Raw genomic sequence first — 143,156 nt, 5'->3', positions numbered from 1 at the left:
TCTTGAAATTTTTAAAAAAATTTTTTTACTCCAAACAACCTAAAAAGCCTCAAGATACGTTCTGAACGCCATTTCGGGTCGTTTTGGTGAAATTTATGCTGATTTTAGGAAAATAAGGAATGGGTGATTTTTGAAAACATTGATGATCCCGGACCTGCAAAAAAGTTGAAAAATATTGAAATTTTTAAAAAAATTTTTTTACTCGAAACAACCTAAAAAGCCTCAAGATACGTTCTCAACGCCATTTCGGGTCGTTTTGGTGAAATTTATGCTGATTTTAGGAAAATAAGGAATGGGTGATTTTTGGAAAAATTGATGACCCCGGACCTGCAAAAAAGTTGAAAAATCTTGAAATTTTTCAAAAAAATTTTTTACTCGAAACAATCTAAAAAGCCTCAAGATACGTTCTGGACGCCTTTTCGGGTCGTTTTGGTGAAATTTATGCTGATTTTAGGAAAATAAGGAATTGGTGATTTTTGAAAAAATTGATGACCCCAGACCTGCAAAAAAGTTGAAAAATCTTGAAATTGTTAAAAAAAATTTTTTTACTCCAAACAACCTAAAAAGCCGCAAGATACGTTCTGAACGCCATTTCGGGTCGTTTCGGTGAAATTCATGCTGATTTTTTGAAAAAAAGGAGTTGGTGATATTTGAAAAAATTCATGACCCCGGACCTGCAAAAAAGTTGACAAATCTTGAAATTTTTGCAAAAAAAATTTTTTACTCGAAACAACATAAAAAGCCTCAAGATACGTTCTGAACGCCATTTCGGGTCGTTTTGGTGAAATTTTTGCTGATTTTCTGAAAATAAGGAGTTGGTGATTTTTGAAAAAATTCATGACCCCGGACCTGCAAAAAAGTTGAAAAATCTTGAAATTTTTGCAAAAATTTTTCTTTACTCGAAACAACCTAGAAAGCCTCAAGATACGTTCTGAACGCCATTTTGGGTCTTTTCGGAGAAATTTATGCTGATTTTAGAAAAATAAGGAGTTGGTGATTTTTGAAAAAATTCATGACCCCGGACCTGCAAAAAAGTTGAAAAATCTTGAAATTTTTAAAAAAATTTTTTTTACTCCAAACAACCTAAAAAGCCTCAAGATACGTTCTGAACGCCATTTTGGGTCTTTTCGGAGAAACTTATGCTGATTTTAGAAAAATAAGGAGTTGGTGATTTTTGAAAAAATTGATGACCCCGGACCTGCAAAAAAGTTGGAAAATCTTGAAATTTTTCAAAAAAATTTTTTACTCGAAACAACCTAAAAAGCCTCGAGATACCTTCTGAACGCCATTTCGGGTCGTTTCGGTGAAATTTAAGCTGATTTTTTGAAAACAAGGACTTTGTGATTTTTGAAAAAAGTCATGACCCCGGACCTGCAAAAAAGTTGAAAAATCTTGAAATTGTTAAAAAAAATTTTTTTACTCCAAACAACCTAAAAAGCCGCAAGATACGTTCTGAACGCCATTTCGGGTCGTTTCGGTGAAATTCATGCTGATTTTTTGAAAAAAAGGAGTTGGTGATATTTGAAAAAATTCATGACCCCGGACCTGCAAAAAAGTTGACAAATCTTGAAATTTTTGCAAAAAAAATTTTTTACTCGAAACAACCTAAAAAGCCTCAAGATACGTTCTGAACGCCATTTCGGGTCGTTTTGGTGAAATTTTTGCTGATTTTCTGAAAATAAGGAGTTGGTGATTTTTGAAAAAATTCATGACCCCGGACCTGCAAAAAAGTTGAAAAATCTTGAAATTTTTGCAAAAATTTTTTTTTACTCGAAACAACCTAAAAAGCCTCAAGATACGTTCTGAACGCCATTTTGGGTCTTTTCGGAGAAATTTATGCTGATTTTAGAAAAATAAGGAGTTGGTGATTTTTGAAAAAATTCATGACCCCGGACCTGCAAAAAAGTTGAAAAATCTTGAAATTTTTCAAAAAAATTTTTTTACTCGAAACAACCTAAAAAGCCTCGAGATACCTTCTGAACGCAATTTCGGGTCGTTTCGGTGAAATTTAAGCTGATTTTTTGAAAACAAGGACTTTGTGATTTTTGAAAAAAGTCATGACCCCGGACCTGCAAAAAAGTTGAAAAATCTTGAAATTTTTAAAAAAAATTTTTTTACTCCAAACAACCTAAAAAGCCTCAAGATACGTTCTGAACGCCATTTCGGGTCGTTTCGGTGAAATTCATGCTGATTTTTTGAAAAAAAGGAGTTGGTGATATTTGAAAAAATTCATGACCCCGGACCTGCAAAAAAGTTGACAAATCTTGAAATTTTTGCAAAAAAAATTTTTTACTCGAAACAACCTAAAAAGCCTCAAGATACGTTCTGAACGCCATCTCGGGTCGTTTTGGTGAAATTTTTGCTGATTTTCTGAAAATAAGGAGTTGGTGATTTTTGAAAAAATTCATGACCCCGGACCTGCAAAAAAGTTGACAAATCTTGAAATTTTTGCAAAAAAAATTTTTTACTCGAAACAACCTAAAAAGCCTCAAGATACGTTCTGAACGCCATTTCGGGTCGTTTTGGTGAAATTTTTGCTGATTTTCTGAAAATAAGGAGTTGGTGATTTTTGAAAAAATTCATGACCCCGGACCTGCAAAAAAGTTGAAAAATCTTGAAATTTTTGCAAAAATTTTTCTTTACTCGAAACAACCTAAAAAGCCTCAAGATACGTTCTGAACGCCATTTTGGGTCTTTTCGGAGAAATTTATGCTGATTTTACAAAAATAAGGAGTTGGTGATTTTTGAAAAAATTCATGACCCCGGACCTGCAAAAAAGTTGAAAAATCTTGAAATTTTTAAAAAAATTTTTTTTACTCCAAACAACCAAAAAAGCCTCAAGATACGTTCTGAACGCCATTTTGGGTCTTTTCGGAGAAACTTATGCTGATTTTAGAAAAATAAGGAGTTGGTGATTTTTGAAAAAAGTCATGACCCCGGACCTGCAGAAAAGTTGAAAAATCTTGAAATTTTTAAAAAAATTTTTTTACTCGAAACAACCTAAAAGACCTCAAGATACGTTCTGAACGCCATTTCGGGTCGTTTTGGTGAAATTTATGCTGATTTTAGGAAAATAAGGAATGGGTGATTTTTGAAAAAATTGATGACCCCAGACCTGCAAAAAAGTTGAAAAATCTTGAAATTTTTCAAAAAATTTTTTTTACTCGAAACAACCTAAAAAGCCTCAAGATACGTTCTGAATGCCATTTCGGGTCGTTTTGGTGAAATTTATGCTGAATTTTTGAAAATAAGGAGTTGGTGATTTTTGAAAAAATTCATGACCCCGGACCTGCAAAAAAGTTGGAAAATCTTGAAATTTTTCAAAAAATTTTTTTACTCGAAACAACCTAAAAAGCCTCGAGATACCTTCTGAACGCCTTTTCGGGTCGTTTCGGTGAAATTTAAGCTGATTTTTTGAAAACAAGGACTTTGTGATTTTTGAAAAAAGTCATGACCCCGGACCTGCAAAAAAGTTGACAAATCTTGAAATTTTTGCAAAAAAAATTTTTTACTCGAAACAACCTAAAAAGCCTCAAGATACGTTCTGAACGCCATCTCGGGTCGTTTTGGTGAAATTTTTGCTGATTTTCTGAAAATAAGGAGTTGTTGATTTTTGAAAAAATTCATGACCCCGGACCTGCAAAAAAGTTGAAAAATCTTGAAATTTTTGCAAAAATTTTTTTTTACTCGAAACAACCTAAAAAGCCTCAAGATACGTTCTGAACGCCATTTTGGGTCTTGTCGGAGAAATTTATGCTGATTTTAGAAAAATAAGGAGTTGGTGATTTTTGAAAAAATTCATGACCCCGGACCTGCAAAAAAGTTGAAAAATCTTGAAATTTTTAAAAAAAATTTTTTTACTGGAAACAACCTAAAAAGCCTCAAGATACGTTCTGAACGCCATTTCGGGTCGTTTCGGTGAAATTTATGCTGATTTTTTGAAAATAAGGACTTTGTGATTTTTGAAAAAAGTCATAACCCCGGACCTGCAAAAAAGTTGAAAAATCTTGAAATTTTTCAAAAAAAATTTTTTTACGCGAAACAACTTAAAAAGCCTCAAGATACGTTCTGAACGCCATTTCGGGTCGTTTTGGTGAAACTTATGCTGATTTTAGGAAAATAAAGAATGGGTGATTTTTGTAAAAATTGATGACCCCGGACCTGCAAAAAAGTTGAAAAATCTTGAAATTTTTCAAAACATTTTTTTTACTCGAAACAACCTAAAAAGCCTCGAGATACCTTCTGAACGCCATTTCGGGTCGTTTCGGTGAAATTTAAGCTGATTTTTTGAAAACAAGGACTTTGTGATTTTTGAAAAAAGTCATGACCCCGGACCTGCAAAAAAGTTGAAAAATCTTGAAATTGTTAAAAAAAATTTTTTTACTCCAAACAACCTAAAAAGCCGCAAGATACGTTCTGAACGCCATTTCGGGTCGTTTCGGTGAAATTCATGCTGATTTTTTGAAAATAAGGACTTTGTGATTTTTGAAAAAAGTCATAACCCCGGACCTGCAAAAAAGTTGAAAAATCTTGAAATTTTTCAAAAAAAATTTTTTTACTCGAAAGAACTTAAAAAGCCTCAAGATACGTTCTGAACGCCATTTCGGGTCGTTTTGGTGAAATTTATGCTGATTTTAGGAAAATAAAGAATGGGTGATTTTTGTAAAAATTGATGACCCCGGACCTGCAAAAAAGTTGAAAAATCTTGAAATTTTTCAAAAAAATTTTTTACTCGAAACAACCTAAAAAGCCTCAAGATACGTTCTGAACGCTATTTCGGGTCGTTTTGGTGAAATTTATGCTGATTTTAGGAAAATAAGGAATGGGTGATTTTTGAAAAAATTGATGACCCCAGACCTGCAAAAAAGTTGAGAAATCTTGAAATTTTTCAAAAAAAATTTTTTACTCGAAACAACCTAAAAAGCCTCAAGATACGTTCTGAATGCCATTTCGGGTCGTTTTGGTGAAATTTATGCTGATTTTTTGAAAATAAGGAGTTGGTGATTTTTGAAAAAATTCATGACCCCGGACCTGCAAAAAAGTTGAAAAATCTTGAAATTTTTCAAAAAAAATTCTTTACTCGAAACAACCTAAAAAGCTGCAAGATACGTTCTGAACGCCATTTCGGGTCTTTTCGGAGAAATTTATGCTGATTTTAGAAAAATAAGGAGTTGGTGATTTTTGAAAAAATTCATGACCCCGGACCTGCAAAAAAGTTGAAAAATCTTGAAATTTTTCAAAAATTTTTTTTTACTCGAAACAACCTAAAAAGCCTCGAGATACCTTCTGAACGCAATTTCGGGTCGTTTCGGTGAAATTTAAGCTGATTTTTTGAAAACCAGGACTTTGTGATTTTTGAAAAAAGTCATGACCCCGGACCTGCAAAAAAGTTGAAAAATCTTGAAATTTTTAAAAAAAATTTTTTACTCCAAACAACCTAAAAAGCCTCAAGATACGTTCTGAACGCCATTTCGGGTCGTTTCGGTGAAATTTATGCTGATTTTTTGAAAATAAGGACTTTGTGATTTTTGAAAAAATTGATGACCCCGGACCTGCAAAAAAGTTGAAAAATCTTGAAATTTTTCAAAAAATTTTTTTTACTCGAAACAATCTAAAAAGCCTCAAGATACGTTCTGAACGCCAGTTCGGGTCGTTTCGGTGAAATTTATGTTGACTTTTTGAGAATAAGGACTTTGTGATTTTTGAAAAAAGTCATGCAAAAAAGTTGAAAAGTCTTGAAAATTTTCAAAAAATTTTTTTTACTCGAAACAACCTAAAAAGCCGCAAGATACGTTCTGAACGCCATTTCGGGTCTTTTCGGTGAAATTTATGCTGATTTTAGGAAAAAAAGGACTTTGTGATTTTTGAAAAAAGTCATGACTCCAGACCTGCAAAAAAGTTGAAAAATCTTGAAATTTTTCAAAAATTTTTTTTTACTCGAAACAACCTAAAAAGCCGCAAGATACGTTCTGAACGCCTTTTCGGGTCGTTTCGGTGAAATTTAAGCTGATTTTTTGAAAACAAGGACTTTGTGATTTTTGAAAAAAGTCATGACCCCGGACCTGCAAAAAAGTTGACAAATCTTGAAATTTTTGCAAAAAAAATTTTTTACTCGAAACAACCTAAAAAGCCTCAAGATACGTTCTGAACGCCATTTCGGGTCGTTTTGGTGAAATTTTTGCTGATTTTCTGAAAATAAGGAGTTGGTGATTTTTGAAAAAATTCATGACCCCGGACCTGCAAAAAAGTTGAAAAATCTTGAAATTTTTGCAAAAATTTTTCTTTACTCGAAACAACCTAAAAAGCCTCAAGATACGTTCTGAACGCCATTTTGGGTCTTTTCGGAGAAATTTATGCTGATTTTAGAAAAATAAGGAGTTGGTGATTTTTGAAAAAATTCATGACCCCGGACCTGCAAAAAAGTTGAAAAATCTTGAAATTTTTAAAAAAATTTTTTTTACTCCAAACAACCTAAAAAGCCTCAAGATACGTTCTGAACGCCATTTTGGGTCTTTTCGGAGAAACTTATGCTGATTTTAGAAAAATAAGGAGTTGGTGATTTTTGAAAAAAGTCATGACCCCGGACCTGCAGAAAAGTTGAAAAATCTTGAAATTTTTAAAAAAATTTTTTTACTCCAAACAACCTAAAAGACCTCAAGATACGTTCTGAACGCCATTTCGGGTCGTTTTGGTGAAATTTATGCTGATTTTAGGAAAATAAGGAATGGGTGATTTTTGAAAAAATTGATGACCCCAGACCTGCAAAAAAGTTGAAAAATCTTGAAATTTTTCAAAAAAATTTTTTTACTCGAAACAACCTAAAAAGCCTCAAGATACGTTCTGAATGCCATTTCGGGTCGTTTTGGTGAAATTTATGCTGAATTTTTGAAAATAAGGAGTTGGTGATTTTTGAAAAAATTCATGACCCCGGACCTGCAAAAAAGTTGGAAAATCTTGAAATTTTTCAAAAAAATTTTTTACTCGAAACAACCTAAAAAGCCTCGAGATACCTTCTGAACGCCTTTTCGGGTCGTTTCGGTGAAATTTAAGCTGATTTTTTGAAAACAAGGACTTTGTGATTTTTGAAAAAAGTCATGACCCCGGACCTGCAAAAAAGTTGACAAATCTTGAAATTTTTGCAAAAAAAATTTTTTACTCGAAACAACCTAAAAAGCCTCAAGATACGTTCTGAACGCCATCTCGGGTCGTTTTGGTGAAATTTTTGCTGATTTTCTGAAAATAAGGAGTTGTTGATTTTTGAAAAAATTCATGACCCCGGACCTGCAAAAAAGTTGAAAAATCTTGAAATTTTTGCAAAAATTTTTTTTTACTCGAAACAACCTAAAAAGCCTCAAGATACGTTCTGAACGCCATTTTGGGTCTTGTCGGAGAAATTTATGCTGATTTTAGAAAAATAAGGAGTTGGTGATTTTTGAAAAAATTCATGACCCCGGACCTGCAAAAAAGTTGAAAAATCTTGAAATTTTTAAAAAAAATTTTTTTACTGGAAACAACCTAAAAAGCCTCAAGATACGTTCTGAACGCCATTTCGGGTCGTTTCGGTGAAATTTATGCTGATTTTTTGAAAATAAGGACTTTGTGATTTTTGAAAAAAGTCATAACCCCGGACCTGCAAAAAAGTTGAAAAATCTTGAAATTTTTCAAAAAAAATTTTTTTACGCGAAACAACTTAAAAAGCCTCAAGATACGTTCTGAACGCCATTTCGGGTCGTTTTGGTGAAACTTATGCTGATTTTAGGAAAATAAAGAATGGGTGATTTTTGTAAAAATTGATGACCCCGGACCTGCAAAAAAGTTGAAAAATCTTGAAATTTTTCAAAACATTTTTTTTACTCGAAACAACCTAAAAAGCCTCGAGATACCTTCTGAACGCCATTTCGGGTCGTTTCGGTGAAATTTAAGCTGATTTTTTGAAAACAAGGACTTTGTGATTTTTGAAAAAAGTCATGACCCCGGACCTGCAAAAAAGTTGAAAAATCTTGAAATTGTTAAAAAAAATTTTTTTACTCCAAACAACCTAAAAAGCCGCAAGATACGTTCTGAACGCCATTTCGGGTCGTTTCGGTGAAATTCATGCTGATTTTTTGAAAATAAGGACTTTGTGATTTTTTAAAAAAGTCATAACCCCGGACCTGCAAAAAAGTTGAAAAATCTTGAAATTTTTCAAAAAAAATTTTTTTACTCGAAAGAACTTAAAAAGCCTCAAGATACGTTCTGAACGCCATTTCGGGTCGTTTTGGTGAAATTTATGCTGATTTTAGGAAAATAAAGAATGGGTGATTTTTGTAAAAATTGATGACCCCGGACCTGCAAAAAAGTTGAAAAATCTTGAAATTTTTCAAAAAAATTTTTTACTCGAAACAACCTAAAAAGCCTCAAGATACGTTCTGAACGCTATTTCGGGTCGTTTTGGTGAAATTTATGCTGATTTTAGGAAAATAAGGAATGGGTGATTTTTGAAAAAATTGATGACCCCAGACCTGCAAAAAAGTTGAGAAATCTTGAAATTTTTCAAAAAAATTTTTTTACTCGAAACAACCTAAAAAGCCTCAAGATACGTTCTGAATGCCATTTCGGGTCGTTTTGGTGAAATTTATGCTGATTTTTTGAAAATAAGGAGTTGGTGATTTTTGAAAAAATTCATGACCCCGGACCTGCAAAAAAGTTGAAAAATCTTGAAATTTTTCAAAAAAAATTCTTTACTCGAAACAACCTAAAAAGCTGCAAGATACGTTCTGAACGCCATTTCGGGTCTTTTCGGAGAAATTTATGCTGATTTTAGAAAAATAAGGAGTTGGTGATTTTTGAAAAAATTCATGACCCCGGACCTGCAAAAAAGTTGAAAAATCTTGAAATTTTTCAAAAATTTTTTTTTACTCGAAACAACCTAAAAAGCCTCAAGATACGTTCTGAACGCCATTTTGGGTCTTGTCGGAGAAATTTATGCTGATTTTAGAAAAATAAGGAGTTGGTGATTTTTGAAAAAATTCATGACCCCGGACCTGCAAAAAAGTTGAAAAATCTTGAAATTTTTAAAAAAAATTTTTTTACTGGAAACAACCTAAAAAGCCTCAAGATACGTTCTGAACGCCATTTCGGGTCGTTTCGGTGAAATTTATGCTGATTTTTTGAAAATAAGGACTTTGTGATTTTTGAAAAAAGTCATAACCCCGGACCTGCAAAAAAGTTGAAAAATCTTGAAATTTTTCAAAAAAAATTTTTTTACGCGAAACAACTTAAAAAGCCTCAAGATACGTTCTGAACGCCATTTCGGGTCGTTTTGGTGAAACTTATGCTGATTTTAGGAAAATAAAGAATGGGTGATTTTTGTAAAAATTGATGACCCCGGACCTGCAAAAAAGTTGAAAAATCTTGAAATTTTTCAAAACATTTTTTTTACTCGAAACAACCTAAAAAGCCTCGAGATACCTTCTGAACGCCATTTCGGGTCGTTTCGGTGAAATTTAAGCTGATTTTTTGAAAACAAGGACTTTGTGATTTTTGAAAAAAGTCATGACCCCGGACCTGCAAAAAAGTTGAAAAATCTTGAAATTGTTAAAAAAATTTTTTTTACTCCAAACAACCTAAAAAGCCGCAAGATACGTTCTGAACGCCATTTCGGGTCGTTTCGGTGAAATTCATGCTGATTTTTTGAAAATAAGGACTTTGTGATTTTTGAAAAAAGTCATAACCCCGGACCTGCAAAAAAGTTGAAAAATCTTGAAATTTTTCAAAAAAAATTTTTTTACTCGAAAGAACTTAAAAAGCCTCAAGATACGTTCTGAACGCCATTTCGGGTCGTTTTGGTGAAATTTATGCTGATTTTAGGAAAATAAAGAATGGGTGATTTTTGTAAAAATTGATGACCCCGGACCTGCAAAAAAGTTGAAAAATCTTGAAATTTTTCAAAAAAATTTTTTACTCGAAACAACCTAAAAAGCCTCAAGATACGTTCTGAACGCTATTTCGGGTCGTTTTGGTGAAATTTATGCTGATTTTAGGAAAATAAGGAATGGGTGATTTTTGAAAAAATTGATGACCCCAGACCTGCAAAAAAGTTGAGAAATCTTGAAATTTTTCAAAAAAATTTTTTTACTCGAAACAACCTAAAAAGCCTCAAGATACGTTCTGAATGCCATTTCGGGTCGTTTTGGTGAAATTTATGCTGATTTTTTGAAAATAAGGAGTTGGTGATTTTTGAAAAAATTCATGACCCCGGACCTGCAAAAAAGTTGAAAAATCTTGAAATTTTTCAAAAAAAATTCTTTACTCGAAACAACCTAAAAAGCTGCAAGATACGTTCTGAACGCCATTTCGGGTCTTTTCGGAGAAATTTATGCTGATTTTAGAAAAATAAGGAGTTGGTGATTTTTGAAAAAATTCATGACCCCGGACCTGCAAAAAAGTTGAAAAATCTTGAAATTTTTCAAAAATTTTTTTTTACTCGAAACAACCTAAAAAGCCTCGAGATACCTTCTGAACGCAATTTCGGGTCGTTTCGGTGAAATTTAAGCTGATTTTTTGAAAACAAGGACTTTGTGATTTTTGAAAAAAGTCATGACCCCGGACCTGCAAAAAAGTTGAAAAATCTTGAAATTTTTAAAAAAAATTTTTTACTCCAAACAACCTAAAAAGCCTCAAGATACGTTCTGAACGCCATTTCGGGTCGTTTCGGTGAAATTTATGCTGATTTTTTGAAAATAAGGACTTTGTGATTTTTGAAAAAATTGATGACCCCGGACCTGCAAAAAAGTTGAAAAATCTTGAAATTTTTCAAAAAATTTTTTTTACTCGAAACAATCTAAAAAGCCTCAAGATACGTTCTGAACGCCAGTTCGGGTCGTTTCGGTGAAATTTATGTTGACTTTTTGAGAATAAGGACTTTGTGATTTTTGAAAAAAGTCATGCAAAAAAGTTGAAAAGTCTTGAAAATTTTCAAAAAATTTTTTTTACTCGAAACAACCTAAAAAGCCGCAAGATACGTTCTGAACGCCATTTCGGGTCTTTTCGGTGAAATTTATGCTGATTTTAGGAAAAAAAGGACTTTGTGATTTTTGAAAAAAGTCATGACTCCAGACCTGCAAAAAAGTTGAAAAATCTTGAAATTTTTCAAAAATTTTTTTTTACTCGAAACAACCTAAAAAGCCGCAAGATACGTTCTGAACGCCATTTCGGGTCTTTTCGGTGAAATTTATGCTGATTTTAGGAAAAAAAGGACTTTGTGATTTTTGAAAAAAGTCATGACTCCAGACCTGCAAAAAAGTTGAAAAATCTTGAAATTTTTCAAAAATTTTTTTTTACTCGAAACAACCTTAAAAGCGGCAAGATACGTTCTGAACGCCATTTCGGGTCGTTTTAGTGAAATTAATGCTGATTTTTTGAAAATAAGGAGTTGGTGATTTTTGAAAAAATTCATGACCCCGGACCTGCAAAAAAGTTGAAAAATCTTGAAATTTTTCAAAAAATTTTTTTTACTCGAAACAACCTAAAAAGCCTCGAGATACCTTCTGAACGCAATTTCGGGTCGTTTCGGTGAAATTTAAGCTGATTTTTTGAAAACAAGGACTTTGTGATTTTTGAAAAAAGTCATGACTCCAGACCTGCAAAAAAGTTGAAAAATCTTGAAATTTTTCAAAAATTTTTTTTTACTCGAAACAACCTTAAAAGCGGCAAGATACGTTCTGAACGCCATTTCGGGTCGTTTTAGTGAAATTAATGCTGATTTTTTGAAAATAAGGAGTTGGTGATTTTTGAAAAAATTCATGACCCCGGACCTGCAAAAAAGTTGAAAAATCTTGAAATTTTTCAAAAAATTTTTTTTACTCGAAACAACCTAAAAAGCCTCGAGATACCTTCTGAACGCAATTTCGGGTCGTTTCGGTGAAATTTAAGCTGATTTTTTGAATACAAGGACTTTGTGATTTTTGAAAAAAGTCATGACCCCGGACCTGCAAAAAAGTTGAAAAATCTTGAAATTTTTCATAAAAATTTTTTTACTCCAAACAACCTAAAAAGCCTCAAGATACGTTCTGAACGCCATTTCGGGTCGTTTCGGTGAAATTTATGCTGATTTTTTTAAAATAAGGACTTTGTGATTTTTGAAAAAATTGATGACCCCGGACCTGCAAAAAAGTTGAAAAATCTTGAAATTTTTCAAAAAATTTTTTTTACTCGAAACAATCTAAAAAGCCTCAAGATACGTTCTGAACGCCAGTTCGGGTCGTTTCGGTGAAATTTATGTTGACTTTTTGAGAATAAGGACTTTGTGATTTTTGAAAAAAGTCATGCAAAAAAGTTGAAAAGTCTTGAAAATTTTCAAAAAATTTTTTTTACTCGAAACAACCTAAAAAGCCGCAAGATACGTTCTGAACGCCATTTCGGGTCTTTTCGGTGAAATTTATGCTGATTTTAGGAAAAAAAGGACTTTGTGATTTTTGAAAAAAGTCATGACTCCAGACCTGCAAAAAAGTTGAAAAATCTTGAAATTTTTCAAAAATTTTTTTTTACTCGAAACAACCTTAAAAGCGGCAAGATACGTTCTGAACGCCATTTCGGGTCGTTTTAGTGAAATTAATGCTGATTTTTTGAAAATAAGGAGTTGGTGATTTTTGAAAAAATTCATGACCCCGGACCTGCAAAAAAGTTGAAAAATCTTGAAATTTTTCAAAAAATTTTTTTACTCGAAACAACCTAAAAAGCCTCAAGATACGTTCTGAACGCCAATTCGGGTCGTTTTGGTGAAATTTATGCTGATTTTAGGAAAATAAGAAATGAGTGATTTTTGAAAAAATTGATGACCCCAGACCTGCAAAAAACTTGAAAAATCTTGAAATTTTTGAAAAATTTTTTTTTACTCGAAACAACCTAAAAAGCCTCAAGATACGTTCTGAACGCCATTTCGGATCTTTTCGGTGAAATTTACGCTGATTTTAGGAAAATAAGGAGTTGGTGAATTTTGAAAAAATTCATGACCCCGGACCTGGAAAAAAGTTGAAAAATCTTGAAATTTTTAAAAAAAATTTTTTTTCCTCGAAACAACGGAAAAAGCCTCAAGATACGTTCTGAACGCCATTTCGGGTCGTTTCGGTGAAATTCATGCTGATTTTTTGAAAATAAGGACTTTGTGATTTTTGAAAAAAGTCATAACCCCGGACATGCAAAAAAGTTGAAAAATCTTGAAATTTTTCAAAAAAAATTTTTTTACTCGAAACAACTTAAAAAGCCTCAAGATACGTTCTGAACGCCATTTCGGGTCGTTTTGGTGAAATTTATGCTGATTTTAGGAAAATAAAGAATGGGTGATTTTTGTAAAAATTGATGACCCCGGACCTGCAAAAAAGTTGAAAAATCTTGAAATTTTTCAAAAAAATTTTTTACTCGAAACAACCTAAAAAGCCTCAAGATACGTTCTGAACGCTTTTTCGGGTCGTTTTGGTGAAATTTATGCTGATTTTAGGAAAATAAGGAATGGGTGATTTTTGAAAAAATTGATGACCCCAGACCTGCAAAAAAGTTGAAAAATCTTGAAATTTTTCAAAAAAATTTTTTTACTCGAAACAACCTAAAAAGCCTCAAGATACGTTCTGAATGCCATTTCGGGTCGTTTTGGTGAAATTTATGCTGATTTTTTGAAAATAAGGAGTTGGTGATTTTTGAAAAAATTCATGACCCCGGACCTGCAAAAAAGTTGAAAAATCTTGAAATTTTTCAAAAAAAATTCTTTACTCGAAACAACCTAAAAAGCTGCAAGATACGTTCTGAACGCCATTTCGGGTCTTTTCGGAGAAATTTATGCTGATTTTAGAAAAATAAGGAGTTGGTGATTTTTGAAAAAATTCATGACCCCGGACCTGCAAAAACGTTGAAAAATCTTGAAATTTTTCAAAAAATTTTTTTTACTCGAAACAACCTAAAAAGCCTCGAGATACCTTCTGAACGCAATTTCGGGTCGTTTCGGTGAAATTTAAGCTGATTTTTTGAAAACAAGGACTTTGTGATTTTTGAAAAAAGTCATGACCCCGGACCTGCAAAAAAGTTGAAAAATCTTGAAATTTTTAAAAAAAATTTTTTTACTCCAAACAACCTAAAAAGCCTCAAGATACGTTCTGAACGCCATTTCGGGTCGTTTCGGTGAAATTTATGCTGATTTTTTGAAAATAAGGACTTTGTGATTTTTGAAAAAATTGATGACCCCGGACCTGCAAAAAAGTTGAAAAATCTTGAAATTTTTCAAAAAATTTTTTTTACTCGAAACAATCTAAAAAGCCTCAAGATACGTTCTGAACGCCAGTTCGGGTCGTTTCGGTGAAATTTATGCTGATTTTAGGAAAAAAAGGACTTTGTGATTTTTGAAAAAAGTCATGACTCCAGACCTGCAAAAAAGTTGAAAAATCTTGAAATTTTTCAAAAATTTTTTTTTACTCGAAACAACCTTAAAAGCGGCAAGATACGTTCTGAACGCCATTTCGGGTCGTTTTAGTGAAATTAATGCTGATTTTTTGAAAATAAGGAGTTGGTGATTTTTGAAAAAATTCATGACCCCGGACCTGCAAAAAAGTTGAAAAATCTTGAAATTTTTCAAAAAAATTTTTTTACTCGAAACAACCTAAAAAGCCTCGAGATACCTTCTGAACGCAATTTCGGGTCGTTTCGGTGAAATTTAAGCTGATTTTTTGAAAACAAGGACTTTGTGATTTTTGAAAAAAGTCATGACCCCGGACCTGCAAAAAAGTTGAAAAATCTTGAAATTTTTCAAAAAATTTTTTTTACTCGAAACAACCTAAAAAGCCTCGAGATACCTTCTGAACGCCATTTCGGGTCGTTTCGGTGAAATTTAAGCTGATTTTTTGAAAACAAGGACTTTGTGATTTTTGAAAAAAGTCATGACCCCGGACCTGCAAAAAAGTTGAAAAATCTTGAAATTGTTAAAAAAAATTTTTTTACTCCAAACAACCTAAAAAGCCTCAAGATACGTTCTGAACGCCATTTCGGGTCTTTTCAGTGAAATTTATGCTGATTTTAGGAAAATAAGGAGTTGGTGATTATTGAAAAAATTGATGACCCCGGACCTGCAAGAAAGTTGAAAAATCTTGAAATTTTTCAAAAAATTTTTTTACTCGAAACAACCTAAAAAGCGGCAAGATACGTTCTGAACGCCATTTCGGGTCTTTTCGCTGAAATTTATGCTGATTTTAGGAAAAAAGGACTTTGTGATTTTTGAAAAAAGTCATGACCCCGGACCTGCAAAAAAGTTGAAAAGTCTTGAAATTTTTCAAAAAATTTTTTTTACTCGAAACAACCTAAAAAGCCTCAAGATACGTTCTGAACGCCATTTCGGGTCTTTTCGGTGAAATTTATGCTGATTTTAGGAAAATAAGGACTTTGTGATTTTTGAAAAAAGTCATGACTCTGGACCTAGAAAAAAGTTGAAAAATCTTGAAATTTTTCAAAAAAATTTTTTCACTCGAAACAACCGAAAAAGCCTCAAGATACGTTCTGAACGCCATTTTGGGTCGTTTCCGTGAAATTTATGCTGATTTTTTTAAAATAAGGACTTTGTGATTTTTGAAAAAATTCGTGACCCCGTACCTGCAAAAAAGTTGAAACATCTTGAAAATTTTCAAAAATATTTTTTTACTCGAAACAACCTAAAAAGCCACAAGATATGTTCTGAACACCATTTCGGGTCTTTTTGGTGAAACTTATGCTGATTTTAGGAAAATAAGGAGTTGGTGAATTTTGAAAAAATTCATGACCCCGGACCTGGAAAAAAGTTGAAAAATCTTGAAATTTTTAAAAAAAATTTTTTTTCCTCGAAACAACGGAAAAAGCCTCAAGATACGTTCTGAACGCCATTTCGGGTCTTTTCGGTGAAATTTATGCCGATTTTAGGAAAATAAGGACTTTGTGATTTTTGAAAAAAGTCATGACCCCGGACCTAGAAAAAAGTTGAAAAATCTTGAAATTTTTCAAAAAAAATTTTTCACTCGAAACAACCGAAAAAGCCTCAAGATACGTTCTGAACGCCATTTCGGGTCGTTTCGGTGAAATTTATGTTGACTTTTTGAGAATAAGGACTTTGTGATTTTTGAAAAAAGTCATGACCCCGGACCTGCAAAAAAGTTGAAAAGTCTTGAAATTTTTCAAAAAATTTTTTTTACTCGAAACAACCTAAAAAGCCTCAAGATACGTTCTGAACGCCATTTCGGGTCTTTTCGGTGAAATTTATGCTGATTTTAGGAAAATAAGGACTTTGTGATTTTTGAAAAAAGTCATGACCCTGGACCTAGAAAAAAGTTGAAAAATCTTGAAATTTTTCAAAAAAATTTTTTCACTCGAAACAACCAAAAAAGCCTCAAGATACGTTCTGAACGCCATTTTGGGTCGTTTCCGTGAAATTTATGCTGATTTTTTTAAAATAAGGACTTTGTGATTTTTGAAAAAATTCGTGACCCCGGACCTGCAAAAAAGTTGAAACATCTTGAAAATTTTCAAAAATATTTTTTTACTCGAAACAACCTAAAAAGCGACAAGATATGTTCTGAACACCATTTCTGGTCTTTTTGGTGAAACTTATGCTGATTTTAGGAAAATAAGGAATGGATGATTTTTGAAAAAATTCATGACCCCGGACCTGCAAAAAAGTTGAAAAATCTTGAAATTTTTCAAAAAAATTTTTTTACTCGAAACAACCTAAAAAGCCTCAAGATACGTTCTGAACGCCATTTCGGGTCTTTTCGGTGAAATTTATGCTGATTTTAGGAAAATAAGGAGTTGGTGATTATTGAAAAAATTGATGACCCCGGACCTGCAAGAAAGTTGAAAAATCTTGAAATTTTTCAAAAAATTTTTTTACTCGAAACAACCTAAAAAGCTGCAAGATATGTTCTGAACGCCATTTCGGGTCTTTTCGCTGAAATTTATGCTGATTTTAGGAAAAAAGGACTTTGTGATTTTTGAAAAAAGTCATGACCCCGGACCTGCAAAAAAGTTGAAAAATCTTGAAATTTTTCAAAAAAATTTTTTTACTCGAAACAACCTAAAAAGCCTCAAGATACGTTCTGAACGCCATTTCGGGTCTTTTCAGTGAAATTTATGCTGATTTTAGGAAAATAAGGAGTTGGTGATTATTGAAAAAATTGATGACCCCGGACCTGCAAGAAAGTTGAAAAATCTTGAAATTTTTCAAAAAATTTTTTTACTCGAAACAACCTAAAAAGCGGCAAGATACGTTCTGAACGCCATTTCGGGTCTTTTCGCTGAAATTTATGCTGATTTTAGGAAAAAAGGACTTTGTGATTTTTGAAAAAAGTCATGACCCCGGACCTGCAAAAAAGTTGAAAAGTCTTGAAATTTTTCAAAAAATTTTTTTTACTCGAAACAACCTAAAAAGCCTCAAGATACGTTCTGAACGCCATTTCGGGTCTTTTCGGTGAAATTTATGCTGATTTTAGGAAAATAAGGACTTTGTGATTTTTGAAAAAAGTCATGACTCTGGACCTAGAAAAAAGTTGAAAAATCTTGAAATTTTTCAAAAAAATTTTTTCACTCGAAACAACCGAAAAAGCCTCAAGATACGTTCTGAACGCCATTTTGGGTCGTTTCCGTGAAATTTATGCTGATTTTTTTTAAAATAAGGACTTTGTGATTTTTGAAAAAATTCGTGACCCCGGACCTGCAAAAAAGTTGAAACATCTTGAAAATTTTCAAAAATATTTTTTTACTCGAAACAACCTAAAAAGCCACAAGATATGTTCTGAACACCATTTCGGGTCTTTTTGGTGAAACTTATGCTGATTTTAGGAAAATAAGGAGTTGGTGAATTTTGAAAAAATTCATGACCCCGGACATGGAAAAAAGTTGAAAAATCTTGAAATTTTTAAAAAAAAATTTTTTTCCTCGAAACAACGGAAAAAGCCTCAAGATACGTTCTGAACGCCATTTCGGGTCTTTTCGGTGAAATTTATGCTGATTTTAGGAAAATAAGGACTTTGTGATTTTTGAAAAAAGTCATGACCCCGGACCTAGAAAAAAGTTGAAAAATCTTGAAATTTTTCAAAAAAAATTTTTCACTCGAAACAACCGAAAAAGCCTCAAGATACGTTCTGAACGCCATTTCGGGTCGTTTCGGTGAAATTTATGTTGACTTTTTGAGAATAAGGACTTTGTGATTTTTGAAAAAAGTCATGACCCCGGACCTGCAAAAAAGTTGAAAAGTCTTGAAATTTTTCAAAAAATTTTTTTTACTCGAAACAACCTAAAAAGCCTCAAGATACGTTCTGAACGCCATTTCGGGTCTTTTTGGTGAAATTTATGCTGATTTTAGGAAAATAAGGACTTTGTGATTTTTGAAAAAAGTCATGACCCTGGACCTAGAAAAAAGTTGAAAAATCTTGAAATTTTTCAAAAAAATTTTTTCACTCGAAACAACCAAAAAAGCCTCAAGATACGTTCTGAACGCCATTTTGGGTCGTTTCCGTGAAATTTATGCTGATTTTTTTAAAATAAGGACTTTGTGATTTTTGAAAAAATTCGTGACCCCGGACCTGCAAAAAAGTTGAAACATCTTGAAAATTTTCAAAAATATTTTTTTACTCGAAACAACCTAAAAAGCGACAAGATATGTTCTGAACACCATTTCTGGTCTTTTTGGTGAAACTTATGCTGATTTTAGGAAAATAAGGAATGGATGATTTTTGAAAAAATTCATGACCCCGGACCTGCAAAAAAGTTGAAAAATCTTGAAATTTTTCAAAAAAATTTTTTTACTCGAAACAACCTAAAAAGCCTCAAGATACGTTCTGAACGCCATTTCGGGTCTTTTCGGTGAAATTTATGCTGATTTTAGGAAAATAAGGAGTTGGTGATTATTGAAAAAATTGATGACCCCGGACCTGCAAGAAAGTTGAAAAATCTTGAAATTTTTCAAAAAATTTTTTTACTCGAAACAACCTAAAAAGCTGCAAGATATGTTCTGAACGCCATTTCGGGTCTTTTCGCTGAAATTTATGCTGATTTTAGGAAAAAAGGACTTTGTGATTTTTGAAAAAAGTCATGACCCCGGACCTGCAAAAAAGTTGAAAAGTCTTGAAATTTTTCAAAAAATTTTTTTTACTCGAAACAACCTAAAAAGCCTCAAGATACGTTCTGAACGCCATTTCTGGTCTTTTCGGTGAAATTTATGCTGATTTTAGGAAAATAAGGACTTTGTGATTTTTGAAAAAAGTCATGACCCTGGACCTAGAAAAAAGTTGAAAAATCTTGAAATTTTTCAAAAAAATTTTTTCACTCGAAACAACCGAAAAAGCCTCAAGATACGTTCTGAACGCCATTTTGGGTCGTTTCCGTGAAATTTATGCTGATTTTTTTAAAATAAGGACTTTGTGATTTTTGAAAAAATTCGTGACCCCGGACCTGCAAAAAAGTTGAAACATCTTGAAAATTTTCAAAAATATTTTTTTACTCGAAACAACCTAAAAAGCCACAAGATATGTTCTGAACACCATTTCGGGTCTTTTTGGTGAAACTTATGCTGATTTTAGGAAAATAAGGAGTTGGTGAATTTTGAAAAAATTCATGACCCCGGACCTGGAAAAAAGTTGAAAAATCTTGAAATTTTTCAAAAAAATTTTTTTTCCTCGAAACAACGGAAAAAGCCTCAAGATACGTTCTGAACGCCATTTCGGGTCTTTTCGGTGAAATTTATGCTGATTTTAGGAAAATAAGGACTTTGTGATTTTTGAAAAAAGTCATGACCCCGGACCTAGAAAAAAGTTTAAAAATCTTGAAATTTTTCAAAAAAAATTTTTCACTCGAAACAACCGAAAAAGCCTCAAGATACGTTCTGAACGCCATTTCGGGTCGTTTCGGTGAAATTTATGTTGACTTTTTGAGAATAAGGACTTTGTGATTTTTGAAAAAAGTCATGACCCCGGACCTGCAAAAAAGTTGAAAAGTCTTGAAATTTTTCAAAAAATTTTTTTTACTCGAAACAACCTAAAAAGCCTCAAGATACGTTCTGAACGCCATTTCGGGTCTTTTCGGTGAAATTTATGCTGATTTTAGGAAAATAAGGACTTTGTGATTTTTGAAAAAAGTCATGACCATGGACCTAGAAAAAAGTTGAAAAATCTTGAAATTTTTAAAAAAAATTTTTTCACTCGAAACAACCGAAAAAGCCTCAAGATACGTTCTGAACGCCATTTTGGGTCGTTTCCGTGAAATTTATGCTGATTTTTTTAAAATAAGGACTTTGTGATTTTTGAAAAAATTCGTGACCCCGGACCTGCAAAAAAGTTGAAACATCTTGAAAATTTTCAAAAATATTTTTTTACTCGAAACAACCTAAAAAGCCACAAGATACGTTCTGACTGCAATTTCGGGTCGTTTCGGTGAAATTAATGCTGATTTTTTTAAAATAAGGAGTTGGTGATTTTTGAAAAAATTCATGACCCCGGACCTGCAAAAAAGTTGAAAAATCTTGAAATTTATCAAAAAAATTTTTTTACTTGAAACAACCTAAAAAGCCGCAAATACGTTCTGAACGCCATTTCGGGTCTTTTCGGTGAAACTTATGCTGATTTTAGGAAAATAAGGAGTTGGTGATTTTTGAAAAAATTCATGACCCCGGACCTGCAAAAAAGTTGAAAAATCTTGAAATTTTTAAAAAATTTTTTTCACTCGAAACAACATAAAAAGCCGCAAGATACGTTCTGAACGCCATTTCGGGTCCTTTCAGTGAAATTTGTGCTGATTTTAGGAAAATAAGGACTTTGTTATTTTTGAAAAAATTCATGACCCCGGACCTGCAAAAAGGTTGAAAAATCTTGAATTTTTTCAAAAAATTTTTTTTACTTGAAACAGCCTAAAAAGCCGCGAGATATGTTCTAAACGTCATTTCGAGTCATTTCGATGAAATGTATGCTGATTTTAGGAAAATAAGGATTTTGTGATTTTTGAAGAAAGTCATCACCCCGGACCTGCAAAAAAGTTGAAAAATCTTGAAATTTTTCAAAAAATATTTTTTACTCGAAACAACCTAAAAAGCCACAAGATACGTTTTGAACGCCATTTCGGGTCGTTTCGGTGGAATTTATGCTGATTTTTTGAAAATAAGGAGTTGGTGATTTTTGAAAAAATTCATGACCCCGGACCTGCAAAAAAGTTGAAAAATCCTGAAATTTTTCAAAAAATTATTTTTACTCGAAACAACCTAAAAAGACACAAGATACGTTCTCAATGCCATTTCGGCTTGTTTCGATGAAAAGTATGCTGATTTTTTGAAAAAAAGGAGTTGGTGATGTTTGAAAAAAGTCATGGCCCCGGATCTGCAAAAAAGTTGAAAAATCTTGAAATTTTTCAAAAATTTTTTTTTACTCGAAACAACCTAAAAAGCCTCAAGATACGTTCTGAACGCCAATTCGGGTCTTTTCAGTGAGATTTATGCTGATTTTTTTGAAATAAGGACTTGGTGATTTTTGAAAAAATTCATGACCCCGGACCTGCAAAAAAGTAGAAAAACCTTGAAAATTTTCAAAAAAATTTTTTTACTCGAAACAACCTAAAAAGCCTCCAGATACGTTCTGAACGCCATTTTGGGTTGTTTCGGTGAAAAGTATGCTGATTTTTTCAAAATAAGGACTTGGTGATTTTTTAAAAAATTCATGACCCCCGGACCTGCAAAAAGTTAAAAATATTGAAATTTTTTCAAAAAAATTTTTACGTGAAACAATAGAAAGCTTAAAATTTTACCTTTCTGAAATCATTTCTAGACATTTGGTTGAGCCTCCAAGTGGTATCTGAAAATGGTAGGAAAGAGTATTTATAGCATGTTTCACACTGAAACTTTAAAAAATCTCAAAATATCTGAACTTTGTAAAAAAAATACTTCTAGAAATAATGTCAAAAGCCTTAATTTATGTTCAGAACACCATTTTGGGTAGTTTCAGTGAATATTATGCACATATTTACTAAATAAGGACTTGGTGATTTTTGAAGAAATCCAAGATCCCTGACCTGCTAAAAAGTTGAAAAAATTTGAAATTTTTCAAAAAATTTTTTTACTTGAAACAGCCTAAAAGCCTTAATGTACGTTCTGAACACCGTGTGGCCTCTAATAGGTACACTGGGAAGAAAAACAAGGATCACAGGCCTCTCCGCACTGATTTTACTAGGTGTGTGGCTCATGGGGTGACACTGATTGAAAGTGAATCCTTTATCACACACAACCAACACAAACATTTTTCCAGTGTTTATTATTTATAAAGTGTCAAGGGATTGCCTAGATGGTGAAGGATGTACTTTAAAAATGATTCCACAGAGCAACAAGACAATGTTGCAGATAAAATAGTAATTATAAATGCAAATGGATGAGGTGGACAATATTGCTAGTTGTGCATCACATCCATGTGCGCCTTGGCACCACTACAGGTGCATGGAACACAATCACATGCCAGAAACCGAGAGGCCTGATTTCCTTTTATTTGAGATAATAAGTTTGTTTTGTTGGCTAAGAATGAAACTAGCAAGACTTTTTTATTCTGAAATATTTAAAACCTGGCTTCAATGGTAATGCATCCATAAGATACCACAAAGAACTGTTAGAGCAATTGTACAGAAGCACTTCAATAGAATATTCCAATTTGCTGACAATCTTGTATTGATATGCTTGTTTGTACCATGTTATAGGAATAAAAAGTTATCTGAGAAAAAACCCAAGAATCCACTCTTATGACCCTGGTACCTTGTCAGTTGCTTTCATCAGATATTTCTCAGAGATTGATATTCTTGCAAATCTGATGAAAATCTCAAGTATATATCTTTGATTTTATAAATATATATATCATGTGAAAATATAATTTCAATATATTTCTAAAACCATTAAAATTTAAAATTTAATGATATTCAAAGGCAGCCAGAATTTTTGGTGAAATCAGGATGAGGAACCTGTCAGTTAAAAAATGGACCACGGTTTAGCAGTGGGTCAGCAATAGTTGGTCCATATTCTCATTGACCATTTCAAATTCAGAGAAATAAATGCTTTATGGCCAAAAAACAGTAAAATAAATCCACAAAAAATAGTGAAACCATCCCACACAAAAATAGTGAAACAAACTATTCAATGTAAAAGTAATTTGCCACTTTAGAAAATGTCAGTTGAGAAATTGACCATGGTTCAGCAATGCGTCAGCAATTGTCAGACAAAATACTCATAAAACATTTCAAATTGATAAAAAAATTAATGTTTTAGGACTTAAGGGACAAGGAAATGTGTCTCCAAAAGAAAATTGGTGAAATCAAAACTATTCAATGTAAAATTTATTTGCCATTTTATGAAAAGTCAGTTGAGAAATGAACCATGGTTCAGCAATGGGACAGCAATGATCAGGTTTTGACCTGGTCATCCATGGTAAAATGATAGCAAATACAGACAATTGTTCTTTTTTCTTTTCTTTCTATTCAGGGTAACTTCCTACACAGTCCAGAATCAACATTCTCAAAGAACAAACAAGTTAAGTTCTTTGCAGGCAAAATTTTATTTTATTGATCAACCATTGTCACTAGCCATGGTCAGAACTTGTCAGAATCATGGCTCAACCATGGTAGGACCATTGCAAACTATGGTTAGCCTGTGAACCATGCTTGGGTTTTTGCAGGGGTAAAAGTGTAACCTCAGTGATTATGTTGTCTTTCAAGAATCAAACTGCTAGCCAATGACAAAATTTAGTTATTACAGCTAAATATATACAAAATTGGTAAAAAAAACTTTCTTAGTAACTAAAAACATTAATGTAACTGCTGACTTTTAAGCTGCAAGGTAGGTTGTAACATGTGGTAGCTCATTTTCTTACATTGGACACTCTATGTCAACCATTTCCAGCAACATCAAGTTTAGGACCAGTGCATGCTGCAGTATAAGCGCACATTTACTGTAAAGAAACGGCCCTCCTAAATTGCTATTCCAATTTTCCCTCTCAATGCAGTAATTACGGAACTGATGAAAGAGTCGAAATGTGATGCTGCTTTGCACTGCTAAGTGAGCTGGTTGAACCTCGCTCGCCTGGCAACCTTAACCACGAATGCCAGCGTGCAGGTTGCATTTAGGGGTTCCCTTTTCATAATCAACCACTGGCATTAAAAATAACATAATTTGCACAAATGCAAATTTCACAAAAATAATTAGGTGAGAAAAGAAGTTGGCAACATACCGCAACGAAATTGCTGAGATTTTCTTCATGATGATGCCAGTTCGTGTTGCAACCGCCCTCTTTTGAATTCCTCCCAGAACAGCATTCTTCGTACTTTATAGCAGCTTGCGTTTAAGCTGATTGTAAATAGATGTGTCCAAGATTGGTTGATAAGAACAAGGAAATGAAACTGCAATCTCGACCTTCGTCCATGGCCGAGTCGTGCAATCCAACATGGTGTTCATTCCCGCCGTGTTCGTTGGCTGAAAAGCTGGAACCGAGGCTACAACAACTTCCCCAAGGATTTCGCAGCGTCGCAGGATCGTTGGTAGGGTTCATACGACCAGAACGGCTGGTATAGAAGGAGGAAAAAATTCAAAGAACCAAAAATTTATTGGATATTCTATTTATTCTTTAAACTTAATAAAGGTTCATCTTTGCGTAAAAAAAGTTTCTTCTTCTCTTACTTTCGGTGTGGACGCTCATAGTGTAGACAAAGACTTTTTTAAAACAGATAAAAATAATAGCGTTTTAAAAAATATCCACCACCGTGTCGACGGAACCTTGTTTTGGTTCCTTGGTTTTGCTAACTTAGTGTACTATGATATCCTTTCAGTCGGTGTAAACGATAAACAAAGTGCTCACAATAGCTGCTACACAATGACACTTTCATGCAACATGCTGACAGAGAATGTCGAAAATATTCACGGAGGGCATTACATGCGGCTATTAATACTTTGTGAAATGAATTCCAAGCCCTTTTCCCAAAGGCAGCATTGAAGATAGTGAGCACATAACTGCACATAATCATAATGGCGGTTAAAGCCTACTTTCCACTGAGCGAGAAGCTGTCGCGCGAAAACCTGTGAAGATTTTGTGCGATTATCGTTTAAGCTTTCCACTGCAGCAGAAATTTCTCTTTTCTGGTTCTTTTAAAAAGGTAAATTCCACAACTGACAGTTTCAAAGGGCCAACAGTTCTTTATTTTTTCTTATATTTGGCTTCCGACAGGGTGTCATTGCAAAGTCTTGGAGGGCAGCTGCCCACCATGACACCCAATAGCTTCATCTCTGAATCCGACCCATCCTGCGACAACAGTTGCACTAACAGCGCATGCTCAGTATATAATCAATCAATATTTATTTATTTACACGAGATACCTTTCAGCAAAAGATAACTATTTACAAAAAAAGAACTATTAAAAAAAGAAGTTTTTGCATATTTCTGCTCTACCAAGGGGTCGTGTTTGGGTCTTGTGGAAGGTTCGAAAGATACTCTCTAATACCTGTTTTAAAACGAGCGATGGATTCTTTTCTTCGAATGTTGTTAGGGACATCAATCAAGTTTTTGACACCAGAGAAATAGAAACCTCGCTTTGCATACTCTAACCTAACTTTGGGAATTTGCAGGTCTCCACGGTTTCTGGTTCTATAATCTGAAATCATGGATCTTTCAGTTAATTTATGACGAAGATTTTCGGGACAGAGATCATGCAAGATTCTATATGTCGTGACTCCTTGGTCAAAGGAGATCAAGAACTTTACAGTGAGCCATTTGCAAGTCCATCCGTCCTTATACTTGGCATTTGCTATTAGCCTTTTTGCCCTCCTTACAATTTTTCGACAAAAACTTTTCGTGCGACAGCTTTTTGCTTAGTAATTTTCGCTCAGGCCAATATACTTGAATACACTAGGCGAACTGAAAGGGAATTTTTAAGCCTTTCTAAATTTACTATATCACAAAATACAAATAGCAAACCTTCCTTACCAACAAACGATTGTAAAATTGGCCTACCCTTCGAGGACAGCATACAGCTAAAGCTATGTGCAGCCTACTTTTGCTGTTGGTAGATTTGTGGTCCAAAGAGAGGATTGTTACAAAGCAGTAACACAAACATCCAATAATTCTGAGAGATACAATCGTATTTGTTGTTTTGATGAAGTTCGAAACACTCCGTCTCCCTTCACCGTTCCGAGTCGATATCATCGATTCTGTATCTCACTATCTACAGAGCCTTCTCAAAAATTTGAAATCATCGTCTTGAAATTAGTTTATACTGAGAACTTCATGCTGTTTGGATCATTCGGTCGCTAGTTAGAGGCCCTTCACATGAGAAATCCCAGGCCTATTTGAAACTCACGCCGGTCTGAGTTCAGTTCGGGTGAGCTAATTTCCTTCGCGTTCACGTTGATTTTTCAAATCGGTTAGAATGAATTGATGACTACTGCGTTTTCACACATGCAAAAATCAGGTGCTGTAACAAGAAGTTTCTCAAGCAATTCAGGGTAAAAAAAGGTAGAGACAATGAGATTGGAAAACACTGGATGCACAGAGAAATGATTTACATGTTAAGTTCCCGCCAATTTAAAAAATCTTGTTCACATGAACTTTTCACGCCGGCTTGAAACTTCAAACCGGTTTGAAAAACCGAATTTCAGGGCGGCCCGAGTTTCAATTCGCCCAACTCATGTGAACACTCAACGGGATTTGACCACACGCCAAATTGAACTCAGGCCGACGTAAGATTCAAACCGGCCTGAAATTTCTTATGTTAAAGGTCTCTTACTTTGTTTTGAATATTTAGATATTTCTTTAGATTTGACGGGAATTTGGTGCTGTAGTGAAAAATTTGATATATAGATGTATAGATACATTCCATTGGAGTATGTTGGAAAAGCTAAACTTTCAAAATAGGATAATTCGCTGCCTGACGGCCCAAATAACATAAAATTTCGGCACAGACTAATTTCAACATGAAGATTCCAATTCTATTATTCCATTTTGACAAATTCGAAGATATAAAATTCGACCTCCTTCTCCATAAATTGTTTTTATTGACCTCAAAGAGAGACTATCTTGAACAAAACATGAGGCTGTACGCTGCATAAATCTCGGCGTACTTGGCCGTTGATTTTGCCGATTGAAAATCATTCGTATGAAAGGAAGCAATTTGATTGGTGGCAGCCATTCTGAGGCTTGCGGGCCAACTGAGGCCCGCAACGAGATTTATTCCGGCCCAGCGAATTCTTTTGCCTCAAAAATTGTCTCGTATTAATATAATATATAACTTTCTCCCGTTTAAATCAACTTTAGATGCAGTTTCTGGTCTTCATTCTTAGACTAGTTCAATCTAAAATTTTTCTTGCCGCCAAAAATTGTGGCGTTCTCTAATAACTACAACAACAATCATCATTTCTGACTTCAAGCACTTCAAGTCGACCTAAGAAGAGTCTTACAAAGATTAACGTCCCAACTTAAAAATTGCAGAGTGGGGGCAAAACAACGATCTTTTGACTCAACCTTGAACAAAAATGTCGTAAACTTAACAAATTTTGTGTTAAACATTTTTTGTGTTTATTTACTATGCTACATTTGAGGCTTTTGGCCCCACTTCCCACCAAACAGTAATCTCTGGCCTTCGGCGTGTAAATCCGACGTGTAATGCACATTGAGCCAATCCAACCAGCATCAAGCCAGCACCAGAAGCGGACTGGCCCACCGGGACACCGGGGAATTTCCCGGTGCGCCCTCTGTCCCAAGTTATTTTTTTCAAAAACTTGAAAATCTTCAAAAGGTAACTAATCCTCGAATAAAACTAAAAATGATTACAATCATCAATTGACCTCCTGTCTGAAGTACGTTTCCATAAAAGTTTAGTTTCACTTTCAAGCTGAGCAAAATTAAGATTAATTGTTAAGTTTCCCGATCTCTGTTATTGTAAAATTCATTGAAGACGAAATTTTGATCAGAAAATTCTGTAAGATTTTTTGAAAACCTTGAAAAGAACATATTTTATTTTGAAAATGGCTTTGAAAAAAGCAAAAATTTTAAACATACGGAATAAGGGTCCAAAAGAAAAAGATGGAAAAAGTAGATCCAGAAGTTGGTATTTACTCTCCATCTTGCTCTTTCTGACTCTTATTCTGACGTTTTATACTCTGAAGAGGTTTAGACGAACAGACTTTAAGTATGTTAAAAATATTTGCTTTTTTCAAAGCCATTTTCAAGTTTAGTAGCACCAAACAACTGTTCATATGTAGCCAGAGGCACCTACACAAGGGAGGCTGGAGGGGCAGAGGGGGCAAGAAGTGCCCTGGAATATAATGACCACTTTGACTACTCTCGTTATATTAATATCTATTAGAAAATACAAGAAAGATGATAACACCAGCACAAAAATGCAGAGAATGAAAAGAGTGTTGGCCACAAGAGGGAGAGCGGCAAAGATAATAAATGATAAACAATAGATGTGTACCCCCAGAAGTACTCCAGGAACCTAAGGAGGATAAATCGGTATAAAAACTTAGCGGGCAATCAAAATTTTACAACATATTGAAAGGCAACAAAATTAGCCACAAACAATTATCATAAAGTAATTTTAGATTACTAAAATTTCACTTTATTTTGATTTTTTTCTAAAAATCTCAGGGTATTCACTGGATACCTTGAATACCCGGACACTACGCCACTGATAATGTAAAAATTTGAGGCAAGCTAAGAAAATTGGCTATTAGGGTTTCTTATTACCAATGTAGGACTTAAGATATTGCTTTGCGCTGAAAATACCTGCTCGCTCTTAAAAAACAAGGCGTTACTTTGGCCTGAAACACGTCGGCAAGGGTATTTCATAATCACAAATAATGTCAATAACAATTTTGGGGGCAGTATTGCAGTATATAGAGACGCACTGCTTTGATCAGGAGTTGTCGAAGTAGGAATATTATGTTCTGTTATAATGAAAAAAAACGCATTTCTTGAGTGCGCCTACAGAAATATAGAATATTGCAAAAACAAGCGCTGAAAATTATCTCAAAGTCGTGGCCATTGAGTTTTAAAGGCGAATACAGTAGCTCTGGGAAAGGATTGCTGCATTAGCTCGCAGAGGAGGAGGACAATGGGATGTTAATTTTGGTAAATTGCCTAATGGTGGACATTCTAAAGCCAATAAAGACTCATGAAGCAGCTGCAATCTTCCAGTCAAAATCTTGTCACAGCATTGTCTAAAGTTAAAGCAGTGCGAGAGGAGCTTAAGGAACGATGTGTAAACTTGACTGAGGCCCGATGCATGGAAACGGTTGCTGATCTTCGAAAAAACAATCAAATCCACTGAGGTCAGCAGCGTTCAGCGTTAAAGGGGCTTTGTTCCCCAGCGCTTTGATGATTTTGTTCCTAGCACTCTCCGTCAGAAAGTCAGTCATAAAGGCTCAAAGCTTCCAGTATTTATGAATCGTACAAGATCCTTATACCTCTACAAATGTGCAGCGAAAGTTTCCTGTTTTTGAAAAATGTTGGAGGAGGTTCGTATACAAATGTGCAGCGAAAGTTTCCTGTTTTTGAAAAATGTTGGAGGAAGTTCGTATGCAAAATTTTCTCTTGAGTGCTAAAAGACGTGAAGTAGCCAGAAGGTGGAAATCCTGGACAAAAATAGTTCAGACTTTAAAGATAACTTTTCCCCTTCCACGATTCAATGTTGGATGAATGATTTCTAAGCCAAATTGATAGAACTACAGATCCAACATTTATTTGGGAGGAAAAAAGGGATTCAATTTTACATGGCAACCTTGAAGAAGAAAATTGCAAAAATTGCATTTTGTTTCCTTTTGACCGGGATTGAAGCCAACTCGAAAAGATCTAGCGACTGTATAAAGAAAGTGCACCGATACTTGCAAATTTTTATTAATGTGTATAAGTTGCATTTACTTCTGGCTTGACGTCAACACATGAGGACATTGGGGAGAGCTTGTTTTTTACATTAAAGGGACTGGATCACGTGTTATGCCGCGGGCCAATGTTGTTGTGTTGTAGCTTGTGGATGGGGTGAATCTACCACGACAACTAAAGTAAGTTTTGACTGGAAAGGGAATCGGAACGCGTCGGACGGATTTTAACTTTTTTTCACTTACAGTTATAGAACCATATTTTAGCATCGCTTACGCTATTATGGCTGATCTTTTATGTGTTTCTAACGTTATTTAATGGACGAGTCAACAAAAAAGAGGCCTGTTCGGACTGCAGCAGGCAATGAGAGGAGAACGTTGTACAGGCAGACTACCCTTGCTTGCTACCCTACAAAACATTCCTTGAAGACTACCCTTGCTGCATATACTACAACACTTGATACTACAATATAACGAATGGATCTGGAAATCGTTAACGAATGGATCGTTCGTTATACACCTTTAAGTTCAACAATAGCCTTTATTCTAACCGATTCTAACAAAACTTACCAAATATAAATCGCTATGAATAAAACTGCAACAAGTTATAAATTTACACCTTACAAGTCTTCTCGCTATACTAGACAATAAACTGTCACGTTGGTGTTTATAGCTGTTTATAGCAAAAAGTTTTTTTGGCAAGTTTTAAATCGCATCATAATTTCTTTGCACTTATTTATGCTAAACCTTAAATAGATAAAACGCGTCTAAATAAATAGTTTTCCTTTAAATGATATTGATATAAACTGTTACTCAAGCAGCATCTTTCTCAAAAGAGGTGTGGCAGCATACAAATCGATGATGTCACCATAGACTATCAACTGTAAAATATCACTTTCGACGTTGATTGTTATCAGAGAGGAAAGGTGGTCTTGTCCCATCGTTGACCATAGCCGAATTTTTACAATCCTCAGCTTTGAAAAAGCTCTTTCATAGTTTGTTGAACCTATTGGCAAAGTGACGAGAATCTTGTAAAGAAGGACCAGCTGTGGAAAGGCACTTTTCAGGTTGTAGTTATCATCAACTGAAGAACTGAATGAAAGTTTTCTCTATTCAAAGCCTTGGCCAAACGATTCGATTTTTCGCTCGATCTTTCTATCGACATTTGATCTCAAAATCGAGCGAAGTCGAGTATGGGTGGCCAAACTTTTCGATCTTTCCCTCGATTTTTCATTCGACTTTTCATTCACGCAAATGAAGGCAAAGAAACGCAAATCGGCTGCCGTGTTTATCTTGTGTGCAAATATCCTTTAACAATCTCTTGACGAACTCGAGCGATATAAGACCGTTTCATGTAGAAACCGCCATTAAATACTTATTTCGTTAAAATATTACTATTTTCAGACAAAATTTTGTTTCTTTTGACTAATTCCATTCTTAAAATGAGATTCACCACTTAAAAAGGTCCCCTGGACCTAGAGGCCCCAGGGTAGTATGCTTCATTGCCCAGCATAAGAGATGATAACTGCGTACACGCTCACTCGACTCGCTTGACAAGGTGACCAAACGATTCGGTTTTCATTTGACAACACCTTTTTCACTCGACTTTTTTGATAGAGATCAAACTTCAATCGACATCACTCGACGCCAATCGACCTGCTCGACAAGGTGGCAAAACGACTCTATTTTTCACTCGTTTTCTTGTCGATTTTCCCCTGGCATCTTTTTTCTGCGTATTTTCCGCTCGACAAAATTTTGCTCTTCTAAGTCAAGGCGAAAACAATAACTTTTTGCGTCTTCTACCATACCAGCGAATTCATTTCGAAATGAACTGAGTTAAACTTAAACTGTCGGAAATGGAAGTATATAAAATAACTGAGACCAAAGCGTTAATTTCCTTTACAAATTTCAGCAATGCGAAGATTCCGATGAATACTCTAATGAAAATAAGTAAAAGGGTTGAGCATGCCCTATTTTACGACAGGTTTAAAAAAATATGCGACCTTTTGGACAGGATCGATGAAAACCTTACATTTTGTCTAATATTTCAAATTTTCCGACAAACGTTGGATTTTCCGACTATCCGACAAAATTTTTGCCAGGGGGCGGCTCCCCCCTGCCCCCCAGCCACTGCGCCCCTGTTTACAGGTCTGTTTGGTAGAGGGGATAGAGACTTCTGTGCGTGAAAGCACAAGTCCACGAACAGTGGAAATTGCTGAAGGCCAATGATAGATTTAGAAATGACTTGGCAGCTTATCGGGGAGGCACTAGAGGCAAACATTCAAGGTACCGGGCGTTCACATTCAACTAGACTGCCGACAAAGCATGTATCAATCTGCCAACGACAAAATAACAATGGGATAGCATGCATTTATGCAATGTGCCTCAGTTTACATATTTGTGCCTCATTTTCCAGCAGTTGCCTGTCTTGCTATTGTAATGACATAGTATTGCATGACTAAGATATTTCATTTTTCAAAAAGCGCAATTTCTCTTCGAGGACGGCTATCTCCTTTGATAACAATATTTTAAGAATGTACTAGTGCTCGAAGCAGAAATTTATTAAGAATGTCAAGGTTAGAAAAAAATTATAGTTTTCTTATAAAAATGGTTGCATTAATTAGTAATACGTTCCTATCCAATTTACAAATAAAACGGAAAAAATGTAAGCTTTGGAAAGATTCATCTGGAAAGTTGATCGACATGCTCGTTCAGGAAGCAAAATGTGCTCATTGGCAGTAATACTGTTTCTAATCGAAAAGGGAATCCCTTAAAAGCAAAATTCATAATGAAATAATTCTGCTGTCAGGGTACATTTTCCTGACCCGATCCAAATGAAGTATCGCTGCTCGTTATGCGTGTATAAGTCCCTGGGGCAAAAATGAAAGAGAAGCTCCCTGCAAGCGAAGCAAGCGGATATTTTTGCGATCCTGCTTTTGTCTTTTACATCTATTGAGGGTTTTAGAATTGCTTTGAAGATGGCTACGTCACCATCATAGACATAACTATTGAAAAAGATACTGCTCTTAAAGGTTTAAAAAGCTCTTAAAGAAGCCTTTGTTGATGGATTAAAGGAGACTTTCCTTGCTGACATTCAGACTGGTATCACAGAAGGTGAGTTATATTGCGTTCATGATCTCATCAGGAATGGAAGACTCACAGATGAAGATGTTTCCTTTCCAACAATGTACTACCAGTGTATAGACAAAACAGAAGAGGCTAATCTAGAGACTTTCCATTCAGTGTCATGACACCCAGAATACCAGCTTCATGGTAAAAGCCGTAGAAAGAATTTTTGCTTCGTGCTCCTAAAGGTTGGGAGCCCCTAAAAGCTGGGGGCCCTAAGTTTTTGCTACCCCGTGGGCTTCAAAGTTGGGGGTCCTTAGTCCGCTACGCCACTAGGTCAGTGGCTTTTATAGCACATGTTGGAGTGCCGAATCAAAGGTAAGATATGTGGTTCTTGGGAACATTTTGCGGCCACGCCTTAATTCTAACGTGCTAAATTGAGAAAATGAATAAGAAATTCGCTTCTCTAAGGAAGGTCACACATTTACTTTAATAAATAAATCAAGATTCATATGGGTTCCGCATTTTAATGTCCTATAAATATCTAGGTGCTGACTGTTATTTTTGCCACGGCTAGCTCATATTTTTAATATAGAGTATTAATAATTTAAGTTGTAATAAACATTGTTCTTAACACAGTATTTATATTATTCATAGTTACAGTATTCATAGAGTATTTATAATACATTTAAGTCTCGTACAATTGGCAATTACAAAACCACTATTTGATTCACTTCTCTGAAGGAATGATTTTGTATATCGTCTAAATTCGACGAGAAAGTGTTGGGGAAGGGTTGATATTTTGGATAAGTATTTTTAATGACCTGGCTCAGTGATTTTGAAACTGCTTTTATGTAACCAAATGTTGGTCATGGGTGTTTGCTTTTGTAGAATTAGCATTCCCTGTTGGTAAAGGGTTTTTCTGACAGAACAAAGGGCGTGGCCTAGATCTTTGAACTAGACAAAATTGTATTATGATACTTGATAAGCACAAAATAAATTCATTTGCAACAATCGGCATTTTCCACCACTTTGAAAAGCGTGACCTGTCAAAATTTTCCGCTGGTACATAAGTTTGTTCGACTCCTTCACAGACCCCTGGTCTTGGTCCATCAGGGGCGGACTGGAATGGTATTCCTTACCGGGAAATCAACCTTTAGGGGTCTAAAAAGTTTCCTTATTGCGGATTTGGTTATATTTACAATTGGAGTGCTGCATAATAGTAAGACATTGATTGTAAGAATGCATCTAAATTTCATTACATGTATTTTTCTTAAAAGAAACTAAGGTCCGGTGCTGGTAGGCACTTTCTTAAATTTTCCAGCCATTTTGCTATCAATAGTTTCTCACATGTTTCTTAAATTTCTTAGGTAATGAATTTTTTAAACGTGCTCCTAAGGTAGAGTAAATATTTCACTCAAATTCAGAGATAAACTAACAAAGTGATCAAGGAATTTTGTTTTCCTAGAATGACAAACTCTGTTGAGATCTGTAAACAGTCAAGCTCATCGAAAAGCTCATCGAACTTCAACAATGTCAAGTTGAAGTCAAAACAAATTTTAAACGGAAACTTCTTGAGTGTGGAATTTACTGCGAATTAATGCAAAATGCATGTCAAGTATAGTGTTGCAATATACAGTGATGTTTAATGTCAAGACTGTTTCGAGTGTCAACTCGGAAAATTAAAACTGCAAATTATAAAAGTTTCTTAGCTTTTTTCAATTTGGGTAGGGTTGTTCCTTAACTTTCGAAAACATTGAGCCTACCTCTTCTTATAGCCTGTTTCTTATTAAAAAAAAGTGAGTGTGTGCAACAAAGGACATTTACAGGCAATTTTCGCTAAAGATGTGAATTACTTCAGTTTGAAGGCGGCCATAAATTAGAATCACTTATCACTTAACAGCCTAAGAACGGTGATCGGGGACATCACAATTTAGGGTGTGGAGAGTTTACAGTGGGTTGGAAGTTGCAAAAATTTTGATAATTTGACATTCTGAGTTGACCGGAAAATGAATCTATATAGTATATTAACAACATTTATTTGGAATGTCGATTGATTGATGAATCAAGGAAGATTCCAGGCAATATTTATAAACTTGTTATTATAATAATGCTACATTGTTTTGGCTTAAATTTGACAGACGTTTGATGGCTCTTGCAAAGTTTTGAATAGACTTTAAAGCACAAGAAGTTGAGCAAAGTGTTGCAAGAAATATGAACATCAAGAAAAATTAAGAAGCTTGTAAAGTTTGTACTTTATTTTGCAAAAATAAATCACAAAAAGTTTCCATAGTCCAACCTTATTGAAGAAAGCTAGTCATCCCATTCGACCCTTTTCTTCTATAACAAAGCCCAACCCTCCTCGCTCGTATATTATTCAGGGACCCCACGTCTCCTCTTCTCCCAACTCCTCGAACCAATCCCTTCCATAGCAACGCCCAACTCTGTCCGTTTCTTCAATTGTACCTAAGAGTTCTCTTATTATATCTTGTTGGTATATATAGTTATATACTTGGTACCAAGGGTACAAGGTCTTATACAGTTTGACCAATATGGTCCGATAAACTTCTTGGATGATATATTCGAGCATGGGCCCGCTGACACTTGAATTCGAAAGTGTAAACTGAAACTTGTGCTTTGATTAGAGAGAAAAAAGTAGGAAAATGTGCACTGAAATACTATTGAAGATCTAGGAGCCCAATATTACGATCACTGTATGTGTTTTCTACTGCAAGTGAAGCGAATATCTTGAAACTGAAACTACAATCCCGGACAAAAATGTTAAGACAAGATGCAATTTTTGCATTTTTCTACTTTACCTTACTTTACTTTACTATCTTACTATTTTTACCACAGGACGTGCTCTCTCCTCGATTAGTCTATCTATTGAGAGAGCTCCTCCTTTAAGAAATTTCTGGATGCAAATCTCTTTCGTTTCTATAAAATCATATATATTTTTTATTTGTTCTCTATTTTTCTCTTTTTATATGATTCATTTAATCTTTTGTAACCTGTTGCTGTATTTTAAAAGATTTGTATGTATGTATTTTTAAAAATGAAATGAACTGAACTGAGTTTACGCCACCTTGCCCTTCTAAATTCGAATCCCTCCCTTACCCCCGAAGCAATGTTGGATTAGTATGTCGTTCTATCATTTTTGCTACAAAATCATGCATTCAACATTGAATTGGGGGAGGGGGGAAGTTATTTTTCAAGAACATAACGTTTTCCTGAAAAGTCTCAACTATTTTTGTACGGGATTGTAGATCACGAAACACGATGAAACGGAACGGTCGACAAGCTACTCGAAAGAAAACGAATTCGACCATTTCACCACGCACAACCCACCCTCCCAAACCCTTCATATCAACGACGGCCGAAAAGGTTTAAATTTGATATCAAGCAATATTTTCTTAACTTTGTGGATTTTCTAGAAGGACTATATTTCTGATAAAAAGGGGAAAACAGCACGTATGTGTGCAATCCAATCCCCTTTGCGTGAAAACAAATATGTATTCAATTTTGATCACAATGAGAATTGTGGCGTCAACTTTTGCAAATTCGGGCGTAAACTTGTGCAAATTCGGGCGTGAACCTTCGAAATACATTTTCATGGGAATTTACTTGACAACTTCTCTAGAGAGTCCAACCGAAAGAGAGAGAGAGTACCCTGTTCACCAAGTTCAAGAGAAACTCAAAACAACACAAAAACTGGCACGAGAACGGCAAAATACCTGGAGAAAATAGTCATTAGCGCAGCCAAACACAATGAGTTCCCATTTCAAAATAAGTATGGTTCTTCTTCGCAGTTAAAGAGTTTGACTCCCCTAGATATATTTTTATGCTCAATTATCGTATTTAAACGAATAATCGACGTTGAGGTTGTCTTCCACTTTCACTCGGACCGTTGAAAAACTTTGATTTTCTTGGAGTCATATTCAAAATAATTTTCTGAATTACCAACTTTTTCTTACCCTTAAATGCAGCAGAGAAGTACTTCCACGATGCAAGTTTCATAATCAGGGAATGCCCAACAACTCCATCTCGGCGCCGATAATTCTTGCTACAGAGGCTCCGTTGCAACATCGATTCTCCTGCTTGTCATTTATGTAGTCTTTCCAGAGAGGGTTTGCAACAGCATCATTAATAACCTTCCTGATTGTATTCCCATCATGACAAGAGCTTGACTTGCAGGTTTAAATGCCATCAGGAATTCAAGGTGTGGTGGGCCTACTTCGCCACATGCCAGACGATTTAACTTGTTAACGCAATACTGAAACGCAAAAGCTTACTGAAACTTGATAAACACACAGTATGTGCACCTTGGTTCTGTTTTCGTATATCTTCAATTCATAACGTAGCCCGTAAAATGCAAAACACATTGTACTAAAAGCAAGACCGTTCTCATCGACCCTAATCGCATGACTTCTCACTTCACTGAGGTACTCGGGCACCGCGGAGCAGGGAGGGCTGGGGGGCCTGGCTTTAGCCAAATATTAAGATGCCAAATAATTAAAATGCCAAATATTAAGTGTCAAACTGCCAGAAAAGCCTTTTTTTTGTACGGTTTCAGCCCCCCACTTTCTTTAGACCACCCCACTTTTCTCAATGCTCCGCGGTGCAAAGTGATGTTTGAAGGTGGGGGAGACAAAGAATGGTAAAGTAGACTGATGGGTATTCCCTGTTAATCACGGCCCTATAATTTAGATTATTTTCATTCTTTCGCTTTCCTTTACCCTTGAGCTTCTTGTCAAAATACTTGTCGAAATAAGGTCCCTTTTCTCAGTATTCGAGAATTAAGAAACTGGTCGATGCAGTGAAAAGCTTTACAAGTATGTCTCAGCTCTTACCTTACCTTGCGCATCAACATAAGAACTTCCTTTTTGTTTTCGACAGAAGAGAAAGAGAGAGTCAAAAAACGACAGGATTTCTGGATGAAATCGATAAGGCAAATTTTTACCATGTACATCACAATACCTAAACTGTTATAAATTTGTTTATTATAAATACTCACCGAGGATAAAGTAATATGTTTCTCACTTTACATTGAAAATCTATTTAGGTATTTCTTTATGAATATCTTTGAGGTCTAGAGTCGTTGAAGACACCGGCACGGTCCAGGGGCATGGCTATTAGCTTCATGATAAGGAAAAAATTTGCAACAGTGATTTGCAGCTTCTACTGTTATGTAAATGATATTTCCATTCCGATAAGCGTATGAACGGCTCACTTCTAGCAGATACAAAATAATCACGCAAGTTTTTGAAAAAGTTGCTACAGTCGGAAACTCATATATATGTTCTTGATAATTGCGAAGACAAATGACAAGGGTACTTTTACCCTCCTACTCTATCCCCTTTACCGTGTCTGTAAGTATCGTTCAGGTTGAGTGAACAGCGCCTGAATAGGGTACCAAGTTTTCAAATAGTTTACACAAAACACAGTAAACACACCAGTTTCAAACCAAGTAGCTGTGATCTTTCTGAGTGTGTTACGAAGTTATTGAAAGGACGGGAATAAAATTTATAATGTTGGTAGTAACACCTATTATTTTTCTGCTTTAAGGCAAGATAACAGTGGCAATAAAACTGTTGAAATATTTACCAAACTAGCAAACATGATTCGGGTCGATAGAATGGTGAACAGGGCGGGAAAGGGCCCGACAGAAGGTGGAATGAAAATTCTCCGACGTCGTTGAGTACAACAATTGCCGTTCTGTGTTAAGTACAATATGTTCTTTTAGAGTTTGTCAGGAGTCACAGTGTCCCTTTCCACCACCTTAAGTGTTAAATAGATTTGAATAATATAGAGTTGAAAACTGGGGCAGTGGTTTTTCCATACTTATCAACGAGAAACGTAGCATGCTCTGGTACAGCACTATTTTACAACGAGGGTTCCTTCATTTACATATCTTTTGACGCTGTTAACTGCAAGAACTAATTGCAACGTAACTTTGACTAAACATTTCGTTTTAGAAAAAGTGAATTTGTATTTAAGAACAGTAAGATAAAACTTTATTTGATTCAGTCGGCAGTTTATAACAAGTGCTTAAAATGAAACTGAAGATAAGTAATTCAATAAATCTTAAGAAGGGTTGAAGGGGGATATGAAGAGATTTTTGTCAGTGGAAAGTCATATGCCTACCCTGGGCGACAGTCTCCATTATTTAGTCTCAGAAATATACAGTATTCTCTCTATTTAGAGGACACTGTCGGGACCAGAGCAAGGTGTGCGCTAACTGGAAATGTCCGCCTTTTGGAAAGTTTTGCAATATAAGTTTCAAAGTTGAAAATAGACCCTAGCTTTGTATTTAAAAGGTGTAATCAGTGGTGGCGCCAGGGGAGGGCTAGGGGGGCTACAGCCCCTCCGTTGGAAGCACTTAGGAAACAACAATAATCATTTGAGCTTCCTTCTTTGCCACCGAAGCAGTCTACAATACTTTATCCCCGGTTTATTGAGGATCTGGTACCCAGAGTATCATATGGCTGGACTGCTAGGTAACAAGGTAAAAGATGGTGCCTCTGCGACGAAAATTTTGACGAAAATACGTCCCCTTTAAGGCCTGCACATTATGACAAACTTCCGGCCTCTTTAAAAACTTTGTGAAAGTAATATCTAATTGCAGAAGGTGTTACACACATGAACAACAAGAGTGTTGGCATCCGAAACAGGACTTGATTTGCACCATGGAAATCAGAGAACGACAGGTCATTTCTTCTACAAAATTTTCAAGTCCCTCCTTTTGATGAAAGCATAAAATCTCCCTGTTTCGACCACCGAAAAAATCTCTGGAATATGAGTACATTCCTCCTGGTCAGACAGCGTTAGGTCTAGTAGAGTCGATTAAAATATCTAAAAATTTAGTCCTCACTTAACCGATATCTAATTTGCATGGGCAGCCCGGCAAAAAAGCTCCTTCTAAGAATGCGTTCAGAGCGACTTGGATCAATAAGTCCTGCTGAGTATTGGTTGCCTCGGCAACCTGCTCCTCCACAGAACTCTCGACTTGTGGCAGAAAGTGATGCAACCAAAGGTCTTCAGCCCAGCTGCAAAGAAAAGGATACCTTATGTAAAATTAGTGCAGGGTTTCTATTTTCAAACGAGGAAGGGGAGAAGGAAGACGGCATGCAACTTACCAAATATGACATTAAGGCCGTATTAGACACAAGGACAAGCAGAGGCGCAGTATTATCTAAGGCGCACGAAACATAGAGCCTATGGACCATAGGAACTTTTGCTTAGGCCTAGGCACTTATGATGACACCTTTTTGCTTTCTGTACAGTATGTATGTAAATCTCGTCATGATTAAGCGATTTCCCAGCACATTTCTACAGAAAGCACGCGACTAAGCCGCCTTCTTCGAAAGGGAACCAAAAACTCCAGAAAGATTTTGAGTGTTGTCTTAAGTCTTCATTTCATCCACATCAATAGAATCAACGTATTATATTACGAAATTATGTGACATGGAACATGAAATCATTACCTTTTAAGGCCGGCTGAATCACTGAAAGGAGCAGACAGAAACAGCCCAAGATCTGCGAAGAAAACAATGACAGTGAGTAATATGCAGGTTTGTTAATCGTGCTTAGATCATGTCTTGACACAAACGACCAATGAACTAACAGAAATTTATGAAACACATTGCAGTCAGATTGGCTTGACTGTCCATAAAATGATGGCTTTGTGTGTAACAATACAAAATGCTTTTCGAATCGATTCATGTTTGCATCCAAATTACAGAACGATTTAAAATCAACTAGCAAAAATTAAAGAGAATATAAACTAAGTGATCTGATAAGAAGGCACATTCTTACATATTCTCAATTCCTTAAAGCAAGCTGGAAATCGTCCCTTTGGTACCTACAACTAGTTAGCTTTGAATCTATTTTGATATATTTTTCAGTAAAAACCAAAATGGCACTGAAGATACTGAGAAAATTGAGTGTGACTTTATTTGGTTTTTGTGACATATCAAAACAAGTGTTTGAGCATTTTATGGCAGCACCAGGTGACATTGAGCCTAAGCAGATATACAATGAAACAACTTTTACACAAGTGACAACGAATTACGAAATAAAGATACAAAATTGAATGGTTCGACCTTTGGCATCTACAAAAAATTAACTTCAAATTTTGAAGACAAAATGAACATGATTTACAATAACGACAAACCTGGCATATCCAATTTAATGTCTAGCTTTTCAAGATCGATTCTAGATCTTCTGTAAACATCGCTTATCCAGGAGCTCCAGTTATCAATTTCCCTAAAAATGGATCAAGCAATATTCAGAGATTGTGAACTGGGAAGAGCTTAAAACGTTTCTGAAACTGTGAGTGACTTGACAATTAACGTCACATGGGAGTGTGATTGGATTGTAAGAAAGGTATCTAAATTAAGATTGACATTAAAGGTATAAATCTAATTGTTCACATTTCACATCTCATAATTGTGCTACATTTCGCATTAGTCATGTGCCAGGTGAAGAGGGCACTCGGAAGATGGCACAAAAAAGAAAACTGAAAATCTGAAGACTCTGCCAGATTGAAATTATGAAAGCACCTGTTCACACACAATGAAGAGCAGTCCCATAGAAAATTAAACCTTAAATTGGAAAAAGTAGCTTGTAGAAGTGAGAGAGCCAATAACCCGTCTATTAAAAATCTCGCTGCCATAACACTCTTTTAACTGTAAAACCTAAACTACAAAGATATTCACCTGAAGTTTAATCGGCTTTCTGAATTTCGTGTTGCCTTTTGTCGGAGCCAACGTTGCAGAAGAACAGGCATAGTTGGTGGGAGATCAATTAACTTGAAAAATCTATGAATTCCTTGCCCAAATCGGTCCATGCTGGAAAAAAGTGAGCACTTAAAACAAGTTAATATAGAGTATTAAAATCTTGGCTGCAAATGGCTGGAAAAAAAGCCGGAAATAGGCAACAAACACTGATAAAAAATCAATACTGAATAATATAAAGATTGTTGCTTTACAAGTAGTTTTGATACACACAACGTCCCCATAAAATCTGAGTAAATTCAAAGTGTTCATTTTTGAACTGAGACCAAAAAACTCATGCATAGTATGAAAGGGTTGAAATATCCTTGCTTTGGCAAACTAGATCTGAAGCAATCGACTTCAGATGTACAAATCTGAATTCTGTCGATGCCACATCTCTTAGTCGCATGAGCAGGATTAGTCAAAATGATATGTTATTTCAAACTCTGACAGGGAACATGGTGCTAAAGGTTGGATAGAAGTACGATTTAATAAAGGGAGTTTTTGTCTCATGGAACTTTTGTCTCCTTTCTAGCTCTCATGGATAGCGCTCTATCAGCCTTATGGATTTGTTAGCAGCTGTAAATTTCATCAGCTGTACCGTCTTCAAAATATATGTCCCTTAGTAGCTCAGGCTATCGACCGCGGTAAGGCAATTTTGCTGCAGTTCTGAAGGCTGAAGGTTGGGCTCTATCCTTTATTTAGGGAAGGACTAACAACGACGGGGAAGCTAAAGAAAACGAGAATAGAACAGTATCTGCATTTTTTTGGGGGGGGGGGGAGTGATGAATCTGCATTGAAGGAACTGGCCATCCTTTGTCTCCATGCTTTGGCCTATGGGCACGGCTCGCATACAGGAATCGCCTTTACAGTTGATGACAAAAAATAAATGATATTTCCAACAATTAATGCCACCTTGACTCTCCAAATAGCAAGGAAAAGCGGAAACCTAACATACTGTTGTTCTATACTGTAAGGGTTATTTACCTTGTCTTCGTTGCATATGCAAGTACGATGACGTCATTTTGCAAATAGTAAAGCTGACCGTTCACTCCAATGCCATTGCTTAGATAGAAGGGTTCTTCTGTTCCACGTTTTCCAAGCCAAACAAAGACATCCGAAGATAATTTTCGATTAAGGATGAAATCAACGTCGATCAGAATAATTGTTGAGCACTTCGGTCTCTCGCGATTCACCTCAACCAAAGCTCCTAAAAAGGAACAACAAACTGCATTGCAATGGACTCGCCTAAGCTCATTGATCACACAATACAACACCGTTTGAAGGTGGAAATGGGGTGCTATGGAGAAACTTTTTCCAAGCACCGTATGTGGCAAAAGGAACAATAGCGTAATTTTCAAGCATTCTTTTAACATTTTACTGAAATGTAATAGGCTAGAATTGGAGTTATTTTTGTTAATTTATCATAATTATTTTTCACAAAGACGCAAAAAGTAAGATTTCCAATGTCCACCAGGAGAGCTACAATTCCTATCACTGGCAAGACAGCCAAATTTAATCCAACCTAACATATCAATTAATTCGAATGCCTTTCCTTGTAAAACACTTTGAGATGTTTCGAAACACATCGATTGATCTAGAATTATTAAACAGCCATACCCGTTATGTATCAGAACAAGAAGACAGTTAAAATGTGCGTCTACATATGTGACTTTGTATGACGACTTATATAGCAATATATGCTAGGGTACATATTTAGCAGATAACAGAAACATAACATGATTTATATTTTTGTGAAAACAAATTATATATTTATAAATGAAATCTATGAAAGTAATTATGATTTCTAGTACGTCCTTTCATAGGTTATCGGCAAATAGCATTTTTTTGAGAAATGGTTGATTCGTTCGTAAAAAATAGACTCTTCCACTGCTGTTTGAATTTATACATGCGAACAAGAATCACTCGAATAAATGTGCTCCAAAAACGCTTAGCCAAATCAAATGCTTCCAATCAACTACTATGCCCGTCTACGTAATACAAATCAGAAATCTGCCTTCAGAAACAAATTATTACCTTTCCTTTTCAAAAACCCTCGCGCATATAAACAACTCTCACATGGAATTTTCCAAGGTCTTTTTGGACTCTGCGCAGGGGCCCGGAAAGTATGGCAAAAATCAGGCATGGGAAATGCATTGGATTGAAATGAAACTATATTTAGTTCTAGTAAAAACCTATCAATGGGACATATAAGGGGTGCATAATAAAACACAAATTTACGGAGATACCAACCATATTCTCGTAACAGTTTCACAAGTTCCTGAGCAGTGCAAATCTCATTCTCTTCAACGCTGGCAATAAAACTTGTCTTGCCTCTAATTTCGTCCATGGTCTGATTGAAAAATAAATTTCATCCTTGCAAGTTACATGCAATACTGGATATACGTATAAAGATATAGCTCAAAATAAAATGGGATTCTCAGCTAATTGTGTGCATATAATCAAGCATATAGCTCATTATAAATTAATTAAATTAGTGAACATGCCCTTTCGTGCAGAGTTCTTATCGAATTCTGAGAAAATCTCAAATGACATGATCCTGTAACAAACGCTTTAAAACCCCTTCCACATAGACGCTTACGTGAAAACAGAAAACCCTTGTTTCGTTTCCATTTAGATGAGAAAGCGAACTTTGCAAACGTACTCTAGTGTCTCTAATAGAAGGGGGAGGTAATGGAAGGGGGTGTTTATGTCGAACAGTTCTCAATAGAAGGGGGTTGCTAATAGAAGGGGGTGTTCATGTCGGCCAGTTTTTAATAGAAGGGGGTGCTAATAGAAGGGAGTGTTCATGTCGACCAGTTTTCAATAGAAGGGGGTGCTAATAGAAGGGGGTGTTCATGTCGACCAGTTTTCAATAGAAGGGGGTTGCTAATAGTAAGGGGTGTTCATGTCGGCCAGTTTTCAATAGAAAGGGGTTGCTAATAGAAGGGGGTGTTCATGTCGACCAGTTTTCAATAGAAGTGGGGTGCTAATAGTAAGGGGTGTTCATGTCGGCCAGTATTCAATAGAAAGGGGTTGCTAATAGAAGGGGGTGTTCATGTCGACCAGTTTTCAATAGAAGTGGGGTGCTAATAGTAAGGGGTGTTCATGTCGGCCAGTTTTCAATAGAAAGGGGTTGCTAATAGAAGGGGGTGTTCATGTCGAACAATTTTCAATAGAAGAGGGGTGCTAATAGAAAGGGGTGTTCATGTCGGCCAGTTTTCAATAGAAGAGAGTTGCTAATAGAAGGGGATGTTCAGGTTGGCTAATTTTCAATAAAATGTCAGTAAACTTCAATGCCAAAGGGGAGCTAATAAAAGGAGTGGATGTTGGTAAATCTTTTAATTAAAAGGCAGTGGAATTATTAGGATGGTGACACTGGTTACTTGATAATGGATAGATTGTTAGAGATAAAGATAGACAAACAGAACAAGAGGAATTATTGACAAGTGAAAATTGCGTGTCCTGGTCATGACAGGTTTGTAAAATTTAATAGAAGGGCGGGTGCTAATAAGCGACAGAGCGGAGGGCAAATTCTTCTGAAGTCAATACAAGGGGGCCCTTCTATTAGAGACACTAGAGTATTTGTGAAGACGCTGCTACGTAATGGTAAGGGATATATCACGGAGATTAGGTTTACTGAGCAAGGTGTTCTTATAATCCAAGAGTCAATTATAAAAAAATATACACATCTTACTGCGCAAAAGGAATCGTAATGTAATATGATACTACGTAATATTACTTACGCTGAAAATTTCAGATTTGGGAAATGAATAGGAAACAAATTTTCTTTACGTTTGGTGAATTTGGTGAAAACAAATTTTCTATCACGGTGAGCTTATTTTTAAGCAAGTTTTCATATGGAAAATATCCAAACAAAATAATTTTTATTTTATCCAGGGGAACAAACAACAGACATGAAAAGTAGAAAATTCATCATTAATCAAATTAATGTAAATTGTTATATTGAGACAACCCAAAGAATAATATGCACTTAGAAAATCTTCTAAATCATTGAAAGTAAAGTTAATGTAGCCCCCGTCTAGGGAAAACGACTTTCTAAGCAACATACATTAACTGCTATCTTACCGGTTGATATCATACGGAGGATACTGTAGACAACATACCTTGAGCCAGTGGGAGAAGCAGGAAATGAAATGCTTAGCCTCTATCGTGTCGTCAGTCATGAACAGCACATTTCTGTACCGCTTAATCTGAAAATGGAAATCATATATGTTATGTGGAAATAAAATCATTACTGTCATCAACAGTGGGTGTATTTTCAAATAAGTTCAAAACTTCAAGCTATAACAAAAATTCAAGCTATAAGAATAGCTCACCAATCTGCAATATTCTTGTAACGAAGTATTTTCTAAAGACGTAGAGTATGCCACTGAATCAAATGTTGAAGTTGTTTCATCTGAAAAGCAATGATTAAAAAGTGTTGTCACCGTTAGGACAAAAGCTTTAGGACAATGAAAATTGCAAACGATTAATCAATTTGTCGTTACGAAAATCAAACTAGACACCTCTAATCAGAGATAAACAATTATTGAGAATATTGTTAAGAATATATATGAACTTTATCAAATAAAGAAAACCAAAAAAGAGCATTTTTCGTGCAGTTATCAACTACAACGTAAAAGTGCATTAATAAAAAATCCTTTTATGTTTGACAATAACTTAAAAGCAGAAATTTAGGTGCATCTTTAGTCTAAAAAGAAAGGAAAGAGGATAGATTGACCAAGCTCTCAAAATAAGTTAAAATATGTTTAGGGATAACTCATATTCATTCTTAAAACAAGTGGTGCTCTCTCCTCGATTAGCCCAACTACTCAGAGAGTCCCTCCTCAAGGAATTCCCCTTCATACAATTTGATATGTAGGCTATTATTTCTCTGTTGTTTTTAGATTTGTGCTTAATTTGTGTTGTGTGTAGTATTGTATTAATGTAACTGATAAAATGTATGCAGTTGAATTTTTAAAATAGGAGACAGAAACTAAAAAATAAGAGTTGTCCTGAAAAGCAAGTTCGAAACTTTTTTAATATCTTCCTAATCATGTATTAACATTTCCAATGATACGGATCTAACTAGCCGGAGGTTTTAGCATATTTCTTTTAACTGTCCTTTCTGAATGTTGATGACACCATATCAAAAAAGGTAATGAATTTGAAAATGTAAGGAAACGTAGGTTAAATTTTTGTGGTATTCCAATTGCATACTCATTTGATGAATTACGTAGTCACTCTAACACTGGGATTTTTCTTCTAATAAAATCAGTACCATATCAATTTGTGGTTGACGTCAGTAAAAACTGGCGATGGACAAGAACAAATCTGGGGGATTTGTTCACTTTCAATAAGAATTAGGAAGAACTTCTGGAACTAATTCGATGATTTCAGCCAATGAATTGTTTGATTTGATTTGACGGATGGAGGCTCCCTACAAGGACCGAAACTCGTGAACGTTTTCTAAAGCGAGTTGAGACTCTTGGAGGGGAAAAGAGGTTAACATGTTGCAACAGTACCTTTGAGACGAATGGTCAGGTAAGGTTTCGATCTATCTTGCCATGCTGCTGTCCAAGGCGTGATACCTGCAGGAAACCCTGTAGGCGTCCAGGCAACAGATCCTAGCTCAAATCGACTGACGCTTGACTGGAAAATCGCTGTAAACAGTGTAAAACGGAGAAAGGCTAAGAAACTGGCAAAACACATCGCAAATTTCAAGGGAAACGCCAATGTTTATGCAACTGCAAACGTTTAGGGCCTGAAATTACGGCATAATTAATTTGGCATAATCGTTGATATTGTCATAATCTACCGAGAATAAAATTGTCACGGTCGTGGAGCTATCTGAACTTTGATAAGCATCACAACACCAAGTGCTGTATTTTTACTTAACACCACTGTGGATTTGACAAAAAAGTCGAACTATCACATGTGAGCCCATTTGCAAAGAAAATCAATTCGGAAGTGACGTACCAGCATTACTCGTGCTCAGACCTCTAGACGCTCTCCAAGGAACCTTATCCAAGAAAATTCTTTTCACGGCCTCTGTAACGGAGATCCATTCACTTTCGTTTTGTAGCCGCAGTTCACCAATGAAGTCTAGAATACTATCAGACATGACCAAACCATCTGCTGAAATACAAAATACAGAAAAAAATATTACCAACTTGACAGATAAGACATGCAGCGAAGTTACAGAAGTTTAACCACATCTAGCTAGTAAAAGCAAACAAAGAAATCAATTCAAGGGTCCCACTGGAAAAAACATCAGGCAAAGCAAAGACAAATCTGACATTGTCCAAAGAATCAAGCAAGACTTCCAATAGAATTCCTTGAAGATTTCCCTTGACAGTATTACACAGGCACTACATGACAAACTAAAGCAAATAAAGAATAATGTTTTATTTTGCATTCAGGCTTGTGGACGTTAATTTCCAAAATAATTTAACAAATCCTAAAGGATCCTTTGCATAACAAGTGTTATTCAAAGCCAGCCAACTATTGCTTAGGATATGCAGCTATCTAGCAAAAGAATTTATTCCTGCACCTATAACAGACTCTCACAAATGTTTAAAGTACTTTCAAAGGTCACTAGCATACCATCAGAAAAGCCCCAGCCATAACCTGCGGCAACTGCGATGAGTAGAGTGCAGGAATCTAGAATTAAAAGCATCAAGTCAAAGTTTATAGAAAAATGGAAACAATACTTCAGTTCAGATTCTTGCAAATAATTAAGTTTTGTTTACCGATGTATGCTAAAGGCAACATATAGATTTGATGTCGCAGAGATTTACACTAGTTGCCAGGTACCGCGTAAAAAGCGTTCTTGAAAAGTCTCTGAAAACATTAGATGTCTCTGTAATTTTGACATTTTCGACATTTTATGAGGTCATTAGTAATTGTTTTTGTTTGAGTGTCGTAATGAACCGACCGGCAAGGAGAAAGATAAGTAAATTCTGATTCAGTGCCTATCGCGCGCAGTTGTTGTTAAGGCTATGTACATACAACCATAGAATTTTATCACCAAAATTTAAAAAAACATTTTACTCGCATCTTTTGTTAAAAATTAATTATATATAAATATATATATGAAATAATGAAATAGAAAATCTTTTTTGTCCACAGTGTGCATCATTCAAACAAAATGTAAACAAATACAGTCAAGATTACTGTATAGCAAATGTTTCTGATGGAAACCTTACCTACACTTATCACAATCTCAAAGAATACTTGTCACCCAGTTACGCGACAAAGTGCCTTTAAGACTTAAGACTGGAAGGTTAAGACTTAAAAAACAGACTGACATGACAGCAGATGCTAACAAGAGCAATATTTTCAATTCTATCACCATAACATTTGATCTAAACAGCCTCTCGTTTCTAAATAAACAAAACAAAATTTTCTTTATAAATACTAGGAAAATAAAACTAAGTTATATACCATATATGGTTTCTCCACCCACCCACAAAACAACGATGTTTGCCTTTGCAATTATCATCGGAAAGGTTATATCAGAACCGACACCTTCCTGTTGAGAGTTGCTGATACTAAAAGCAGAAGGGTGTTAAGGGCATTGGAGGTTCTCTACCCTTTATGTAGAGAAGAGTCATGTTTTGTCGTGTACCTTGTTTTGTTGAGACTTGGGGGTATCCCCCTTTGGTCACTACCATAAGATAAGCATTCGTAATATGAATAGTTCAGGTGTGCATGTTTAATTTCACTTTAGGACAAATAATCCTGTCATCATAAGAGGCGGGAGTGCACTTTTAAATATACCAATATGGGAACAACCAATAACAAAGTTTGTTAATGTCTAATGTCTACCACTTTTCACCCCACGTACGACTTGTTGTCTTGCGTTTCCTTGGATAGCTCTTTGCTTTCTGAAAGAACACAAAATAGAGCGAAAAAGACCCTATCTCGCTTGATTATTTAATTTTGTTCTCTTGGCTGACAAAAGACAGTAGTTGAGTAACATATGAAAAGTTATTAGAATGCTACGCATTGCCCGCAACGCAGCAGCAAGAGATATCGAATTATCTTCATTAAAAGATAACGTTCAGTTCAAATATGAGCAAGCAGCTATTTTGAAAAGCAAAAACAGAAGACAAGTCGAGGAGTAATATATCATGGCAAAATATGGTGCCCCTTCCCCAAAACGAAAACACCGTTAAGTTCATGCTTCATAGCCCGTTCCGCATAAAACTGCTTTCTAGCATGCCCTCAATGTTTGGATGAACCCATTTTGGAAAAAGACTTAAATGCTAGTCCCCATCTATAACGCAAATATCTTAGCGATAATTACTGCCCAACAACGAAGAAATAATTTGTTATTTGCTAAAACGTCCTTGTACGTATAACATATCACGAGGTCGTGCCATCGTGAATACTTCGATTTGTTGTTTCACATATATACTACAATTATATACAATTATATTCTTGGCCTAATTGGAAGTTATGCTTGAACCGTAACATAAATTATTCCCAGCGTCATGAGATAAACCTTGGGTCAACCCATTAATGCATGCCACCTAACGCATCCTTGGCCATTTAGCAATCTAAAATTTAAAAGCTAGGTCCACTGAAAATGCTTCACTAAAATATCCATAGCTAGATGATACAGTTGACTTATGACAATCCATAAATATTAACATGGAGGTTCTATATTCTGATTAAATAATGTAAATAATCTGATGTTACTTAAATTATATTTAATTTGTTTAAAGACACTGTCTCATTGAACTTTGAGCATACTCGCCTGGGCAGGTTTTTCTACACGATATCAATAGGTCTTGGTCTAGGAGCCTTAAATCTTGATGATCGGTCACCAAGGGAAGCGGTGGAAATTACAATAGGTATACGAGCCATTGACTCCTCGTGCTTGGAATTACAAAAAGGCATCGTTTCGTTTGGAAACACCAAGGAGACTACTGTGTTCAGAGTTTGCGTGAAGTCGCAATATCGCGGTACCTCCACATCGAGACACAGCACCCCCCGTGCATTCCGGAAACGGTACCCTTGTTTCCAGAAATATGAAACGAGGACATGTTGCACAACCACTGCTGACTGAACAATCACTTAGATACATTAGGGTGACGTCACAAACTTTCATAAATTCTAATGCTTGTTCAATAGCTGCCACGAAGGTTAGGAGCTCGCTCCCGCACTGTTCAACAGGATAATAAATACTGTGTCCACAAAAAATAGAATAATATAGTACATTACATATCAACGGTTTAACAAGTTTATCACCTAAGATCCAATATGGTAAACATGAACTTAAATGCGTTGTGTTTTATATGTCGGGTTTATGTGTCTAGTGTTTAAACGATGACGTCATTGAGTTAAAAAATAAACAAATCAAGAGATTGTAATCAATTAGGCAGAATCAATCAACGTAAAACGGATATGATTAGTGCTATAGATCCACAATAACAGTACTTTTGCTGGCAAGTTTGATGCAAAAAGTATTTTTCAGCATTTACACCAAACCGAGGTTCTCGCCTCAAATTCAACTTTTCTGATCAAGTCATCGTTAGTTCTTCTGACACCAATGCCATTTGATTAAATTGTCAAGGCATTACTTCGTACTTTTAGAGAGGCCAAAGAAATTTTTTTTATGCCATACAAAGATCCAAACTGGGCCTCGATGGTCACACTCGTGCTTGCCTATCTTAAATACTATTGACTTTCTATACCTTCCCTACATCGCACAAACAAGTCAAAATCCTTCCGTTTATTGTGGATATATGCAGAAGCTCCTCACAACAACATGTTGCTTGAGAAGCGCTATTACACTTAGGAAGAGTATGGTGAAACCTTCTTCTGCAGAACACTAAAAAGAAATTGCAGTTTCTAAAGCGATCCAAAGTAACGACTGAGCTGTCATTTTTGGGGTCTTGTTTGGGGTTTAAAATGATGGCCTATTTCTTAAGGTAAAGACCTAAAAAGGGTGACTCCATTCTTTAAAATGTGGTAGCATATGATATCTTCAAGGCGGCCAATTTACAAGGTGGTTACTCAGTTCTTTGAAGCAGTTTGACCATACCATAAATGTTACATGTTCGAAGAATTACATTGGTTAAAGCTCGATTTCTAATCGGCATCATACCACGTGATTAATGAGCTACACAGTTGAAATGGGCTACACTGTTGATATGTTCTTGCCTACTTTAGTGCTTCGACGTGCAGATGGGCCTAAAATGAATTCAAATGACACTCAAATTAGTTTATGGCAACAGTTATAATTAATGCAATAAAAACACTGATTATATAAATAATTATATTTAAAATGATTAATCCAAAAAATTTAGGTGCAAAATATACTGTGTTTATTGTTGACAATTATAATTTGAATCTGAACAAATGGTGTCGTTGAAAATATTTAAATGTTTAAGAAATCATTTGATAGGTGAATCAAGTGGTTGAAAAAAAATAATAAAAGTAAATTCTAAAATTTAAAATTTAATATTTCTGAAGATGCTTGGGTACTTTGAGCGTTAATGAATTTTACATGTAAATGAACTTTTCAAGCTTACGGACCAAAGAAGGGATGTTCGGCAAACAAGGTTAGTCCAAGCTCTAATTTTATCTTAGCGTGCTGCTCTTCAGTGCCTTCCAGACTCCCCAGAAATTACTTTAGCTTTCCAGCCTACTAAGCACTACGTTGCTTTTATACCCCAAGTTTCACTCACGCAAATTATAAAATCGATTTTTACACTTCATTTGAAATAGTCCCATAATCAATCCACTACTTTGACTGACATTATTCCAGCAAAATCTTAATATTTATCCCCTCTCTCTTTTCCAATTCTGTTCAGCACTCAAGAGAGCATACCAAAATTTTCCAGGCAAAGAACTACTCTTGGTAGCAAAATTTTATAATAAAAACTATTAATATTAATAACTGCAATATTGGTTTTAATTATTATTACTTACAAAAGTAAAGAAGAAGAGTAACTATTCATCAAAAGTTATTATTTGGAAAGAGGGTGTCACCCATTGGAATACAAGGCAAGCACGCAGTAGAAAGGAGCAAAACATTTTATCTAATACGTAGCGAAAGAGCCATAAAATCTGCATGCAATGGCTATGTCCTTCACCTCGCTATTCCTTGGTTGCAAAGCCTGTAGATACTTTTGCAAAAGTTTACATCTAAATGATTTCAAGTGACAGTGGCATGACTACATGGCAGGGACTACTAGGACAGCGTTGCAATAAAAGCACACCTGTGCAGTTAAATGAGTCAACCTGTAGGCTTTGATATCAGTCAACGTGCACCATCTACTATCACTGCGAAGAAAGCAAATGCCGAGACACGGGCTCTGCCTGCCTTTCTACAAACTCACTGGAGGGACAGACAAGGTGAACACAAGCCTGCACCTGTAACGCATGCCTGCAACTTCACTCTTAACCAAAACTATTGAAATTCCAAACACAAGTTTTACGTTTAGCGATCTTTGACTTAGACAAGAAGTTATGTTCTTATGACAGCATGGCCTTTATGCTTGGCAAACGATTAAGCTATGAGTTATCAAAATTGTCGAAGGTAAAAAAGAGTGAAAGTTATTGCATTTATATTGCTATGTTAAAAAGGACAAAAACTGTGTGTTCCAACGGCTACTGGAATTTACGCAACATCAAACTAGAAGATTCATGACATGTCAAACAAAACCAATTTCAGATTTATTTCCCCTGATCTAACAATTAGCATTTCTTTTGGAGTTTAACACTTTGTCAATGCAGAAGCGTACGAATGGCCTAGAGCTGGCTCAAATCGATTGCATTCTAAGAAACCCTCTCTGGTGCTATGTTGAGTTCAGCAATTCACGCAGTGGCGACGCCAAAGGTTCTGCTTGTCCTGCTGGGCAGGACCACAAATTTTCAAAGATAACAATTTTTAAAATAAGAGAAATTGATTCATGTTTTGAAATCATTTATGCCTGATTCAAAGGCATACATTTATACTTCAAGGATGTGCCCTTTTTCAATTTTGAGACACAGGGTGGCTGGAATGGAATTTCGAGTATCCCGTACGTAAATTGATATCGTCGAAAATTTAGCCCTGTGGCCAGTCCTGCCTAATACTCAAGGCAGGACTAAACCCTATGTTTGGTCCTGTCCAACAATTGGGAAACGCCTCGTAGCCCTGTTTTTGGTCCTGCCTTATAATAGAAGAACACAATGGCACTCCCGCTCTTCGGAAATGGCAGGATCTCAGGTCCTGCTCATTCATGAAGGCAGGACCTAGACTTTTGGAGTCCTATGTTTCGGTATAATTTGTTGATTTTCTGCGCCGTGGTCACAAAGAACTTTCACTCAGGCTTTCTTGATATCATGGAACAAACTAACTGTAACGATAACCTCATGATTCTGCTGCTGAAGAAGTTTTTGCTGCTAGAAGCTTCGGGCAGGAAAGGCCTACACTGTCGTCACTTGATTTATACAAGAATCGATCGTTTCAAGTCGAGTGGTACTTATGGAAATCAAATTATTTAGAGTCGTTTTGTTGGTCCTATTTACTGTTCAAGTCAGGAATATCACAGACATTGCGAGAAACCTGACATTCATATAGTTTTCTCTCAGACTGTAGAAAGCAAAGGAAGTCATATTCAAAGGCCTATGTCTTACTCATATGTCATATTCAAAGTCATATTCTTAAACAGTAGAAAAAGTTTGCCAGCGCCGCCGAGAAAGAATTCGTTTTTCTTTGTACCAGGAAAGTCGAGATGGAGGGGAGATGAAGTGTGCATGACAGAAAAAAGGGCTTGCTTAAATTTAATTTCAGCAGTTCGTCATCCTGCCTTACCAGTTCAGAGGTCCCGATGAAAAGGACGCCTGCTTAAACCATGGACGCTTTCTTTTTAGCTAATGATTTCAAAAAAATTGAAATATTACTTATTTTAGAAATAATTTTTGTGATGCTCTTATGACTTCTTCAATGTAAGGCAGGAGGAACTTGAAAGGATCCAAACCCTCATTCCCTTTTTTCCAAAATGTGGCAGTGAAAAACGTTTCACTGCAATCTTGATTTTAACATATCCAGAAGAGCGTTCCCCCTTTCCGAGGGTCTTTAGGGCGTGGCTTCACGCAATTTTTCTCGGCGAGTAGCCCCCAGACCCCCTTTGGGCAGGACTACGTGTTCTTGATTACTTCGCAACTGAAATAATGCAAATGCTGTTTAGTTCGCCTTCTACAAATCGAAGTAATACTGGACTAGCGCAAAGCAAGCCTATTTTGAACACCTTTATGTCGAAAAAAAACTAATCCAGTCCAGCGTTAATAGCACAGCAGAACTGGTGTAGCTAGAAAATATTTATCGTTAATAACACAACATATTGATCTTAAACCGCTAAAAGTTAGTTCACTTACCTGGAGATCCCATGACAGGTTGCCTTCTTTCAATAGTCCCTACTGATACATCAGACGATGCACCGACCGAATAACTACGAACAAAATTTCCGGTTGACGAATCAGTACTTGAGTCGGAATCCGAGGATAAAACCCGGACACTTTTAGAAGTAATTGAAGATACACGTGGTGGAGTAGGAGGTGGTATCTTTTTGTTTTTCAATTCTGGCGATTGTTCTTGTGATTGCTGTGACATAGCGGGCCGGATTATTTTTGGAGAAGACGAAGGACTTTCTACGTTAGGTACTTTGTGAGTCTCCTGCGCAGATCCTTGCTTAGCTTTCAATGTCGAGCTAAGTGTCTCAAGAGATATATGCGACGCTGTCTTCGTACTTATGGTGTTCATTTGTTTTATTTTTGCATTGGCGACTTGCGGTAAGGATGGTTTGGAACATTCCACTAATTCGTCACTATTTTCACCTGACTCGAAAGAATCCTCTGATGAAAGTCTAAGTCTTAATTGCTTTAATTCAATTTCTAATTGTTTCACTCGATGACTTTCCTGCAAATATTTTTGGTGTGCTTCCTTGGCACGCTTCTCCGAATCTAAAAGTTTTTGCTCTAAATCTATCCGATCTTTTTCTAATGAAATATGTCCTGCTCTTTCATCGTCAATCTTTCTTAGCCATTCCTTAAATTTCTTTTGCTCCTCGACCATAAGTTCTGAAAGTACACGATTTTTCCTCTTCTCTTGTTCAATATCCTTTTGCAATTGTTCTTCTTTCTGGGCCTGCTCTACAATTTGCTTCGCAAACATTTTACAATCGTTAACCAAAAGATTAAATTCGTTTTGTTGCTCCTCTCGAACCTTCTCCAGCGTGATCACGAGTTTGTCCCTCTCTTTCTCAGCCTTCGAGAGTTTACTCTGTTGAAATTCAATCTACAATAAAACGAGAAAAGTGAGAGATGAAAAATTTTGGTAGAGGCAAAGGTTAAAGAAGTACACAAGAACATTCAAAAGGAAAGGCTCGGGTGAAAGACACAGAAGAAAATTAGAGAAACGACAATAAAGCAAAACCAAACGTCGAGGTAAATAAAGGAAGAGAATAAACGTGAGACTATAAAATGATGAGGATGAAGGAAGTGGTTGGAGAATAAAGAGAGCGAGTTAACAACTATGTCGATGAAGAGTGTGAAGCAAATCAACTGGAAAAGCTGATAAGAAGCATTTACTCTGCACGATTCGAAATAGAGAGATTTTACTAGGATAAAAAATCGCCCAGTACATTATTTTTATTCAAAGTTAGGCAAATGAGTGAAATACTGAAACCCTTTGATTTAGAACTGGCTAAATGCTTTGCAGAACTCGAAAAAGGTTACTACTTTGGTGGAAACAATATAAAAATCCATAATAAAAGATTAAACCTGGTGTTATAGGAGGACAAGCTGATATGAACCAGGACAAACATTAAAAAAGGAAGGAGTGACAGGTAAAGCTGCAACAGGTGACAAAACATAGGGAACAAATTGCATGAGAAGCGAAACAAAAGATTGGTTTGTGTCACTCTTTCGAGCATCTTTGATACGTATAACATTTTAAGAAAAGAAGAACACTATTTCATGAAAGAAAAAACACCTCCTTGACGAGAAACAAAACATCGAAGAGAACAGTGTACAATAATAGCCAAAGAAAAGGTTCAGATATAGGTGACATATTTCAGACGAGCGTTTTAATGATTCCGACCACAGTCCCTATTGTTGATTATGTACATCCATTAAGATGGATGACGTCATCAAAACGTTTCTTCATCATGCGCTTGGGTTGACAAAAACACTGGCAAATATACAAGATCAATGCATAAAGAATGATATTGACATCAGTTACACCATGGTGCAAATATATGAGAAAGAACAAGGGAATATATTGCTTTTAAAGCCTTTCCTTGATGTTTATGCTAATAAATATTCAATACATTAAAAGCCTTTTGTTGAACGGAAGGCTCACATCCTTTCAGGTGTCTTATAGGCCTTCTATGACTCTCTTTCCTCAAGAATTTAAGAGCTTTTCCGAGCTCTATGTCTGAAAATCTTCCATTAGCACTAGCTATAGAAATGGTTATTTGCCAAGAGAATAAGTAGTATTCAAAGGTTACAGATTCGAATCCCGGTTCGGCACATGACTTGGAGGTTTGTCTCCTGTTCATTCAGCAGCCAATGGCTAAACTACTGAGCCTAGAGACAGCAACAAAAGACCGACCACCCTACTTCATGGTAGTGCTATCCCAGATCAAGTGCCTTCTCTAAAAGGCACTTCCTTTGCGTTAGTTCATAAACAGGTCTAACTTTCATCTTTAATGATAAAAAACAACAAACACACCTCATTTGTTAGCCTTTCTCTATCTTTTTCAAGCATGTAGGTGACTTGGTCACCTTGCGCTGTGTCAATTGCATGTATCTGTCTCTCCTCTTCCAACTGACGTAAAATCTTAGAATAAAGGAAGTTAAACTATTGAAACATAACCGTATATTCTACATAATAGCAAAGGCATAGGAAATTGTAACACTATAGCATAGAAGGAACAGTGGTATAAAAGACATAACACCCAAGAATAGATTATCATGTTGACAGAAAGTTTTCATAATTCATAAAAAAATCATAAAAATGATTTGATGCAAGCTAATCATAACATGTAAATTATCATTTATGAACTGAGTTTTTACAAAAACATTATTACATATAATAATCTGTTTAGAACAAAAAGACATACTGAATGAAGGGTTACAACTTCAAACCAACAAAAATTATACGTGCTTTTCAATAGCACTTACTTTTAAAGTTAAGGAGCATACTATTACTGTGGCTTTTTTCAAAAACTGTTAATTTGAACAGTTTTTATATCTTTGCAGAGACAATTCTTAGTTATTAATAACAACTTTGTTTGCTATACTGACAAAGAAGAACACAAAGTACAGATAAATTCAGCCCCTGCTATCCAGTAGCATGCCAAATTTACATGCAGAGTTTGTAAATTAAACTTCTATCAACTAGCTGCTTCAGTTTCAGTTTCCATTTCAGTTTCCATTTTGTTCTTTTTAAAAATTCCACTACATACAATTAATCACAATAATTTAACAAATAAATAGCTAAGCAAAAAGAAACTAAGACTGTGTTGCAGCAAAATCACACATCTGCGAGTAAAAATTATTAACATATACATTCAAGGAAATAAAGAGAATAAGATAAATTGTGTGGAAGGAACTTCTTAAGAAGAAGCCTCTCAGTAGTCAAATTTATGGAGGAGAAAGCACCAGTAGCGCCAAATGTAAGCAAAATAAATCAAAATAGGATTGCTGAAAAATGGCAAATCTGAAAAATATGTTAGAAAACGAACAAATAAACCAGCATAAATGCAGAAAAAACGAACCATAAATTCCTGACAAAAAATAAGTCATATCTTTCAATTTAGTGAAAAAGTAAGTGCTTTTATGAATTTTATAAAACTAAACAATTCCGGCAGCAATATGGTAATATTGTGACTGTCTTTTTTTGTCTTCAAAATATTAAGTTTCTTATAGTATTTGGAGACATGATATGTATTTTCTGTTCAATATATCTGTGAGCTAGGTGGTCTATTTCCTAACACACTATATATTAGAAATGGGAAAAAAAGGACAGTTCAAAAATGAGACTGAATCTCATAATCTTTTTGCTCATAATCAAATGACTTGACTTTAATCATAAACTCATATCTCTTGAGGACATGTAAACTTGGAAGCGGCAATGTCTATCATACATAATCATAAGTTGCAGGAATGTGTAAAAACCAAACAAGCCAGTTCTATCTTTTGCATAAGCATATAACCACACATATACATATAACCTATCAATTCCCAATTCATTTCCTGGTCCTGACATTGTGAACTTAAAAGAAAGATTTCAGGAATACAAAAAAGTCTGCAGCCCAGTTTTGAGCATAAATGCAGTGCCAAAATTGTTATTGCTGGATCAAAAGGATTAGGTATCTGTTTTAGTCAAATGCAAAAAATATGACTTTTCATTCCCTGGCAGACCTAACCAATGATGACAAAAATGCAAGGATTTAAGAACAACTTTATGGTAATAATAAGCACTATGTGTCAAAATAAAAAAGAGTCAGAACATACTGTTTTATGTTGATCTTGCAGCATTGCTTGCATTTGCTCTCTAACAAGCTGATGATAGGCAACAACATGATTTAAATGGGCTGTTGGTTCACCAAGCCAGACATCATCATCATCATTTTGCAAATCATTACCTTTGATCAGTGAGGAAAGTTGCCCATCCCCAAGTAAATGTGACAATGGCAATGCACTGCCAATATCACCTTTCTAAAGAATCAACAATAAAAGTAAATTATGATAGATTCAACAAAACATAATAAATTTTCACAAGTTGTCTAAGGCCAAGGTCACAAAACGCCACATTTGTGACCTTTAAGAAATAATGTATACTACATAATAGGCAATTTGGTTAAGGTTGCTGACTACGGGCCTAGGGTCGTTGGTTTGAGCCCCTGACATTACCAAAGACTCTCTCAGAGTGATAAGATTCACCAGCTCTCTGTAATTCCAGGGCTAGAAATCATGAGGTGTGGTCACTTCGAGAGAAAGGACAAGGACCCTGCTCAATAAGCATGGCTTTCCAGTGTCCTAAAACTATGTTCAGAAGCTAGGTAGCAAAAATACAAACAATACAATATAAAACAATACTATATTGCTGTATTTGATTATTTGTTACTCTAGCTTTTTTCATATGTACAATTTTGAAACAATGTCACTAATGTACAGTGTTGTGCCATCAAGGTGAAGAAAAGGGGTGCACTTGGACAAAATGATGCAAAAAATAGTAGCAAAAGTAGAAATTGACTACTTTTGACATTAACAAGGGGACACATTTCCTAAAAGCCCCCCTAGCACTGCACCACTGATCTAATGCCTTAACAAACATGAATGAGTCAAGTTTTTTCAACCTACCATAATTGCACTGATAATCAGATCTCTGGCTTGTACCTCAGCCTCCAACATACAAAGCAGGTTGACTAGGTCATCTTTCTGCAACCCTTGGAGCTAGAAAAATATTTCATAATGTTACGGTAATTTAGATAATTCAATATGTAACTGTTATACAATTGTGAGACATTATCAGAAAATAAGAAGAAAAATTAATGGAATGATGATTGAAATAATAGCAAAATATATGCAAAGAATAATTAACAAAAACTACTGTTTACTAGTCTGTCATAAACTACTCCATACTATATAGGCAGAGCTGTGTATGCTTTTGGTCTACAGAACTGAGCATAAATTAAGATCCAAGTAGCAACTTAGAACCATCCTGTTCTGTGCACCAAAAGCATACAATGAATATTTAAATAATCAAACATTCTCACAGAATACAACACACCTGTGATAGAAATGATGTTGTTCATAATTCCTAATTTCAAATTGGATTTTACACTTTAGAAAAAACAATAATAAAAAAATCTAAATATTGCTAAGGTTTCTTTAAAAAATGTGAGGGATGTAATTCCTTTTGACAACTGAACAACTGAACTGAAAATTTCTCACAAGTTCATTTCCAGGAGGTGAGGGTAATCTTCACACAATTTTTCATGACATTAAAACCTCTCATAAAAAAATCCGTAGAGATGAGCAAAATATATACTACTTATAGTTTCAAATGCAAGTTCTGTGTAAGCCTATTTTTCAGAAGTAAACTTTATTGACAAAGCACTTACGTTTCCATGCACAGCTGTCTTCGGAATATCTTTAATTGACGATTTTCTGTCGATGATTTTGCTGGGAGATGTTGCTTGGTTCGGCGAACAACTTCTTGTATCGCCAGACATCGTGTTAATATTAACTTTTGACAATATCTTCGGTAAGCGATCAAGTTTCAGCAGTGTTTACTAACTGTCAAACTGGCAACATACGGTTAATTTCCGGGAGCTGACAGTGCATGAAATGATCTCAACAAACATCTTCTTCTTTTTCAAACTTTTTGATAAGTTGATGCAACTTATTACACCACTTCGTTTAGATTTAGAATGAGTTACATCAACTTACCAGGCATGCAATACCAAAATCATGTTTGAATTTATAATTTTAACATCATTATCTACTTTGGGTCTTTGTGACAATCGCTTCCACCATACACCGTATCATCTGATTTCTCATTCACAAACAAAGCTTTCTCTTTTACAAAGTGAGGTCCCTCAAAATGTATTCCTTAGCTTCTTTGCTTCAAATTTAATCGAACTTCCACTTGCCTATCACAGGGCCTAGGCACACTAGGCCAAATTCAAGCATAATTTACCATGACCTTTCTCGCACTGCCTGGTTACAGAACCAAAAAATTTAAACAAAGTAAACAGAATAGTTTGAATTCCCTTGATGCAGTTTGCCGTAACGCATGAACAGACGGAACAAGTTATTTAACTTTGCTGTATCTCCATTCTATCGATTTTCCAGCTTCTCCTCATTTGAAAACAATCGCTAGGCCAGAGAACAATGCTCGCCCCAGACCTCTTAGCAATTCATTGTTTTCCAGCCCCCATCTCTTCGGGGGTCATTTTACATACGTAGAATATTGCTACACTGGACAAAATATCTCCAAATCCCCTACCCCGAACATTATCTAACAAATGCCAAAATAGTAAATTTGAATTGGCAACACGCCAAAGACATAAAAGAAGGCATATTCAAGCAACCCCCCGAACATATGATTGTTATCAACAAGTAATGTCTTGCAACACCAAAGTAATAAACTTAGAAAGATGCAGTTTAAGATTCCTTACAGCAATTTCCTTTTTAAGCAGCTAGAATTTGTAAAAAAAATGTGAACTGACGTTAAGAGCACGAATAAAAGTTGTAGTTCTCTCTAAGCGTGTGCCCCATGTTCCTTTAAAACACCTTGAGTAGCTAAGGAATGAAAGATGTTGGAAAGAAATGAATGCACAGAAGCGAACGACATGAACAAGCCAATGACTATAAATTATTAATCCAATGTTTATATGGCACCTTGAGCCATCTGAATAAAGATCTAACAAAATTTTGTTTCAATTGTTCGTCTTTCAAATTCGAGTGTGTAAAAAGAATCAGTGTTTTAATGGCAATTTCATTTCGCTTTCAACGAGAAACTAAACAGTTATATTACAGGTAGCACTGAATATAAAAAATCCGTTTGAATGAAAACCACAATTTGACCCATCAAGAGCACTATAACGAAAGCCTGTTTTAAGTTACTTTCAATAACCATGAACACGGTCTCTGAGACAATGTGGTCGCCATTTTACCCGAGATTTTCCTTCTTATTTTTTCTGTTCTATCTCATCATTGATCGTGAATTCTTTAAAACCTGATAAGCTAGGCCGCATTGTTAGATAAAACACAGGAAAATAATACTTGACTCCCTACCAGCTATTTAGATCATGTAATGAATTCATTCTTCATGAGTTGAGATTCGTTCACCTTCATGCAATAGCATTAAATCTTGAAGTTGTGTTGAAATCTAACATTGGGGAAAATAAAACAAAATCATAGCCATTTTTAATGTTTTCTTCTCTACAAACCATTCAAGGCAGGCTCCTATTCAGGTTTTATTTGGTCTGATCAATCTTCTATCGAGCAATTACCAAAACTTTTCGAAACTTGACGAAAAACTCAAGGTTTTCCCAAGATTTTCATCGGATATTCATTGACAAGCAACAAGCATAATGACACATGCACTTAATATCAGGATAGAAAGAAACTGATTTGGGGGAGAATATGATTCATTTCCAGAGGCGTAATAAACCTTAGCCAATGGCAGCGCCAGCTACTACGCTCTGGGGGGGGGGGGGGGGGCAAAACAAAATTTTTAGTCCACGCCTTTTTAGCACCAGAAAACGCTCTTTTAGCAACACCAACTTTACCTGAAGGGAACGCCCACGACTAGCTTTTGGCTATGTAGAGGCAGTTTGAAAATCACAGGACTACATTAGAAAAAGTACCTTGTCAAAGTATTACCCCTCCCCTAACATTTTCTAATCGGATTCAGACGAAATACAAAATTGATCCTGCCGGGAACTGAGGGGGACGTGTCCCACCCAGTCATCCCTCCCCCCGTGGCGCCGCTACTGTGCTTAGCAGTAACTTTTTCACTTAATTCCCCTCCCCACAAACGTAGTGAGAGGGCAGCCACTTCCTCTAATGAATTGTTGTCCGAGAAAACTTGATGCAAAGGCAATAACATATCTTTTCAAGAAATAGTTTTCACAAAGAGAGATTCTCCAGAACCTCCGCGGACAGTCTCGCATCACTCAACTTTTATCCAAAAGTTTTGCCACCTCGAGTATGTCACTGCCCCCCTTCCTTTCACATGTTCTGGAGATAAGATTCTGAAAATGTCAGAAATATTTATAGAGAGATTCATTTGAATAACTTACGAGGTAAATTTTTCAAAATAAGGCAGTAGTTTGTATATATTTTTGAAAATATTTACAAATAGAAATACATATAGTTTACAAAAAAGATATTAAATAAGTTTTTGATTAATCTTTCGCATTAACATTGATTGTTTGCCTGCCATCCAGCATCAAAGCTTCCATTGTAAGCGGTTCCCATAGTTCTTTGCGGGTTTGACTTGTGACGTTAATAGCTCCATTTTCAGTTGCAAGTGAATCAGCATTGCGCAGTTTGTCATTGGCATTGAACGAAGTTTCTGCTTTCCGATTTCCAAGTTCAGTTTTATAATCAGGCTTCCTGCGCATTGAATAACTGCTGCTGCTACTTTTAAAGGCCTTATCGGCCATTGAGATACCGATGTTGCAGGACACACCAATGTCTTCCAATCTTTCACGAAAGCTTCCTGAGAAGCGGCAGTCTTCCTCGCTAACAAACTTTATTCTTGAGCCATTTTCGGCCACAATATGAGTCTCTCTCTTCAAATCTGTTGAGAATAGCTCGTCTTGCAGTGGCAGTAATACAGCAGCTAAATTTTCCTGCGTGATTAAGATTGGATTATCAAAAAAACATCCAAGAAATAAGTCTTAAAGGGTTCTTTTAATTTTGGAGGTTCTAGAGAAGTCTTAAAGGTGATGGGGCTTATAATTGGGAGGGGCATATTTGAAAAGTTAAAAAGAGGCTTAATGCCTTTGCAGTTGGGGGTATATCTCTAAGGTCCTCACGGCAGTATAAAAAATTTAATATTTCACTTGCCAACCGAACTGCAAATTTTTTTAAGCGCGAACCAAGCCACTTTCTCAGTAGCCTGCTTCAATATCATAACTGAAGACACTTTCTTTTACTAGATCATGTACACTAAATACAACTAAACAGGTTAGACTTTCAAGTACGAAAGTTGTGAGATACATATTAAGATATCTCTATTATAACCTTGGAATACTTATGTAAGTTGGACACGAGTAGTTCGGGGGTCCTATCGATGAAGATTTCAAGTGATCGAAAAAAATAAATAAAATTCATATTTTTCAAAGTTTGCATGGTATCAGTTCACTTTTTTATTGTCGGCAGTCCTGTAGCCAGTTGCTGATACACGGAAATGTAAAGCGCCCCACCCCTCCATCCCCTCAAAGGTTCATAGTTTTTCAGCTACGTGTGTCAGAAATCAGGCTGGATCTTATCGAGTTTTAACAAAATGCATGCTTTTTTCTATTACACTTCTTTTTTAAAGTAAATTTAAGTTGAGGCTGACTGTTCTTGATTTTATCGAAAATGTGAGGCTAGTTTGTTCTTAATCTGGGCGTCCGACCCCCTCTTGCCTCTTAGTTATGCAGAAAAGCTAGCCCAACAGCACGAAAGTTTCAAACATTGTTACCTTCCTTTGAGTGTTCGCAATATCAGAAAAATCTTCATCAAACGATGTCAAAAAGAAATCTTTAAGCATTTCTTTCGTCTTGACTTTGTTGATTTGTGATACACGATTCATCAGATCAGTTCGGTGTCTGCTAAATTGGATTTGCCGGAGAATTTTGCTTTCAGCAACGCTTTTTCTTTCGTGAGGCTGAATATGTGTAAATATAAAAACAACTATATTAACAACACATCAAATACACTCGTACAATACAATACACAGTTGCTGATGATCGCATTGTCTGTGAAACTCGGAGTAACAACTTAGAACCATTCTGAACCATTCTGGGCAATCTTCCACCTAGTGGGGAAAGAGTTAGCAAACGATGCGGTAGTGTAGTGCTATGAAAAGTTACACTTTTAAGAGCGAGAAGAAAATAATAAGCGTCAGAGAGGTGGGGTTTCCAGCATTTTCAGGTAAATCGTGTAATCAACGGCGCCAGTGCTGATTATTGGGACAGGCTCCCCCAGGTCTTGGCAGAATCGATTCTGTAATTGGTCTAAGGGAGAGAAAATATTTGGGGAGGGGCATTTTATACTCAAGTTTTTCTAAAAACGATTGTTTTTAACATTAAATTCGGTACTGTTATTTTTGAAATAAAATCATGGGTGTTCCCTTTTAGTAGCAGGAGCGTTCCTTGCTAGTAAAAAGGTGTCATTTGACAATGAAAAAGTGAATGGCTTAAAATTTATGTCCTCCAGCTGCATGGCTGGCACCGACAGTGTGTGTTACTTCACAGAGATTTAAGAAAAGGTGCTACAAAAGCGCATTTCAAACTATCATTGTACTTGACTTAAAATTTGTAATGTCAACTAAAGTCTTTAGGCAATATGCTAAAATAGACATTGCTTGTTCAAAAACTTTATTAACCACACCTCAATAAGACAAACGTTATTTTTCCAGTTAGAAACAAGGCTATTGAAAAGTTATCTTCCTTTATATGTCATCCAAAAAATGACAAACTTAATTCAAAAGACAGTACGGAGCAGAACAATTGGCAGCTCAACCAAAAATAATCATTATAAAAGTACATTTGAGGTCATCTGAGTTGTTAGATTTGGAAGTTATGGGCTATTGAAGTATGCCTCTATCAGATATAGTTATCGTGGTATGGTGGTTAGAATAGAAATTAAAAATTCATAAATGCGATTATAGTATGAAAAACTACATGCATATGAAATATGTGATATATATTCTGAAAAATTATACATACCCAACTTTGACTCAAGAGCTCATTTTCTTCCTTTGAAAGTTTTAGTTTTGAATTTGCTCTTAGGCTATGCCAAATCTCGTGTGCATCTAGCGAACCTTAAAAGCAAAGAAAAACAACTCTTTTGTGTGTACCATCAAAATTATGCCATATTATGAAAACAAGGAACAATGATCATTGCTTTCACACCAGTTGGCTTCACAGTGTATGCTTGTGGATAGGAAGGGATGGCTCTTGATGTGAGAAAAAAGATATATTTTGAATTTAACTTTAAAGAGAAAAATCGTAGCTGCATAACGGAAAAACTCAAAAGAATTGGTTGAAGATATTTCTCAAAGTTTTATTTGCGTAAAAATTTGTTGAAAAGATTTGCTTCGAACATTTTGCTATAAGAATTTTAGAGACTCAAATTGAAGTGCAATGAAAACATCTTCGTTCAATCAGCCATTGTTTAATATTTCAACATGTTCCAGGGATTGACATAACCAACTATACTCAAATGTGCCACATATTTTTATAAAAAATTATTTACAAAATTATGTGAAAGGAAAACTTAGATAAAAATCATGTGGTGTTGCATTTCATTAGGTTTCACTATGACAATTGTCAAGGTATGTTAAGTCTTCCCTTAGTATGTCAAGGTATTTAATCTAGTTCTCAGTATCCTAAATATGCTAATAAATTGAATAAAAACTCTTAGTGTTATAGACCTTGAAAATTTTTCAGAGATGGTCAAACAAATTCAATCTTTACAAACACTATACAAAACTATTCAGATTCTACTGAAACAACAAAGAACATTACAATGTTGATAAAATAAGATACTTTTACTCGAGATGCATTTTAACTGCAGAATACTAGGAGAAGACAATAACACAATGAATTAAAACTTTTATCTTTGGGGCTTGAGATTATTTTATGATTTATGATTTTTATGGAGTGCATTGAGCTTTTCCATTTTTGAAACTTTAGCTTCATGACATGAAATTATTATACCTCGCAACACTTCAAACCTACTGTTTTGCAGTTTGGGCAGAAAAGACAATTCAAAGTTCATGTGTGCAAAAATCTGGCAGATTTTTCACAGTTTGTGTGTGGAAAAAACTTTTTGCACACAGCAAAAGCTGCATTCTTCGAGTATTCAAAAACTCCATTTCTTTGCTAAAGTCCCCTGTTACTCATAGCAAATACAATCTTCAAGAGCTTCTTGTTAGTTATTTCTTTACTTTCAAAAATTGCCATTTTTGAAAATTACAATGTCACATTTTAAACATTTTTAAATTTTTGTGGATACCTGACTGCCTTCAAGCATAAAAAAGATATTGCCAAAATTTCATGCAAAATATCAAATGGTCTTTCAAAATTAATTGCATAAAGTCTTCATACAAAGTAGCAAGCCTACAGAAGTTTCCAGCCTGGGTCTTAGAAACTTAAACACATTGAGCAAGTACCTTGATTTCTTGACAAAAGAAACTTTGCATCTGTTTTCACCTTCTTTTTATCTTTGATTGTTGGGTGCAAGAATGATTCAGCAATATTTGAGCCCAAGATAGCTTTTAGCTGCACCTCCAGTGGAGACTGACTCAAACATACAAGATCATTTTCAAGCCAATCTGGCCGTCCTTCAACTACATTGCTCTCTTCTGCGATTGAATCACTTGCTGCTAGAATGTTATCTCTACTTCTTGCATTCCGGGGCATCTTTTTTCCTTTTTATAGAGAGTCAGATACACGAAAATTGACTACTTCAAACAATCTTTGATGACTTCATGCAATGAGTCACTCCCTAAAAACCAAAGGGTTTATGTTTAAAAACCTTTAGGATAGAAGTATGGCTAGGGGGGACAAGGGGGCAGCTTATGCCCTCCAAATACTCAGAAAGTTGGTATTTTGGAGAAGTGCAAATCTGCATTGAAATAAGTACCTCAGAGGGGGGGGGGGGGGTGATATCAGTGAAAGGTAAAATGTTTTAAACAATTGCAAGAAAACGGTTTAATAAACATTCTGAAATGTATTTTAAGCTAATCCTAAGGGCATGGTCACAAAAAATTTCTGATTGCTTCACTTGCAGGAGAGCCTCTTCTATCTCTATTACAAATATTTTGCAATTTTTGCTTGTTTTAACATAAGGGTTTGCATGGAAAAACCCTTTACATTCTGATAAAAATCCTGATAAAGTAGATACTAAAATGCTGAAATGCTTGAATCTTCAAAAATTAGATACCGAAATGTTTATCAAGGCTATTGACGATTTTGCTCCTAGAAGAATGGACTGAGTTTGAAGCTTTTGAAAACGGTTTATCATTTTTCGATATTTGCTTAAAACTTTGAAAGATCACTTTTTACACGTAGAGCTTTTACCTGACATGATTCAGAAGATAAAACGCGAGAGAAATTGTGAAGAAAATAGCCAGTTGTTAGAATGGAAATAGCCTGTTGTTAGATTATAGCAAACACATTTTAAACACATTTACAGAATGGGGCGTTTTTCTTAATTCTTAAGGGTGAGGTCAAGAAAAACTTTCATACATATCGACGAAGAGAAATCAATAAACTGATCAAAATACCAAACACTGAGAGTTGAACTTTAAAATTCAATCGATCATTTTCAGCAACAACCACCTTTCTCCTTTCATTTGTGTGGTTTAACACGAGTTAACCCAGATTTGAATCTAATGCCGTGTCACAACCGACGCAGTAATCACCATTATCTTATCAAACGAAGCTACGAAAGTTCGATGAATAATGTATATGCATATTTGTTATTGCAAAAACTCACCATTTTGTCTTTTCGAGTTAGGCCTATTATTGGTTGTCGAGGCAACACAATAACCTCATTCTCGCGAAATTGGACAATGTGGTGACGGGGGATTGAGACAAGCGTTGAACAACGGACCACCATTCAATCACCTCCTGGAAACTTTATCAGTACAAAATCTGACCATCTACTGTTTCATCGTCTATTATTGATGAACATTGACGAAAATATTTTATAAGCCACAATATTTGTTTTACCCAATGAGGTGGTGTAGTATTACCTATCTCCAGGGCCGACCAATATATACATTACAAGATATTCAAGATTTCTTTTCAAAAAATTAGCCAGGTAAATTTTACATATGCATACTTTACGAAACGGGATTAAAGGCAACCCAAAAATCATTACACAATATTTAGAAACAATTCTAAGATATCTGCTTCAAATCCGCTACAAACCAAAAATACCAAAATTATCAAAGTAAATATCGTCTGGCTGGAATAAAATTAAATCCTAGACCAGTGGATGTCCCTATTTTGTCATGTTCCAGTTGCTAGTGTGCTGGGGGCCTAAATAAGACAATTGGTGTTTACGTATACCGTAAAAGCCCTATTAAACCCCTTATCAAGCAAAAACGTTAAATAAGCCCCCCTCTCTATTAAGCCCCCCTCTTTAGCCTTTGATGTCAAACATAGAAAACATGCGTATTTAGTGGGTCTCTTGACGGGTGTGTTGATGATAAGATCGTAAGCATTATATAGGGCCTATGTAAAAACTTGTGCGACTTAGTAGTCAGTCGAAATTTGTTTTGAAGATGTCTGAGGGTTATCAACTTATCCTGGTGATGTTGATAAAGATGAGGACCTTATAATTAGTCGATTAAACTTTCGAAGCTGCTAGCAAAGTTTTTTGCGAACATTTGTATCACAATTTCATAACAAAAAATGGCCTCTTTTTGGTCTTTTTGCTTCAAATTTTTAAGAAGCCCCCTCTCTCTAATAAGCCCCCTCTAGGACTGAAGAAGATAAATAAGCCCCCGGGGGCTTAATAGAGCTTTTACAGTATTAAATTTTTTGGTCTGGGCTAAAAGGCCAATGCTAAACGTCGATTGGTGGATAATTCTGTATTTCCTGCCTATGATGATTTCTCCAATCCCATCCTTTCTAATTTTGGTTGGTTTTTTCAGTTTCCCATTTGCGCTTACGCTACGATTGTAGAATTTTGGTACATTACGACTTATCTATTGTTGCAAACTGTCCATGTAAAAGAAAGGTTTGTAATTGTAGTGCAATCGAATTTAGATTAAAGTTTTTAATTATTTTTATCATCATCTTATTACAACTATCGTAATTGTTTTTCTTATCACCTTTGAACCGCTTAAAGAAAACGCTTGAAGGATCTGGTGTTACGGTCACGTGGACCAGCACGTGAAACAAGTTCGACCTTCGTACCGTAACACTGGCCCAGTCTCCAAAATGGTTGCCCATTAAGTTAAGTAGAATACGGCAAGTGATTCAGGCACCGCGCAGCCATTAGGCTAGCAGGGGCTATAGCCCACCCATATTTTTGCAAAAATAGGCTAGAAAAGTTTTTGAAGGTTTACTCTAACGCAGCTTTGGATAGTTTTCTCCTATGTAGTAGCAGTTCTCATTGACTGGGAACCATTTTTGTTCTTTTTCTAGTTGTTTCATCTTGTTTAATGATATGATGTAATCTCTAACTTGGTTAGCTTGGTTTTTTATTACCCTCGAGCTAAGTCTATCTATTTTTAAAGTTATTGATATCTTCTCTGAACCAGACTGTTTTAAAAGTTCAATAGAAATAAGCCAGGATTTTCTAAAAAAGGGGTTTTCCGGCGTTCAAGAGGCTGGGCCTCAAAAAATTTTCGGTCACACCTATTTAGCCCCTGCACTTTAAGTGTGGTGCGCGGTCACTGAAGTGATTCAATAAAAATGTACAATTGCTCTAAAGAATAGCTAAAGAGAAACGTGACAAAGAGACATTTTGTATTTCAAGATATGCGGGATTACTCTAAACGTTTAATTCAAAGTATATAACATGAAACAACGTGTATACTGTTGCAGGAGTAGAATATGATAAAGGTATTTGCAGTCTAACAAAATCTAGCGACAAGATAAAAATCTTCTCCATTCTTTAGATAGGAGGCAACAGCAAATGTTATCTTGAACTGTAATTAGGTAACCGTGTATTTTGGGGAAGAAATAAATTCTGGTATTCTTGTTTTACGGTACTTATGTCTGTATTCATTGACCAAAAGGTATATAGTTCAATCATTTGGACTTACTTTGGTCCAAAAGCAGGTCAGCCGAGAGCTTTTTTGAAGCCTGGGACAAAAAGAAAGATAGGCATGTGATGGCGTCATCAAAACAGTGATTGTTATTGTTGTTGCTATTGTCAGAATCTTCGTTATTATTTCTTGGGGTCCATCTCAGCTCGCGGCCTTGAGCAATCTGCCCCTTCCCTCCTTCCCTTCTTGGTAGACCAAGAGTAATCTCATTTTGTAAATAAAGAAAAGGCCATGGTAGTAACTGCTCAACGGATTCTAATGGAATGCTTGCGACGAAAAGTCCATGACATGTAAATAAGAAACACCACGAGGCACCAAGAACAAACAACAACAAACACAAGAAATTCCCCTTGTTTCAGGAAGTGAAAAGGGATATCCCCGACTTTGACAAAATTTCTCTTCTCTTAGATAACAATGGCAGACAAGCAAGAGCAAGTTGGAGTTGAAGATAAGGTATGACAGCAATTATAAACAGTTTTTATATAAAGATGCTAACGAGAAATAAAAAAAAGCGGTCTAGTACACAGTGCTTCAGAGCACACCGTTTAAAGGATTTGGGTAACAGAAATGCGCTGTTCAACTCAGTGTAAATTAAGTTATTCGATTCGAATCAACTTATTCGATGAATCTGCGGTTTAGTATAGTAGTATGAAAGAGCGAACCCGCAAAAAGCAGAAAAGACAATCCTTTTTATCACAAGTGGGCGCTGTTCTTGACTGCTGTAGCCCCCCTCCCTATTCTTTTGAAACAATATTTAAGAAAATATTTTGAAAGTGGGCTCTAATGCAGCTTTGGAAAGCTTCCTCGAACGGATCCTAAGCAATCCTGAGTAGTAACAGTTGTTCTTGACTGAAAATCCTTTCAATTTTTTGTTCATTTTTTGGTGTTTTCACATGTTTTATTTCCTAACTTGATTAGCTTAGTGTTTAATCATCCTCGTGCCAACTTTGTCTATAGTTATAATAATCTTTATAGCAATTGATATCTTCTTGCGTCGTTCTTTAGGACGTGACCGCAAAACATTTCGACTGGCGCGTGGTACTCGACTGGCGCGTGGTACTCGACTGGCGCGTAGTACCCGCTTAAAGCTCTAAGGCATTTTACTTCACATAGAGAACTATTAGCAGTTTTGATGTTTGATCTTGTTGTATATCAAGCAATTATTGTGTGGTTGGGAAACCCCAGACCATCATTACATTTGTTAACAACCACTTCCATTTACTTTCGTAAGGCTTTCATTTTTCAACTTTTCATCTTTCATTTTTCCCAGCATTTCAGAAAGCCGAAGATTTCAAATTGAAATGAAAGCTAATGGTTATCAATAATATTAAAACAGCATTTTATACATAGGAAAATAAAGCGGAATTTGTGCAAAGAATCAGCTCATGTGATTTCTTGGAACTCAAAAGTCAATCGTCTGGCGTTTCCATCTCGTACTTCCTGTTCCAAATCAAAGTTGTTCGCAGTTTATTGCTATTATGAATTCTACAATGTAGTACCAAAAGTTCCCCAATATTTCCCTAATTTTAACAGTTTATTTTAGTGTCTCAAAAATAGCACAAATGCAAGGAAAACAGTCAAAATTAGAATTTGCTATACAATGTGGCTAGAAAACTGTGGCTACAATGATATGAACTAATTTGATTATTGTCAATAAACGAACGACAAGTACATCCATGTAAATCGTCTCGGCGAGGTATCTTTCGAAAAACCGAACTTGAACAACGTACATTGCTTGGCTAAGTGAAACTTACTATACAATCAAAAAGACAGAATTTGGAATGATTATATGATCAATTTATTTGCCGATTTTGTACCGACATTGCCAGCGAGTAAAAGCATATACCATAAAAGCTCTTTTAACCTGAGGGCTTATTTATTTTTTCAGTCCTAGAGGGGGGCTTAAAAGAGAGGGGGCTTATAAGTGAGGGGGGCTTATTAATAATTCAATGTAAAATATGTTATAAAAAAGCCCTTTTTGGTAAGAGAATATCACACAAATGTTCTCAAAAATTTTACTAGCAGCTTCAAAAATTTCTTAAAATCAATCAAGTATAATGCTCTCATCCTCCTCAGAGTCACCAGGATTCATTGATATCCCCTGGGACATCTTCTAAACAAATTTTGATATGCTTCTAATGTTCACGCAGTAAATGTTAACGTGGGCCTTATTTAAAATAAATTTAAATGCACACAATCTTATTGTCATCCAGCCCGTCAAGAGACCCAATCAATGCGTATGTTTTCTTTGTTGGACATCAAGGCACAAGAGAGGTCTAGAAAGAGAGGGGGACTTATTCTAAACTTTTTCTTGGTAAGGGGGGGGGAGGGCTTAAAAGAGAAGGGGGCTAATAGAGCTTTAACGGTATGTAGCAAGTATTTGAAAAGTGAAAGAATTACATGTGAGCAAAAAGGGGCACCTCCAGGCTCCAAATAAGCAATTAACCTCTGTTTCAGAAAGGTTAGGGACACGTGCCCCCTGTGCCCTAGCTCCTACGTCTATTAGTTAAACGGATACATTTCGATCTAAACATATGTATAGCACATTAATAATGTGACATGTACAGCAAATGAATTAAACCGGGTTTCGATTGTTTGCAACAGTGGCGGGGTGGCTATGTTTTCCCTTGGGTGGCAAAGTCGATTTTTGCGCCCTATCTATATATCGCGGTTACATGAAAGCACGTGTTTCTAGAAGGGTAATCAATTTTTGCAACTTGAATTCAACTTGTTTACCTGGCTTCATGTTTAGCATGCCAACTAACGAAGATTTACGTATGCCAAAAATGTTTTCTATAAGTTTGCACTCGGAACGCCAAAAAAACCTAAGTGTACGCCGAAGATCTTCGGGCCAAGTACATGGAATGCACCCTCGCACGTTTTATTATATTGTTCATAGCAAGTTACAGTGAAGTGTTCTACCCATGTACGATCAATTTTGATGTTTCTACTTGCCAAATATTACAAGCAAACAATTTTGGCGCCCCCTTATCTCCATTTGCGCCAATGTTCAGGGGGGCCATGGCCCCCCAGCCCCCCTGCCACCACGCCACTGAAACCTGGAACTTTATTTGCCGTCAAATCCCCGCGGAACAAGTTTTCAAAATACATACACAAACAATATGAAAAATTGCATCCGGCCTAAAAGAACAGTTAGCATTTGATGCGCACTGGAAGCGAATACATAGAGACTCTATGCTTGGCGCAATACGCTTGTTTGCTCTGTTTGCGGAATGATTCTTTCAAAGCCGGTTCACTGGTTACTACAGTACAGTTGCGGCTTAAGTAGATTTGTAAATCGTTCCTAGTAATCGTATCATCGTTTCGGTGTCGAACGTGCGTAACGAAGACTGGCCCCTCCCCTCTCTAAATGTCATTTGTGCTTTCAAAATGGGCAGAAAAAAGAATACAAAGATGATAAGCTCCTGCGCAGCGCATCGAGCACAGCTTTTTATGTATACTTCTTTATTTTCAGGTCATTGCAGCGGAAGCCGTAGAAGAAATGACAATATCTGATCAACTGGAAGTATGCTTTGACAATAAAGTGTACTTCAAAAAAGGAGATGAGAAGAACATGAAAAATCGAATTCTTGTAGAGCAGTTTTATCGATATTTCATGATTTCTACAATGCAATGGTACCCGCACACCGAGGAATGGGCAAATAGCAAGATAAGAAAGGCTGTTTTCAGAGTTGGTCAAATTCTTGCTCTGTGCTTGATTCTGTGTTCTTTTTTCTTCGATATAGGCTACTTTGGCAAAATTTCCACTCCAATAAGCGTGGATTGGGAATACAAAATAACAAGAATCAGAAACGTGCTATGGGAGTTACGATGGTTTTTTGGAAATTTAATCGGACTGTGGTACTTCAATACGCGCCATTTTGAATGGCTTTTGGCAAATACTCGTCTACCAGAGCATATCTGGGCAAAGTTTCGAAAGGAGGCTATAATCTTCTTTGTTGCCTTAGTGATCCTTATTATCATGATTCCTGTTGGAGTAAATGTGCTGGTCATCAACGATCTTATGAAAACAGGGGAGACTTGGCGGCAGCAAGTCATTCATATCTGTGGGTTCTTTTTCTGCAGGTATAGCTCCCTGCCAGTGTTTTTGGTATTGATTGCAGTACTCCGTCTGTTATATTCCGACGTATTAGTTGTTGGTGCGAGGATCAAGGAAGGATTACTGAACGGGGCAGGGGCGGATCCAGACTGACTTACCCGACTCACGGAAGTCAGTCAACAATTTTCAATCTGTAGAAACGAAATGAAAAAAATTAGCTCTCAAAAACATTTTTCTCAAGTCCCACAACAGCACAAAGATTTTCTTTAATTTGTCATATTCTCTATAGCGCCTGTTCAAAATCATCAGATCTGTCAACTGTAGGTTCGAAAATTTTCTATAAAACTGTTCGACGAAATGATCTATCAATAAATTCTCCCATGGAAATTCACAGCTCAATGTATAAATCATTAGAACAAAGATGTTAGGGTTAAAACTCGCAATATCATTGGTAAGTCAGTCGAATAAATTAGGAATCTGCGCGGTCATCTTTTAACAAAGCTTTTCTGCACCATGCTAAAACGCTATTGTTCTCGTAAGTCAGTAGAGGCGATGTATGATCAATAAGGCAAATAATTTTTACAAGGGTCAGTATGAGAAATATTTTGGGGTCCAGGCGATGTATGGATTTTAAGACTGACTTCCACTGACTTACCACTAAGATTGCAGCTAAGACAATACCCTCCTGCACAGCAATTTTACAAAGGATATCGAGTAGAGGGTCTGATAAACCAGGTTCCGGATGCAGTATGGATATTTTGAAGTCAATCAAGTCACTTATTGGCTCGAATTATAAAAAGATCCTGAAAAAATATCAAGGCCACTGAAAGGCAAAGATCGATTCTTGTTTTTACTGTTGTTGGCCTAAATAAAAAGGACAAGCAATTCAACATTTAATCCCCTGAAAATGGCCGGATCTAGCAGGAGAAAAATTAATTTTGCCGGAAGGTACGGTCTTACTTTCAAAGTAGCGATATTTATCAAGTAATGCTGGTAAAATTTAGAGAGATAGGTAGAATTTTATTTGCCATCGGAATGCTTGTGGCGGGAAATTTAAGTGTGGACAGCAGCAACAACAAAAGGAACGATTACTGTAAATTCCATTTCCAAACACGTATTACTGAATTGATCGGAAAAATTGGGAAAAGATCTTGCTAGGTTTGCTGCCTAACTGACTGCTTAAAACACTATCCTAGGCTTGAGACTTCTCTATCAAGTTAATTCCTTTGGGGGGGTTGGTGCTTTTTGACACAAGTTGGAAGGTTGTTGGGTAAGGTTTAAAATGAATCAAGAACAAAATATTTTGTAGAAAAGCTCGTTTACAGGTTTTGAGCTATACCTCAAAAGCCATTTTGTTATTTGTTATTTGTTATTTTTAACTTTTAAGAAATATCTGAATGGTCAAAATATTTTTAGGTTTCTATCCTTTTCTTTATCAAGGCTCAAACAACATTAAAGATTTATTCAATTGACGGGAAATATTTAATCAATAAACTGCAATCCTCAACTCTATATGCATAAGTCTACATTTACTCATCATCTCAAAAGCTATTCCTGCCAGAAAACTGTGTAGTCATAACTTTACTCTAGACAAGATAGCAAACACTTATGGAAGTCTGCAACTCATATCTTTAGTGCCACAACTTAAATAAGATACGTCATGATATAAGGGGCTACAGCAGCCCCAGGCTTCAGCATGCCTATGTAGAATGTAAAATATAAATTTTTGGTTAGGTTCAGGGAAAATGAAAACTGCCTGTACAATGATTCTCTGTCATTAGAAGAGATGTGTCATCTACTGAGAGCATTAATATCTGCTGAATTTTATCTTCACTCTGAGTTTTATGCCTTCCACTCCCATCTTTCTTGCAGCATTTCTTGCCTTGCTTATGAGAGATCTTTTGCTCTGTTGGAAACTTTCATTTCTCATTCAGTTTCTAATGAAGCTAGTGATATACTTACAGGTTCTTTCAAAAATGGTGCATTGGTTGTGTTGAACATGGTTAATCAAAAATTGTCAGGTTAGGAAGAGGAGCCCAATCTATGTGTATCATAGAGTTATTAAATGTTCATGGTTTGCTTTTATTCAGAAACTGGGGTTTAAAAAGGCATGTTATAAATCTAAGCAGTGCAAAAATTAATCTAAGCAAAGCAATCAAAATATTGAACCTATAGTCTAAGGCAGGTGGTTGTGACCTTAACCCATCATTCAATGCAAACCATATTGTTCCTCTTCCTGGCAAAAAAGTTGTTTGCAACAACCTTTAACATGTTTTCAAGAAAGAACCAAAATGAAAAAAGGAAGCAACCAGAAAAGCAAGCCAAGTTTCCTCTATTAAAAATGTTTCCATTAAAATGACTTTAGAATCAGTGGAGAAAACAAATCTGATGAGCCAAATGCTTTATCAAATCTAAATCTTCCAGTTCTGATGGTCAATTTGACAAACATTGGAACTTTTAGCTAAAAGCTACCGGCATGACAGATATGCAGAATTATGAAATCATGCAAAATATCTGGAAGCCAGATACAAAACTTTATCATAAAAAAATCATTGAAAAAGTAAGGAAATTTGTATACTCTTGGCTCATTTATTATTTTTTGTGTAATGAGCCAAAAATTGATGCTGAATAAGACTTTTAACAGATATTTAGCTTTCCCATAATCATATACAAAGTGCATAAATCACCACGTGTATTAAGTGGAAAAGAAACTAGATATGCTTTTGCATAAATTTGAATACTGCTGTTCAAAGGAAACAACAATTTAATTGCACACTTAGAGCAACTAGATGACACTGTTTGTCTACTTTGTGCTCTGTTTGGAAGAAAACTGGTCAGAATGCATTTTGAAAGTCTTTTGAAGAAAGTCTTTTGCAAGAATTGGAATTGATTAATACCAAAATGGATCAAAGATTCATGAATGAAACAACACTTACACAGGTTTAGCAATAAGCAGGTTTAATTATGCCATTGAAAAAATATATACATGCAAAGGTCAAAGGATTCCTTCCTTGCAAAGTGTGTTATTTTATCTGTAAGACTTAATTTGTATACCAAGTACCTACAAATTCATGGTTAAGGTTTTGCTTTACGAGACGGTTAAATCTTTGATTCAAACATTCTTATATACTCATGCCATTTTGATATGCATTTTACAAAAAGACCTTTTTGTGACCACACCCTTTGACCCCGCCCATTAATGCTTTTTTTCTTCTTTGTAAGTCAGTCAGATTTAACTCTGGATCCGCCCCTGGAACGGGGACAAAGACGAATGGGGACAGGTAGCTGAAGAGGAAGTCAGAAAAAGTCTTGGGTCTATACTGCACTTAAAGAAATTGATATCATGCACGGAAAACAAAATAAAGTATTTTATACTTTTCCACCTCATCTTACTACTTTTCACTGCGTTTTTTGGTGTGCTCAGCTGCCTTGAGAGATTGCACATTCACGTACACACAGCAAAAGTAGCTAACAGAACTCTTGAAACCATTGATTGGGGGCAAATGCTGATAATCAATCAAGAGCGCGACATAACAAAATCTGATGAAAAGATAGACAAAGCTATGACCCTAATTGCCGATATTTCACAAAAACATAAAAGCCGGCTGGAGAAAGATGTTACAATGAAACAAATGCTGAATGTGATGAATGAGACCCTGGCGAGTGTGTCGGAATCGTCCAAAGCAAATAAAAAATTGGCTCTGGTACATACAGGAGCAGGAGCTACAAACCAAGTCATGAAAACAGTGTTTGAAGAGCAACTAAACATTACAAGAGTCTATTTGGAGATCGGAATGGATGCTGTTGAATCAGCTCTTCTTTATGGTATTCCTCTATTCCTCTTAATAAGAATAGACAATGCAGTAGGCTTTGTTTTGGACATGTTGATAAATCTTCAGGGAGAGAGGGGAAACAACGGTTTCGTGATGTCTCCGTGTGTTTGGGAAGTTATCAACTTTATGAAAACACTCAAAGGCATACGAATATTTGGTTTTCAGTCATCCTTGTTCAGAACACTGATTTTAACATTTGCAGGTCCTATATTGTTATCCTTCGTTCATTCTCTGTTTGCGGAAGCAAAAATACCAAAGTAATCATCCATTGCAACGAAACTTCCATTAACTTGGTAGGTAAAATAAGGCATAATTCACACCAACAAGATGACGTCGTGTACTCCTTAAGAGATGATACGACCGATCGATTCGATTTCACAATTGCATGAACCGACAACTCTTGAAGCAAGAGCACAAACGATGCGTAGAATAAGTATGATCAACCGCTAGAAATGACTTCAACATTATCGTTAGAAATTTGTAATCAGTTGTACAAAATCTCGCTAGAATTCATCGTGCAAAGTGATAAAGTGATGGATTGAGTCGATTGAAGAAGTGATTATGATAATCAACACTATGCAGAAATTTTACTGGTTACTATACATTGATTATTTTACGATTAGGAGAATTTTGATTATAGTTACATTATATATATTAGTTAAAAATGGCTTTGAAAAATGCAAACATTTTATAACATATTGAATATTTCGATCCACAATTGGGTATATATTTTCAATCATGTTCGTTCGGACCCTTTTTCTGACGTTTTATGCACTGAGGAGTGTCAGACGAAAAAGCTTTTAGGCAATGTGTTATAAAATGTTTGCTTTTTTCAAAGCCATTTTCAAGTTCTGTACCGCCAAAAAACTGTTCATATACTACTATGACGTTTATTCGTTATTATGATTCGGTATTCGACTATGACGTTACTATGACGATTATGATTACCTTTTGTGATTACTACGCTGATTGTAATGATGATTATGATAATTATCACCGAGTGGTTATCTTTCACGCTGGTATCTACGATGATAAACATTCTTAATGTTTAGGAACACACTTTTCGTTTTTCTCTGTAATACATCATAATTATTATCTTGAAAACGCGATAACAACGATATACTACTTAAAAGCGTGCCTTTTCATTTAATTCCATTTCAAATGTTGAAGGAGGGTAGCCCTTCAAGTTTGTGTGATATCTGAACCTGAAAAAACACGAGGTGCTCCTTTCTTTGGTTAAATATGAGGATATAAAACGAGGATACTGTTTATAAAATGACAAACAGCAATCATATAACAAAATTGGTTTTGGCTTTAACATCGTGCCGATGTTAACTAACCATGCTTTAAGATAAGGATAGTACAAAAAATCACTCAAATGTCTTTAAAAGTTATTCATCATGAAGAGAACGAGAAACATAAACATTTGTACAAATTCACTGCATCTTAGACGATTCTTTAAAAGAATCAAGTCTTGCAGGCATAATTACCCTCAGCCAGTTCAAAATTTAGAATCCTCACACAAAAGAACCCGTATGGAGGTTTGTGAGGAATGTTCCTACAGGGGACTCCCTAAGTCCTGGTTTTCAATCTGGTCAACTTTAACAACTTTCACAGCACTATGATCTCCGCCTAATACCTCTATAGACTCACCAAACTCTTGCCTTGCTTCTGTCTCAACCTCAACAGCAGAGTTTCCAAGCGTCGAATCACTGAGGCTAACCATTCTGTTGTTCATTGCTACAAGAAAAATATCTATGCAGTATTACATGATAAATATAGTGCACAGTTTATACAAACAATTCTCTAATTTTTCTACTGTATATCTGAACTGAAATTAGAAAAAAAGACATTATAAGACAAAAGTACTTCTCAACAGCAATCATAGGTTTAGTACAATATACAGCAAAACTTAAGCGTTGACTTATCAATTAAAAAAAGCTCCTTTCAACATGCTATAGCTTTACATTTTCGTTTCACCGTATGCACATAATTCCGCCGAATGCACCGCACAAATCAATCTATATGAGGTTATGTATTGCGCGGGGCAAAATTGCATGACCCTTATTGCAATAAAAGCAGCGATATAAAAATATAATACTTAAATTTTTACTCTAAGCTTCGTAACAAGCGTCCGGAATTGTGTCAGTGAATTTGTGCCTAGTTTTACGTCCATGTTTCACAAATAAACTGCACTATCTTCTTCGGTTATAACTTAAGCACTATCCAAGAAAGTACATTCTTCCCATTGTTGAAAAGGTCGTAATAGTAACATCAACATTAAACAATTGCTCATCACGAGAAACAAAATTAGATAGATAGATAGATAGATAGATAGATAGATAGATAGATAGATAGATAGATAGATAGATAGATAGATAGATAGATAGATAGATAGATAGATAGATAGATAGATAGATAGATAGATAGATAGATAGATAGATAGATAGATAGATAGATAGATAGATAGATAGATAGATAGATAGATAGATAGATAGATAGAGAGGCTGTTTTGAAGTTAATTCTTCGTTGAATGGGAAGCCACTTCAGTTTCTTAAACAGTGGACCTGAATGTTCACGGTCTGGAAGATCACATATCAACCTAGCTGCTCTTTTTTGAAGCTTCAACAGCGAGGATATCTCCGTAGAAGACCCCCAAACCACACTGCCGTAATCAAAATAGACTTGTATGAAGTTTTGATAGAACAATTTTCTTGTATCAAATGGCAGGTGTTTGGACGAGAATTTGAGCTGTTTGGACGAAAGAGGATAAGAGCTACAAAAACATGATTACCTTGGATGTTAGCAGAAGCAAGATCCTCTTGCGTCATATCTCTAGCTGGTATTGGTATACTCAAATCGGTTTGCACCAATGCTTGAGCCAATTCTACACCACGTGGGCTGTCGACAACGCCTTGATTATCTGTAGCTGCGCTTACATTTTGAACAATGAAACCTGCCTGCGTGGAGGTTTGGTCAGCAGACGATGTGATCACTGCAGGCGTCATGTTCACGGGTATAATGAAATGGTCCGTCAGATTCGAACCGATACCACTGGAGCTAACTGGTATAACCAACTGATGCGGTGAAAGTGAGGCTAATTGGAGCTGTAGTTGATACCCGTGCAACGAGGCTAAATCGATTGTTGAAGTGCTGATCAACGGCTGGCTGCTTGCCAAAGAATCTGAAACAGGACCAGAATAAGTATAATAATCATAACAATAATCATTGTTGCCGTCTAGGGTTATATATCATGGTTCTTATAACTGGCCTACCTTCCAAAGATCTTTCTTGCACCAAGCATAACAGCTTCCAGTAGCATCCGTGCCATCACTTTGTAATAGCTCTACCAGCATAAGTTTTTCTTAAAAAAAATCCCTAAAGCGTAAACAAAATCTAAAGGATGTTCCCGAATGGTCTGCAAAATAGAAAGAAATATCTAGCAATTTTAAGAACGTGCCTTTGAAACATTTTCTTTGGGATAAAGCCCCCAACACTCCAACTGCTCCATCAGATTATTCTTTTAACCCAGGCAGGGGATGCGCCAAAAATCTATTGCATGATCGACTCTCTCGCGCGGAAATCAAGGAAAACGAACTGGTCTTACAAAAGGACAGCAAAATAAAGGCGCGTTCTCAGATAAAAAATATACCTTGCAAATCAGCGTGAGATGTGTTTGTAGCTATCCCTGGTAATGTCACATGACTAGTGAAGCGATCATTGCCGTGCAAAGATACGGGATTGGCCCCAACTGTAAATGTAGATGCAAGGGCGACGGTTTGCCGGTCGATCTTGATTTTAAGTGCATCTAAATAGGTTGTGTGTAAATAGTCCAAAATACCTGCCAAGCAATAAACTACAATAAACTAGAGACTAGCTAAATAAGTTCAAGAAGGCATTGTCTTGTTAAACTAGTTTTTGAAACACTAAGATGCATAAAACACATCGTGTCTGTACAGCAGCAAAGGAGATATAAAACCTAACAAAATTAGCCATCTTGAAAATACTCTGGCATATGAAGTCTAAGCATTGAGTAAGGTCTAAGTAAAACAAGGAGCTTCTTAACAAAGAAAATCAAGCTGGGACCATTACATCACTGACGTCGAGCCTTGCAAGTGAAAGTCTAAGCTAACTACTCACCCCTGAAGTCTAACTTTTTGTAGTCCGGAACTCGTTTTTTTAACGCCCACCACTTTCCTCTGAGCCACTGAGGTGATCGAGCACTTGAAAGAAAAGAATAAAGTTTTGTTTCATAGGAAGAGTAAGAAATAATGATATGTAAGTAATAATAGCTGCAATTTTGAAACTACGCACTTTGTTCCAGACGCGAGGGTGAAGGTCTTCAAAAATTCTAAGTGACTCTAATACTACGGAAGCTACACTGTAGGCAGTGATATATTCCGAATATTCAGTCAATGTCATGACAAGGCAAAAATCTTATTTAGAATTTGGATCTGATTTTGGCAAGAATTGAAAAAAAGGAGGAAAGTGACAAAATATTAAGTTTACAGTTTTGCCAGAGGCCACCGAGAAAAAAACAAACAGCATATGTTAATCTGTTCTTTTGTGAGACATGGGAACTGTTACAGGAATACATGCCAGAAATTTAGGTCCTGCTTTAAGTTGTCAGGCAAGTATCTTTATACTACTTGCCATCAGCCATATCCATTCATGTAGGCCTAATACTGGGCATGGGAGGGAGCTTAGTGATTTGTTAAGAAACCCTCGAAGCTTTCTTATGTTCGTCTATTTTTAAAAAGGTGTTGTAACTAATTATTCTTTAAAACTAGACAAATACCTTGGCCATTGTTCTGACAGCTTTTGCCAGTTAATATCATTTTCATCTTTAACGTCGATTCTTGAAATCCTAAAAACATTTCCTCCGTCAAAGTTGAGCAAAGAATTCAACAACAATAAAACGAACAAATTTTTGTGAAACAAACTTGTAATTAATGCATGTAGATCCTGAAAAAATTGGGAAAATCGGCAACTTTTTATCCGTTACGATAACAGTAGTCTACAGATCAAAATATTTTGTGGACTGGACATGTGTCTTTTAAACTGAGCAAGTTATGCTCAAAGAATATCTTAAGCGAAAATGAAATCACTCTTGAAGCAGAAATGAGAACTCTTGCTTCAATCACAAATGCATAACAAATGCATCTTTCTGACTTTTCTGGGGTTTCTTCGAAATGAAAGAACATATTTTCAGGACCTAATTTCAGAATTCTAGTAAATCTACTTCAAATGAAATTTGATGATTTTTGCAGTAAAAAAAAATTTGCAAGGTTATCATTGAAAAATCAAAAATAAGATATCTCAGTAAAATAAAGATCTTTTGGGTGAATTCTTCGACGTCAAATCTTTCTACACTCGGTAATTGCCCCTTGCTTCAAATATGACCTGGCTCCCTTAATCAAAAAAACAAAATGCCCCGTTAGACAAACCTCTCAATCAGTTCAACCTCGTCGTTTTTAGTCCATTCTTTGCCCCCAACTTCTTTCCAGTTTAAATAATTTATCCTATAAGAGAAAGAAAAGAAATTCTTGAAAATTTTCAGCGGTGAAGTGAAAAGTAAAGGAGTGTTTAGAGGACAAAAATAAAGCAAAACGTAACTGTATTGAAAACATTATCGTACGGTGCAACAAATATTGTTCTGAGATATTGATCGAAAATTTGTTCCAGTTTGAAAGAGGCAGCTGGAGGCAAGTGCTTTTGCACTATCAACAGGCCAACTGCCATCAATTATACATTTTCAAGTATATATATTTTTTAAAAACTACTAAGGGATGGTTTAAAACTGCACGAATTCAAGCGGATGATGAGCTAAATTTCGTTAATTATAATATTTTTTGTTGCTAGGCTTTTTGGCCATCCTGGCCCTTAACCTGATTTCTGTTTCGTATGCTGTTCTTGAATCTGTGCATGTCAGTCCACAGTGGCGAGGGGCAACTGTGTTATTCACACGAGCCTCTGGAGAGCAGTAGCATTCAGAAGAGACCAAGAAAAAGGACACATTCCCATTTTGGATACTGACCAGAGCACGGAATTGTGGGTCTCGTATTTGCCAAACCACAAATATACCAATCGCTTTAAAAAGAAACTGCATTTGAAAATGCGAGAGCTATTGCAGGCCCGAACTCGACCGCCCCCTCTCCCCTCGCCCCCTCCTGTCCGCCACTGGTTTTATACATTATGTTCTGCCAAGTGGTTTCGTTTTGTGGAGAATATAATCTAAACATTTAAAATGAAACAATAACTTAACCCTACATACGAAGTATCTTTCTTCATCCGAGGCGCAAATAGATTTTAAATAAGTAACCAAAAATCATTGCATCTCCCCTCCATATAATCATATAATCATAACCATATAATGACCTACCATTTAGATCGGCACTGTTTTTCAGTCCGCGTGCCCAGTTTTTCCGCAATCGTTGACCATACCACTCCAGTTGTAACAGACTCGCCCTCCTTCGTGTTAGTCTGTTCTCGTACGCAGCGTGACAAAAACGACTCTTCTCTCAAAGTCCATTTACCTGAAAGGAGGTATTCAGAGACATGCAATATTGAATTTTGCTAAAATTTACTTGATCCTAACAGTGTACAGGGGATTAAGTTTAAGAAAGGTTTAGGTATGTGATATAGCAAGACCCTTTAGCTAGCCTATGAAATTTCTTATATAGTTAAAAGTTTTTAAAATTTCCCAAGGCTGGATAGAATTTTTTCTTGAAAAGGGTATTGTACTGTATGATTTACTATACAAATTACATTTTAAACCATTTATATGGCACTCATGATGATGAAATTCAGTCAGAGGGATTTGAAATTACAAATTGTAGCTATCATATTGATTTTCATGCTGAACTCAGTAAAAAAGACTCAAAAATATTAAAACATTTTTATGACTATATTTAAAACAGCTTAATGACACACTAGTTATTTTTAAATCCTTTAAAAAGAAGACGTTCTGGACCCACGCATAAGAAACTTTATACCACCCCTTAGCATTAAAAGCTTCTTATTCTCTGATCCGGGCAATTTTTATCTTCACATTTGGCAAAAATGGATCATAGAATTGGAATCTTCATGTTGAAATTAGTCTGTGCTGAAATTTTCAAGTTGTTTGCGCCGTCAGACAGCGAATTAACCCATTTTCAAGATTTGGCTTTTCCTATACATTTCAATGGAATTTGTTGTTGCGGTGAAATTTTTAGAAATATCTAAATATTCAAAACAAGGTAACTCGCGACCAGATGGTCCAAACAACACGAATTTTTCAGTATAAACTAATTTAAAGATGAAGATTTCAATTCTGAAGTCCATTTTTGTGAAGGATCCATAGATAGCAAGATAAAAAATCAATGACATCAACCCGGAACGGAGAATAAAGCAGAGCCTTTCAGAATATATTTGAGCCTAAAAGTTTTTTGAAAGTGGTTTCTTTTTTATAGGGTCTTATTGAATTTCTTTTAGCAACTTTTCGCCTAAATATTTTTTTAAATATCCTGACAAATTTCAGATCAAGTTCAATCAACCCCCCCCCCCCTCTCCTCCCCGGACCGAACGCTACTGGCCTTACCTGTTTTCTTATTCTTCCTGAGAAGCCGACAACGGTCTTTGACAGAAGCGGCACTTCGTCCCATATGGCTACCAATGGTTGCCCAGTCATTCCCATACTTGGCATGTAGGCCCTCTAGCTTTTGAACTTCCTCTTCTGAGTATTTGCCAATGAAATTTTTGTTGTCATATAGTCTAAGAGTCTTTCGGTAAACGGCGAACAAGGGTCGTGATATGCCTTGCGCTGAAAAAATGTTGATTTAATCAAAGCAGACGTAACACCAGCAATTCTCAGGCAAAAAATATTACCACATCGATAAGGGGCCTAACGTTTTCGCTATAAAGCTGGATCCCTAAATAACAAAACCCTTTACTGCTCTAGCGAAATAGGAATTCTCCCAAAGGAAAACTGAAATGATCCAATAAGGAGGCTGTACAGTCCTTCTCGTCTACTGGTGCAACATGAGGATCACACTGGGTCTGAAAAATCAGCAATAGAATTTAAATTACCGGTTTTTTTTTCAATATATTTTGGCCGTAATGCAGTCTCCGAGGGGGTTCACAAAGCTGGGTTGCATAGGTATTGTGAACATTTGAAGAAAAAAAAAACTATACCGGCCTTAAGTTATCCTGTCAGGTTTCCGATTTCCTTCCGTGATTTTTTTGCCAAGACAAAATTCACCGTTTGTATATGTAATGATGCACCACTCACCTATTGACTTATAGAACTCCTTGCGTTCATCTTTTGGAGTTCCAAAAATTATTTGACATGGATCACTGATACCTTGTGCCTGGGAAAACACTGAAGTTTGGTTAATAACATTTCGTAAACCCATAACGATACATAAGTACAAGTGGATTGAGCCACTTTTGAAGGAGTTATGTTTTTGCTTACGATTGTAGTTTTGGCGCCTGTTCCCACCCTGTATCTGTCTTCATAACAATCAATTGAACATTTAATTGATATAACCGTGTAATGCTACTTGAAATTAAGTATCAACATATTGAAGTAAGGCATTTTGGCTCGAAAGGCATTTTGATTTCAAAGAATTGGTGTTCATGAAACGAACAGTTTTGAAAATATTCAACTAACCTTATGGCGTCATATTTTACAGGGGTGTCATGTCTTAGTTTTAACCCCTCAATTGTATTGGTAATGAGTGAAAGTATATGGCGATATATGAGATTTACAGACTTACCTTGCAGTAATTTTGTATGTTTCCTTTCAAAACATCCACTTCTTCCTTACTCCACATTCCTTGTTTCCATTTGACACCTAGAGGAGAATAGAAACCATAAGTGATGCTTGTGGTGCTACAAATGAACTAATCAACAATTAAACTATAATTACACTTGTGGGGATGAAATACTCAATGGGTCTGTTTTACAACAAATTGCAGTCAATCTGCATAGGTTCTACCACCAATAACTTGTTATTCATTAATCAATTCTTCCACAATTATTCAATCAACTAAAAGTAATTTGGCAGTATCAACTGACAAACTTTTGCTAAATTTTTCCCATTTATTATCACCGATCTCCTCTTTCCTTCATTGTCCAATGCCAAAAAATCAAGCAAACCAACCAAGTGTGCCATTCTTCTTTTCACATTACTGTTGATCCGCATCTGGCATAAAATTCTGCTTATCTTTAGCCATTATCCAACGATAATACTCTTGAGGAGTGTCACAAACAAACAATCAGTATTATACAGACTTCTTTTTTGAATAAAATCAGCATGTTATACCTTTACCATGTAAAGAATGTTTGTCATCTTTTGATGTAAACCACTGCTGGTTGGCCTTGTTATTTTTTTCAACAGGGGATTTCTAGAAGAAAACTTGTCCATCTCAATTCAGAAAAATTAATGGTATGCTTCAGCAGCAGTTGTCTAAATTATAGGAAAAGCTAACACAGTAGATATCCAGAATAATAAATATTATGAAAAGAAAATGAAATTAAAAACCCAATGAATAAAATAAATCAAAACTGAATAGATAACCAGGATTGTAGAAAATAAGTACTGTCAGGATTTTATATCAAGGGTCTTTAATTTATCATAGAGATATTTAAGTTTTCAAACTACATATTAAATTGTATTAGGGGGTGGATGTTGCCTGTTGGTATTTATTCTAACAACATTGCTCAACAGTGATATATGATACAACATGTATCATACTTTACAGAATGACTGGAAAATATATAGACACCTAGACACCTAGAGTGCCACCATTATATCCTGGGATGCAATGTGGAAAAGTGAAAGGCTGTAGTGACTTCTGAAAGGGAGGGTCACAACAATTTCCCTGGAAAGAACCTTCAATAGCTTAAATTGTAATAGTACAAAGTTACAAATACCTCAACTGGTAATTCATTTGAAGTAACAGTTTCATATGGTACTGGCTGCTGTACAGCAGTCACTGTCTGCTGTTGAATAACTGTTTGAATACCAGCATTTGCAGGTGAAATTTGAACTGTGTACAAGCCTCCAATCTAAAGAAAAAAAGAACCATATCAAATATCTGTGACAAAACTACATATCCCGGCTCTTAGAAATACTCTTGGGTTTCTAAAGTCCCAAGTGAGCTTTTAAGGGAGATACACACTGCTCCAGGACTCCAGGAAGCATGGTCAAATGGAATGGGATTGATATATAATATAGAGAACAAAAAAGAAACAATGGCCAACAAACTTGAACATATAAAGCTCAATGTCAACAGAGTAAAGACCAGGAATAAAGGCCAATTAGAAGGCTTGCATATTTTGGGGGTTGCAAAAATAGGGGCCTGGTATAGAATAAACATCACTCACTTGTGAGATTGGCTGATCAATAATCATTGTTGCTCCTCCCACAAAACTCTGAGATTCATTTACATTCTGAACCAGGTCTTCAGCCTTTTGATTTTTCAGAGCTTTTCGCCTGTTTTTTGATGATTTTTTGCCATTTTCAGTTAGCTTTCTTTTTCCTGCAATGAATATGCAAGTGTGTTAAAACATATTATATTGATACATTCTTTATCAAGGTACAACATCAAGAATACAGCTGTTCTGTTTGTATCAAAATTGATTGTATATAACTTCTCATAATACATTCAAATATGTGTAAATAAAAAGCCACAGCCTCAAGATTTTTTAGAGATTTTTTCTTTAGAACTAAGCCAGGAAAACAAACAAAGCACAATGATGATTGACCTAATGTTATTTGGGAAAGAAAGGACAAGTTATTCCCTCTTATAGAAATATAATAAAGCACAGAGGGTATCAGATGATGGCCAGTAAAAAATGAATTGACAAAACCATTGAGTGACATAAACACCAATTTAATTATACAAGACTTATTTTTTTAGATATTTATAAAGGCATTCTACCATTTCACTAAACATATGGTGAACCTTACAGTACTTGAGAATTTTTTGCACATCTTCAAGAAACTTGGAAATTATGTGGTACTGAAAGAATTTGAATTGTGAGGTACTCTCTTGAAAGTTTCTAAAATTTTTGAGATGGCAGAAAATTGTAATAGTCCAGTACATTAACCTCCATGCAATTATGGGTAATGACAAGAGCTTAAAATAGCACAAATTTTCTGACTATCAAAGAGTGATGACATCATATTATTTCATTTTCTGCAACACACCAAATATGTAAAAAGTTTCTAAGAAGTTTAAAAGCCAATATTAGGGACTTTCAATTTCATGGCTATCCCGGTACTGTCTTACGTTTTCAAAAATTCTCAGAACAAAGGTTTTGTATATTATGGAATATATAACAGATTTACTACATTAGCAACATGGTACCCTGTCTGGCGACAGCCTCCCCAAATGTGTTGCCATGTACATCAAAACTGTATGATACATCACTGTTGCTGAGGTCTAAAGAAGCATGGCTCTTGACAACGTCTGCTTGCTTATCTCCATGAATGCTCTGGTCATATGTACCTATATAGCCCCCATCACTACTGATTTCAATGGGGGCATGTAAGCTCTTTCCACTGAGACATCCTTCCTTCAATGAGCCAGTATGTAGTTGGTCAGCACTCAAAAAGGTAATGACATTGTCTTGCAAGCTGTTTGTTTCTCGTTTATCGTCTAGAACGGTATCGTAATCATCAGGAATTCTGATTTCAGGTAAAGATCGTGTTCTAGGCAAAGTGTGAGTACGAGATTGACCCGAAGACATTAAAGGTTGTGCACTCTCCAGTTCCCATGATCTCGGTGCTAGGTCAGGCCTAATGTAAGTTGTAAAGGAGTCTGCGACATAATTTCTATCGCTAATAGAATCAGGCCTATGGGAGCCATGCCCACCCTTATCTAGGTCTTTTTCTCCGATTCCTCCATCTCCACTGTCAGCATCTAAGTTTCTTTGCTCTAAAGACCCTTCGTCTTCAATGCCTCTCCATGTTTTCCATGAGGTAAATGTATCCCCGATATAGTTCTTCCCAGAGATCGATTCGATATGTTGGTTGACTTCTTCCTCCTTTTCTAGGCTTTCATCACTCACATCCGCTTTGTCATTACTCCGATCAGAAAGACCTTTTTCCATTCGAAATTCGCTCCAATATTTTCCTCCGGGACTTTTGGCTCGAACTCTTAGCACGAGTTCCCGTACGTTCACCAGAAGAAGCAAAGATAACAAAGACAACGTGAATCAAAGCAAGGGCCTGGACTGAGCTACGTCATCAGAAACAGCTGAAAAATTTCTGGAGAAATGACGGGTTTTTATCTTCTGAAGTTTTTGTAGATGTGAACAGGGAAATGAATTGATTGATGGCTGGAGGGGGGGGGGGGATGTGCGAGAAATTAAGATGATTTTGCAAAATGCAAAAATACGCAGCTAACATCAAAAAGAGAACTATTTGAGCATAGTGAATTGAGCATTTATCTTTCGGCATTCAAACAACGGAGCAAATTCTTTTCGCAGGTCTCTGTTATATCTAAAAACATACTTCGTGGATATGGAAGCTGAATCTTTAAAGCAAACATTCATAAAAAATCCCATCACCTTTGAACACAAGATCTGGGCTAGAAAGGAAGACTCTTGCTTGCGTCGCTCTCGGGGGTGGGGTACCTTAATAGGTTTTGGGGTACCTTTTCCTGAAAAGTGCACTTTTTGAAATTAGTGCGGAATTATTGGTACCATTTGAAGAAACATGAGTAATTATGGGTACTGTGTTGGGAAAATATTGCAAAATTATTAGGAGGGAAATTTAGCAACAACAAAATGAATGTCCAGTTAGAAATGAAAGTATGGACTATGTGTAACATTGAGATTTTGGGGCGTAGGACATTAAAAAATTTTTTGAAGATTTTCCTGTGTTTTAGAAATTTTAGTTTGCCTTGCGGAATTATGGGTATAGTTTTCATCATGTTTGAAGAATTGTGGGTACAACTTTTGAACCAAAATAGCACGTCACTACCCAAAACTACAATCCAGGACAAAAATGGTTGAGACTTTTCAAGAAAACCTTATACTTTCACTTTTCTTTAAAAAATAACTTCCCCCCTCCCCCAATTCAATGTTGAATGCATGATTTTGAAGGAGAGATGATGGAGAGAACTACAAATTCAACATTGAGTCGGGGAAAAAGGAGGATTCGAATTTACAGAGGCAAGGTAAAGTAGAAAACTACAAAAATTGCATTTTGTCTCAATATTTTTGTCCGGGATTGTAGGCTTTGTTACTCCCCACCCCCCGAGGCGTCGCTGCAAGATTCAGCACTCTTTTTTAATAAGAATACTATTAAATTTTTCCAGCTTCGACATTCTTAAGAAAATATCGTTTTGAGCCTGAATTAGTTATTCAAGTATTTTATTGGTTTTAGGGGAACATCTTCCGCTCTTGGATAACAATCGCACTTTCTGAAAAACAAGATATGTCAGTTTTGTGATTCCAAAAAATGCAACTGCTGAAAAATGAAACACAAATACGAGAGCTAAGTCTGAACAACTTTGTTATAATATTCTTCAATATTGGATGATTCTGAGCCTGAATATTCATAAGAACAAAAATATGTGCCTGAAAAAGGGCGTATGGAATGAGTATATTGGCTGCTTACGCAGAAGGGAAACGGGATATGTGATGACTAATGAAAGAAAAATTCAATGTTTGATGGTAGTAGAATTTATTATAAAGCATTTCGAGAATAGGTCATGAATTGGGTAGGGCAAAAAGGTCCCAAAGAGGAAAGCCAACTTAAACATCAGACATGTTTATAACGAAAAAAGTTTTCTCGATTATTGTTGAATTCTGAGATGCAAACACGCCTCAAGTCCCCAAAGTTTGCCCCCTCGTAAATCATAAATTATGTTGATGTTTCCAAAGGTTTCCCTCAAAAATGTCCGGGAGAGCATTATGGTATATTTGAGATAGAGATGATCAGGGCTCATTTTTGGTTTATAATTTGGGTTTAATAAATGCTGGTATATCTTTGGATTTTAGGTAAAAATTGAGACTTTAGGTAAATATAGGTAAGGATATTGCTTTCACGAGGGGGTAACAATTTCGAAATTCACAAAAAAACTAAAACTAGCAGAAATGCACTCTCTTTTTTATAAGAACCAATAAATTTAAGTTCAGGCTGACTGTTCTTAATTTTTTTCGAAAATCTGAGGCTGGATTGTTCTTAATTTGTTCTTAATTTAAGAGGGTGTAAGCAGTGCTATTGCTAGCTTTTTCGCTCTAAGGAGGTGTTCAGGCCTCATTTGCCAACAAAGTGAGTGAGACAGCCTTAATTAGCTGACAAATTTGAATATCCACCGAAAAAGCACCCACACATCGCTAAAAATCCTCGATTTTGAGAAAAAACGTTTGAGAAAAAATCCTTCTCATTTGCAACAGTGTGTGAGAAAATCACACAATAAAGAAATGTGCAAGCCTTGTTTCGTTGGTGACCATTGAATGAAATTTGATATGGAACACGTGTGTTGATAGGTTGTTAACACTTATCAAGGCAATGAATGAAGTGGAGATTCCCGTGGTTGCCATTGGAAAAGAAAATTGTCATCAAGCAGCTATGGTGATTCCATTCCAATACGAAACGGAGGCTACAACAACAGTGCAGCAAACATTACACGTAACGGAGAGCTTGTGCAGGGTGTTAATTGTCTGTAAGTCGGGGTCAAGTCTGTAGCATTTGGGTTAGCTGAGTTTATTTGGCTGCAATTATGAAAGCTTTGATATTAGTTGGTGGATATGGTACGCGTTTGCGTCCATTAACGCTGTCCAAACCAAAGCCTCTGGTAGAGTTTTGCAACAAGGCGATGCTGCTCCATCAAGTTGAAGCCCTCGCGAAGGTATTTACAAATGCTACAGTATTAAGTTGCATAAAAATACATAGAGCGATCTTTTGAATCTATTGAACTAGAAGCTTTGGGACTCACAGGTTAACCAAGTGTATTTTTAATGACATAATTTAGGAGTATGTAGCCGTTGTTTGGGAATTCGTTATAGTTTAATTACAGTCTTTGTAACAGATCTTTGTAACAGATATACAAAAATTATGTTTCTTCGCATATATGTGCAGACATTTTAAAGGAAAGCTTTATGTACTGCCAGTTTATTTTGTTCAATTAATAGTATGTTCCCTGCTGAAGTTCTGTTTTGATCTGAGTTTAATCCAAGTTTCAAAGCTGGTAAATAATGTTCACAGTTGTAAAGAATCCTATAAACATCTCTTCATTTCAGGTCGGTGTCACTCAAGTGATATTGGCAGTAAGCTACTTGTCAGAGCTGATGGAAAACGAGTTAAAAAAGGAAGAGAAGAGGGTACGTATTACTTTATTATGCACTTCAATACTTCACCACACTTCATGTTTTGAACAAGTGAAGATCACAACAGAGATCAAAAGAGGTTAAGTTTCCGAGAAAGTGTTTTCAAATGGGTCGTTGCTAGCTATATTGCTCAATAAAGGAGGTGGGGGGGAGGGGGGGTCAGTGCTCAGATTCCATCTTGCCACCAAATTGGGTAAGTCATCCTTGATTTGCTGACAAAATCTGGAATTTTGCAGAGTTGAAGCATGGCAAAAATCTCTTTGTAAGGCAGTGAGTAAGTTTTTGAAAAACCTTTCCACTTTAATAATCTTGTCAATTTTTTTATTAGCTTGGAATAAAGATAATGATGTCACATGAAAAGGAACCATTGGGCACAGGTAGGACCTTTTACTCTTTCAGCTCTAACATCTTGAAATTTGCCCTAGATGTGGGGAAAATTATGGCAACAGCAAGCTTAATGTGGTGCAATATTATTGAATTTGAATTTTTTTCATTTTTTTCTGCAATTAATGTCTTTGCAATGGTAACTTATTTTTAATTTTTTTTTAATGTAACTTTATTCTAATTTTTTACTGTCACTAGCGGGACCACTGGCTCTTGCAAGAGACTTATTAACAGAAGACAATGAACCATTCTTTGTTCTGAACAGTGATATAACCTGTGAATATCCTTTTGCTGAAATGTTGAAATTTCATAAAGAGCATGGAAGAGAAGGAACCATTGTGGTTTGTTGAGAATTTTTTGAGTTCTTGTAAACAAAAACAACCTACTGCGTTGATATAAAGAAAATCTAAATAATGTATCCTAAATATATTTTTACCTGATTGATTTAAATTGGTACAAACTGATTTTAGTAGCATATATTATTTATGTATTTGCAGATCTAACATATATATCTGTCAAGAGTAAATTTTTGAGCTATAAATTAGTCTACCATCCTGCCTTTTCTGACAATTCATAGAAGTTCTAGACAAATTGACTTTTTCGTCAGATTTTGTAGCTTTCAACAAGCCATATTTTTCAACTATAAAATTTTCACCTGAAATTTGCTAACAGTTTGTCAAAAGCTAACATTTAATAATTACAAACAAATAACTTTGAATTGTTATAAAATGCTGACCTGAGTAAAATCCTTTTTTAAGTTGTAAAATTTAAAAATTTTCCCTAGAAAGTTGATTGTTTGTACTCAATATTGAATATTTTACACAGGTTACCAGGGTAGATGAGCCTTCCAAATATGGTGTTGTGATATATGATGCAAATGATGGTAAAATTGAAAGATTTGTTGAAAAGCCAAAGGAATTTGTATCCAACAAAATAAATGCAGGAATGTACATATTTACACCAAAAATTCTGGATAGAATCCAGGTAATTATACACCTTTGATTTCCCATCTCTATTTTCTTTAGATTTGCTTTGATTTGATTTGATCGACTATAGCTGTTTTTAAAGTAAATCTAAGAAGTTAATCTTTGCTCTAACCTGATTTTGTTTTAGCCAAAACCAACATCGATAGAAAAGGAAGTTTTTCCATATATGGCAACTGATGGTGAACTCTATGCAATGGTTTTGAAAGGTACACTTTTATGTTACTTGGATGGTGAAAACTTTCAATTTACAATGTGAACTATTGAATGTAACAGTATTTATACTTCTTCAAAATCCTTTGTCACTTCGAGTAGTCAAACAAATTGGATCCAAAGCAAACACAGAAAGTTAGGTTTTCCACCATCTTGTGACAGAAATGCAGATATTTGATTTATTTGTTTGTAACAAAGCATGAAATGTATCTTATCTTAGGTTACTGGATGGATATCGGTCAGCCAAAAGATTTTCTTTCTGGGATGGTTTTGCATCTTAACGGAATCAAAGCAAAGAGTCCTGAACTACTTTATCAGGGCCCTGGAGTAAAAGGAAATGTATTAGTTGTAAGTTTTGAATAAATATTGCGATTGGTTTGCTGATTTTTAACCCAAGACACACAGCTGAGGAGATCATGATGTCAAAATGTCTCAAATTACCACATTTCATTTTCACATCTATGATTCTAAAATATGATTACAAACTATAATGTAAAAAACTTATTATTTAATGCATTTTTGTCAAATCTTTCTATTATAATAACATATAATTTTTATATTAATCTTTAATTATAGCCCTTAAATAAAAAAAAGTTCCATGCTTGCTTAGTAACAGTTTGGTAGCTTTTATTGAAAATATTATAATATTATGTTTGATTAAAACAACCATGTTTTTGTGTCTGCCTTGGACATGATATCATAGAATTGAACAGCCATTAAAAATTTTTGAAAATTTAATGGAAACATCCTTTGTTTTATTTTTGTAGCATTTTCTAACTTACTATCTATTTGGTCTTTTTAATAGGACCCATCAGCAAAAATTGCAGATGATGTACAAATAGGGCCAAATGTTGTAATTGGACCAAATGTTACTATTGAAACAGGTAAGCTTAAAAGTGGAATATCATGACAAAAAGGTACATTCCATTTTTGGTGAATTTATGACCAGAAATTTCTATGATAATTGTGGTAGGTAATCAAAGTCTTTTTAAGGTCAGCCTGCCAACACCTTTGTCAATATTGATTCGTTAAAATCGAATTCTATAACCCCAACACTGAAAGTCCAAAACTGAATAGCACCAGCCTCAGTATGTACATTATCCACCTAGTAACATCTACATAGATAATGTAGAGAAATAAAGAACAACATAACATTTGAAAAAAGCAAAAGAGCAGAAGCTTATAATATTAGAGTACTTATTGCCTGACACTCCTAAGAGTTTAGATGTCAGATATTTTCCAAAGGTAAGAAGAAAAGTTTTATCTAGTTGCAAATTGAAAAAGTTATAAGAGGAAATGGCAATGAACCGACCAATGGTTTGAGAAAAATGGGTTAGGAGAAAAATGGGTTAGTCATGGTAGATCATGGCTACAGACTAGCTATTCAGTTACTTTTTCTATATTTTAAAATTTTGTGCTTATTTTTTTAATAAAAGCTTTACTTTTATCAGGTACATGCTTGTCTAGATGTGTTGTTATGAAGGATGCAAAGGTACAGTCACACAGTTGGATTCAATCCTCAATAATTGGCTGGAAATCAGTAGTTGGAAGATGGGTACGAAATAACTTTTGTAGTCTGCATACAGTTTGTATTCCAGTGAAACAGGAATCCTATTTCTCTGAGATTCAATATTGCATATTGTCGGGAAAAAACATTGATATACTTAAGTGAAATATAAAAATAATTGTCCTACTGGGATCCCATCTAGCCAATAAAAGATTTCTTATATAACATGTTTTCTATCAGACTTATAAAAGTATGTACAGCAAAATGATGTCCAATCATCCAAAATGATGTTCAGCCATTTATTCAAAGATAGAGAATACATCCTCAGCTATTGAGATACTGAATACCCTAAGAAAAATTTCTCCATATGAACAGGCCCAAAGTGTCAGAAAAACCAGCACTATACTTGCTATTTGTCACTTATTCCTATAATCTGAAGTATGCCCTGTAGCCCCTGAATATTTATGTAATGGCAATATTTTTGGTGCTAAAAGTATACTTCATTAGGAGTGAGGATAGCTCAATGGTTAGAGTCCTGGGCTACAGATCCAAGGGTTGGTGGTTTGAGTTACTGACATTACAAAACTTTCACTTAGAGTAGGGAGAGTCACCAGCTCTCTGTTTATCCTGGCATAAGAATCACAAACTGTGGCCACATCGAGAGGAAGGACCAGGACAGTGCTAGATAAACTCAGTTTTTAGGGCCCTAAAAATAATTTGGATGCTTTGTAGAGGCAAATATGGAAACAAAATGCTACATACTGATAACTGATTTATTTGTTATAATTTTCATACAGAGGTGTAAAGAAATTCAGAACAGTTTCATGAGTTTCGTGAACATGCTGGATCTTTTTTGTAGGTTCGAATGGAAGGAGTGACAGTACTCGGTGAAGATGTCCAAATTAAAGATGAACTGTATATAAATGGGGCTAGAGTTCTTCCACATAAGTCCATTAGTGTTTCATACCCTGAACCAGAAATTGTAATGTAAAGTTTTTTGGTAACTTGCTTTTTGAAACCAATAATAATTTTTAGACATAAACCTAATGTGATATTACATATGTGGAATAATTTTTAGACATAAACCCAATGGATATGACTAAGCTCCAATATCAGCTTAAATCCATTTATATTTAGGTTTGACTCCTTCTATCATGAAGTGAAACGCACCTAATCTTTTTTTTCATTAATGCAACAACAGTCAATCTTTTGGGTAAATTCTCCTAAATTTCCTTCTTTATTGGCAAATTACCAGATAATAATAATGTCCAATCTTGCAAACATTAAATCTTAGCTTTTGAAAATTTGAACAAACCTCATTAAAATTGTTTCCTAGCTTCTTGCTGGCTATTTAACTGTACATTTGCTGTATCATGTCAACCATGTTGCCAAGAGTGCTGTAGGCAAAGTTTATATTTCCAACCATCATGTCCTGAGAAAATCCATAGAGATTGATAAAATAACAATTGCAAATTCACCTTGTTTGTCTATTGGTACTCAACAAGATTGTTTAGGGAGAATTCCAATGCTGTCTTAGAATGTTTGCTTCAACGCCATTTTTAGCCCAGCTCTGTTCATATGATATAAAATATTGCAGAAGAACAGCTCTAAAAAAATCCGTTTTGCTTCCTATGTACAACAAAGTGTTGTAGAAAATTGCTCATAGATATATCAGTTTTCATCCCACTGCTTTATTAATGATCAATTGCACAATAGAAAAGTCATCTGTGATGTAGATAAGTGTGGGGTTTTTGGGTCATTCTCCCTTGTCAAAACGTAGACACATTTTTTGGTAAGACAATAAAGTTTCAAGCATTAGAGAACCTTGCAAGAAATCATGGGGTATAGAGCCACGCTTTGTGGTAAGATAAGAAATGTTCGAGTATAAGAGAACGATGCAACAATATGCTTCAAAGGGTACAGAAATAAGTAACGTCAAACCTTTCTGTTACTTTTGCACCAACAGTGCTCGGCGTTCGCATGATCAAACATTCCTGTAAAGCAAAACGAAAGATCATTAAAAACTTTTTTTTTACATCTAAACACTAAAATCAGTGATACATGTTACGCGGTCTGCACCTCACCCTTTGAATTAATTTATTTTAGTCGTAATATTAAAACCGTTGCATTCCAAGTAGGATCATTTACCAACCTTACCAATATTTTATGCATGTAATTGAAGTATTTTCTTACGGGACTCTGTGTTTATCAAAGATTCTTAAGGGAAAAGTAGTAGAAGTAATTTACCTTAGAAGCAGCTTGTAATTTTTCATTCAATGTTGACATAATTAATTGCTTTTCTTTTAGCTTTGATAGAATATGAAAAATTCGTGTTTCGATTAATATTCAGTTTCTTTTTATTTTCTGAGAAAATTAGAGAAGCAGATACCTTAGAAATATGTGAGTGTACCGATAAAATTCGAGAAAAGATTAGAAATATAATATTGTACCCAAGAGGTGGCTGAGAAATCGGGGAAACATATACCATACCTTAAGAATCTTTTTTCTTATTGCTACAAACAAGCACTGTTTGCTGCCATCGTCCATCGCTTCTCCAAACCAGACAATCTCCAACACGTTGTGCAGAACATCGACACCATCTCCTCTTAAAGGCTTGATCAACTCAGTGTATAGACCAGAACATTCTGAGTGCTTTTACACATTTCGTCATTTTACGAGTGCATTCAACTTCAAATCTCCTTATCATCCTTTCTGTGCCTTTTTTGGGGCACTTTTCTAAATGGTCCCTGTCTCATATCTTTTTGGTAATTAGTAGCGTTTTGAATCTCTCTCCATTCTGTTGCTTCTATCAACAAATGGCATTCACCGTTCCTGACCAACTTTATTTTACCTACTTCTTCTTTTGATCTTCCTCTTTCCCTTAATGACCATCGTCTCCTTTTCTTTAGATTTTCAGCTCAGTCTTTCTGTTTTTCGCATTTCTCTGTGCTACAATATATAATTGCCTCATTCTTCAACTCTGTATATATCTGTTTCGAATGTTCCCCTCTTCTTTATTGCCAATCTTTAACGGCCCTTCCACTTCTTTTCGATTGCCCCCTAACCTTCCACAAATAAACATCATCTATAATGATTAACAAGCTAAACTAAGTTGGATGTAACTGGTTAAACTTCCAAGTTTAACCAGTTACACTTCTACGTGAAAATGGGGGGAAAAACGTGAAATAGGCGTATATAAGAAACACATCAAGTTGGCCTCAAAATCATGGAGAACAATGATCTTTTTTAAAACAATGGGGGAATGTGACGTCATCTTATCAGAACAATAGTCTTGCCCCCTCCCCCCCCAGCATTTGATCAAGTGTCCACCCCTGTATACAAGAATACAAAGATCAAATGTAAATTATATCTGTTATCAGGCAAGCATATATTAGGTGTAATTGAATTAAGATGGAGGATCGAGGAAACAAAGGATATAACGAAAAATCCGAGGTTATGTTATAAAGAAAAAGGCGAGAAAATATTTATATTTTAGTCATTTTAGCCCTCCTGTCGGAAGCTCCAACCCATCTGTCGAAAGATTTCTGGCGCTACCTCTGCCGCGGAGTGCGTAGAAAAGTGGAGGGAGGGGGGCTAAAATTCTTTACGCTCCTGCTACGCGGTGCCTGTAAAGGTATAAATTAAACTCTGCTCGACGAGTTTATGTAAAAAATTATCCATACTAATTGAGTGGATTGAAGTATGCATCTGATGTCAGGAAGAAGAAATAAGAAGCTCGATTCTAGCAAAATATTTATATACAATTTTTTACTAACATTTAAACGCAAAAAATTCAAACTGCAACGCGTTAAATATATAGAAATATGTTGAAGTATCGAAAACTTCACGTCCGGTCTATAAACATGTACAAAGTTTAGAAGTGTGTACGTATGCAACTATATATAACTATTATGAATGTAAAAATCAATGTGTCAACTACCGTTTTTAAATGTTTTCTTGATGCAGTATAATTTTGAATAATTAAATATCGTTATAACGGTTTGAATCAATATCTTTAACATTGCAAGAACAAAACGAATATCATGGCCTCTTAAACGAAACCATGAAACAGCAAAAAGATGATAAATTTTTATCGCTACTGCTGAACAATGTTCACCCAGTGGAATTCATTCCCACGATTAGGAAAAGTCGATTGCTAGAATTTGACTTCTGTGTTGTGAGTTTGTTGTTCCTTCTAAACGTATTCATATTTTAATAGTTTCTTCACATTCTATTTCGTTAATTCAAATAATCCCATAGAGTTAATTCTAATTTACCTTCCCTGTTATTTGCGACTGTTACTTCCTACTGATTTAAGCCAACTTATTTCAATTAGAAACCAACGCCTTTTCTAAAAAGTATCTCTATTACACGCTTCCGGGATATCAAGGGATATTATTTAATACATACTTGTAACCTTTACTTTGCATGGGCCTCGAACAACAAATAAAGTTGAGGTATGTTACACCCTTTCTGCTACTACTTTATATTTACATGATACAAAAGGAAACTCCGATAAATACACTTCTGAAAAACTTTGACAAATACCAACAAGTGAACGCCTTCTTATTTTAAGTAAGCTATCAATGCCCTCTTTTTAACACCTTCATCTTCTCGGCAGCCAATCCTTTAGAATGCAGGATTTTGGTCAAAATGGGGCAGTTTCTTAGATAAATCTAAGATTATCTAAGAATAAAACTGAACAGGATTTACAGAGAACTCGTCAATTGCTTATCATTTGTAGGCCTTCTGTGATGAATAAAATGTACTGTAGCGTGGCCAATCAAGCCACAATGCGCGAACATAACTTTTTTTTTAGAAATCTGCGATGCCCTCTAAAGAGCACATGCACCGTTCAGGCACATGCACGGAAAATGCAACGAAGTTTAGTGAGTATATAAGAGGGTAAAATAATGCCGCTGAGGGTGGTCAGACAAAATTTTCGCTTGTAAATATGTAACACTAAGAATGGAGTCTATCTTAACTTAAAGAGTCTTTCATTTGAAAGGGTACGATTGAGAACGACTTAGATGCAAACTTAAAGCGCTGCAGACTTAAAGCACCTCAGTTTGAGTTTCATACCACTTTCCCTTAGCTTGGAACTAAACTTGGCATTATTTCTCTTGCAATGCCATTGTGATGATGGCCATTATTTGTGAATTTAGAACTATGAAGCTGCATTAAAAATAAATAGCGACTAAATTAACATAAATTAACATAAATTTTTTCTGCATAATCTGTAGTAGGAAATCTACAGTAACGTTTTCTGTTTTGAGTTATTTACAGAAGTTGGAGTACTTTCTACAACTTGAAATTTTTGTCAATATTTCACTGTATTAAATTTCTTTCCAGTAGTTCAAAAATCATAGTTCAATATTTCAATAAATGATGCGTTTATTGAATTTATTTCATTTGTAATTGGTCGTTTCCCTTGTGCGGATAGTACAATATATGTCGAAGCGTAGATTTTTGTCATTATTTGTCATTAGAAAAGAAAGGCACACAGCATAATATGACAAGGGTGTAGTGGATGGGGGTCAGCCAGATATATTTTTTGTAGTTTTGCCGAACACTGTGTAAAATTTAAGAATCACTTAATTATGACGAAATATATTAACCTATGTTTTCCTTTCACACTTGGACCATCTTAAGTGCCATTTCTCAAAAAGGACTGTGATCCTAAACAGCCAGTCGGTTCTTCTCGCCCCTGTCTTTGAATCTTTCGCAAGACATGAGTACCTCGTCACTTAGTTCGGTTAAAATCTCATACATCGCATGCACAAGCCTCTCTTCCTGATCAGGAAGCTTTCTACAAAAAATTTTGCAAATTTGTCTATTTTCAAGATGCTCCGAACATTACATAACACATGAAGCATACATACTAAACAAATGCTTTCTTATGCCATAATAGAAATTTTAGAGCACGTAAGACATTTTTCCTTTTGGCTATATCAGCATAAAGAGATAGATAACCCCGTTGGAAATTTCGTTGTCCTGAATGAAACCTTTGAATTACCATATTATTAAAGTATTTAGTCAAAGATAAAGCTTCAAAAAATACTGGTTTAGATTTCTCTTATATGTCTTTGAAAAATACATCTTGCCCCTCTTTTTCTCTTTCCTCAAAAGCCCCTTCAAGTTTGAAAAGTCCCTTTCCCAGGTTTTTGAACTTTTTTGCCCCAACTCTCTTCCTAATTCCCCTTCTGTCACTCAAATGTTTTTCTCCTTCTTTAAGCCTCAGTTAAACTTTCGGTTTTTAGCGCATTCTTCCTTTTTTACTTACATCCTTTACTTTTATTCATTTTTACTTTTATAGCCTCTTCCCCTTTTTTAACCACGGTCATTCTAACCCTTCATGGGCACATGAAACTTATGGCAGTCTTATGTGTTTTAGCACCCTAGGGTTGATATCAGTCTGTTTGTTGGCGCTTAGGAAAAGTTCTCATCCATTCCCCCTTTCTCTATAAGTCTGTACAAAGGTTTTCCCCCTCAACTACGTATGGATGACCTTCTAGAAGGCTGACCCTATAACTTAAGATTACATACCTGGCAACCAACTTCATGATTTTGCAAATCAATATAGAGTCTTGGCGAAATATCTGTGTGTATAAAAAACGAATTTGCGATAATATACAAACTAAGGTGGTTTTAGAAAGAGCATTGTCATTGCCATTGCCTTTGTATAAAAAAGGAGGCACCCCCACCATCATTGATAGACCTAGATATATATACAACAAGGGGCTTTCCATTAACTGAGAAGCTGAGGAACTTTTTAACAAGTTATTGCCACGGAGTCCAGCACGATCTAAAGATACGCCGTTCCAAAGTACAGATCATGTGTAGGCGAACTTCGTAATTCTGATAGTGATTCTCTGACAAAATATTACCACATCTTCTATCATATGATTTAGGCAGGCTTTTATAGATCGAGAAACGTCCTTCCCAGGCATATAAAATAGCCCAGGCCATAAACTATCATCATTAGTCACCTTCAATTCAATTAAAACACACACGGGCTTAATTGCTATGTACGAAGAAGACGTCTGGTACGTAATATTTGCTAGTATTGTTAGGTTGAAGTTTCACAAAAAGTTTCGGCGGTTTTATTATGAAAGTTTCTCAGAAAACCTCGGGTAATAAGAATAGTATACTAAAATTATACAAAACAGTTATGAAATTTAACTATTTAAAATTTTCCAAACAGCAGAATATCGACTTGTTATTTATAGGTGATAATTTAGTTGTATTAGCAAACGAACCTGTTGTTTTTTCTGAATGAATGAATCTTTATGGCAGTTAAAATTCATCTTGGCTTTATTTGTCTGTTTATTTCCAGGTTTCACTTTTGCTCTGAAATAGAAAAAAATCATAATTAACTAAATCGTTTTTTTCGTGACGGGTAACAATATTTCACACAAGAGCTCGTCCCAGTCTCCTTTCAACCGAACCACGTTGAAGCTTGTATCGAATATTCTAAACTCTTTATGTACTTAACTCAACAAAAGCGCCTAGTATGCTTTATTTCAAACTTCTGTTTTTCTAGCAAATCTCTGAAACATCAACAAAAAAGAGTTGAACACAAAGTCATAAATAAACAAATTTTTCGCTGCCTACGACGATAAACAGATATTGAACGTCCTAGAGACCTGTTTTCGTCGTATTCAGCTAACCATAAATTACAAACAAATTTCCAAGTTCACCTAAAATTATCAACACATGTTTGTGAAACAATCAACGCATCTTTAAACCTCGAGCTGCAGTTGCAAAGCCTCTTTTCTCCATGTACGTCTACCCGTAGTGTAGGAAAGAAACATTTAGTACATACAGTTGCATTGGATGTATGGAAAAATATAAGGAATGCAACAAGTAAATCTCATATCACACCCACAGATTTCTATATGTCTATTCTCGAGTCCGGAATAAACGTTCCACCCGGTTTATCAACTTTTCCAAAAAATCTACCCATGACATTCTTATTTCAGACCCCAATTTATTATTTTTGAGCTTTGTGCGTTTAAAAACTGGAAAGTGAAAACAATATTAAGAACAGAGTATTTTAATCATTCTGTTATGTGAGAAACTGGTATTTTTAAATTTAAGAACCTAGCGTTCTATTAGCTTCATTCTGTTTCTAATTTAAAGGAAGCCCTAGCTATTCAATAGACAGTTTTCATAGGAGATTGCTACGAACATATATCTTTAAAATAAGTTATCCAAGAAATGACGAAAAATGATTATGTCTCTCTTGGACTCCATTGGTAATTTTTCTTTAGGCTCGCGGCACTGATTGGTCAATTATACCGGTCTTGTGCTTGCGTTTTTCTGATTGGCCTATTTCGATCCACAACTGGGTATATATTTTCCATCGTGTTCTTTCGGAACCTTATTCTGACGTTTTTGCTCTGAGGAGTGTCAGACGAAAAAGCTTTTAGTATGTCGTAAAATGTTTGCTTTTTTCAAAGCCATTTTCAAATTCTGTACCGCAAAAAAATTGTTCAGATTATGTCTACCAACAAACCAATGAAACTCCCTGCAACAAAACTATCGAAAACCCTCAACTTAGATGGTAAGGACATGCACTTCCTTAACCAGAACAAGCCTCTGCAAAGCTAGCCTTAGCATACGCGGATAAAGAATATACCAGACCCACAGGCCGCCCAAAACTAGCTTTGCTCTCAAAAATAAATCAAACCTACGGGACATTTATAAAATCGAATGGAAAGAGGCTGGTGAACTAGCAAAAGAAAGACTTACCTGGCATAATCAGTTCAACTAAAAACTTTTGTTACACTAGGTAAATTTATTTACGAAAAAAGTGTTTGATAATAAATAAAAAAGCCATCCCTACGGTTTATTGTCATTTGCGAAATTTCCCAACCACACCGTTTCTTTCGTGCTCACTGAGTAAGTCACGTGCTTACTGACATTTTCCAGCCACACCATTTGTTCCAAACCCTATTCGATTCCGGACTCGATAGTAAGTCACGTGCTCACTGACATTTTTTAACCACACCATTTGTTCCGAGCCCTATTCGATTCCGGACTCTATAGTAAGTCACATGCTCACTGACATTGTCCAGCCACACCATTGGTTCCAAACCCTATTCGATTCCGGACTCTATAGTAAGTCACGTGCTTACTGACATTTTCCAGCCACACCATTGGTTCCAAACCCTATTCGATTCCGGACTCGATAGTAAGTCACGTGCTCACTGACATTTTTTAACCACACCATTTGTTCCAAACCCTATTCGATTCCGGACTCTATAGTAAGTCACATGCTCACTGACATTGTCCAGCCACACAATTTGTTCCAAACCCTATTCGATTCCGGACTCGATAGTAAGTCACGTGCTCACTGACATTTTTTAACCACACCATTTGTTCCAAACCCTATTCGATTCCGGACTCGATAGTAAGTCCCGTGCTCACCGACATTTTTTAACCACACCATTTGTTCCAAACCCTATTCGATTCCGGACTCGATAGTAAGTCACATGCTCACTGACATTTTCCAGCCACACCATTTGTTCCAAACCCTATGCGATTCCGGACTCGATAGTAAGTCACGTGCTCAATATGGTGCGTCAAGAATGCCCACACAAGAAGAGGAGAGCTAAGAGGTACCTATAGGTTTACGTATTTTAAGAATGCCCTCGGTTGTGGTTTGTACTTGTCATCTGTTCATTAAGGCGCAGGTAAAAATTCTTTAATGCATAATTTTCGATGCCTGTATAAGAAATCTGTTATTTACGTTTAGCTTACCTTTTCAAAAGCTTCTTTGCTATCCTGCCTGTGCCATTCTTCCGAGTAGAAGCAGTCTTTTTACCTCCATAAATCCTGATGTTACTTTTATCAAAGTCTTTAAGAAAAGAATCATTTTCCTTCTGTGGATTTGTAGCAGCATTAACTGAATTTGCTTCATCGATGTTTTTTCCACAATGGAATGTCATCTCGTCTTTAGAGCTATTTCTTTGATTGTTCATATTGCAGTCCCGAAATCTTTTCATACCATTGTAGTTAGTATTTTTCTGCCATTCTTTAAACACTTTGCGGTTTTTAGGAGCCTTGATTTTACCATTTAAACTACAGGTTCCAGCCTGCAGTTTTTTATTTTTCAACAAACTCTTTTTATCCTCCGCAACAACCGAAGAAGAACGTTGAGAGGGCGCACCCATTGTTGGTGGACGGATATTGGTAACTTCACCGTGTGGTAGACTAACGCCATCTGACTCAGATTTTACAACAGAAGAGCCTTTTGTATCATTTCCTGGAATACCAACGGAAGACTTTTTCCTAGCCTTTTGATTGCCATGCACTGCAATGCCTGACTGATTGGAAAATGCTTCTTCTTTTTCAAATACCTCGTCATCGGAGATCATTTCAGTACAAAATGTTGTTGCATGTGTCTTTGATTGAATGTATTCATTCTGAGTAGAGTTTGCACGATTTCCATGGCCATTAACATTCTCAGTTGTATTGGACACTCTTCCTTGCCTCTCTGTTTCTGACATTGTCTCAGAAATCTGCTGATCCTTAAAAAATCCCCTGGATGTGCTGCTATTCTGCCCAGTTTTTGCTTTTCTCTCATGTTCCTGCTTCTTTTGCTTGAATTTAAGAAGCATCTCGACTTTACGTTTATCAGTCAAGTTGTTCCCATCAGCCTCTGAATTATTTAATGAGGCTTTTACAAGACCCCTCTGTTCAATGCCTGCTTCTTCTTGTGGGCCCATCAGTGGTCTAGGTACAACAGCTCGACTGCCCTGGACGAAGTTTTGTTGCTGCTGTCTGGGTGCAGGCCTAGTTCTTGACCAATCTTGTGCTTGTGTCCAGTGAAGAGGTAAATTAGAAGACGCAAGTTGGTTTGCGATCATTCGCTGTCTTTGCAACATATTCAATGCAGCTCCTTGAATGCTTTGAAATATTGCGTTCTGCAGAATCTGGCCTGGAAGATAGTACATCAAGGCAATGATTAAGATGATTTTGCCATTAAGTTGGATGTCATTAAACATTTCTTCAAATAAGTGACGAACCTAGAACTTGTTTCAGAAAATAGGTATAACAGCACTTGATCAATTAATGATTTTAGAAAAATGTTTATAATCATTAATAGTTCAGACATCACTAAATCAATAGTTAGGTCAATAGTTATAATCATCATTAATTTATAATCATTTAGAAGTTTCGGCAGAAATATAATACGATTTCTTTCTACAGTGTTCAGGAAAGAATGAAACACGTTTGTGGAACACTTAACTACTTTGATCCATAGGGACGTAACATGTGAGTTAATATAGGCAGGCCTGGCCGTTTGAGGCGAGCGATAGCTCGCGCTCGCCTCCACGCTCCCCTCGCAACCTGAGGCGAGCTATGAATTGCTCTCCTAAACAGAACATGAAGGAAGAATCGCTCCCCTAAAATTTCCTATTCAGAGAATTATGAAAACGCACGAGGGTTAATTGGTTTATTTTTGTAACAGCGATTTCTCCTGTCATTGCATTTATTGCAATTAACTTTTTGCTTGTTGGGCGGTTTTTTAAGATAGGCATAAACTTCAATCTATTCTGAAAAGGATAGTTAACGGGAAAGTACGTTTGTAGCGGTTAGAACCTTTCAATCTTAATAAAACAGGAATATTTTTGGAAGGAAAGTCGAAGAAATTGGCAGGAATTGTAGATTGGGGATATATTAAGACAGCAGGTCCCTTCCAGCAATAGAAACAAAACTATCCCTCAAAGAGAACAAGGTACTCTGTCTTGCAGATCAAAAACGACAACCAAAACATGGAATTCAACTATCCAGCGGCATTTACTGAAAAACCCATAATTGGGTGAAAACTATAACGGCAACATGTTTGGCATAATTGGCAAAGCCTGATCATCGTTCCATCTAGCAGTTTGTGAATCTATCTACTATATAAACATGACCAACCGCTTTTGTTTAGACATAAGTGAGTTCGTTTTCACCTTAGGACTCCGTTGGTAACATTTTCAATAGGAAAGCGGCACTGATTGGACAAACTCAACAGTCATGTGCTCGGGCTTTCTGATTGGCCTATTTCGATCTAAAACTGGGTATTTTAGCGTAAAGTTTTCCACCTTTGTTCTGACGTTTTATTCTCTGAAGAGTGCTAGACGTATAACTTCAGCTTGTTTTAAATTTTTTTTTTCAAAGCCATTTTCAAATTCTGTACAACAAAAAGATTGTTTTGCAAGATAATTGTTGTTTTTGTGTTGTGCCAGCTTTACATGAAACTGAAAGAGTCTGTTCTTTTAAATACTTCAATTAAAGGGGGTGCCTAAGTCACGGTTAAAGCAAATACAAATTGAAAGAAGTAAAACAGCACACTTCTGACTGAGGCTATTACATTAAGGCAACCGACAGATACTAAAGGGGCTTATTAAGTCATCTGTCGATTTTCTTTAAAGTACATTCTATGTGTTACTGATTTAGCTCGCCTCAGCAAATGAGGGGAGCGATTCACAGCTCACCTATAAAAATACAAACGGCCAGGCCTGTATAGGGGTACCATTACCGTAGAATCGTACATTTGAGATTTTTGTCAATATTGTCTTTGCTTTTGATCCAAGCAACTTTCATTTGGCAGGAAGCTCAACTCACGAGATGAGTTGAAATGCACATAAAGTACAGAAAACTTGCATTAAATATCTTCAAAGAAATTATTAGCAGTTTCTTTCCTTTTTGGTGTGCAGAATCATGCAAGAAAATTTAAAGTTGTATTTCACTTTTCAAAATACTGCTTTTAAAATCTACTGTACTTCTACTGGAAAATCATCTGGCATGTTTCCAGTGGAAAATTTTTTGAGATTGTATGTTTGTCTGAGACCATGTCATAATTCTAATCATATTCCAGAAGGTAGTTCTTAAGGTTATTGGAAGATCATCAGAAAAAGAATGCCTAGCGACTTTATTTAGAATGCTGGAATTTGATTATTATTATTATTATGACTGAAAATGTTAGCTTGACATGGGTATTACCTGCTCCGGGGTAGACATCCCCTTGTTGTGGTTGGGAAGGAATCGAGTTCCAATATCTGTAGCCTTTCTGACCAAAATTACTATTCCAAGAGCCATATTGTTGTTGCTGGTCATTTGACACTTTGTTAAATGACAATTTGGCACCAAATAGAAACTTTTGGTCAAACCTATGAAAACAATCACTCATTGAAATTGCACTAAAATATTAAAAACATTTAGGTATTATCTTCAGCTACAATGGTTCAAGGGAATCATATGCACCAGGCTCTGATTCATTTATTTATGTCTACAAATCATGGTCACCTATAAAACAAGAACTTATGTAGATTAACCATAGGAGTCAAAAATGTACTTGATGATGCTTGTATTGTCACATTTAAAACTGCATTCTGTTCCAGCTGTCTTCAGCTTTTGCAAAGCTGAAAGTGACCCTTAATATGGCCATGATTTGCCACTAGTTGACAACACTTATGACAAGTAAATTTTAAATTGCCCCCTTCCTTCATATGAACTGTTCCCATATTTAAGACTTCACCCGAAAAGTATGCCTTAAGCCTACAAAGTCACAAGGAGATTGTGTTTTCCTGTTAATAATCACAACAAACATGCCCCATCAACTGAATGCATAAAGTAATGAGTAATATTTATCAAAATAATAAGCCTACATACAGCTTTAATAAGGTACATACAGCTTTATGACTTCCTCTCCAGCCTTCCCATCAAAGAATCTATATATTGCATTGTAGTATAGTCCAAAATCTTCAACATGAACCAAAGCACTTCCTCCTTGAATGTTGGCAAGATGATAGCTAAAAAATAATTTGCTTAGTAATAAAAGTTTTCATTTCAATTCAATTACATTAGATTTGTATATTATGGAAGAAGAATAATATATTAATACTGTAATATACAAGACCTAGGAAAAGTATACCTTTATCTATCTTGGGCCAAAGTAATACTAAAAAATTACAGTAATTACAATAATATATTTTTTCTAATGAATGCCAACCTCTGATAAACTCTGCCCTCTATTGAATGCTGCATATTGAATGCGGTGTTCATTAGAAAACACACCAAACAAAATGTAAAGAATAGTTTATACGCTTACTATTTGAAAGTCATGAAAGTTGTTTTGTCATAGAGGTGAGAACAGATGACAGAGACATGGGTATAAACATTTCTTTGCCATTTTGATAACATGAACATATCTTCTGTGAACTTTAAACAAATTTTCACATGTAATAAATATTAACGAGTAATTGCAGTAAAAAAAGGCTTTACCAAACATAACAATAACATTACATTACCAAACATAACATTACCAAACAATATAAATGGAGGCTACAACACATGCTTACAAAAAGCAAAATAGTGGCCTAACCTAAAAAAACCGCTGCCCTAACAAAACCACTGACAAGTTAGCAAGTTAACAAGCTGTAGTTCAACCCAACAAATAGTTCAGTCATAGTTCATAACATCACACAGTCTTTAATATATACATGTTTTTGGGAGAGAGAAACATTGTTTATCTTTTTTCATCGCAAATTTCTTTTCAATTTTCATTTTGCTAATAGTTAAGCATCATTTTTATGCCAATATATTTAAGCTTAACAGGGCACAAGAAGAACCATGGTATAATAACAAGCCCTCAGATCAAATTCTTCAGCAGAGTGAAGAAGCCACTTGGGAGTACAACAAAGAACATCTAAAAAAAACGTAAGAAACGATAATATTGTCATTGTTTTCTAAAAGATAAATTTAAGTACTCGATATCTTTTATAGAATTGTTCAAATTTGTTTTGTTGTGGTTTTATTATTGGATGAAGATCTATCATGTACTTAGGAAAGTAGGCCATGCTACAGAAGTCAATAATTCATGTCTTGCCACAATCACCATTGTACGTTTATTTATCTTGTAAACTAAATGTACGCCTGTTTATCCCTCATCTCATCTTCTAAAACTTGACAGCCCTGCCAAAATTTGTTCTGGACTCGGGCATTTCAGGCTAGCACGACCCAGATTTAAGAATTTCAATGGGCGGCACGACCCTATTCAGCTCCTTCCCCCGGAAACCCAGGCATGTTAATTGTTAGTGCCTCTACAGGACTGTCAACAGCAAGCCTGCCTAGAAGAGCATCTTTGCCTAAACGTGTATTGGATAGAGCATAATTTGGCAAAGTTTATTGCGTTACGCCAAACAACTATTGGGTAAATGGTTTTTCGGTAATGCAACAAATTTTAACGGAAGGGCACTTTATTCATACAAAGGTTTTACTAAAAAAATACTGAAAACATCCTACAGTTTCTCCTTGCCTCTCTTCTACCAAAAATATTTTTCAGCAAAGCCATAAACAACTCCTTTATGTAAAACGGGAGCTCAAAATCTAGATACAAACCTTAGCCTGTCAATTTTTACACTCTTTGGAATGCTGCCGACTTTAACCAGGATCCCCATCTTTAAAGATGTCGAGTCCAACGACCAAACTCATCTGCAACGCTTCTTGTCTGCCATCTTTAACATGAATGTGAGGTCTCCTTCCGGACCCTCCAGGGAATGCCTTATGCAGCGAGCGCCTGCCCAATCAGGTCACGAGAGATCAAGTGAATCACTCTGTGATTCACAGAGGATGCGAGGGAATTGCCGGTGTCATATGCGTTTTGGTACCCTATGCAAAAGTGTAACATTGTGAAACGCAATGTGTTTCAAATCAAGTGATTTCATCGTAGTTCGATATTATGACACATTATAATTAACAAATAGAACACAATGCTTTTTTTGTTCAAAATTTCACACTTTTTAATCAAGAAAACTTTGGAGTTGCCATTAATGTTGTACTTTTTTGCATAAACTTAACAAGAGAAATCACAGCACCGCTTCTTGTTAGTACCCCCTTGTTAGAAATAGTTCGATTGTTCTTTACATTCTGAACATTATGAATCAGAACATTTGTGTTCCCAGACCAGGTCGCATGCTAAATTCCACCATTTGTTTCAGTTCCCGGTTTTTTAAAAGATTGGGGCGTTTTTGTATAAGCAAAATTGTTATGGGTTTCTGTACCAGGACCGTTTTGCATGCCAAATTCCAAGTTCGTTTTGGTACCCTATTGTTTAAGTGCTTGGGTACGTTTTGTATAAACAAAATTGCCATGCGTTTGTGTACCTGAACCGTTTTGCATGCTAAATTCCACCATTCGTTTTGGTACCCTATTGTTTAAGTGCTTGGGTACGATTTTGCATAACCAAAATTGCCATGCGTTTGAGTACCCGGACCGAAATGCATAAGGTTACCGAAACGCATATGACACCGGTGTGCAAAATAATGCGCGAACAATTTTTCATTAATATATATTTTATTTCTTTCTAGCGTTTTCAAAACAACTGCTTCTTCAAGTTTCTATAGTTCTGATTGAGGGAAAAGGGTAGATCTACGAGCCACCGACATCTCTCTGGATTTTATCAAGGGGCAGAGCCCAACAAGCCCCCACAACGGCGTTCCGGAATGAGGGAAGTGGGGTATCATTTTCCATAGAAACTTGACACTGCAATAATTGGATATATAATGTACCCAATTTGCTATCTCTCCCTCCGCAAGCCTCGGGAATTCAAAGCGATGTTAGACTAAAGTCGAGATAAGCCCGTGGTAGGGAGGGAAACTGGTTCCTAGAAGAAGGGAGCCTTCTCTACCAATTCTTTAGAGGGGGACCACTAAAGCACTTTTCTAAAAAGGACGAACCTCCCTTGATTCCGGCATCGCTAACCCTACCTTTCATGTGCTACAGTCTACAGTCTTTTGAATAACTAGTTTTCTGGTTAGCTGATTACTTTTCGGTTAGTGAAACTATTAGCGTGAGTTCCAGACCGCTTACTAAAAGTATCGGGAGTAAGTCTCGGGCTTTTAAGCTATTAGATAACTTGTTAGTGAAAGTCTTTTGCAAGGCTTTTGCATTTTGAAGTCAAAACCATAAAAGGTGCATAATTTGGCTTTATTTTAGTGCTATTTACTTTATTATTGCCTGGACGCATTTAAGATTCTGTTTGGATTTTCAGTAAAATTGATTAGATAGACGATCACGCTCAGCATTTTAGACTATCTCCGCACAGTATGCATAAGCTGTAGCAAAATGTGATGTAGGCAATTGATGCTTTTTCGCCACCTTTTGGAGTGGCCTTTTTGGAGTTGTTGTAACAACAAAAATTGTGTTTTATCAAAGTTACTAAGTTGTAAATACGACATCAAAATAAAGGCTACTCCTTTACCTGTTTTGTCTTCAAGCTCTTTGATTTCAAATTATAAAATAACCACGAAACATAATATATCATTCTGGCTTTTAAAAACAATGATACAGTAAAATATCGGCTCTGGTAACATAATATCATGAAGTTTAATAGAGGAATATGCTGAGACCCTTCCAGAAATCGGATTCTGCTGCCATATAAAGGGATGGCATTTTAACAAAGGACTATTGGCGAAGAAGGCAGGAGCTAGAGGGCACCAGGGGCATGTACCTTCCCCTTACACCTCTTTTCTTAAGAAAAAACCTCTTTGAGATAGTAGCCATTTTCTGTGACCTGATGCCTTCATCTACCTGTGAAATGCTTACGACGTCTCTGACTATCCTATGATATACCAAAACAACAATAACAGCCCTGGAAATCTTATACAAATATGATAATGTGTGGTGTCAACTTGATATTAACTGATTGAAAAAACATTAATTAGGTATAAAATCATGGTATTATCTGAGTTTTTACAAGAATTGTGAATCAGTTAAAATTCATGTGTTATTGTCTCCTTTTGTCATCCTCTTTGCTCCGCGACCAGGAGGAGGCTTCGGTTTTGCGAATTTAGGTTGGTGAAGTATTTTCTTTGGGTGAAGTTCATCTTGAAGGAACTCTTCTGACAGTTCACTGCCGTCAGATATTTCAACCTAGAGATAACATGGTACTCGATTTATAAGATAAATACAGCACTCGAGACGCCAGAAACGTTTTATACATTCTTTCTTTTATAAAAACAATTTCATAAGAACACGATACTTCAAAATTGTTCCAGAATTAAGAAAATGAGAAAATCTAGGAACGTTGCAAGAAAACAGTTATTCGGGATATATTTCTAAAAACAGGGTATGTCTTTTGCAAATACTTATTAAAATTCCCACTTTCATTATACTCATGATAAACAAAAAATTTTCTTCTTTAGTCAAACATTGTTTCGTGTCAAACTTTCTCTAACAAACACCTCAATGAATTAAGATAAAATCAAGAATGCTCTACCTTCAATGTTGTCGACAACTAAGAACGGCAAGCAGAAACTTAAAGCTATGAAAGTTTTTACAGAACAATAATTTATGATAACTGTGGCTTCGAATAATCCGCAACTCAAAAGGTTTTGGAAGGGAATGATTGTCTCATAGTCTCACAACAATGTCTGCTTCTGCAGTACGCAACAAAATAAAGCGGATAAAAAATTTCAAAGAAATTGGGAAAAACTTTTGGGGTTTGGGAAGGGACCCTATGATATGAATGTATTTATACTGTATTAATTTGGGTAGTAAAATAAGGGAATAAAAAAAACGAAAAATAATTTAGTGACAAAGATGTCTGTTTTGAATTGTTAATAATAATAAATTTTTAGAAATGGGGAAATGAAGGTGAGCCAAATAAAAAGACATGCTAACATTATTTCATGAAAACATATGCGTCGGCCGCACTGCATTTAGCCCTGATCAAATATGTTGAGACTCCAAACACCACCTTAAAGACCTTCTATTTCGGTGCAGGATCAGGCATGCCGGGACGAACAAGGAGCAGGTTTCAAGGCAAGGGCATTTGACATATAGTTCCAGTAACTCTGCTTTGCCATACATTTTTTCTCGATTTACTGTAGGCATCTTTAAACTGGCTTCTAGCAAATGGAGCTTGTATAAAAAACTTAGCTAGATCAATACGAAAAACGTCTAGTTTACCTTTCTTGGGATTTCCATTTTCAAATATTGTTCACAAAGTGCGATGACAGATGCCTTACATGAAGAATATAACATCCGCTCCTTCACAGAACAAGAGTAGCCCGGCATTGAGTAGATGAAAACTGTGACAAAAACGAAAACTTTCACAGGAAAACGAAGCAAACATGGCGAATAAAGTTGCAGGAAACTTGAAAGGAAATTCCCTCATTACATGCAAAAAGACTATAACTTGTGTTCCAAAAATTCCTGTGATAGAAAATTAGTGATGGTTTGCATAATCGGTACTTCAAGACAACACAACTGTGACTACTTGACTATTTCGCAAGAATTTTATGACAGAGTTTTAAGCGTCCTCTGGTAGGAAAAATCAGCAGCCTTTGTCTTTGAAAAAGACATAATTTCATTACTAAGAGGTCAAACAAGCGGTATCGATTTAATTTCAACCGACAAATATTGATAGGCAGTCACATAAATTTGGGTTAATACACCAAAATTATATATTGATGGCTAAAATACTTGTAGCTCGAGCCTACCTTCTGTGCCATTTTCATTTAACCTAAGAATGTTGCAAGTCAGCACTCATTTTTGACACTCCCTCCACGTGACCTACATTATATCGTATTCCCTTAATTCTGTCTTGCATAACATCGCTTGATAGCAGATCAAAAAAAGCTTTATAGCAGGTCTTTAACATTACCTCAACGATACGTCACATTATCAAAACATTTGACTCACCGATCGATTCCAAGTAGTCCCCTTCGTGCGTATGCTTGAACAAGAAGAAGTGATATCTTGCTTCGTCTGTAGGTACGTTTGCAGGAAGACTTTCTACCGAAAGCTCCGCTTCAGATTTTGCAAGAAGAATTTCTTCTTTTTCAATGTCAATTTTCTAAAGATGGAATAATAAATTATCGAAGAGTTTACACTGCTAGCTTGAAGCTTGAAAATCATGAACAGTAAGCATACAAAAGATTTATGAAAAAGAGGTTCATTTCTCCGTAGAAAACTCCTATCAGTTAACCTAAATATTTGCTGATTCACAATGATAAGGTTTTGACAACAGCCAAAATGTCCTAGACATCAACTTTTCCCAGATATCAGGATGCTTGTAGACGTTATGATAAAAAAAAAAGACTCTGAGGATCACCCGGTATATGTTCATTGAAAACCACACTGTCATCACCATAATTAGTCTAATAGCAAACAATCTCCTATTTCTAAACCTCATGCTTTGAATAAATAAGTCTTGTTCCGTAAGTCTTACTCAATTGACTAACCACAACTTTTTATAGAAAAATGATATTTCATATTTCTTCAATACTGGAGATGCGAGTAAAATGTCTTTAAATTTTCTAGAGAGGAAAATGACAAGCATTCTGCAGAACTGTGTTTCCTTTAGGAAAAATAAAAAACTCAACAAAACATGAACGTGCAAATGAAAGTCACTCACCAGTTGAACATACATTATTTGATTATCTCTAAGTTCTTCTAACTTCTCAATTGCATCATCATCCATTGGGAAATTAATACCAGGTAGGGTCACATGCTTTGACGAAACTCCGTGTTGCCTATGATGCTAAGAAAGATCGGAGACTTCAGTTTATAATGCACACACGTCATCCAGCGAATGTTATAAAAATGCGCGCTTATGACGACGAAGACGAAACATTGCGACGTAATGATGACGAAAGGATGACGAAATGATGACGAAATGATGACGAAATGATGACGAAATGATGACGAAATGATGACGAATGGTGATAAATGTGTATTTACGTCTTTCTCAAAGGTTTCATATAAAATCAAAGTTTGAAATATGCTTTTATTTCTTATTTTTTCGAATCTAGGATTCGCAGGTAGCTCTTAGGATACTGAGAGGCTATGCCTATTGAATAGTATCCTGGTCCGTCCTATGTGACTGAAAATACAGGGAGCTGGCGACTCTCCTCATGCTATGTGAAAGTTTGGTCATTTCAAGCCATCCTTAAATCGTTGACATATCTCTAGCAATGGGATATCTCAGAATATTCCAACGACACTAACAACAATATCGACAAGCTTTGAGATATTTTCAAAACATCTTTGCTCGTGAATGACACATGGATCAAACCTTTTCATATTATTTTCCGCTATACTTTCACATTCACACGACATACGCAACGGCCTAAACACAATATATCGTATGAAATTAAGAGACAGGTTTTATATAAAACACTTATATCTAAAAAAGACTGGGTTGAATAGTTGATTATTACTTGGGGATGATGTCAAACATACCGTAAAAAACATGATAAATAAAAATAAGAGACACAACTGTGAAAAGAAACAAAAATATAATGTATTTCATATTTTATTCTTACGATGATAGGTGAGGTTTTCAGAGTCGTTATTGCCGTTTGAAAATAAAATAAAAGCTCAACAAACCTCGTTTTTCTTCATCTCTTTTAATTCCATTTCTGCATCAGTAAGAGGCGCGTCAGCATTCTTAGATACAATGTGCTTTTTATAACCAGCTAACGAAGCATCTGACTGCAAAAAAAACATTGTCATACGATAAGGCATTGCAGAACAATCATAGACATCTCGTTGATGACAAGAATTCTTTTCTACTTTTTCTAATGTACCTTAGCTTCTCTGTAAAACACTTCATTTTCACCTCTATATGCAAAGTTCTTATGGAGTAAAAATTGTTTCTTTAGAAAGAAAGAAAAGGAGCATGATAGCTGTAAATTTTGTGTTCTTGTGGTGAAAAATGTGTATTCTGCGTGGCAGGGAAAGCCTAAGTAACCATGTTCGCTTAAACATGCTTGTTTCAATGGCTTTTGAACTGTTATTCCAGGGGCAATTAATCTGATATTCAAAATAGATATTATTTGCCAACCAAACTCGCATAGTCACAGTCCTAGTTCTGGCCTTTGTGTAAAAGCGAGACAATGCCAAAAAATAGCGAATTCATTTCATACGCACTTTCGAGTTAAAATAGAAGCGGAGAAAGTCACCATTTGTGAATCTCATGCGTTATCAAAGAGTCGGAAAAGTGTTTCCGAGGCAGGAAACTTGTCTTAAGAAACCATTGCTGTAAAGGACTCTTTGCAAATGCTACATGCAGAAGAACCCTTTAAGAAGGCATCCATGTTTTTATTCTTGTAGTGCAGTGCAGATTTTAATCAATATATGGCCTAGATCTTAAATGGGCAGTTTTTGATAACAGGTTTTTAAATAACCTTTCTTTGTTATCACCCGTTGTGACAAGCTACCCTTATAAGTTAAATGGGCATAAGACAAACTCTGAAATCTTGAGAAGGAAAAATTATGAGCCTAGATTCCTTGCTCCAACGTAGCACATTATAACTGATGTAGCACTCCAATTTTTTCCACTTACAATATAAAAACAAGTTGATAAAAGTAAAGAAAGATGTCCAATAGAAAAATGATTTTCTTACAGAGTGTGTTGCAAAAATTTCATCACTTATATGTCCATTTCCAAAGTCCATTTTTAATGTGGCTCTTGTTCCTGCATACATCATTTTATCTCTAACCTGACGAAAATAAATCAACTTAAAAGAAGCTCGATCTGCGGCCTAACAAAGAAGTCCATCACCATATTAAAATGAATCTTTGCAACAAAATGCATGTGAAAAACAATTGTTTTCAAAACTCATAATCCTATTCACAAAACATTATTTAGTGAAATGGTTTCAAGCCTGCGTTGATCAAACAAACATTGGCAAAATGCTGATTGAAAGTTATTCTCTTCAACCAACATTAGATTTATTTAGATACATCATCAGTTATAAAGGAAGCTTTTTCAGTTATGAAGGAAGTTTTTCCCACATATCCCTGACAAGACAACTCTAGTTCCAAAATGCCATTTTTAGGAAATGCAGAATCTCATTTTTACCCCTACAATATTAATGAAAGGACAAATCAGCCTTTAATGCACAAAACTGTTTAAACTTGCATTATCTTATCAGATACTGACGTCAGATACCTTTGAATAAATTAGTGTTATATTTATACTTTTTCGCAGTGCCAATAGAAAGACAGATATTTATTTTGAATTTTGTAAATCATTTGTAACCAATACATCTTATGTCAAAAGACCGGCTTGGGTAAAAGAATATCAATCTACATAACAACTACATCAACTCCTTTTGAAACTGCATGAAACATCAGTAAGTCCTGCTTAAAGGCATTTGACATGCATAAGTACAGCAAATCCAAAAATAACTTAGACTTAATTAATCAGAGCATGCGAATGTGTGTACAGGAAAAACTCAGACCATTGCCAAGGGCACTAAGTGAGAAAATGGCTGCTCAAAGATTCCAGACAACCGATATTGATGATTTTGAAACGAAAGAGCGATTTGTAGTCTTTGATGGAGATGAAGCCATAACTTCATCCTCCATTTTGAGCTACTGTGTGCTGCACTGGGATTTCGTCGATTTACAGAATGTTGGGAACTGTTCACATGATATTCTCCCTGCACAATGTGATTGGCCAACCGTTTGTGGTCAATCGACTGTAAGCCACTCTTATCTGTGCAAATACCTTTAGCATAAGCAAGTCAATATCGAATCACTGCTTCAAATAAAAGCTGCTCAACAGGCTTACCTGCAAGGAGAATTTGAAATAATATTGGTCTCCTTACCTTTGAAAAATCTGGGGAATATGCAATAAAGAGCCATTGATATCCTTGGTCATTCTTTGTGTCCATTCTATACAAGACATAGGTTGGCTCATTTTCCAGTAGAAAAGGCGAAACACAGTTATCATAATCTTTTCACTGTCAAGGAAACTGAATGTCATGGATGGATACTGAAGAAGAACAAAGACAGCATTTAACACAAAGGTTGGCAATGCAATTCAATCACAAAACCAATGAAAATGTGATCACTTTACTGGCCTAGTACTTCTAGAGTGACTTTCAATTGCAAAGGCACTCTTTTTGTATTTTCATAATTACAAAATGGGTAGCTGTGCAGTTATGTCCCTGGCTGGTTTAGAATAATCGAACAAAACCATCTGAACCCAAAGAATAGAGAAACAAAACAGTTAAAAATATATTGTTTTCATGAGAGAGATGTGTGGATGCAAGGCTAAATGAATATACTTCTTCACTTTCATAGTGCTAAAATATTCAGTCTGAGAATTTGATTATCAAACCTCAACTAATAAGAATTATCTATAGTAGATTAAAGACTTGAGATTCTGGCAATTATTAATCGAAAACCAAATTATGAGTCTGACTTTTCAAATCTTGCAAATCACAATTTCTTTAGCTTTATGTTGTAACATTTGAATTTAACTGGCAATTCACACAGTTAAACCAATGACTATCAAATGTAATGAAAGGATACCCTCTTCAAAAGTCCCTTGGGGTTCTTTATAATCATCTAACACAAGCTCCTCTGAAATCAAGAAATTATCTCAAAGAAAGAATGAAGTTGAAAATACAAAAAAAGTGTGTAAAAAATCAGTTGTTGCCTCCAACCTAATGTTTTGTAATTATAAGAAGGCAGTTAGGATCTTGAAATCGGCCAATTCACACATCTGAGAGAAAATTATTTAAGAAAATTACTTTTATTCTCAAATAAAAGTAAGTTCCACATAGAATCATTCTATAATACTTAGATATTATCATTCACAGTTACAGCTTTGAAAAGATTAGGATTCTAAATTCATACTGATCAGCCCAGCATCAAGCTGTTTGACATAGCTAAGGAAACTATGTACATTAGCATAATGAAGAGGAATAAAGAGGGGGCAGACAGCCTCCAATGGCAAAATACCTCTTTAAAATAGGCATTTTATGGCATTTGAAAGGGTGTGGACCCCCATTTCCCTCTAACTCAACTCACCTTTGGCTTCCCCCCCCCCCCCAATCTTAAAACCCTGGCTATGCTATTGACTATGTGGCAGAGACATCACAAACTTAGTGGCCTTAAGGTTTTCTAAAAATGTTACAGAAACTCCACTAACAGATAGGAGGCATGAATTAAATCATTGAACAATAACATACCATCTTTTATAGCAATTTTCATGCATCTAACATTGCCATCTTTAGCAGTGGCAAAAAATTTAACCAATGAGTCACTTGCTGCAAACAAATAAGTGATAAAAATCATTCCATGACATGTATAAGTTATTGATATCAAAATCAAATAAAGGCAGTAAAACAAAAAATGTACAATAATTGCTTGATAATTTTCAACTGTTAGAATACACTGGAATTTCAGTCTGTTTGTGGAAATCATAAGATGTGGAGCCAATCTGTTGCAAAAAGCTCAACTTGGTTCTTAGTTTTAAAAAAATTCCATAGTTTCAGTACTTATTTTTAAAAAATTGGAAAAAATTGACTAAACAATAATTCCATTTCACAAAAACATTCACATCCAGCCAATTTTTTTCAGAGCTAATTGGTGGCAGACTTTAAGTATAACAGATTCAATACCATGCCACAGGCCACAAATAAATAGGTAAACATAATACCAATCTTAAGGTATTCTATATATATTTTTCTGTTACTATAATTCCGTTCGTAATTGCCATCTGTTCTTAGCAATCCCCTTTTGTTATTGTTGATATCTCGTGCTTGATAACAGAACAGTTGTTCCCCACAAAACCCTGTTGAAGCTTTGTGTCTTCTATTTCCAAAAACCCTTTTCGAGTTATAGGGCATTCTCGGTATAGTTGCACAATACATTGCTTTTGTTACACTTTGTCACATGACTTAAAATACAATACGGAGTTACTGTTGCCGCAAACAGACCTTTTCTGTTGGTGTTGCTTGCGGCCTAAAATTACAATTATTGGTAGACGCCCATAAGTTCTATAGTGGTGATTCTCTATCATTCAAGACAGAGTTAAGGTACTAGCCAATAAACAATGGTCTTTCTCATACCTTTAATGCCAGTTTGATGTGACATGATTTCACGGTGATTTTCCTTTCCACAGCCTGGGATTTTACTTCAACCCCGTTTCCTTCGTTGAACCCAACTTCCGCAAATTCCACCACATTGAATTGAATCTTTTGCCTCACTTTGCAAACGAGATTTTTTTTCTTGATAGAATAATGGCTGAAGTAACTGGCCTAGCCGTGAAGCGCACTTTATTCGGTAGATGGGCCTCTAACGCTCTGTTAAAAGGTAAACTAATGAATATATTTATTTATTTATTTATTGATAATTTGTTATGCATTTTTCGTGTTCTGTATCACAGATCACTGAATTGATGTGTTCCCAATCAACTTGAAGTTCCCATTTCATAGGTGGACACTTTATTCGTTCTTGCAGACCTGCCAAGTCTCACGCATTTTGCGTGAGTTTCACGTACCTTGCGGGAAACAATAGAAAGTACAATAATTTTAATAACTTTGGATCTTTTTGTCCAGGAACTGTACGCAACCAGTATGCAAAATACATACAAATTCTGCAGCCAAATAGTAGACCAATTAATGCAAAGGTAGCTCTTGGATGCTGATCCGTACCCTAACCCAATAACCTTATGTATGGTTTTGTATGAGTGTTTGTATGTGCGGCCCCTACTAAAATCTGAACTTTGTCTTCTTAATTCATAGAAACAGGAATTTTACGTCATTTAGGCTAATGCATTTCTGCTACCTACAGGCGAGTTTAGAAGGGCTAAGCAAAAAATCTGTAAGTAGATACAGGCACCACAGAAAAGGGGGCTAGAGGACTATAGCCCCCCACTTTTTACCAAAAATGCAACAAATTTACCAATGAATAAGCAGTCAAACCAATTTTTATACGGTTTTAGCCCCCACCCTTTTTTAGACCCCTGACTTTTCTCAACACTCTGCGATAGATAATATGAAGGAAAGGATTGAGCATCGGGGCAATACTAGTTTAATTGAAAAAAAAACATTATAATCATTTTAAATCAAGATTAAAATGGCATCAAGCTCACCCCTAAATACTGCAGCCACAAACACCACAGATTTAGCCAGAAAGATATACCCTGTTGTTGGTTCCTTTCCTTAACAGCTAGTTTGACTAGAGTTATATGCCACATTAGAGTTATATGACTAAGAGTTTAAATTTTGTTCTTATAGGAGTGCAAAGAAGCTTTGGAACCCTGTCACAAGCTTCTCCAAGGACAGTACCTTTTTACAGAAAGCCATGGAAAGTATGTGTAGCTGTTTTGCTAGAACGAAAGCCCATTATATCGAAACAACTGACGGACATTGAGCAGCGATTTGCAACTTATCAAAATGTTTTAGAATTAGAACAGAGTGTCTTATCTGATCATGAGCTGAGAAAACTTAGACTTACCAAGGGCTCAAAAGCAACAAAGAAGAAGAAAACAACAGAGGCTGAGGAACAAAAAAGACTTGAATGTGAGCAGGAACTCAGGAGAATTGAGGTAAAAAGCATGACAATATCTTTGCTAATTTTTGCCCATAATACTTGGAAAAAACTAAAATATTGCTTACTTGAAAGGAGTTTTATTATCTCATAAGAATGATGATGATGGTTTTAAGATTTGTGGGAAAGTGCATTACATGTAAATTGTTTTGTAAAAATCCAGTTATGTATGATTTGTTGGTAATGTTTCATTTTCTTATTCATTGTAATAACAATTAATGAATATTGTCAAATTATTACTATAGTACAAGCAAACAGTGTTACTTTTGAAGTCATCTTTGTTAAATTTTCCATGAAAAGTTATATTTGGTACATGTTATGCATTTTGTATTTCTTAGGATGAGGAGGAAGAAGTTACAGAAGAAGTTGAAAGTCTTCAACTTGGCAGCCAAAAAACTGATGCTGATAAGAAACACGATAAAAGTTCTTTGTTACGTTGCTTGGATAAGAGCCTGCATCTTGTTGTAAGAGATTCAGACAAATGGCTTTTGCCTGAGACTGAGATAAAGGAAGATGAAAATTTAAGACAAGTATGATCTATGCTATTAATTATTTTCTCTCTGCCTTTTTTATGCCATGATCCAGAATTCTTAAACTGTTTTTTAGTTAAGAAGTATTTAGCAATTTAGCCCCAGAGTTTTCTTATCTGTCAAATTGAAACAATGCAGAATTTTTGACAGGGTGTTTACTGCTCTTGGAAAAACCTCACACTGCACATCCTCACAGTTACCTATCTCAAGTACCCTGTTATTAGATATTAACAAATAAATAGTGTTGATAAACGCTCTTGCTGTGTCCCGTTTTCTGCTTTTTGTCATTGTGTCCTTGTTACCTTCTCATTCTGTCACATACAGCCTTTTTCCCTGTAGGCAGCTGAAAGGTTGATAAGCTCTCAGAGTAGCTCAGAGGTTCCAGTTCTTGTTCTAAGCAACGCACCATCTGGTGTGTACACTGAGGAAATCGAATCAGAAAAAAGAGAAGAAAGTGATATCCAAGGCAGGAAGGTAACCTTTCTTAGATTGCTAATTAATTTTACAATCCAAAACTAAAAATGAGTAGGACGATGATTGTATAATATCGCATTGAAATGAATACGATGCGATAGCCTTCTGTATTGCGATGCTACGGTATTGTGACGTAATTTCTTTGCATCCAATATATTTATTTTCAACTACCTGTTTGAAACATACGTCAATTCCACGCAACAATACCTTTATTGATAAAGTGCAACAGTACAAAGCACTTAACATCTAGAGCTCAATAGACAATGCTAAACCACATTACGTAACGGTAAAACCAAGTAGGCGGGGTACCTAAGATTAATCACTACTTATTAGACCGTAACAAATTATTTATAACCTGGTGCACGCAGACAAATCTCAGGTATAACCTATGATATTGGTTCTAAAGTATTGATTGAACCATTCACTAACCGACAGGTGTGTTGCTGTATAAAACCTTTTGTATTGATTATTTTTGGTTAAAAGTCCATTTTTCTCGCCAGGTTTTTTACTACAAGGCAATTCTTCAACCAATGAGGAATGTTTTTCCGGAATTCGACAAATCTTCTAACTGGCTGACAATCAAGGAAATGCAAGATCTGATGCCAAGAGAACATTTCAAACAAATCATTAAATTCTCATCATGATAATTTGTAGCGCTAAGTTCATGTTAACTTTTTTTGTAAATTTTGTTTATCTGTCGAGCATCAATGTACGTGTACTGTTTGAATCTGATCATGAAACTTCACGATTAAGTCGCTCAATTGCCTCCTTTTCTCTGTGTTTCAAAAATCTTCACGCCCCGCACAATGAATGCTCAAAAGGTAATAAGAAAAGGTGTTATTACATAAAAATAGTAATGACCATTATCAATCATTATGAATCGTAAATCAACATCATCATCAATCAATAATCATTAAAAATCATAATCATTATAATCATTACCTCCATCGCTGACATTTCAAAGGGCGTTGTCTTTAGATGTTTTCATCCATACCTTCATCAAGCCCCCAGACCTTTAAATTTTCCTTCACTGTTAGGGCACTTTCTACTGTCTTCGTTCTTCCTAGTAAAGAATGTGTTTTTATTGCCGTAAATGTCACATACCAATTTTTCAAATTATCTATACACGATTTATCTAAGAATATATTTTGTAAAAATATCGAGGCTCGAAATTGGCAAAGTCTAGGAATTAATTTAAAAAATTTGCCAGACTCAAATCTTATCAGTGGCTTGGCTTTTATCTGTCGGAGTATTTTAGACCATCAAGCCAAAGTTGACTTCAATGCGAACAAGTTTAAGGTACGCACATCATCATCAAGCTAGTATTGTGCTTCATTTCCGAAAATATTTTCATGGAGAAGAAAAATAGATTTTTTCCAAATCTAAACATTGTGTCACTTAATCTCAGGCTCAAAGGACGAGGGCTCAGAGTCACAAAATTGCAAGAGTGTTGTTGCTCAGCAAGAATAAAGGTATTCTTGTATGAAAAGAATGTCTAACATAATTTTATTTTTCACTCTTAGCCGCCAAGTTTCACAGCTCTTGGCTCAGAGACCATTAACGAACTTTGTGCAACGAGGAAGGTTGACTTTTAACTTTAACCGGTAATCAGTCTAGACATCAAAATTAAAAGTATGTAAAATACTTTTGATTTTGATGAGTAGACTTTTACAAAGCAGAAGTACCGTCTTACAACGAAATTCAGCCTACATTTCTAAGAACCAGTAAGTTGAAATTCAGGCTGGCTTAACTTTATCAAAGATTTGAGGGTGTAAGCAGAGTAGTTCCTGAATATTGTGCTCCAGGTAAGTGTGCAAACAATGTGCGCGAGACATCCTTTATTTGCCGACAAGTTTACAAACTCATTGATAAAGCACCCCTAGATGGCATAAAAATACTAATTAAAATGTTGTCACAACAAAAGTCATTGTTATGTAATAATTTTAATTATGAATAAGCGTACGAGATTTCCATAGAGAGAGAAATTAAAAAAACTGGGATATTGAGAGAAAGCAAGCAACGCCTGGAGCATCCCGGCAAAGCCGGGGCATGTTAAGAAAATAACTATGGATCTAAATAAATTGTCCATCGATTATTTATTCCTGGTACAATTTATTTACATTCATAGTTATTTTCTATTATGATGTACCACACGCAATCTAATATATCTATGTTAAAAGAAGCAGTCCCTTCCCTTCCATGTCAACCTGACAGTGCGAAAATCAAGGAATGGACACTGGGGCACCTTTGATATTGTATCCCTTAATTTGCAAGGTTTCTTCTTGTTTGCATACTAGAAAAGGTAGAAATCGATGGCAACAAAAACAAGCAATGGGTAGACATCTTTTATTTCTAGTTTTCTAAGCTAGAAGGGTGCCAATGACTATGTAGAGGGGGATATTTCAATCTACCCCTGTTGCTCTTTCTAGAGGGCTCTGGAGCTCTTCCTGCCCCACCGCTTTACGAATTTTCCGGTATTTTTGTCCTTTGTCCTGATTCTTATTCTCATTCAGTTCATTTTGCAGTTAATTTCATTTTCAAATTCCACTACACACAAATGTAATTAAAATAATACAGTAAATGAAATTAACAGGTTACAGTATATCAACAAAAAACTAACAGGTTTTATAAGGCGATTTGTATGCAAGGAATTTCTTGAAAGGACAACAACTGATGTGACTCTATACTCCTTGTCTCCTACTCCTACTACAGAAAACAACGAACTAGGTGGAAAATTTTTGCATATTTGTGCAATCAAAGCTGTGTTTCCCATTTTAGAGACTGCACTTCTGTTTAGCTGTGCCTGAATTCAAATCAGAAAACTTTTCACAAAAGCATTTCACGGTTGATGGGTGACGACAAACCAAGCCAGTCGTGGGAGATTGTTTCACACAAATGTTGACATAATTGGGTCTTGTTATGATATTCACAAAAGAACTTTCAGAAATCTTTGACAACCGAACGTATTACTTCAACAATTGTTTGACGTTCTTCAAGGCTAAGGGGCAAAATATAACCGGGCAATTATCGATGTATGATTCATGGTTTCTAGAGAAGTCAAGACGCATGCATTACTTCATAAATAATATCGTTGATTGACAAGAAAGAAGATTGTAATAGTACAGTACCAGGCAGGTCCACAATACAGTACCCTGAAAAGAAATGTGTCGTTTTGTTTCTGTAGAAACTGCATGCTTTCACGTGCAGATTTGTTGACAAGAAGACCAAACTTAACCATGCCTGTAGACCAATTTCACGAGCTGATTGTTTTGTATCGACGTTGGCCTAGGATTTCGACAAGAGCCATCTGAACAACTGTAAGTTTATTTTTGTTATTTTCTGTATAAAAGCCTGCTCGATCTTTCATCCAAAATTCAAGCATATACCCGGAAATACTTAGCTTTACGAGCAAGTTTCATATGCCTGGTTTGTACAAAATCATTCAGTGGACAGAGAAAGCAAAAGTAAGTAAGAATCAGACCGGTCAACTCTCTTGGTTACGCCATGAGACCCAAGGTTTTGCTTGCTTTCTCCCGGTCTCCTGACTTTTTAAGATGTTCTTCCTGTTTCTTCCGTGTCTTTCAGCAAAGGTATTCTTATAATAAAAATGGTTTTAATGGCTTTCTTCATGACAACTTGTTTGTTAGTGTTAATTAACATGAATTAACAAAAAGCTCGAGAAAAAAACATTTAACCAAGATAAAATGATAGAACAATAATAGTTCTACTATTTTATCTTGATTCGACAAATTCCTTGGATTTCAATGTTATTGGCCAAATCTCCCTGTTTTTTAAGCAAAAATCTAAAATATCCAGGTTTTGAAAATTTTAAATTGACAGGTCTGAAGAAATCTCCAATACCGAAAGCAAATCGACAAACATCTACGCAAGCAGGAACTTGAAAGGAAATTCTTCTTTAACAATTCGAAATGATTTAGTCTTAAAAAGTAAGACTTATATTTCTCACCGGCTTTAAAAGATTCTATTAGACTTGTCCAATCAATGAAACGACAAAATTTTCAAGAATGAACTTTTGGTCTCTTGATGAAGAGTATGATCTTCCCCAAGTTATAAGTTTTACATTAATGAATTCAGCCATATTTGTTTGAAATTTCAAATTTATAATGATATTGATACATTTCTTGATAAATAAATTCGACATGACAATATATGCGCCTTCTGAAACATGGCTTTCACAGGTCTGCTAAAGTGCTGGGGGTAAAACTTGAAATAACAATACATATTATTTTGTTACATTGCAGTATTTTGTTATGTGTTATGTGTTATGTATATGTGTGTTATTATCCTATAGCTTTGAAATATTTTTGGACCCTTTTAGAGGCTGAGCATTTGAGCTTTTACCCCAGCTAGCCCTCCCTTTTGACTTTTAAGGTGCCAGTAAAATTTAGATGTCTATTATTGTTCTTGTCACCTCCTTGTATTCACATGTGTATTGTACATAACTTTGGAAAGAGGACAGCCCCTAGGACCCCATATGAATGCTTGTTAAACTAGAGAACATATCATTTATCTAACTAGAATTAGAAAATATAAAGATATCTATTGGGTTGGAATTGATTTATTTTGAAGATGCTGTATGAAGGTGGCTGTTTGTTATTTTCTATAAGACTTTTTCTGTGGAAATGATATCTATTGAAAGGAAATGATAGCAGTTTTGGGTACCTATTTCTCTTGCTTTGGACTCCTGACAGTAGAAAGTAGAAGAAAACACTGAGCTAAGGGCATTCATGATCATAATTTTCAAAAGTAACACATCCCTGAATTGAGTAAATTGTCCTTAAGAATTCTAAGACAGCACAGTCTGTAGTAAATAACATTTTTGAAGAAAGTATATAACATGTCCCTCCCCATTCCCCCACCCCCCATTCCCATATTCCTTCCATTCAATGTAGGCAAGAGTAGACTGGAAGAATAATCAAGGGAAATATGTTGATGAATAACAGATATAATCATTATATAAAGGTTAGTGCTTTCCTAAATTTCGGCAAAAGAGTTTTTGAGATTAGTCTGATGCAAATTGGATTACACAACCACTTCTCCTTTGCTGAACAAACCTTGTTGGGGATATTTAAACATATTTTACAGGAAACAATTTTTACTAGCTGCTTCCTATCCCCCCTTAAATACCACTATTCAATTCTCTTTTTTTCTGTTCTATAATTACTTATTAAGCTTGTACTGACGCATCTTTTGTCCTTTTTACTTAACTGTACATTCCTTTTTTAAGATATCAACATAGGCTATGCTTGAAACATCTTAACCCTTAAAATTAATTATTTTTTCCTGGTACAATTTACTTACATTCATAGTTTTTATATCATTATATTGTACTGCACGCAATCTAGTATATTTATATCAGCATATTATGCCAATATACCACCCACATACTAATGTCTTTATATTGCCATGATACTAAAAGGGTAGTTTTGCTTGAACCAGGAACTTTATAGACCTTCTGCCTTGTATTCCAATCTGAAACCCTCATTAGTTTTGTCATTATATGATTACAGTATATGCTGTTCACATGTACCACTCAAACTGTTTCTGATTGGCCAATAGTTGATTGATAGAAGCAAAGACAGAGATACAACTTTTTGTTTAGGGGGCCAGCCATGATAAATAAGTGAAACAACAGCCATATTTTACAAAATAAAAGTAGTTTTCTTATGCTATTTAAGTTTTTTGGGGGAGCCAAAGCCCCCCAGCCCCTGGTATCTCAGTCCTTGGATAGAAGGCTTGCCAATTTAGTATCTGGCTTTAAGACGTGGGAATCTTAATGCACATATAAGTCATTTAGGAAGTGCGGAGGAGAATGGAGTTTATCATTCAATGATTTGAGTTGGGAGCTTGTCAACAAGAGATCTGGAACGAGAGTCCCAGGAGGGTCTTTATTTAAGATCCCTCACCTGTTTTATTTTTCCCGTTTTCAAATTCCACCCCAGACGAACATTTTGCGGAAACAAGAATATTTCTTTGCACTTTCTTTGCAGCAGGCAAGGCAGCAATGTTTACTGCCTTATGCAACATATGCCAAACGTTATTGTCATAGAAAACTTTTAGTTGATACTATATATTTCAATGCACCCACCACCTCTCATTTAAACAAGCTTAAACAAACTCATTATCTTGTGTTTGCCTTCGCGACGGAATTCAAAAACCTTCTTGCAATGATTTCCTTTTGATTTCAGAGCGTGGTTGTTTTTAATTCTTCAATATCAAAGCATTGTTACTTGAATCTACCGAGATCTTTTAGTGGTTAGGCAAACTCCCTCGTAGTCTTCAACGCCCACTGCACAACAGCTCCCGGATTCTCAATGCTTTAGTGCTTCATGAATAAGATCTATACATGATCGAGAAAGGCGACCAAAGTTGCGTCTCAAATCCTCCATTTTTATCATGTTAACTGAGGGAAATGCGAGGGACCCTGGATGGTCATTAGAGGAGACACAGATTACTGAGCAATCTTGATGGCCTATAGCCGCATCGGTTTGCCGAACAATTCATGCTACTTTCCATAGATTTATGTTTTTTCGACCAGTAACCATAGATTTGAAGGCGCTGTCTTTTAGTGCTTAGTTTTCTTGTAAAACTCAAACAAACAAAACCATACGATTGATCGAAAGTCGTAACAAGGTAAAGCGATATTTCTGTTATTATTTCTCAGCTTCTGTTAAGAAAACATAAAAAATGGCTGCTGTACCAGCCACTGCATTGGGTTAGGAGCTGGACATCAACGAATAACATGTGATAGACAAGCAAAAAGCCTTCGACAGTTGGGCTTTCGTCCATTTTGTTTAAAAAACCTTGTGTACAATATCTTTTCCGGGTAAAAAAGCTAACAAACTTTGTAAAATATTTTGTGTTCAAACTTTTGATGTTTAATTTAACTTTCAATCTGTGACTTCCATGCCGCTTAATTTCTTTCCAGGAATAGTGAAATGGAAAATGAAAAAAATGAAATGGAATGGAAACACATGAAATAGAAAACATCATTTTATAGTTTAGTTTGGCTATTCTAGAAACCATTTCGGGTTCTTGCGACAAATTTTGTGGTTTTGTTTACCTGTTGACTCGGACAATGTTTAAAAAAAGGAACCGTTATAAGGCGTGGATGATATCGTGTAATGAGATATAGGATCGATATAAACTCTAAAAGATATAAATTCGATAAGAGCACTTAATCCCGAGGGTTCTCAAGCAACTTCTGCTATCTTTTTTATTCAATAAAGGGGTAGACAAGGCGGAGAATAGGGGAATGGTAGCTCTAAAGCGAAATTAACGGAACCAAGTGCTTTTGGTCAATTCCAACATTTTCAACTCTGTGTCGCCACAATCTATTGCATAGGCTACGTCTACATAATATCTTCGTTACTTGATCTTATCTTCTCCACCTTTGTGATTAACGTCATTTGCCACCTGGTTATTTCAATAATATTTCATATTCAGGCATAAAAGATTGTTTCTAATTTGTTTTGGAGGTTTCCATATCCTCATGCCTTGTACTGTCATAGGCGTTGGCACACTATATATATATCTATTAGATAGTGATCTTTGCCACTTTCACGTCAATTTACCTCGCGATTTAAACAGATATATCTTCTCCAAATATAGACATGCGCTGAATGGAAACGACCCGAAACTTGATAAATCAACGTATTTTCGTCATTCCTTTCTGATTCTAGCAAAAATAATAATTTATCTTTCTGGCGTTTAAAGTTAAGAGGCAGATAGTAAGAAGCCAACCAAGCTAACACTTTCCAGGTTATTTAATGACATATAATGAAAGCTCCACGAGTATTTCTGTAGGATAAGAATGACTGTCTTTTGCTGGGATATGTCGATATCAAGGTAATGTCACCAGTGGAAAGATATCCGTTGTCACAGAAGGCTTTCAATTTTGGGACAAAATTGTTTGTCCGTGGATAGAGGATTCGTTGGATAAAAGCTGGCTTGGTTATCCCCCATCTGCAGTTACCTCTGCACTCTTATTATACTTTGTTATAAAGAACCATTGATGATTTCTCATTCCATGCATCTTACGTTGCCATCGTGACCACTCATATATGGACCTACCTGTTTTTCTTAAATTCCCTTACTTTTTATTTGATTTTAAGTCCTTTAATTGATTCTCTCATCCAGAAGCGTATTTACAGTCAATTCAAACCCCTACATAGCTTTGCTACCATCACGTAGCAGTGTTGTAGGAAGAAAATACATATGGGGGATGCCTAAGCCCTTGCTTACCATATTTGCCCCGGTTTCAACCTTGAGATATTTTGCATCAAGATTTTTTGGGAGTGGTATGCTCCTTTCATGTTTTCCTCAAATACTGCAATTATGATGCAAAGTGCCATAAGTTTTGTTCTTGTTTTTAGAGGCACCAAGGCAACTACGATGGGGCAGTCTGATGATCAAGTCAAGGAAGAGATACTGCTGGCTGTATCCATATCCCTGGGAGCCTTGTTTTTTGCTACAGTTATAACTCTTATCATTGCGAGGTTTTATAAACAGATTCGAGGCTGCTGTCAATCATGCTGTCTTTCCGATGAAACAGACAACAACAACACCAGTACATCGTTCTTTGGTACCAAAAGTCCGGGTGACCCGAAGCCAGTCATTCCATACACAAAATTAGCCGAGCGACGTAAAGAAGCTTTAGAAACCAAGAAATCGGTTAAAAAAAGATCACCAATCTTTCTTCCTTCGGTAGACAACCAATTCATTATTCCAGGATTATTTTATTCTAACCAGATACAGCCTGAACTAAAATTGCCGATAAGAACTGAAACGAATGGCGGTAGAAATTCGTCGTTGTCTTCCCACCCTATGCCCCCTGTAAGTCGAAGACATACAGCCTCAGTTGCTTCGTTGCCGGCGAATTTCTCCCCTCGACTTGCCGGACGAATAATAAATGGCCAGCCGGACCACAATTTCCTCTCTTCGGAGGAAGATAACGAGTCTGGAGAACTTCCATCAACTAAGCCGTCGATTTCTTTAGAAGATATAGCATCTTTTGATATGAAGCCGGAGATGTATAATATTGCTCGTCAAAGAACTCTCGGGGTTGGTCAACTTGGCAAGCTGCACGTATCTATGCAGTACGAAGATAAGTCGAGAAAAAAAATGAATATCATCATTAACGAGCTCACGAAACTCCAGGCTATGCGTCCTGACGTTGTAAGTATTTACGCCAGTGTCGTGCTGTTGCCAGAGAGGGAGTCGATCTACACAACAAAGCAACACAAAGCAGCCGCAAACGCAACCGTGGCGGAGAAATTTGTTTTCTCTTCGAAGCCAATGAACCGTGACTTTGAATCTAAAACAGCTCTCTTCTTAGTCCATCATGTAGACAGGGCTGGAAAAGACGTGGTATACGGAGAATCCCGAATGCCGTTATTGTGCAGAGAGATCTACAGTCAAGTATCCACAGATGTCACGTTGAATATCAAATGTGCTTCAATGCAGGTATGCAAATTAGGGGAATTGTTCTCACGAAATAGGAGTACCACGGTTTCCATTTTTGTTGGCCTGTCAACCTCCATTGGCAAATATTTAGCAATGATGCTTGCACTCTGTTTAGCCAAGGGGTTGTGTCAAATAAGAGAAAACAGGGGCTCCATTTTCTGCGAGAAACCTTTTCAGACATTGCTACCCAAAGTTTGTAGGGCAGCTCTCTCTGGCGAGGCCTGGTACCTGAGTATTTACCTGCCCCAATTTTTGAGCCTAATTTATTTGGGAGAATTTGTACTAAACCCGCCTCCCATCTGTTACTACCAGTTTTTCATTTTTGTTACATAATTCGAACTTTCGAAGAGTGCAAGATTTTTTCGTATTATCAGATGTTTGAATCATCAATAATTGATTAGGGGTATAACCATGAAAGATTGTGAAGGAAAATATTTTTTGTTCGAATCGCAAAAACTGTATTTGATGTAGAATTATCGGATTTTGCTATAAATGCTTGATACATTTAATCCGTATTCAGAAATCATTTCATCATATCCAGCGTCGATAGTCACCAATCTTACTGTTATCATTATAAACATTCTAATACACTGTTCTTAATTTCAAATGCTTTTTTCTGTAGAGTGAATTTGGGGATCTTTTGGTACAGATGATTTACCTTGATTCTGGGACACTGGATGTCATGATCAAGATGATCAAAGTGCCCCAAAGCATGTCGTTGGAGAACATGTCAGGTCTGTTTTGTTTGACAACAAGCCTTTGTTCCCTGTTTATGAGGGATTTAAGGGTGTAGCTACGGTGGAAAATTCAGGGTGCGTAGGATAGGAACTGGAGGTTATTGGGCGCAAATGCCTCCCACTTATGTTTGAGAACATAAAAAATCCCCTCAAAACAGGAGATATCACTATTTAAAAATGTGGTCCATCTTTCGTTTTGAAAAACTTATTGTTACGTATTAATTTTGCATGAATTAGTTGTGATTGAAGTGCCCTTCGATTGTTATGCCAATTGCTGCCTACATCCTAAGCTATCACTCAACTGAGGTACATACATATATTGCCAAAACCATGGAAGGTAGCTTTACAAGTATCATTTGCAAACTAAATTTTCAGTATAAAAAGGAAAAGCTGTAGGCATTTTGTTCAGAAGAATGAAAACTGGTATTGACGGATAAAATGGATCTTAATACAAGGAATCTTACTATTTACTGGAATCATTTTTTCAATAAGAGGTGCTCATTCTTCCATTAGGAAGTCTAAAATCCACAGCAAAGTAGCAGACAACCACTTTGCCGTTTATAACATCTTGTCTTTTGCTTATTTGTCTTCTGCTTATTTGTCCTTTGCTTATTTTTCTTATGCTTGGTATCTCGGCGTCTTAGCAATCAGCCTGGCAATGTATCGTACCAGAAAATGTGAAATTGTCAATTTTACATTGATGTAGGTGTAAATTCTATCCAATTTAATTTCAGGCCTAAATTTCAAATGCTACGCAAGAAAGTTCGGAAGTCGAACTGGAAAGAAAACGACAATAGCGAAGAGGCTTGAGGGATCGCCTGAATACTCAAGCGATATAAACAGAGAGTGCAAATTCAGAATCCCCCGTGAGGATTTTATGGATCATGACATCACTTGTTCTGTCGGTGGGAAACACAAAATTTTAGGAAAGAAATTGCATCTAGGGAAAGTTGTGATTGGAAATGGAAGCAAAGACGAGACGGGGGTGGTGCATTGGAAAACGATATTTGCCTCCCCTGGCATTGCCTGGGCAGTGTGGCACCCTATTTACAGTTCTTAGAATTTTGGATTCATTTGCATTTGTTCAAATGTTATGGACCGTGGTAAGCCAATAGGAACGATGGTGATCCTGGTCGGGTAGATGTTAACCAATTACAATCTTCAAGTGTCTTATTCGATTGAAGAATAATGTTAAATTAGCCCAGATTCGAAAGATGCCTCAAAACGTAGCCTTTCATGAACGTGTCTGACCCACTGGCTCATTTCCATCCACATCTAACTTTTTTTACTGCTGCAGGATTGTTGGCAACTGAGCCTAAATTGTACGCGAAAGAGATTCGTGCAAATCTTAACTATTACCCTGCATATAAATGCATGCTTCTTTATGCAAAAAACGCGTATGAATATTATGACAAAGTGTTTTTCTGATTAAACATTTGCTCGGTTAGAAAATAAAAAACTTGGATAACTTCAATTATTCGATCTCTAAAATAACTCCTGCTCAAAAAGCCAACACAGCGCCAAGTTGTCAATAACCTGCAGCGTATATGAAGTTCTAGACACTTGACTAGGCCAGCTCCAGCAATAGCATTTCAAATTTGCAATTGTATTTAATCGTATTTGCAATTTCAAATTTTCAATATCAGTATTTGTTCGTCTCTAAATCTTAGAATATTCTATTTATTTATTGTATCATAGCAGTTTTTGGCACAAGCGTAGATGAAGACTGTTGCTTGAAAATATTGAATTTTTTCACTCCAAAATGAGCACTCATTTTCACTCCAAATCGATATCAAGGGATTTTATTGAAAAGTAGCGGGGAAAACATTTATTACGATGGTTAAAAGTCGTTAGAGCACAGAATGAACCAGTGAATGGAAAACAGTCAAAGAAGTATGATATCCTGCTAAATTTAATCGTTCACCAAAACGCACTAAAAACCTTGTAGGACAGAAAAAAGAAGAGTCGAAGGACTCAATTTGCAAAGAAGATGTCCTTCACAGGAGAAAATTTCAAATCGATAACGTATTTGAAAACAAATAACGAATCAATTGACATGAAATGAAAAGTTATTGAAGAAATTGTTTTCAAAAACCTGTATTGAATTTAGCTAAACACTGTGACAGGGATTCTAATACCTTTTAAGCACGTAAATTTACCGATAATTACTGATTTCAACATTCGTTGAAAGAAGAATAATGAAAATCTGGCAAAAACTACAGACAACCGACGTTGAATAGCAAAGATATTTGTTTTGATTAATAAGAAGGTCCCCAATACCTTACTTCTTTGATTTGCATCTAAGTTCAAGGGTGCAATTAGGGTTTTTGGGTAGTTATTGATTAAGTCTTCTGAAAAACTTCTAAAGTCGCACAACTCTTTCAGAATTTTGTAACAAATTTCGTGCTTAAGAAGTGAGACTTCTGTTTAGATTCGTAAAAGACCTTCGGCAGTTCCAGGATTTCCAATGTTTTCGAACGATCTTTGTTTCTTTAACCTTTCCTAAGTATTGTACCCTTTTTATACCCAGCCCTTTTTGATACAGCTCCTTTATCATGAATGATCGACCCAGCCCCCAGTCCCTCATTTCCTTTGAATTTGAATTACAGGATTGAACCTGATCATTCCGGGGGAGGCATTTGACTCTTTCGAAAAAGCGTACGAAATTTTTCAAAACAAAAGAAAATCCTGAAAATTCCTGTCTGGTAGACTTTATTGAATGACAAAAGATTTTGGCAAAGTGTGTAGGAGATCTTTTGAGGGTGCAACGCCCTTCAGTTAATTTTAGTGCCTGTAATTCGAATTTTCGTGATTTCAACAAACGTTTATTTGCTTTACACATATTTGGACAGTTCCACAGCGTGATTTGAACTGTTGATTATCGAACATACTGAAAATTAAAGGTTATCGAACGTTGACTGTATTTGTTAGAGCCAGTAGCTAGAGGTTTCTTGCGAAGTCAAATTTCAGTTACCTCCTTGCGTAAGGACTTTAATCGCACTAAATTCATCGAAATTAGGATCAGAGACTGCAATTACCTGTCATAGAAATTAGCCTTTCGGTTATTTAAGAAATATGCCGGTTTAATATGCGTTTTGGTACCCTATGCAAAAGTGTAACATTGTGAAACGCGATGTGTTAATAAAAAATTGAACACAATGCTTGGCAAGTTTAAAATTTTACACTTGTCATTCAAGCAAATTTTGGAGTCGTCATGTTGTACTTTTTTGCTTAAACTTAACAAGGGAAATCACAGCACCGCTTCTTAGCACCCCTTTTTTAAAAATAGTTAGATATGAACCAGAACATTTGTGTACCCGGACCCGTTCACATGCTAAATCCCACCCATCATTCGTTTCGGTCCCCTATTTTTTAAAGGCTTGGGTACGTTTTTGCAAAACCGAAATTGTCATGCGTTTGTGTACCCGGACCGAAAAGCATGCTAAATTCCACCATTAATTTTGGTACCCTATTGTTTATGTGCTTGGGTACGTTTGACATAACCAAAATTGCCATGCGTTTGTGTACCCGCATTGAAATGCATAAGGTTACCGAAACGCATATGACACCGGCACTTTGGTAAATTTGTTAGTCAATGTGTCTAAATTTTTGATATTGTGACCTTTCAGGCGGACTTTTTCTGGGAAATTTGTCGTCGTTTCGATTTTGATAAATAAGATATTTCGAGCTAATCAAATGGTTTTTTCTTTTCTTGCATCAATTCGAGATCAATACCTGGGACCTGCCATTGAACATGGCATTATTGAGCATTATTGTATACCCTAACCTGGGTATCAGAGCCACATAAATTCGAGAGTGTAAACAGAAGATATGAATGGAAAAGCGGAGGAGATTGGTTTTCTATTCACGTGCTCCAAAATTTGTGGCGCTGGTACTCATGGTATGCATATCCATGACAAGGACCAGGAGACAGCTACCACTGGGGTAATGAATGGGCGTTCACATGATTCTTTGAAGTCCAGGGAGGGAGACACGATACTCAAATATACGTTAAGGCATCTCCATTTTAACGTTTCTAATTTTAAGGCCTGAGTTGTATCGAATTTCTATCTAGGAAAGTGGTGGTTTAAATGAGAAACAGATTTTAGGAAACGTAGTATGACCAAGTCACGTGTTTGGAACTTCCTATTGTATGTGCTTTATTGCCTGTAGCTGAATTTAACATCTATGTATCTATTCTGAGTTCTGAACACTAACCTCCTGCATGTTTCACTATAAAGTGCCTCTCACAACATTGCATTTCTGAAAATGTAAGTTTATCAGTACAGCATGCTCCTACATTTTCTTACCATACAGCCACCAATATTTTTTGATTTGTCTCAATTTCAGAAACTTTGGCTAAAAAGACTGTCCATAGTAGGTTAGGCTATGAGAAAATTGGAGCCATAAAATTGGAGCGATTTTGATAACATAATTCTAACTATGCAACTAACTGCAGACACTGTATGTAAGATTATGACGGATTCAAAATGGCCTATTAAATTTTCTGCGAAAATGGCACCGAGAAGGGGATGTATTTTGCAAAGGACACGCTATGTCTCATTAACAATCTTTGCTGTTCCACAGGGATCAGTCTTAGAACCCCAGTTCTTCAGTATTGTCATTGATTTTCAGCTGTATGTGACGATTAAAGAAACTATGTAGATTGCTGATAGTACAACCTTCCAATCGCCACATATGCGATTTAGGCCAATATGCTATCGAATAGAAGAGACCGGCGCAAAATGCAATCCTGACGAAATTGGGCCCCGTGAAATCCAAATTGAACTTCTTCCACCAACTATCTTAAAAAAGCAAAGATAAATTATTAATACGCTTGTCATTCCGATCAGTTATTGGTCATTATTATTGATGCTTCAAAAATGAAAGATAAATATAATAATGAACAGTATGCATAGGCCACATCAAGTGGGACATTACACTACGAAAATATCGTACATCCTTGGTGGATATCCTATTGTTCAATCTGAATCTCACTGGAAATCCTTTTGCTTTCGTGGAACGGCAGGAGTGAAGATAAAATTTCTGTTCTCGGCAAGTCATCAAAAATAATATTTTCCTAACCCAAAAAAATACCCTGCAATATGGTCTTAGGTCAGTGCGTTATTGTGGAGCTAAATACTGGAATGACACTCCTGTGGAAATAAAACAATCTCCATCTGTTAATAGTTTTCGTCAAAAAATCAAAGCTTTCCTATTTGAAACTAATTACTAAATTTTGGAAAAGTGGATATTAAAAATGTCACCATCTGCCCATCAAGTAGTTTTGTCAACATCATAATGTCAATTAAAGAAATCAATTTTATATGAGATACTTTTATAATAGGGGGTGTTCTCTCCTCGATTAGTCTAACTACTGAGAGAGCTCCTCCTGTAAGTAATTCCCTCCATACAATCTATCTTGTGTCTATGTTTTGTATTGGTATATTGTATTAATTTCTTATATTTTAGATGTATGCTTGTCTTGTTATTGATAAATTGTATGTAGTGGAATTTAAAAAATGAAAACTGAACTGAACTGAACTGATTTCATGGCAAGAGGGAGAATGAAACTTCAAGTCTTAACGGTACGGCAAGAGGGAAGATTTATTTTGAACAGAAGAAAATTACCTGCGAAATAAGTTTCTATGCATAAAAGGTGACGAAACTACCCAAAGCCTTCGTAAAATCACTTCCTTCTCAAATAGATGAAGAAATCTAAACAGAATTCAGAATTATGCTAGACGAAAACTTGTCCATTTTCCGGATGAATTTGTAAATGTTGCATGTAGGAATGATATCCTCACTAACAAACTTCACGTCGAAGGAAAATTGAATGTCTATGTACCATGCAGAGCTACAGGATTTGCAGTTGATAAGTAGGAATCCTAATTTGTGGAAAACTTCAGAAAAAACTACTTTTTAAGTTTCTTAAACCACCAAGAGCAAAAGAAACTTTTGCCGAAATCAATTTAGTCTAATACTTGGAACGGTGCTGATATTTAACTACAGTGAAGAACCTGTCAAGGTGCCAAGGGAAACCTTCTTCACAACAATTTTCTTGTAATGTAAACAAGAACGTCGAATTTGGGGTACTGGGGGCTTCTGCCCTTTCGGTATTTTGAGAATGCCATTTTTCCTAAAAGTACAAAGGTACATCTTTTTCTAAGTCAAAGCGCCCCTTCATATCTATGTCCCTCTAACTTTGAGAATCTTCTCATGTTCCTGGATGTGAGATCTATGGAAGTATGATGTAAGATGAATGCCATCCCGAAGGTCTGATGTAGCTTATTCATCAAACTTAATGATAATTTGCGGTAAATAGGCATGCATCGTGAAAGTTGGTGCAATACTGATCTGTATTTTGATACCTTGGATTTGGTCTTTGCACTATTTGATCGGCGAATATTGCATGTTGATATGGTTAAAAAAGGAAGGTCGCCAAAATTGATTTTTTTGTTACTATCATAGCTTATTATTATTACTAACTTTCTATCCTCGCTTGTTCATTAACAGTTGCTAGATATAGCACATGTTGCACATGCGTAATGGAAAGTGCATACCAGCCTTTGACAACAAATGAAATGTTTTCAGTTTTTATGTCATTTATTTGATGAGGCTTCACTCTCTCAGGCTCTCACCTCAAAATGTATGGCAGTAAGATTTTGTCTAGACCAGCTTCTGGTTATTATAAGCGAAGTAGCAAACAAAACACTAATTATCTTTTCTCTGAGCTCAGATGTATTCGCCAAGTTTCTCTTTAGAAATAAGATGTTAGCAAAGATAAATATATAAAGAACTGTAACATAATGAAATATATGAAGAAAAGAAAATTTATGAAAAGATAATATTTCTGTTTTACAAGTTGAATATATGAGTCTGATTCATCAGTTAAATTTCATCGCAGTATTTGTGGACTGGGGAACAGGCTAAATATATCAAGCAACGGAATAATTCGAATCCATTGATTTTCCGAACTCCTTCTCTGTTCCGTCTTCTTTTTTAAATGTTAAAGCATAGAAAAATGCCTCAATTTTT

At 35.8% G+C, this 143,156-nt stretch overlaps 10 protein-coding genes across 14 annotated transcripts; 5 read left to right on the top strand and 5 right to left on the bottom strand.

Moving 5' to 3' along the window:
* Positions 1 to 37,856: 37,856 nt before the first annotated feature.
* LOC135692440 (uncharacterized) lies at positions 37,857 to 63,378 on the bottom strand. 2 transcript variants are annotated; one of them, XM_089110985.1, is made up of 16 exons: positions 60,840 to 63,378; positions 60,076 to 60,168; positions 59,227 to 59,430; positions 57,440 to 57,547; positions 55,084 to 56,002; positions 48,313 to 48,369; positions 47,686 to 47,844; positions 47,232 to 47,369; positions 46,044 to 46,123; positions 45,831 to 45,917; positions 43,957 to 44,056; positions 42,691 to 42,913; positions 41,647 to 41,778; positions 41,103 to 41,194; positions 40,414 to 40,465; positions 37,857 to 39,975 (listed from the first exon to the last, which is right to left on the bottom strand). In XM_089110985.1, the coding sequence occupies exons 1-16, from the start codon at positions 60,948 to 60,950 to the stop codon at positions 39,801 to 39,803; spliced, it is 2,730 nt and encodes a 909-aa protein (XP_088967111.1). In that variant the 5' UTR covers positions 60,951 to 63,378; the 3' UTR covers positions 37,857 to 39,800. The 2 variants fall into 2 exon arrangements, with proteins under 2 accessions (XP_088967111.1, XP_088967115.1); XM_089110989.1 differs by lacking the exon at positions 40,414 to 40,465 and having other exon boundaries at positions 60,840 to 62,104.
* Positions 63,379 to 63,500: 122 nt separating this feature from the next.
* Positions 63,501 to 69,057, bottom strand: LOC135692457 (uncharacterized). Of its 2 annotated transcripts, none has more exons than XM_065210580.2 (5): positions 68,944 to 69,057; positions 67,616 to 67,950; positions 66,168 to 66,262; positions 64,919 to 65,104; positions 63,501 to 64,082 (listed from the first exon to the last, which is right to left on the bottom strand). In XM_065210580.2, the coding sequence occupies exons 2-5, from the start codon at positions 67,863 to 67,865 to the stop codon at positions 63,633 to 63,635; spliced, it is 981 nt and encodes a 326-aa protein (XP_065066652.2). In that variant the 5' UTR covers positions 67,866 to 67,950; positions 68,944 to 69,057; the 3' UTR covers positions 63,501 to 63,632. The 2 variants fall into 2 exon arrangements, with proteins under 2 accessions (XP_065066652.2, XP_065066654.2); XM_065210582.2 differs by lacking the exon at positions 68,944 to 69,057 and adding an exon at positions 68,732 to 68,937.
* Positions 69,058 to 71,527: 2,470 nt separating this feature from the next.
* LOC135692447 (uncharacterized) lies at positions 71,528 to 75,458 on the top strand. Its single transcript, XM_065210570.2, has 2 exons — positions 71,528 to 71,683; positions 74,706 to 75,458. Exons 1-2 carry the CDS (start codon positions 71,645 to 71,647, stop codon positions 75,441 to 75,443), a joined length of 777 nt encoding a protein of 258 aa, XP_065066642.2. The 5' UTR covers positions 71,528 to 71,644; the 3' UTR covers positions 75,444 to 75,458.
* Positions 75,459 to 78,526: 3,068 nt separating this feature from the next.
* On the top strand, positions 78,527 to 80,186 carry LOC148960504 (uncharacterized; the record flags this gene model as incomplete). The annotated part of the gene is made up of 1 exon (XM_089110841.1): positions 78,527 to 80,186. A coding segment is annotated over one exon (858 nt), but the record flags the coding sequence as incomplete, so codon positions are not given.
* A 316-nt stretch (positions 80,187 to 80,502) lies between these two features.
* On the bottom strand, positions 80,503 to 91,368 carry LOC135692441 (uncharacterized). Of its 3 annotated transcripts, none has more exons than XM_065210561.2 (14): positions 90,478 to 91,361; positions 89,492 to 89,646; positions 89,039 to 89,173; positions 88,434 to 88,509; positions 87,880 to 87,956; positions 87,393 to 87,471; positions 86,703 to 86,924; positions 85,506 to 85,659; positions 84,571 to 84,645; positions 83,922 to 83,990; positions 83,264 to 83,346; positions 82,776 to 82,964; positions 81,918 to 82,307; positions 80,503 to 80,863 (listed from the first exon to the last, which is right to left on the bottom strand). In XM_065210561.2, the coding sequence occupies exons 1-14, from the start codon at positions 91,220 to 91,222 to the stop codon at positions 80,682 to 80,684; spliced, it is 2,631 nt and encodes an 876-aa protein (XP_065066633.2). In that variant the 5' UTR covers positions 91,223 to 91,361; the 3' UTR covers positions 80,503 to 80,681. The 3 variants fall into 3 exon arrangements, with proteins under 3 accessions (XP_065066633.2, XP_065066632.2, XP_065066634.2); XM_065210560.2 differs by having other exon boundaries at positions 88,428 to 88,509; positions 90,478 to 91,359; XM_065210562.2 differs by lacking the exon at positions 82,776 to 82,964 and having other exon boundaries at positions 88,428 to 88,509; positions 90,478 to 91,368.
* Positions 91,369 to 93,838: 2,470 nt separating this feature from the next.
* Positions 93,839 to 100,026, top strand: LOC135692453 (mannose-1-phosphate guanyltransferase beta-B). The gene is made up of 10 exons (XM_065210577.2): positions 93,839 to 93,972; positions 94,364 to 94,444; positions 94,779 to 94,827; positions 95,033 to 95,175; positions 95,660 to 95,818; positions 95,948 to 96,026; positions 96,251 to 96,378; positions 96,836 to 96,914; positions 97,482 to 97,585; positions 98,397 to 100,026. Exons 1-10 carry the CDS (start codon positions 93,844 to 93,846, stop codon positions 98,526 to 98,528), a joined length of 1,083 nt encoding a protein of 360 aa, XP_065066649.1. The 5' UTR covers positions 93,839 to 93,843; the 3' UTR covers positions 98,529 to 100,026.
* Positions 99,395 to 113,179, bottom strand: LOC135692446 (uncharacterized). The gene is made up of 8 exons (XM_065210568.2): positions 112,934 to 113,179; positions 111,226 to 111,345; positions 110,537 to 110,703; positions 107,303 to 108,482; positions 104,797 to 104,887; positions 104,084 to 104,136; positions 100,028 to 103,346; positions 99,395 to 99,531 (listed from the first exon to the last, which is right to left on the bottom strand). Exons 1-7 carry the CDS (start codon positions 112,990 to 112,992, stop codon positions 103,217 to 103,219), a joined length of 1,800 nt encoding a protein of 599 aa, XP_065066640.2. The 5' UTR covers positions 112,993 to 113,179; the 3' UTR covers positions 99,395 to 99,531; positions 100,028 to 103,216.
* A 1,997-nt stretch (positions 113,180 to 115,176) lies between these two features.
* Positions 115,177 to 123,557, bottom strand: LOC135692455 (twinfilin-1). The gene is made up of 10 exons (XM_065210578.2): positions 123,409 to 123,557; positions 122,527 to 122,604; positions 121,865 to 121,915; positions 121,156 to 121,283; positions 119,947 to 120,042; positions 118,928 to 119,032; positions 117,954 to 118,079; positions 117,239 to 117,392; positions 116,504 to 116,625; positions 115,177 to 115,465 (listed from the first exon to the last, which is right to left on the bottom strand). The coding sequence occupies exons 1-10, from the start codon at positions 123,431 to 123,433 to the stop codon at positions 115,313 to 115,315; spliced, it is 1,038 nt and encodes a 345-aa protein (XP_065066650.1). The 5' UTR covers positions 123,434 to 123,557; the 3' UTR covers positions 115,177 to 115,312.
* LOC135692458 (large ribosomal subunit protein mL46) lies at positions 123,492 to 126,656 on the top strand. Its single transcript, XM_065210584.2, has 5 exons — positions 123,492 to 123,652; positions 124,579 to 124,889; positions 125,230 to 125,421; positions 125,761 to 125,895; positions 126,396 to 126,656. The coding sequence occupies exons 1-5, from the start codon at positions 123,580 to 123,582 to the stop codon at positions 126,537 to 126,539; spliced, it is 855 nt and encodes a 284-aa protein (XP_065066656.2). The 5' UTR covers positions 123,492 to 123,579; the 3' UTR covers positions 126,540 to 126,656.
* A 1,985-nt stretch (positions 126,657 to 128,641) lies between these two features.
* On the top strand, positions 128,642 to 139,319 carry LOC135692448 (synaptotagmin-5). Its single transcript, XM_065210571.2, has 4 exons — positions 128,642 to 129,212; positions 134,292 to 135,381; positions 136,004 to 136,115; positions 136,853 to 139,319. Exons 2-4 carry the CDS (start codon positions 134,311 to 134,313, stop codon positions 137,176 to 137,178), a joined length of 1,509 nt encoding a protein of 502 aa, XP_065066643.2. The 5' UTR covers positions 128,642 to 129,212; positions 134,292 to 134,310; the 3' UTR covers positions 137,179 to 139,319.
* Positions 139,320 to 143,156: the final 3,837 nt, after the last annotated feature.

Source organism: Rhopilema esculentum, chromosome 3 (assembly GCF_057945365.1).
Source record: "Rhopilema esculentum isolate cy_ngs chromosome 3, ASM5794536v1, whole genome shotgun sequence".
NCBI classification, from domain to species: domain Eukaryota; kingdom Metazoa; phylum Cnidaria; class Scyphozoa; order Rhizostomeae; family Rhizostomatidae; genus Rhopilema; species Rhopilema esculentum.
This window is presented reverse-complemented; position numbering and strand designations above follow the sequence as displayed.

Coding starts and splice junctions, on each gene's coding strand:
- LOC135692457 (XM_065210580.2), bottom strand. CDS start 67,865: ATGCCCCGGAATGCAAGAAGTAGAGATAACATTCTAGCAGCAAGTGAT. Junction 66,263..67,615: donor TCTTTTGTCAAGAAATCAAG/GTACTTGCTCAA, acceptor TTTGCTTTTAAG/GTTCGCTAGATGCACACGAG. Junction 64,083..64,918: donor TTGCGAACACTCAAAGGAAG/GTAACAATGTTT, acceptor TTAATCACGCAG/GAAAATTTAGCTGCTGTATT.
- LOC135692441 (XM_065210560.2), bottom strand. CDS start 91,222: ATGGAAAAAGGTCTTTCTGATCGGAGTAATGACAAAGCGGATGTGAGT. Junction 89,647..90,477: donor GGAGGCTGTCGCCAGACAGG/GTACCATGTTGC, acceptor TATTCATTGCAG/GAAAAAGAAAGCTAACTGAA. Junction 87,472..87,879: donor ACATACAAAATTACTGCAAG/GTAAGTCTGTAA, acceptor GTGTTTTCCCAG/GCACAAGGTATCAGTGATCC.
- LOC135692458 (XM_065210584.2), top strand. CDS start 123,580: ATGGCTGAAGTAACTGGCCTAGCCGTGAAGCGCACTTTATTCGGTAGA. Junction 123,653..124,578: donor CTCTAACGCTCTGTTAAAAG/GTAAACTAATGA, acceptor TTGTTCTTATAG/GAGTGCAAAGAAGCTTTGGA. Junction 125,422..125,760: donor AAGATGAAAATTTAAGACAA/GTATGATCTATG, acceptor TTTTCCCTGTAG/GCAGCTGAAAGGTTGATAAG.
- LOC135692446 (XM_065210568.2), bottom strand. CDS start 112,992: ATGGGGATCCTGGTTAAAGTCGGCAGCATTCCAAAGAGTGTAAAAATT. Junction 108,483..110,536: donor GGATGTCTACCCCGGAGCAG/GTAATACCCATG, acceptor ACTATCTTCCAG/GCCAGATTCTGCAGAACGCA. Junction 104,888..107,302: donor GCAAAGAAGCTTTTGAAAAG/GTAAGCTAAACG, acceptor TTTCTATTTCAG/AGCAAAAGTGAAACCTGGAA.
- LOC135692453 (XM_065210577.2), top strand. CDS start 93,844: ATGAAAGCTTTGATATTAGTTGGTGGATATGGTACGCGTTTGCGTCCA. Junction 94,445..94,778: donor TAAAAAAGGAAGAGAAGAGG/GTACGTATTACT, acceptor TTTTTTTATTAG/CTTGGAATAAAGATAATGAT. Junction 97,586..98,396: donor AATCAGTAGTTGGAAGATGG/GTACGAAATAAC, acceptor TCTTTTTTGTAG/GTTCGAATGGAAGGAGTGAC.
- LOC135692440 (XM_089110985.1), bottom strand. CDS start 60,950: ATGTCTGGCGATACAAGAAGTTGTTCGCCGAACCAAGCAACATCTCCC. Junction 60,169..60,839: donor AGACAGCTGTGCATGGAAAC/GTAAGTGCTTTG, acceptor ATATTTTTCTAG/CTCCAAGGGTTGCAGAAAGA. Junction 59,431..60,075: donor TGATTATCAGTGCAATTATG/GTAGGTTGAAAA, acceptor TTGATTCTTTAG/AAAGGTGATATTGGCAGTGC.
- LOC135692447 (XM_065210570.2), top strand. CDS start 71,645: ATGGCAGACAAGCAAGAGCAAGTTGGAGTTGAAGATAAG. Junction 71,684..74,705: donor AAGTTGGAGTTGAAGATAAG/GTATGACAGCAA, acceptor CTTTATTTTCAG/GTCATTGCAGCGGAAGCCGT.
- LOC135692448 (XM_065210571.2), top strand. CDS start 134,311: ATGGGGCAGTCTGATGATCAAGTCAAGGAAGAGATACTGCTGGCTGTA. Junction 135,382..136,003: donor TCAAATGTGCTTCAATGCAG/GTATGCAAATTA, acceptor TTTTTTCTGTAG/AGTGAATTTGGGGATCTTTT. Junction 136,116..136,852: donor GTCGTTGGAGAACATGTCAG/GTCTGTTTTGTT, acceptor ATTTAATTTCAG/GCCTAAATTTCAAATGCTAC.
- LOC135692455 (XM_065210578.2), bottom strand. CDS start 123,433: ATGTCACATCAAACTGGCATTAAAG. Junction 121,284..121,864: donor CCAAGGGACTTTTGAAGAGG/GTATCCTTTCAT, acceptor GACAGTGAAAAG/ATTATGATAACTGTGTTTCG. Junction 119,033..119,946: donor AAATTTTTGCAACACACTCT/GTAAGAAAATCA, acceptor TTTTTTTTGCAG/TCAGATGCTTCGTTAGCTGG.